Source organism: Chionomys nivalis, chromosome 21 (assembly GCF_950005125.1).
Source record: "Chionomys nivalis chromosome 21, mChiNiv1.1, whole genome shotgun sequence".
Classification (NCBI taxonomy): Eukaryota; Metazoa; Chordata; class Mammalia; order Rodentia; family Cricetidae; genus Chionomys; species Chionomys nivalis.
In genome coordinates, this window is record NC_080106.1 from 42,713,942 (window position 1) to 42,858,120 (window position 144,179).

General features: G+C 45.6%; 2 protein-coding genes across 2 annotated transcripts; both read right to left on the reverse strand.

Moving 5' to 3' along the window:
• Positions 1–443: 443 nt before the first annotated feature.
• Tbc1d9 (TBC1 domain family member 9) lies at positions 444–110,259 on the reverse strand. Its single transcript, XM_057753437.1, has 21 exons — positions 110,121–110,259; positions 63,718–63,828; positions 49,774–49,892; positions 40,748–40,976; positions 40,084–40,345; positions 37,489–37,696; positions 34,685–34,891; positions 33,211–33,381; positions 32,299–32,449; positions 25,377–25,591; positions 21,123–21,240; positions 19,062–19,347; positions 18,161–18,290; positions 15,766–15,864; positions 15,520–15,588; positions 13,516–13,756; positions 8,870–8,935; positions 8,085–8,171; positions 4,928–5,002; positions 4,732–4,835; positions 444–2,503 (listed from the first exon to the last, which is right to left on the reverse strand). The coding sequence occupies exons 1-21, from the start codon at positions 110,248–110,250 to the stop codon at positions 1,787–1,789; spliced, it is 3,795 nt and encodes a 1,264-aa protein (XP_057609420.1). The 5' UTR covers positions 110,251–110,259; the 3' UTR covers positions 444–1,786.
• A 10,691-nt stretch (positions 110,260–120,950) lies between these two features.
• Positions 120,951–121,316, reverse strand: LOC130863928 (60S acidic ribosomal protein P2-like). Its single transcript, XM_057754255.1, has one exon. It carries the CDS (start codon positions 121,314–121,316, stop codon positions 120,969–120,971), a length of 348 nt encoding a protein of 115 aa, XP_057610238.1. The 3' UTR covers positions 120,951–120,968.
• Between the last annotated feature and the right edge of the window lie 22,863 nt (positions 121,317–144,179).

Here is a 144,179-nt window from a genome sequence, read left to right on the forward strand (position 1 = left end):
CTAAGTTAGGTAACTCATAACGATTATCTATTTTTTTGTCTCAAATATTCTTGAAATTCTGCATTGTATTTCCTTTTTAAAAAAACTCTCTCTGTATTATTTTCATATGTAGGTATTTGGGGGTGTGTTCTTGTGTATGAGCCCATGCCTAGATGACCCATGAATGTCTGGAGATTCTCCCATCTCCACGCCCCTTCTCACCTTAGAGCACTAGAATTACAGACGCCACCACTACAGCATGCTTTAGAGGGGTCCGAGAGATCAAGCACCGGTCCGTACCCAAATGCACCAAGAGTTTAACCACCGAGCCATCTTCTTAGCTCTACACAGCTTCTTACCTCAAAATAGTCACCCATTAAATAATTGTCTACTGATAGCTTCCCTATAAAATTGTCAGAGAAACAGCGTGGGCCTCAGGCAGAAACTCAGGCACAGAGACATGGTCACTTCTGAAGCGTTTTAATTGTTCACATTTACCCTAGTTGAGGTTCATACTACTTCATTTGACAATTTAAAAATCATTCTGTAAACAAGGTAAAAAAATTACAGCTGCAACAGCTAAATGAAGGACACATGTGTAATAAAAGAAGGGAGTGTGTGGGAAAGTATGTCAGAACAAGCAAAGGAACCGTGAGCGTGATTGCGAGGCCAGAGTAAGGGGGCGTTTCCCAGCCTCCGAGACGAACAAAGGCTTAACGGTGAGAAACGAGCAGGAATTCAAAGTGCAGGCGTGCCAGTGCTGATTTCCACATCCCTTCAGCAGATAGAGCATTCTATTCTGTTCTATAAAGTGGCAGGTTCTGTTTTTAAACATCTAGTTACATTGTCTTGCAGAATCCCTTCACTGCATACATAACGTCTACACCGACTTATGGAAAGTTGGTCATACGTGATACATGATATAGTTTCTTGACTCTACAGAAAGTATGGGAATGGCGAAGGGCATTGTTTTGTTTTTTGTTACTTTTTTTTTTTTGCCATATTTTCAATGAGTAACAAGAATCTAAAGACCCAGATGAGAAGCGTCAAGACTTCTAGTCCATCAAAGACAAAAATTGAGACAAAAAGCTGATCCTGTCTCTTTCACATTCGGATTCTCAGATGATCCTGTTGTTTTCTGGCCCAGCTGACAGAAATAATCCAAGCAAGTTGTCGATGTCCAAGCGGATCAAATCTGTCATTCCAGCCTCGTGTAAACATTGCTTACATTTTCATAACCGCTTGGAACCCAAATGTGTCCTCCTTGAAGGGGGACCAGTGTAGAATACGATTTTTGGATAGAGGATTTTTTATGAAATATATTTCAAATCTTAAAAAATATTTTTAAGACTTACTAAAGTAGTTCAAGATTTACCCAGCCAACAATGCCCTTTCCTTCTGAAAACAGCCTCGTGTTTGCAATGCTCCATTTCCTTCCAGACCTAACTTTATTTCGGAGCCCGAATGCATAGAGCACGCCTGTCTGTTAGCATCAGACAGCACTGGTTTTACACCACGAATACAGCTGAACAGCAAGAGTACTAAGTTATAATACACATATCACTGACAGTTTGGTTTTCTAGGGGGGATTCACTGAATAAACTAGATTCTGGTCACCAGACCCCCCAGGCAGAATGCGAGTGCCTTACTTTGGGGGTGTTTATCTTTTTCTCACCAGTTTAAATTGTATTACATTATGAAAACAGTAGGCTTCAAGCCAGGTACTAATAAATATTTAATTTAAAAGAAAAGACCCTCCCCCCCCAACACAGACGAACATAAAAACTCCTTTGCCTCCCTTCCCGTATCAGCCGGACAGGGCAGAGATTTCGTAGTCACTGACTGAGGTGAGAGGTTTGCCCATCATACGAATGTTCTTTGCACTGGTGACCCTGGCCATCATGCACACTGGCTTGTCAAAGTACCTCACCAGAGCAGGCTCGGTCAAGAGTGAGGCCAGAAACTGCTCGAAAGTGATGGCCCAGTCCCGGTCTAGGCTGCTGCTCCTGGGCAGAGCGGCTGTGCCCTGGCTGCTACGCACCAGGACTGTGTCCTCCCCAATGTCCTCACAGTGCAATTTGTCCTCCTCATGGGAGCCGGCACTCAGCACCGAGTAGGATGACATGGAGCTGTCGTCCTTGGTGTCATCATCAGAGATGAGCATGGAGGAGCAGGCTCCATTGTCCCTGGGCGAGGAATCCTCCAGTTTAATATCCTCCATCTGCCCTCCCAGGGAGTGTTCCTCACTGTCAGCTGCCAGGCTGGCTGGGAGTGGTTCTGCCGATTCCACCGAGTAGGGCTGGCTGGGCCCCTTCTTGGGGAAGAGCATGCCCGGGAGGGCCTGGCTGCAGGGTGGTCCGGTGACGCCTTCCTCTTTGGCAGGCTGGGTAATGAAGAACTTGCCCACCTCTCCGATTTCCAGCAGGAGGCTGGTGACTGCAGCTGTGGCGTGGTACAGCTCCTGCTCGTTGGGGTCTTCGCTGAACATGTTGTACATGGTCTTACAGAGCTCGATGAACTGGCCCTGGAGAAGGAATGGGGGAGGGGAGGAGTTAAGAGCAAGGACTAAGCAAGTATTAAACCACGACTCTCTTTTTAAAATTTATTTATTATGTACACAGTACACAGTATACTATCTGCATGTGTACTTGCACCCCAGAAGAGGGCACCAGATCTCATTACAGATGCTTGTGAGCCACCGTGAGGTTGCTGGGAATTGAACTCAGGACCTCTGGAAGAAGAGTCAGTGCTCTTAACCGTTGAGCCATCTCTCCAGCCCCTAAACTACGACTCTTAAAGATCCCAGGAAAATGCTCTTTGGAGAAGGGATGGACCTACTGTTATGGTCTCTTTATTAGTCTATTTCTTTTTTAATAAAAAAAAAAAATCTGAAATAACCACGAAACTAGAAAGGTGAAATGGTAAAAACCTTCCCAGACTCGTCACCCAGAGTCTGACTACAGCAGAAGCTGGGAGACGGCTCAGTCTCCCAAGCACCCACATTTTAAAGGGTGGGGAGGTGTGGTGGCATGATGGGTCCCTAGAGGACAGGCCTTCGCACCCCCACTTGATCTGTTTTGAACTCTTGAGGTTGGTTGAAAACAGGAACAAAAACAGCAACAATCTGTTGTTTTCAGCAATGTTTCTAAGGATGTTTACCCCTAAGCCAGCAAAGGTGATGAGCTTCCTGCTATTGCTGGTTTGGCCTCCCCTGCTGAGGGTTATATATACTTGTGAGAAAGCAGAATAAAGGCTTGTCTGCAGAACCTGAAGTTGTGCTGCGTGTTAATCCCGACATCCCTTGCTCAGAAAGAATGACAGTGGCATGTGCTTGCTATCCCAGAACAGGGGGAGACAGAAATAGGTGAGCCCTTGCGGCTCACTGGTGAGCTACAGGCCAGTAAGACTGTCTCAGACATATGGTGGCTTTGCTCCCAAGGGGGTGGTGGCTGAGGCTGTCCTCTGGCCTCCATTTGTGTATGCACACACACACCACATGTGTGCACCTGTGCACACGAAAGCACACCCGTCACACACAATAACTAAACTACATTTTGCTAAACTTTTTTCTTCTTTTGCTGCTGCCCCTCCATTTTGGTTGTTTTGAGACACAGTTTCACTGTATAATCCAGGCTGGTTTCAAATTCATTATCCTGTTTTCTCTGCCTCTTCAGTGCTGGGACGACTGGCATAGATCACCATGACTGCCTCCTCAGAACTGGGATGACTGGCATAGATCACCATGTCTGCCTCCTCAGAACTGGGACGATTGGCATAGATCACCATGTCTGCCTCCTCAGAACTGGGATGACTGGCATGGGGACCACCATGTCTGCCTCCTCAGAACCGGGACGATTGGCATAGATCACCGTGTCTGCCTCCTCAGAACTGGGATGACTGGCATAGATCACCATGTCTGCCTCCTCAGAACCGGGACGATTGGCATGGACCACCATGCTACGCATTACACCCTGTTTACTTTTTCTTTTCTTTGTTCTCTTTTTCTCCTTGATGAAGAATCTTAAGGAGGCAGCAGACTCACCTTGTCTTCCATCTCTGAAGTTTTGAAGGTTTCCCCAAGGGTTAGCTATCATAGCCTTGACTGGGACACAGCTCCTCCCTTCCCTGTAAGGAAGCAATGCCTTCACTCTAACCTGGTGCCCTGGCTGTTCCTGAGCTGGAAACCCACCATTTCACGATTATAACTGTTATATCCCTCCTCTAATAGGAAGATGTGTCAGACATTTCTACTGCTTAACACAGTGAGGCAGAAACAGCCTGAACTTGAGCGTCCCAAGGGAATTCTACTGGTAGGGGTGGATGGATGGACTCCCAAAACTGAGTACTTCGTTGTTCAAAGTTTCTTTTAGGAGAATGTTTTCTCGAGGCTGAGCACAATTTTGATGGAAAAGAAATAAATGCAGACAGGACCGGAGATGAAGCTCAACTGCTGAGTGTTTGCCTGGCAGGCCCGAGGCCCTGGCTTCCGTGCTCGGTCCTGCACAAACTGGGCGTGGTGGGCACAGGCCTGTAACCTTAGTGCTTGGGAAGTGGAGGCTAGAGGTCAGAAATCCAGGTCATCCTCAGCTTACAGTGAGTTGGAGGTCAGCCTAGACCACACGACATCCTGTCTTATAACAACAAAAACAACAACCAAAATACCCTAATACCCCAAACCCAAGCAGATAAGAGTCAAGGACCCCAAGCTCTCGCTGTTTTGGGGAATATTTATTTTATTATATAGACTCTTACCTGATTCAACTTGGGCAAATCCTTTGCATTTTTTGACTTAGATTTATTTTCTGCAGTCCAGAGTTTCAGATAATTACGGTTTTCTTGAGAATTTGCCCTCTTCCCTGCAACCCGAATGCCGAGAGGTGAGTGTTTGTGGGCCAGGAAACAGGAACTCAGGCGGCAATCAGGTAACTAGAAAGGAAGACAGTCGTACCTTTGTCCTGCTTCAGACTCACTGTGACGAAGCCGTCTTCCGCGCTCTGTTTGCTCCTGGTGTCCAACCCAACGACTACCGGACATATTCAGAAGAAAGAAGGGTGTTACAGATAAGAAACAGGCTTATCAGGAGAACACGAATACCCTACAGGCACACTGGAATGTTTCAGCAAACAGAAATTTAAATACTGGCTGGGGAGATAGTTCAGCTGTTGGAGCTATGATGCTCTTGCGGGGTCCAGAGTTTGAATCTCACCACCCACATCAGGTGGCTTAAAACTGCCTGTTACTCCACACTCATCACACACACACACACACACACACACACACACACACACACACACACACACACACACTTTATAAATCTTTAAGGTGGGTGGTGGTGGTGGTGCATGCCTTTAATCCCAGTATTTGAGAGGTAGAGACAGGCTGATCTCTGTGAGTTTGAGGCCAGCCTGGTCTACAGAATGAGTTCCAGGACAGCCTCCAAAGCTGCACAGAGAAACCTTGTCTTGAAAAACCAAATAATAAAAATAAAAATCTTTAAACATAAATACAAACATAAAATACCAGTATCCCATGTCCAATAACTTGTTTAACAAAGTGTATTTCTGGTATCACATGATGTATACTTATACTAAACAATTATTTTTTTAGAAATTTGAGTTTGACTGGAAGCCTCCTATTTTATCTGACAACCCTACCTCTGGATGAAGGATGGTCCCAGGTTTATTTCTCACAGCTGGGGTTATTTGTACAATGAAAAATTAAAACCCCATCCTGCTTGTGATGTTCTCACTTCTCAAGTGTGCGCAGTGACTTGAAATAGAATCAAGGAACGTACTCTTCCGGGGACACGGAATCCTAGCGGGAGCCAGGGGAAGACTTGCTCTCCCTCGTAATTTGGCATCTCTAAAATAAAGTTTTTTAAGAGTCTAGCTACAACTTTGTTTTCTTTATCACCTGCCAGAGTAGGACTCAGCCATGATAACCCTAGTAGAGTCTCAGCAGTTTACTCTGAAGCAATACTTGGTTGCAGGAAGAACCATAATCTAAGATTATCTGAGCACCACTCAAGAACAGACCATCTAAAGGAAATGCCTAACATTCCAACCGTTGTAGATAGGACCACCTGCGAGCACACTCACCAGGATACCCATAGACAAATGTCAGCCAATCAGGGGTCCTAAACCTCAGAAACCCCTCACCCCCACCTTTACTACTATAAAAACCCAACTCTAACTGAGCTTGGGGCTCTCCGTTTATTCCAATACATTGGACATGCAGGGAGACCGAGTTTGCAAACTTGTATAAAATAAAGGCTCCTTGCTTTTACATACGGGACTCGGTCTCCTTGTTGGTTTTTGGGGGACTTGACGATCTGTGCAAAACAGACATTACAGGACACACACACCTGGAAGAGGTACAACACCCTCAATTCTGATGGAGTTGACTGGCTTCAAGAGTGTGTCCTATATTTCCTCAGCTACCCTAAAGGGGGCTGGTTTTTCAAGTTGCCTCGACAGTGTTTTGCCAGAGGGACACACTCCATGTGACTGAGGAACTCTAACCTGATTCATGAAAAATCTTCAGGAGACAAACAGACACTCATGATATTTAATCCATGGTGAACCCGAGCTGTGGTTATTATGTAACCATCTAAAAACTATGCTTAGAAAGTTATGAGGTTTTTTTTTTCCTCTCCCAGATGGGGTGTGAGTTTTATTACTGAGCACGATTTGATGGATACAGGATTCAGCACAGTGGAAGCACTTAGGAGTGCAGGGCCTGCTCTTGTCCAGGGGGCCACAACTGGTGATATATTTGACCCCACAGCTATCAGGAATGGACCAGTTCTCAGCTACCACATCTTCAAATTCATCTGCATTAAGTTTGGTGAACCCATGCTCTTCCGGGATGTGGCTCTTCTGGTGGCCAGGGTACTTGAGCCTGGATCTATGGTGGCTTTCCCCTTAACTGCAGATGGACACGGTGACTGTAATGATCTGTCCTGTCCCTTTAAGAGACAATCCACACCCACTCCCCCCCCCCCCAGACAAGCTGATCTTCAGCTTCCAGTCCGAGTCCCTCCCTTTTCTGTCTCTTTCCCAGAGAGGTAGCTGCTGCTGTGACTCCTCCTCTTCCCCCACTCTGTTTCTTTCTCTCTCTGCTCTTCTCCCCTTCTCCCCTTCCCCCTCCATAACCCACTAAATAAATATCCAACCTCACTCTGCATGGTGTGCCTATCTGTCTGTCTCTCACCTGCTGCCCAGGACCAGCTGTCTTCAGAAACCTGCGGCATGGTCTTGTGGCATGCCCATCTGTCTGACTCTCATGGCAGGACTGCCTGCCCCATTAAGGTCTCTCACCCACCACGTGGCTCCCTGCCTGGGACTAGCTATCCCTCGTGGCCCACTGCAGCCACTTGGGGAACTGCGCTGTCCCTGCCTCCTCAACAGTGCTGTGGACCACAAGACAGCACAGTCTGCTTCCCTTTCCTCCAGTAACCCTGGGCACCCACCTGAGGGTTCGAACCAGGCCTACACTGAACTTGTTCAGATACAGCAAGAATTAAGAAGCCAAAGCAAACAACCAAGCCCAGAGGCAGCGGTGTGGAGTGCTGGACCCCAAGGCAGAAGCCACACGAGTAACGCATGCCTTTGGAGAGAGGTGCAGTGAGCCACAGACATACTTAGGCCAAACTGCATCCTCGTAGACCAAACAATCACACAGATGAGGGGTTGGCAAACTCCTGAAATGGGCCAGATGGAACTCCATGGAGGAATGGTTCCAGGACCATCTTGTGGACAGCAGAATCCACAGGCACTCAGATCTGCTGTGCACTTGTGTGCAATCTATACACACCCTCCTATGGATCTTAAACTGTCTCTGGATTGCAACTAATGAGATGTAAATGCTATGTAAACAGTTCGAACGCCCTAGTGTTTAGGAAATAAAAACAAGGAAAGAAAGGGGCTGCACATGTTCAATCTAGAGGCGCTGCTTCTGACTGAATATACTTCAGTAAACAATTGGCTGAAATCTGTGCCATCCTCAGAGCTGAGGTTCCAAATGTATGCTATGCACACCTCGCTTGTTTTAAAATGTGAGTTTGGGGATTGAACTGCAGTCCCCGAGGGAGAAACGTCACCTACCGTGTGTGCATTCTGGGGTGATGTCTTCAAAGAAGTATTGAGTGGCTTCAAAGGCAGAGTCGGGCTCGTCTTGATCGGAGGATGGCTCTGTGGAGAGTGGTGGGCCGTGACTCAACAATAAGTTTCCTCACTCAGGCAAATGATGGGGGGGGGTAGGACCAAAAATGAAGTTATCCGAGAGGGATGGAGGACAGAAGCACCTCAGAGGCCTCTGTAGGCGTCATTTTGTCTTTAACTCCATTTAAACCCCACTCCAGCATCCCTCTGCATTTTCCTCTCTGTCAGGGAGATTTCCCAAAGACTTTGAAATAACACTTTATGGGTCAATTGTAGGGCACTGTTTGCCTCACACATCCAAATTTACTCCCATCTGGGATGGGAATGCATCTGCCTTCACTTTTGTTGTCTTTAGTATTTGATAGACTGGTTTAGAACTGAGCCCCAGGCCTCAGCAGCAGGCCCACCGATGTTAAAACTGCTCCTCAAAATACAAGCGTTCAGCATCTCATTTTTTTTCCCTTGGAATGTTTGTGTCCAACCTGCCACCAAAGCCTCTGCACCCTTTCTCTTGAAGGGAGGTGTGATGTCTTCTATGAGCTCGGCTCATTTCAAAGACAGGCAAGTGACAATCAAATCAAGGATAGCCTCCTCCAGGAACACGTGTAAAAGCAGCAACTCGGCCTGGCCTTTGCAAAAGGCCGGCAGGCAGACAGGTACCGGCAAAGGAAGAGACGGAGAGTCAGGTCCGGGGCACCAGATGCACGCTGCCCTGTGTGGCCACTTACCTGGCAAGACGTGCATTTTGTACAGGAGTTTGAGTTTCTCTGTGAGGTCCCCATGGCACGCAGCACCTAGGAATCATGGAAGAACAAGTGTGAAATGGGTCCTGTGAGTTCGTGAAGTCCCCAAGCTCAGAGAGCTCTTGTAAAAGTTTGCTTTTTACATAGTGAACCAAGGCATTGTGTGACAAGTTCTGCCTAGGACCTACTTGGGTTTAAGACTCTCACACCAGGAGGTGTGGTTCCAAGTGCTTTGTTCTCACTGTGCACTACAGAAGAGTTGGCCTCTCCTTGTCCTCAGTTTCCCCTTTATGACACTAGACAACAACAGAAAAGTCTACCAATGACCCTGACAACTGGGATCCCAGGACAATAAAACTATATATATTAATACACACAATGATTTTAAATGTATCAGTTAGATTAACAGTTTTATGTAGGCCGGGCGGTGGTGGCGCATGAATTATTAATGGAAAAGAAGAAAAAACTGGGCCTTAATCTCCTAAACAACTATGAATTCAGTAATAAAAGAAGAACACATTTAAGATTAACTCTAAATTACTCAATGCTTTTTTTTAGTTTCCTGAAATGTTTTAATTTTGCTCTAACCTGCATTTTAATTTATTCTGACTTTATAAGGTTCAATAAAAAAATTCTGCTATTTTCCTCTGAGTTACTCCTGAAATTAGAAAATCTTTTGGAAATATATATTAAGTCCCCGAGGATGAGACAGTTTAGAAGAGGGAGTGAGGACTCGGAATCCAGGTGGGAAGGGACGTTACGGTTATGTAGTGTCTGCAAGTCACCTGACTTCACCTAGCTTTTGTTTCTTCCACGGTCAACAGCAACGTTAACAGTAGGCAGGTAGACCCAAAAGGTTGGTGTCCTATGTTGAACCTTGACCTCCAGTGTGATGGAGCCATTGGTTTCGAGGGGTGAGTAGGTCAGGAAGATGCTGACAATGTGATTGGTGTCCTTACCAAAGGGACTCCAGGGGGGATGCTTGCGTTTGCGTCACGATCAACACAGAGAAGGAACTGTCTACCATAAAAACTGACTGTGATCCACTGTATAAACGGACTGTGATCCACTGTATACACTGACTGTGATCCACCGTATACACTGACTGTGATCCACCGTATACACTGAATGTGACCCACCGTATACACTGAATGTGACCCACCGTATACACTGAATGGGATCCACTGTATAAACTGACTGTGATCCACCGTATAAACTGACTGTGATCCACCGTATAAACTGACTGTGATCCACCGTATACACTGAATGTGATCCACTGTATACACTGACTGGGATCAACCGTATACACTGAATGGGATCCACTGTATACACTGAATGGGATCCACCATATATATTGAATGGGATCCACCGTACAAACTGAATGGGATCCACCGTACAAACTGAATGGGATCCACTGTATACACTGACTGGGATCAACCGTATACACTGAATGGGATCCACCGTACAAACTGAATGGGATCCACCATACAAACTGAATGGGATCCACCATACAAACTGAAAGGGATCCACTGTATACACTGACTGGGATCAACCGTATACACTGAATGGGATCCACTGTATACACTGAATGGGATCCACCGTACAAACTGAATGGGATCCACCGTATAAACTGAATGGGATCCACCGTATAAACTGAATGGGATCCACCGTATAAACTGAATGGGATCCACCGTATAAACTGAATGGGATCCATCGTATAAACTGAATGGGATCCACTGTATAAACTGAATGGGATCCATCGTATAAACTGAATGGGATCCACCGTATAAACTGAATGGGATCCACCGTATAAACTGAATGGGATCCACCGTATAAACTGAATGGGATCCACCGTATAAACTGAATGGGATCCATCGTATAAACTGAATGGGATCCACTGTATAAACTGAATGGGATCCATCGTATAAACTGAATGGGATCCACCGTATAAACTGAATGGGATCCATCGTATAAACTGAATGGGATCCACCGTATAAACTGAATGGGATCCACCGTATAAACTGAATGGGATATTCCCTTGATCTTGCAGTTCTCGCCCTCTAGGACTGTGAGCCATTCATTTCTCTTGTGTAAAAATTACTCAGTCTAAGAAGCATTTTGTTCAAGCAGCCGGAACTGAGTGAGACAGGTGACAGTGACTTTTACTCAGTGTGACAGTAACTGCACAAACTGTGTCCACGGGCTGTCGGAATTCTAACCTGCAGTCTGCAGCCCGTGCCTTAGGGCAAAGTAAAAACATGCATAGAAAGCACTGGCTCAGTGCCTAGCATGACAATACTGCAGGAGTGTTGGCCTTCGTCAGCTCAAAGCAGTTTGCGAGACACACACACACACACACACACACACACACACACACACACACGCCTGCCCGAAGTGTGTGCACAAGGCTCTATCTAATTGCGGTGAGAGACTTACTCAACCCAAGAGGACTTTCCCCGAGTAACACACTTTCAGCTTCCTCTGGCCTTCTCACCTCCTCCACATTTTTTCTGCGGGGCGGGGTGTGTGTGGTGTTTTCTGGAGGCATCACTGGCTCTATGCTGGTCTTTCATCTTGGCCCGGATCCACCATTTAAAGCATATGGTGCAAGGCACAATTGGTTACTGCTGGCTGTCAGTTTACTAGCACCCAGATTCACCTGGGCATCTAAGAAGGCGTTTCTAGATTGAGTTCACTGGTGTTAGAAAACACATCCTAGATATTAGTGCTAACATGACCTGGGGTGTGCGGGCTCCCAGACCAGATGAGGGACAGTGGAGCATTCATTGCCTATGTCCCGGACATCTCCCAGAGAGCTTCTCTCTGCGCTCATCAGACCTGAACCCACTCAACTCCAAACAGACAAAGGCCATGTCAAGTTAGAATCAATTAAGCTTCTGTTTCCCTGCCAGAGAACGGGCTCGTCAGAAATCATGTGGCCAGAAGTCTGCTAACCTAACTGATGTGCTTGGAAAGCCCCCGCCTCCCTACCATGTCCTCCCTGCACTGCCTCCCACAGGCTTCTCAATGGGGCATTAAAAACCACATATGCAACTTATGTGATTAATCAGGGATGCAGATGCAAGAATTAGGTGCATTTTCCCCTTGCTTGTCTGTCCTCCTTTCCCTTGCTTCAGGGAACAGCTGACCTGTGACATAATCTCCGGGGCTGTACTCAAAGTTCCCCAGCTCCCCTGCATCCTGGCTGATTGGGATCAGGGGGTCCCACAAGGTTGGAGTCCCAGACTGAACAGGGGTGAGACAGCGGCTGAGCTCCTGACTGCAGGCGCAGTGTGACCTGTCAATGCTTCGCGCTCTGTGATGAGCCCCAAACTGTGGGCCAAAGCAAGCCCATTAGCCTTAAGTCAGCAGTTAGACATTCTGTCACAGGGGTGAGAAAAGGGACGGATGAAGGCACCATATGGGCACACCTCGAGAGAAATTCTCTGGCAGCCAGACACAAAATACACCCCAGGCTCACATCAAGTGGGCCAAGCTCTCCTACCCACATTTTCTTCATCCAATCATAATTGAAGCAAGAGGCCAGCAACAATACAGGGACATGAACAAGGTGGATAGGGGTGCAGCTCGTGCCCTGCTTGTCAGGTGGGTGGTGTGTGTGCACGCTTGTGTGCATGCACTCGCTTGTCCTAGCTGTGCGTAGTCCTTTAGCCAGGAAACAGACAGGAAAGACTTCCACTTACACAGTGAGATACTATAATTTTCCAGTCTTTTATTAAAATAAATTTAATGTTACTTAGAAAATAGCATAAAATTACATATTAGAAAGGTTTACCTATGGGCAATTATTTTTACTTAGGACATATTTTTAATTATTATATTTGTTTTGTAAAACAGAAGCATACAGTCTACCATCTAGATTATTGGTTCTCGACCTTCCTAATGTTGTGACCTTTTTAAATACAGTTCCTCAACTATAAAAATATTTTTGCTGCTACTCAGCTGTGACTTTGCTGCCGTTACGGATCACAGTGTAAATATCCGTGCTTTCCAGTGCTGTTAGGTGACCCCTGGGAGAGAGCCGTTTGACCTTCAAAGGAGTTGCGACCCACAGGTTGAGAACTACTGACGTAGATACTCCTTTTTCTCTGGGAAACCTATCAGTGCTGGACAATTACATTAGGATTTTACTGCCGCATGCATTCTCCATTAATGTATTTTTTTTAAATCCTACATCATGTTAATTACTTATGTCTATGGTTGTGTGTGTATGTGTGTGCATGTGCATGTGTGTGTGTGCCACAGCTCTTGTATGAAGGTCAGAGGGCACTCTCGGGGGTTGGTCCTTTTCCTCTACTCTGAGGACTCTGGGGATTGAACTCAGATCATCAGGCTTGGCATCAGGTGCCTTCACCTGTTGGGCCACTTTACAAGCACTCCGATAATATATTTTGAACTCATGCTGATGTCTGTCTCATGTAGAAGGCTGTAGATTGTCCATATAATACAGCTGTTAACTAAACACGATCTTACAACCAGCATGCGATCCTTGTCTGTGCTCCTCCTTCCTCTAGACCCAGCGTAGGGACTCCGAGGAAAGCAGAGAGGAACCCCAGGTTACAACCCCATTGACCCCAGCCAACTCATGCAAGAATATCTCATCGACTTACTCAGGCCAGAGACGAACTCTCGGAAGTTAATTAAGGAGTCCCCGTTCTCATCTAACAGCTGGAACAAGCGGGAGGCCAGCACATCGGAGTGAGTGCCGCACGCCCAGGGGAAGAGAAGCACGAACATGCCCTTGAACTGCTCAAAGTCGATGCGGTACTGCTCCAGGTAAGGCAGGCTGGGGTCATGCCTGTCCAGGGCATTGCTGCTCCCGCCCCAGTAACAGCTGGTTAGATGTTCAGCCTAAAAAACGACACATCATCGAGCCCCAAATCACATAGTGTTACCCCTGGCACGGCGTTAGGTCTGCAAGTGTGTGCTCTTCCTGTCAGATACAGGTACGCTAACTTGAGAACCCGGATGTCTAAGAGATGTCGGGGAGAGAATGAAGAGCTTGGCCAGCGATAGCTTCCTGATGCTCTGCACAGAAATCAATGCCTCATTCCAAGAATGCGGGACCATACTACACTGATCTACCGAGTCAACACACAAAAAGAGAGAGATAGTGGCGCCCTCTAGTGACTAAGAGATAAGGGAGCACATTTGGGAGACCCCTAAGTCCCAAATTCTGCTCCCCCTAGGAGCTGCCCACAGGATGTTGGTGTTTCCTTTATGCTTGTCCTTGGACTCTTTTTGAACTGTGCCAGAGAGTCACATTTAGATCTATTGGTGGCTTTTGTTTTTGAGACAATATTTCATGCAAGCTCGGTTGGTCTCAAATTTGCTCCTAGTCAAGGATGACCTTGAACTCCTGAAGTTCCTGCCTCAAACTCCCAGGCATTGGGCTGAGAGGCATAAACCACCACATCTAGCTGCAGATTTAGTCCAGAGAGTAAATTAGAGATTGTGACAAGATTGTTTCTTGTGTGATAGAGCCTTGTAAACCTTTTCCCTGCCAAATTTATAATCTGAGACATTGACAATAACAGGGACAAAAATGTTTTTGTATAAGAAAAGAATTATATTTAAAAATGATTAGATTGTTATTTTTCTAATAGTGGCTTAATGTAAAACACAGAATCAAACCCATGATGCTCTTCCCTAGACATGTAGACAGTTCTTGTTAGGGTTTGGGTGTGAACCATCCCCACAACACGGCTGTATGTTAAAAACAGTCCCAGCTGGGCGGTGGTGGTGCATGCCTTTAATCCCAGCACTCAGGAGGCAGAAGCAGCCGGATCTCTCTGAGTTTGAGGTCAGCCTGGTCTACAAGAGCTAGTTCCAGGACAGGCTCCAAAGCTACAGAGAAACCTTGTCTCAACAAACAAACAAACAAACAAACAAACAACTTGGTTTCCAGAAGATGGATCCGATCATCGACAGGTGACTGAATCGCGAGAGCCTGGCCTTCATCAGTGGATAATTGGCCTTACTGAGCCATGATAGAAACTTTCTGGAAGTGGAGGCTGGTTGAAAGAAGTGTGTCAAGTCTTGTCTTACACCCTCTGTTGGTGTATTTCTGTCCCCTGGCTGCCATGATGCAGTGACTTCTCTGGTCCAGGCCCCTTTACCGTAAAGCTCTGTATCACCACAGCCCAGGACTGAAGAGCAGGCCAACCACAGCCCAGCAGACTTCTGAGGCAGCAAATTCAAACTAACCAGACCTCCTAACATAGCAAGCTTCTTCTTCTAGCTACATAGTATTTTTCTTTAAGGGTGACTTAGGGCTTAGAAGAAGAAATTTAAAGAATTCCAGGTAGAATTTGAACTTGATCACCACTATTCTATAGAGTTTTAGAGATCCAGGTTCTGTGTCTGAGGTCCAAGAGAAAAACCCATCTGGTGAGGAAATGAGCTAAACCGTCAACTTAAATTAGTGCTAGTAATTGATTTGCTTTTCCTATTAAGTACAACAGCTTTGTTCTCCGGGCTCTGCCTTCTTCCTTATGCATGTTGGGGATCCATGGAACTTCTGGACCACCTAACAGAAAGATTCAGAAGTCCTAGCAGTTAGAACAGGTCCTTTCCATCTCTTTGCGTGGACCTGAACTTACTTTGAAACTCACCTTGAAAAGAGCGTACAGTTCTTCCAGCTCGTCGATGGTAAATGAGGTCTCTGTCACGATGGTCCGTACCTATGAGGCACAAGCACAGTGACCCCCCGCACACTCACAACACACCATGCCATGCAAGAGAGCCTCTGAGCTCTTCTTTCAAGTTCTGCGAAGCTGGATCTGAGGAGCCAGCGGGAATGTGCACAAGGAGGGGGAAACTGAGGTATCCCCTCGCCTCCCACCCTTCCGAGGACTTACCACGTTGCGTTTAGTGGTGTCCTCTAGGGTCTGGATAACTTTCAACCTCTGCTTGAATCTCATCTGTTCAATCAAATCTGCCCGGATTGTTCCGAATTTCTGGAAAGGAGCAATATTGGTGTTTCTGAAAATATGTGCTAAGGTACCCAAGGACACCTGCAGATTGGCGGAAATGTTCACGACAGGATAAAAGGCTCTCTCCACGACAGTGACCTAGACTAGATTTTACGTGGGAAAACCACTTAGGGACTACAAGTTACTAATCCAGAGATTCTCCTCACATATCAGACGCAGAACTAAATTTCAGTCACGTGTGTTTTCCTTGCGTCGACAGCCTGTCCGGAAGGAAGCTCAGATGTGAGGCTGTGTGTGATGGCATGTGTGTCTGATGGGAAAAGGGAGCGTCTGCCCCAAGGCTGAGGGATGTAGAGCCTGGGAGGAGGGCTTGTCGATCTCCATGCTCCTTCAACAGCATCTGCGGGGCCAGAAATCCACGGGGGCATTCGGTGAGCTGGCTGTCTCTTCAATGCCAGCCTGCCTAGCATTGCCTGCACGTCCTTCCGTCTCAGAAAGAAAGGAAGATGTCACATTTATTTTCACTAAACAACCCAGTGCAGGGATTGGTCAGGATGGTCATTAATGATGAAAGGATTCATTTAGCGGTGGCTGAGAGAGAGAAGCTCCCAGGGGAGGGAAGTCTTTGGGTCCCAACAGCAGCTCAGTGAGCCTCTACAGTGACTGTGGGGGTGGGTGATGGCTCAGCCAGGCAAGGGCTTGCAGCTTGGGGTTGAGGACCTAAGTTCTAATCCCCAAAAGCCTCTCTCTCTCTCTCTCTCTCTCTCTCTCTCTCTCTCACATACACACACACACACACACACACACACACACACACACAAATACCAGTACTTGGAAGACAGAGACAGGAGGATTTATGGATCCTTCTGGGAAGGTAGGCAGACTATGGGACTCTATGTTTAGCAAGATCTTGTCTCAAAAAAGTAAGGTGGAAAGCGATTGGTGGAAAAAAAACTGACATTAACTTCTGGCCACCACATGCACGTACACACACACACACACACACACACACACATGAGTAACCATCAAAGGCCAAGTTTAGTGGCACAGGCCTTGCTAAGATTTTCTAGGATTCAAAAGGCTGAGCTAGGAGGATTAACCACTTCTGGGACAGGGCAAGGCGGTACAGAGGTTCCTCCATCTTGTATTCTTGTTGAGGCCTATGCAGGATTTACTAGAATTTGGAATCCTTGATGGTGAACCCCATGGAAAATTACCCAGCTCTATGCTAGAAACCCAAAGTCAGGATGTCCCAACTAACTTATCTAACTTACTTTAACCTGCCTGTGTGGAACCCCCTATGCTAACTAACTATCTCAGTGCCCGTTAAACTGTTTGCCTCTGTGAAATTGCCAACCGAGATACCAGGATGTGGTTTCTGCCTTTAAAAGCCCAGTGACCTGGACAGTCGAGGCCACACCTAGCTCCTTGAACACCTGGGTGTGGTCCTGGCTGACCGGAATCAGCATTTTTCAATTGACTATAAACCGTGACTGAGTGGTCATCTCTAGTGAGATACTGGTAACAATTAAAGGATAGCCCAAGAGACATGACAAGACTTTTTCTCAGTAAAAATAAATTAAAAATACATAAGTAAACAATCGTCGTATCTGGAACTATGTACTTCAGGGCATTTCTAACTACTTAGTGTGGGAATCAGGAATGAGTCATCTACGAAGCTTTCCCATAATGGCTCCTCAGTTCACTGAGTGTGAATCTGACATGCTTTTAGATCATATGTCAAAGGGCCAGAGCTTGTCATACCACTTACAACAAGTTAAGGCTCACGAGAAATCCCGGAATCCACTCAGCGTCCATCTCTGAGAGCAAAACTGTTAGCTCATAGGCAGTTGCCTGCCTCCGATAATTCTCACAATGTAATAGGGGACAGGGTTTCTGTCTGTTCCCAGACTCAAGTCTAAATTTAACCCCCAGTTGCCACAGCACTGACAGGAAGGGTCTTATCTGCAGGTGTTTAGGTTAGAAAGGATGCTTTGGAAAGGGCTTGCAGAAGCAGTTTCTTTCTTCTAAACTTCTGCCCCTTGAGGACATGGTTCCTCCCACCGGCAGGACATGGATGGTGTCCAAGGAAACAGAAAGATGAGGCTGTAATACATAAGCACCTGACCTTAGGCTTCCAAGGCTCTAGAACCATGAGAAATCCATCCTTAGTCTTTTTGAAGCAGTTGGACTGCTATATCTATGACGACAGCGCAAGCTGGACTGAGACACGGTGGGAGAGGCAGTGTGGGACCCATGCCCAGCTGAGCTGGGTAGAAACACTGGGTACTGTTATCCCGCGGCTGGGAAGCACACCTACCTCGTAGGATGTTCCTATGAGTCTGAAGATGTCCACCGCAGGGTAGGGCCCCACGTCATCACTGAGCAGCGAGTGGAGATGAGGGATGGGAGGCAGGGTGCTGTCTTTGTTGGTCACACTGTCTAGGTACCTTGGTTAAGACATGAACCAGCTATCACTGGAAAGGAACTGGAATGCCTCAGTTATAGATCTGAGATTGTACCTATTAAATCAAAAATGTAAGATTTTCTTGTTTCTGTTGTTTGTTTTTCTCTTCCTCTTTGAAGTCCTGGGGATTGGACCTAGCGCTTTCTGCATGCTAAGCAACTCTACGTCCCTTTTCTGCATTTTATTTTGAGACTGGTTCTCACTAAGTTGGCAAGGCTGGTTTTGAATATATGATCCCCCTGCCTCGGTCTTCTGAGCAGCTGGGATTACACCGAGCAACACCAGGCTTGACTAAGATTTTCTTAACAGCAGAAACAAACACCCTTTCCCTTTAAAGAAAAAGAATATTGGGCTTGAGAGACGGCTGGGGGCTAAGAGCACTTGCTGTGTGGTCCTGAGGGCCGGAGTTTGGGTCCTGGGACCCATCACAAGCCAGGAGTTCTGCACGCTGCAACTCCAGCTCTAAGGGCAGCAAAGACAGAAGCCAGGAGGATTTCTGGGGTTCGCTGACTTCCAACCTCGTCAGGGAAACATGAGTTCCAGCTTTAGGGAGGGACCCTGCCTCAAAAGGCTTGGAGTGAGTGATGGACAAAGGGATGCCCAGTGCCCTCTGCACATGCTCACAGGGGCAGCTACCCACATAGATATTACTTTAAAAATGGAAAAGAATATGTTCTTGGTCACAGAGGATAGTAGGTCTTTTGATCAATTAAGTCAAGCTCATGAGGTGGCCTCAAGGTCAGACATAGCTTACCTTCCAAGAACTGTCATGGCCTCCCCATCGTCCTTGCAGTTGAGAAGCTTGTCCACATTGGCGTCCAGCACAGCAAGGGCCAGCTGGAATATCACCTTTATTCCTTCATAGAAGAAACAGTCCACGACCACCACTGCACTCTCAAAGGGCATCACGCTGAGAAACAGCGTAAGGAACCACGACAGGGAGATGGTAGAAATCACGCCCAGGTCCTGCATGCAGTCATACAGCTGTGGGACATAGTCTCGTGCCAGCTCCTCGAAGACTCCCTGGTCCACCAGGGCCCCTGAGTGGGCGACAGGACAGGATGGGTTAGCCCTGCATCTTCCTGGAGAACCAGATCAAACGGATGGGCTGTGTTCGACTTTTGCTTCTGTTGCTACGACAGAACGTCCTGAGGAAAGCAGCTTAGGGGGAAGGGTTGAATTCAGCTTACAGGTCCAGGATATAGTCCATCACCACAGGGAGCTCAAGGGAATGTGAACCTGCGGCTCTTCACACCCACAGACGAGCAGAGAAAAATGAGAACCTGCATACTTAGTGCTCAGCTAGCCTTCTCTGTGCCCGCACAACCCAGGCCCCCAAAACAGGGAATGGTGCTGTCCACTCAGGCTGGGGCTTCTTACATCAATTAAGGCAGTTAGGAAATCCTCCTCAGATATCCCCACAGGCTCACCTGATCTGGACAATGCCTCATTGAGATTCTCTTCCCCCATGAGTCTGGGTTATGACAAAGTGACAGTAAGAACTGCCAATCACACTGCTAAACCCTTGTTTATGCAAATATTTTTAGCTGTGGGGTCCCAGGGCATAAATTGCCTTTCAAAACTTTATTTTTTAAATATTTATTTATTATATATACAGCATTCTGTTTGAATTTTTGCCTGCAGGTCAGAAGAGCGCACCAGATCTCATTATAGATGGTTGTGAGCCAATATGTGGTTGATGGGAATTGAACTCAGGACCTCTGGGAGAGCAGTCAACGCTCTTAACCTCTAAGCCATCCAGCCCTCAAAGCTTTATTTTTTTAAAGAGATTCTATTTCCGTCCATTTGCATGCAAAATTCAGGAAGTCATTGTTTTTTACTGCTGAGTAGTACTGTAATATGTATATATTCCATACTTTCTTTATCCATTCTTCCATTGAAGGGCATCTAGGTTGTTTCCAGGTTCTGGCTATTACAAACAATGCTGCTATGAACGTAGTTGAGCATATACTTTTGTTGTATGATAAGGCATCTCTTGGGTATATTCCCAAGAGTGGTAGGCCAGCTGGCCTGGGTCTGAAAAAGCATGGGATAAAACCAGACTCGCTGAACATAGCGGACAATGAGGACTACTGAGAATTCAAGAACAATGGCAATGGGTTTTTGATCCTACTGCACATACTGGCTTTGTGGGAGCCTAGGCAGTTTGGATGCTCACCTTACTAGACTGGGGTGGAAGTGGGTGGTCCTTGGACTTCCCACAGGGCAGGGACCCTGATTGCTCTTAGGGCTGACGAGGGAGGGGGACTTGATTGGGAGAGGGAGAGGGAAATGGGGGGTGGTGGTGGGGAGGAGGCAGAAATCTTTAATAAATAAATAAATTAATTTAAAAAAAAAGAGAGAGATTCTAGTTGTTCACGTTTACTACTGGCTTGCTGACGTTTTAAGCTGGTGCCACACGGATCTTTTTCCTGGATTTAGAATCACCTAGGAGACACACCTTTTGGCATTTCCAGGAAGTTGTTACTGGAGAAGTTTAACTAGGATGTGAGGGGCCACCCTGAATGTGGGCATCACTGTCCTAAGGGCGTGGTCCTGGACTAAACAAAAAAGGGGACATCAGACTGAGTACCGACATTCATGTCTCTGCCGAGTGGGACCCAGTGTGACGGTTGCCTTGTGCTCCCTCTGCTGTGACTTCCCCAAATGGTGGACTGTAGGAGAAACTCAGAGCCACAACAAACCCTTCCTCCCCTAAGCTGGGTTTTGGCTCCAAGGAGAAGAACTAACATGTTACTACAGTCATTTTCCGATCGAGACAGGCTAAGGTGTTTAACCACAGCCACACACACACCTACAACTCTGGTGTTGTAGTAGTCGGGAAGCATCCGCTCACACAAGGCCACGAGGAGCCAGAACGCCTCCTCCTCCTTGGCGTAGAGAAGCAGCACTGAGGTGACGATGTTCATGGCCTAAAGGGAGGAGAGAGGAAGCTGTCAGCCACAGTCCGCTTACAGCGGGTGGATTTTCGTAGATGCCATCTTGTCGAGGGGCTATGCCCACGTTGAGTTACTCCAACCTGGAAGCCAGCAGGACTTCAGGGCATGCTGTTTGGCAAGCAGCTTCTGACTCTGTTTTGAGAATGCAGGGTGATTGTGTCCCCGCGTGAACCCTCAGACTTGAGGACGCGATGGAGCAGCCGCCACCCTGTTTTCTGACACCCAGTGAGTACACGCAGGACAAGCAGGCAGCGGGCTCCGGGTCGCCCCAGGGTTATCCCACTGTTGACAAGGACGACTGGTCTGCTCCTCCACCTACCCACCCAGCTCTGGATTTCTTGCTCCCTCCCATGCTGGCTTGCCTGTTTCTCTCTACAGCTCTGTCGAACCTGTGACTCTCAGTACCTGACGCTGCGGCAGCAGAACTGGGTCCCTTATCAACACAGGCTCTATTTACATTCATGTCAGTCTGTGACTGAAAACAGAGACCCTTCCACTGCCTCTTTAACCCTCTGGATCCATTTCACAACCCAGATAGACTGACAGACTGTATAATGTTTCACATGAGAGTTAATAGTAATCAAGATTGGAATTAAAACCTTGTATTAAGGGCTGGAGAGATGGCTCAGAGGTTAAGAGTACTGTCTGCTTTTCCAGAGGTTCTGAGTTCAATTCCCGAGGTTCTGAGTTCAATTCCCAGCAACCACATGGTGGCTCACAACCATCTGTAATGAGATCTGGTGCCCTCTTCTGGCCTGAAGGGATACATGCAGGAAGAACCCTGTATACATAATTAATAAATAAGTCTTTAAAAAACAGCAGCAACAACAACAAAACCTTGTATTAAGCTGGGACAGACTGCCACAGAGGTGGAAGTAGCTGGCAAATTGCTACCATTAAACCCCCTGCAGCACCTTGTGGATTTATTGTTATTCAAGAAATTCTGGAATTATGGAAAGACACGTGTGTTTGTCTATGTCTTTGATATAGATCATTCACAACATTGCCCAGGAAGGAAGGAAGGAAGGAAGGAAGGAAGGAAGGAAGGAAGGAAGGAAGGAAGGAAAACTAGTCTTTCTTGCAGGTGCCAATAAACTCCCAAGAAAAGCCAGACAAATAAGCTTAGGGTTTCCATGCCACAAAAGCTTGCTGAGTATTCTGCGTTCTGTTTGCTTAGGCCCTTCAGAATGGAAAGTACTCTCAGCGATTGCCCAGGGTCTTCCCTGGCACCACAGTTTACCCGAGTCAGGCATGTGCAGGCAAGCCCTGACCCCAGAGCCTCTGCCCCAAGCCTGGTTAACAAAACTCTCAGCCTGCTCAATCCTTTCAATATTCTTAATCCTTAACTCAGGGGAGGTAAATATTTCCCTTTCACCTCCCATAAACAGTTCCTATAACCAAGTCCACAGGGCTCCAGGCTGTCCGCAGAGAACAAGGTGACCTTTCAGAACTGGAGCCCCCCTCCCTTACTTCCATCTAGGAAAAGATGCTCAGATGAACAAAGGTGATTTAAATTCCAAAGTAACCAGATTTTATTAAAAGATATTATCAGAAAGCCCATAACCACTAAGCGGCTCAACGGTAACCGTCCCTTAATTAAAAATGAAGATCAGAAGATAAAAATGAATTCTATTTTGTCAGAAGCCAAGTAGCTCCTGAGTTTCCTTTGATCTTCCAGAAACCAATACCCACTCATCAGAGTTGTGCAATATAAATCCCCTAAAAGGTGTTTAACTGAAAAGGTTCTTTCTTGCAAGCCTTGTTGTTCCAAGGGAAGTGGTTATTAAAATTCCACATGAGAATTAGCCTGTGGGGGTCTAGTCCAAGGTCACAACCAAGGTCAGTTCCTCAGCTTTTCAGGCAAGACAGAGGTCCGTGGCTCTAATTTCTCATGGGTTCTGTATGAGACGTGAGACTCGGGGGAGCCATGGGACAAGCTCGCCAGCCTTGAATGCTGCCACCAGAGAGAAAAACAGCACTGAAAGTTAATGACTGGATTTGGAGAGACATTTAAATGAAGTACTATTAAAAAAGATAGTGTAGCATAGGGAAACAGGTGTGTGTGCGTGTGTGCTTGTGCGTGTGTGTGTGTGAGAGAGAGAGAGAGAGAAGAAAAGAAGAAGAAATGTGTGTATATGTGTACATGTAGGAGAAAGACAAGTGTGCCTAAGAGTTACGTCTCCTTCAGCTTTTTCCAGAAAAATCCACCAATAATGTGGTCTTTGCATCTGGATCAACTGTCTTGTAGTTTCCCAATGGTCACTCATGCTTGAGGTACCAGTACAAGACATTTTAATTTTGTGTGGGCGATATTCTCTTTTGTTAGACTGCGTTAAAACATCCACTTCAACCTGTGTTAAAGCACAGCTCTAGAGTGTGAAAAGCTGTGGGTTCAGTGGCGTAAGCGGTCACGGCTTAAGAAGACTCAGTAGGGCACTCCTAACAAACATGGCATGCAGCTGAGTATGTGCCCCCAGGATGCCACAGTAGGCAGGTCAGGGGTCATCAGAAGACCCTCACTAGTCAGTCCCTCAGCTAAGGACCGGAACTGCAGCGCCACCATTGGCTTTCTTCTCAGCCAGTGGTTAGCTATCATGGTGGTGAGCTCCTGGGGGGACCTTGCCAACATCCAGGGGGTGTTAATCTTTGGAGCAGGGGTTTATACTGTAGCCTGGTGGACGGAAGTTGGAGATGTTGCTGAACAGGCAGCACAGCACTGGGCAGCTCCCAGGACAAAGGATTCCCTCGCTGTAGAAACAATGCACTCCCAGTGAGAAGCCACTCCGCGCACTTGGAGATGATGGAAAAGCACCTGGCTAGCGTGTATGCACGGTGGACTGGAGTTACCGCTCAAGATGGCCTTGGCCCCCATGGGAGTTTACTGACTTCTGTGCCCCTCAGAGCTTGTATTGTGCACACACTGTCCTTAAATCTCCTTTAGGTCGCAGCTCCACCCCCACTGGGAACAACTGAAAGAGACAGGGCTTGCGAGCCTGGCCATTGGGCAGATGGAGGCTCAGCAAAGACAGTGTCACTGTTATTTTTTAAGTACACCAGGGTCGTTCTTTTAAAAATAGTGCTCGCCCAGGATCATCTGCCCATCTGGCAGGACTCAACACTGGCTGTGACCCCGAGCTGCCCCCTTAAGCTAGCTGCCTGCTGGAGGCGTGTTCTTTGTGGAAGGGCCTGATGGCTGGACCAGCTCTGGTGAACAGATATTGACGTCATCATGAATTTTGCTTATCTCTAAAGGTCTGGTTAGCATACTACTTATCTTCAGGGTATTAGGAAACAGCACCCCCGTAGCTAAATTCTACTTTGTGTAGTTGAATGTCTCCTAAGCAGATCATTAACAAAAATCCTTTACAACATCCGTTCTATCACTATCAGTTTCTCCTACATCTCTCTAACCCACAATGTCAATAGTGTCAAGGTTGAGGCACCCTGCTGTAGTGACTCTATTAGCGCAGAGAGAGCCTTCCTGTCCGTTATCTGCTGGCAAACACAACAAAAGAAATGTTTACTTTGTTGGAATAAATGTTAGGCAGGAGGTTAGCTCTGCAGAGGACTGACCAACGAGGCCCTATGAACTAGACATTACGAATGGTGGGTGGGTCAGCTCGGAGTCTCCCAGACAGAGGTAAGGACCAAAAGCTGATAGCGGAGCAGTCTAGCCAGCTGAGAGGCCTCCAGGAGAAGAGGTATAGAGTGCTCTTGCTGTTTCCCCACATAAACTTTTCAGCTTTGGGGTCCTTACCCCCATATGTGTACCCCAGCTTCCCACATGTCTCCTTACAGCAGACTGGAATCTGTGTAGAGCAGTATTTTGAGAAAAAGCAGACCCTTTCCTAAGAGCGATCACACTGAGGGAGGAAAGATGGCGGGAGAACCTGGAGAAGCGGATTGCAAGTCAGCTGCCTGCGGGGTTCCGGGCCATTGCTGCAAGGCTGCACCAGCTCTGGCTTTCTTACTTACTCTCAACTCCTGGCTGGTTGATCTGGTACAGGGTCCAATCTGAATGCTCCGCTGTCAGGATCATAGGAACTGAGGTTGGATCAAGATCAGAGAACACTTTGAATCCTCCTCAGACATAAGCTCATGGCAATTACCTGGCAATACCCTATGTTGGGATTGCGGAAAGCATAAGCCGTTAACACTCTCCTCAGAGCGGCGATGCCCATTTCGTTCTGGAAGGCTGGGTGTTCTGGGAGGGAGCGGTGTAAGTCTCTCTCAATCTCCTCGGTGGCGAGATTGTACTTTCCCATAGACTTCTCCACTAGGTCCTCATAGTACCCGGGGTGTGTGGCCTTCTCGTTGATGGCCCCTGGGAAGCACACAAACAGGACATCAAAAAAAGCTGAAGTCCCGCTCTTCCGCTCCAGATAGCACGGGCTGACTGAAATTGTGCTTTCCCACCCATCAAAGGAAACCGAAAGAAAGAAAATCACCTTGCAGGGTGTTTTCACTGACGGCTAGACTGGCCATTTGCCTGTGCCTCCTTCCCTCTCAGTCCCTCAGCAACACGGCTACTCGACCTTCCCACACGAGGTACAGGGCCACAAAACTGCGCTCCCAGCTCACACAGAATGCTGAGGGCTGACACGGGGAGTTAGCCAAGCTGAGTTCTCACTCTTAGTTGCCCTCTTTGCTTTTAATTTAAGAGATTTCTTAAAATTTCACTTGGGAAGGAGAAATTCCTCTCAAGAGTGCCTGTCTGGCCTGTTTCTTAAAGATCAGCTGCAAAAGCCGGGCGGTGGTGGCGCACGCCTTTAATCCCAGCACTTGGGAGGCAGAGGCAGGCGGATCTCTGTGAGTTCGAGACCAGCCTGGTCTACAAGAGCTAGTTCCAGGACAGGCTCCAAACCACAGAGAAACCCTGTCTCAAAAAAAAAAAAAAAAAAAAAAAAGATCAGCTGCAAAGCATGCTGCAGTGGTGACAGTCATGTAGAAGGAAGTGGAAGAGGTAAGGGCTTTCTAATGCAGCAAGTATGGGCAAGGTTGAGGGTCCTCCTAGTAACAATGGGTCCCTACTACAGAAGGGGGGCCCTTGGATTGTAGGCAGGGGTTGCAGAATAAGGCAAAAGTTGCTTGTTTGAGATATTCATGTTAAGATCCTTGAAGACGGAAAACCTCCGGGTATGCACATTATCTAGAGTTCAATGTCAGTGTGGATTCACATCACCACCGGGAAAACTGAGCTTCTACACGCAGAAGAATGGACTGCACCCTCGCCTCACACTATGGTCCCAATCAACACACATGGATCATAAGCCAAAAAGCCACCAGAGGAAGACAGGGAGGACATTTCTTGACAGCAGGTTTTGGATATGATATCAACCATATCCACAGGCAGAAAAGTAGAAACAGGTGAGATTGTGTGAGCTCAAAGGCTTGGCCCGTAAAAGAGAGTAATCAACAGAGTGCAAAGGAAACAGACAAGACAGAAGAAAACACAAATAAACCTTGCGTCCAGTAAAGAGCAATTATCCAAAATACAAAATTATACAAGAAATTTGGGTGTCTCAGTAAGGGCACTCCTTACGCAAGCCTGGTCCCTGAGTTTGATCTCTGGAAGCCAGAGCAGAAAGAGAATTAACACAAAATACATTGTTCTCTGACCGCCACACATATGCTGTGGTATATACACACACACACCAAATACACATACTAATAAACAAAAGAATAAAAAAGCTGGCTGGAGAGATGACTCAGTTAAGAGCATCTGCTGTTCTCAAAGAGGACCTGGGTTCAGTTCCTGGTAGCCACATCAGGCATCTCACAAGTACCTGTACCTCCTGCTCCAGAGGACTTAATGCCGTGTACTGGTCCCCAAGAACACCTACACGAATGGCAAATACACACACAGATGCATACTAAAACATAAATAATACCGATACTAATATTTTTTTAAATATACAGGAAATTCACATAAAACAATAGCCAAAAAAAGCACAAAATATGAACAAACCAACAAAAGCCCCATCAAAAGCAGACCAAGAGACAGACACTATTCAAAAAGGGACATAGCACTGGGCAACAAGTTTGTGAGAAGGTACCGCCCATTACTGATCCCTAGGTAAATGGAAACAAAACCAAAGTAGGGAAAATGAACATACTAAAGACGCAGGATAAATATACAAAAATAAACTCCATGTATATATGCTAGCAGTGACCAACTGTCAAACGAAAGAAAGCAATTCCATTTCCGATAGCATCAAAAGTGGAAATATTTAGAAGCACAATGAAATAACTGCCAGACTTAACACATTGCAAGCTACGAGCAGCTCAAAGAAATGAACAGAGATCTGAACAGAAGCAGATCCTCTGCCGTAGACTGGAGCGGCCACCATGGGAACCCACACCATACTCACCTGCAACCCAACACAGCACCCATCCAAACCACAGGAGGCCTTGCTGTGGAGACTGATTAGCTGACCCCAGACTCTCTGGAAATGCAAGTGACCCTACTGGCCAAAACGATCTTGAGAGGAAAAACAGTTTTTGGAGGGCTCACATTCCTTTGCCTCACGACTTACTACAAAGTTACGGAAATTGAGGCTGTGAGATACTCGCATAGACAGATATATAAATCAATGGCTTAAAACTTGCAACCTACTCATAAATCCCCATATTTGCTGTCCTTTTTGAGGAGTTAGGACAACTCAACTCCAGGAAGCAGAGCCTTTTTAAGAAATCAGGCCAGGACAATACAACGTTGCTATGGAAAGGAAGGGAGTTAGGCCATTCCTTCTGTTCTGCCGCACAGAAGGCAACTCACATGCACCGGTGAGTTAAATCTCATGTCTCATTAGAAATACAGGTCCAAGCCCATGGTTCTCAGTCTTCCTGGCACTGTGAGGTGTCCCTAACCATAAGATTATTTTCATTGCTACTTCACAACTGTAATTTTGCTACTGTTATGAATCATGATATAAATATCTGTGTTTCTGGGTGGTCTCGGGAGACTCCTGTGAAAGGGTTGTTCAACCGGGTCAGGACCCACAGGTTGAGAACCACTAATCTAAGCTTTCATGCCTCAGAAGCGCAGTGACAAAAGAAAAATCATACTCCCTCGGAATCTGAGAAACAGCGCTTCAAAGCCTGCAGACAGCGAAAACACAGGCAGCAGGATGGAATGGTTGGAAAACTCTCCTCAGATACTTGTTCCTAAAACCAATTCAAAGACTCTCCTAACGTAGTAATTGAAATATTACAAAATTAAAAATGGGCAAAGGACCTCAGTAGATTTTTTTTGTTACAGAAAAACTATATAAGCAGCCAATAACTGATCGAGGAAATTCGTCAAAAGCACAATTAGAGAACTGGCCAAACTGCAGAGAGTAACTGTCTGTCTGTCTGTTGGACACTCATCTCTGAAAGGGGTACGGGAACTGTCCCCAAGGCTCAGGGGACAACACAGAACGGGGGGTGGAAAGACCCTTAGATTAGCAAAGGCTGCTGTCAACTGGTGTCCATTGGACTTGAAGGGGCAGAAGCTCCTGAAGCTGCGCCCCTAGCTGAGGTGCCGCTGACAACTGATGGCTGCTGCGGACGGAAGAGTCAGTTTTCCTCAGGGGTGCGGCAGCTGGTAGGCTGACCACACAGTGTATGGCCACACACCCATGTGCATACGGGTAACATTAATGGGATTCAGTTGGTTTTACAAAGGAAGGGAGGGAGGGAGGGAGGGAGGGAGGGAGGGAGGGAGGACAGAAGGAAGGAAGGAAGGAAGGAAGGAAGGAAGGAAGGAAGGAAGGAAGGAAGGAAGGAAGGAGAAAGAATGCAGGAATTTGGGGGTTGGGAGAAAGCCAGTAGCGGCACGTCCAGAAAGAGCTGGAGGGGAATAAGGGTGAAATGACCAAAATACATTATCTACATGTATGAAATACTCAAAGAGTGAATTAAAATATTATATTAAATTAAAAAAAGAACCAAAGCAACAAAAACAACCTCCCCAAGCTGGGTGGTAGCAGCACACGTCTTCAATACGGGAGGCAGAGGCAAGTGGACCTCTCTGAGTTCCAGGTCAGCCTGGGCTACACAGAGAAACCATATCTCAATAAACAAACAAATAAATACCCAACCTCCCTTAAACCCAAGCCCTAAATGAGAAAGCACTCCCCACCCACCAGAAGAGCAATAACAGAAGGCAGTAGTGATATGGGGTGTGGAGAAGCTGAACCTCCAGCATCACCAGAGGGGATACAGAAAGATGCAGCTGCTCGGGCCAACCTCCCAGGGTTGTCAGCAGGAGGGCCAGAAGTTCTATTCCCATTTATACACAAAAGGATCCAAAAGTCATGTTAGCGCTCTCAGCAATGACATTCTGGGAAAGCAAGGGACAGCCTAAACTGTGTGAGTGCAGCACTGGACTTTAACAAGGACTGGGATGTTGACATGGGCTGCGTCATGCTTGAACCCTGCAAATGCCGTCCTAGGTAGAAGTCAGTCCTCAGCGAACACTGACTTCATCCCCTTGAGATGTCCAGAGAAGACAATCTACAGCGACGAAGAAGGAGGCCACTACTTTCCTCTGGCTGAAGAATATAAAGGATGATTGGCAAAAGGCATGGGATGTTTTTATGAGAGTGGTGGTAATGTCTGTGCTGACCATGACATGGGGACCAATGGTCGGCCCTGTCCTAGTGCCCAACAAAGACCGACTGGTTGGCAGCATCCTGACATTGGCTCTGCTCTCCCTGGGGACAGACTGAACTTGGGTTCAGTAAGTCCAGAGCCCAGACCTCATGCAGCAACCTTAAGGGGCATGCCAAGCAATAGATCTCAACATGGGCTTCCCAGCCAGAAGCTGGAAGACCTTTCTGGGCAGGCTGGCTTTCACATGAAGCCCACTCAGGAGTGTGTGCACATATACCCAGCAAAGGGTAGCCTTTGGTCACATATAGCTCCCGGGTTGATCAAAACACTAAATCGAACTTCTCTCCTTGTGCCTGTCTCTGTCAGTGGGCTAGGTGCTGCTGCTGTATACTGGTGTCATAGTGAATTCATTTGAATCTAAAATGCAGTTAAAAATAACTTCTACTTTGAGGTGAAGGAGAGAAACGAACCTTTCCTGTACTCTGTCAGTGCTTTGAGTTTGGTTGTCAAGGTGACCAGTTCTCCAGACACGGGAGGAGTGAGAGGCTGGATAAGAGAGCTCTCCATGACAATGATCTTCTCTGATGTGTAACTAGAGACCCCCATGCTCAAACCTGAGCTTCCTTTTGCTTTTCCTGAAATAATGCCTTTTCAAGTAACCCAGCTTGGTGATGGACTTGCTATGTATCCCAGGCTGCCTCAGACTTGAAGAGATTGTCCTGCCTCAGCCTCCCTAGTCTTAGGATTACAAATATCTACCACCATACCCGGTTCACATTTAACTTCTAAATGAGGGCCTATGTCTAGTCTACTTAAGGAAATAGGGGGAAAACCAAACAAACCAAGTATACACAAAATAGATAAAACTATTTTATCTTTATTTTATTTTGTTTTTAGGATTTGATCCTCTTATTTCTGAGACATATCCTGTGATGGGCAATTTTACCATTTATATCTACTTTTAGGAAGATCTGCGAGTGTTTCCTTGCAAGCCCAGTAACTTTAAGTTTCAATATGATTATTATTATTTAAGTAAAAGGATTGAGTAGTGGTCCTTGAATGAGGCCATCTCCAGGTTCAAATAAAAACGTTTTCATGGACCTGGTTAGAGTGTGACATTTCCTGTCTTCATCACCAAGGCAACTGATACATGATTGAAGTGAAGGCTGGTGATGACCAAAGGGTATTGGGGTACAAAGATTCCTGGGGTTCACCGGATGTTTCCAGATGGCAGAAAACAGTGGTGGCTTATCCTAAAAGACTAAAATATTAAAATAAAATATTAAAATAAAAAAATATCGAGTGGAAAAAAATCACAGGAATTAGTTCACCATTTTAGATGACTTTCATTGTGGGATGTTGTTGTTACAATGGCTTTGTTTTCTTGTTTATTAATATCTTACTTTGCCTAGTTAATAAGTTAGTCTTTATTATAAACATGCTTGTGTGTGTATAGGAAAATATGTAGTGTAAACAGGACTGAATACTGCTGTGTTTGATGAGGGGTCTTGAAAAGCACACTCTGAGGACAAAGCATAGCATAAGTGGCAGTCAGTCATTTCTGGGAGACCTTTCTCAGTGGTTTAGATGACAGGAGGTCCTTGCTCCTGTAGGTACCCTCTCACCGTGTCTGATAAATAAGCCTGATTAAGCTCATTGGCTCACTAACTAGACCTCAGTGAACTCTTTTGTCGGTCATGGGTGCCCTGGCTGGGACCAGCAGATGTATGTCCACACCTCCCTGGGAAAAGCCCACACGACATGGTCCCCTAGAATATTCTCAATGAAGTAACACCTCCAGGAGGGAGGAGCGTTTCAACTCTCAAAGAATTACACTCCTACTTCAGATTCTGTTCCCTCCCCCTAAACAGCCCACTGGAGAAACAGGAGAGATGGCATGATTGGAGAATAGGAACTGCTGACCTTGGGTACCGAGTGAAGAAAGAGTTACTACAACAGACTTCAGTACCTGGTGAGGAAACCAGGTCCAGCTTTGATTTGGGGCTCTTGCTGTGGAACACCCTTTTTATATACTGTAAATATGTATTATTCATTGGTTAATCAGAGACGGCTGGCAGATGGCTTCTAGGGAGAAGGAGGATGGAGTCTTGGAGGTCAGGAGGAGATTCACGGAATGAGCAGGATGGGAAGTGCAGAGATGAGCCTCGGGGCAGCAGACAGATGGATGGAAATGGGTTAAGTTACAGGAGCTAGCTAAAAACAAGCCCAAGCTATTGACCAAATATTTATAATTAATAATAAGTCTCTGTGTGCTTATTTGGGAGCTGGCTGGCAGGACAGAGTTGACCAGAAGTCCCTAGCGAAAAACTCCACACACAGGCTCTTTTCGCAAAGGACTTGATGCCTGACAGGACTTGAGCCTGGAAGAAAACCCCACGGGTGCCCGTCTGTGCTGCTCTTAGCCCTCCCTACCTGAGAGTAGCAGCCAGAGCTCCCCACGCATGCTCTCTGGGATCCCCTTCAGCACCAGCTCCCGAGTCTTCTCCGTGCGGTACATGCAGATCCCCTGCCCGTACTCAGCAAAGTGATTCTTCCAGGCTTGTTCTTTTAAAAACTCTTTGGCCTGAAAGATATAATGGGGTATGACTGAGGCCCCAGAAGACTCTGAGGGAAAGGACTGAGGACTGACCGTAATGACTGATTAGAACGTGGAATGACAGATCCCTGTGAAATGGACAGTCGACCCTGAGCAGAACCCCTGAGAATGTAGAACTATTTTATCCATCAATCATAGCCTGTTCTGTCACCAAGCTTTCCATTCAGTATCAGGGTCCTACGTAATGGGTCAGCAGAATCCTAATCGTACCTGTGGTTTTATGTGAATGCGAATTGGTGACTTTTAAGTGTGGGCTGAGAAAGCATGTGTTTATTTGTTGTTTGGCTTACACAACAGTTAAAACAAGACCAAGCAAACAGAAAAGTAGTCACACCAGTACTGTAATGCTCAAGGCTTCAGTAAAGCACTCTGTTATCTGGTGACAATATTTATATAAATATTGTTTTACCTGCTTATGAAAAAACATGTTAGATATTCCTACAGACATGTATGGCCATTTCTATAGATGTTAATTTGTTTAATTACTTAAAAAATATCTACATGGGGGCTAGAGAGATGGTGGCTCAGTGGTCAAGAGTGTACAATCAGAATTCAGATCCCAGCGTTCACAGAAGCCAGCCATCTTGAAATCGCCTGTAGCTCCAGCTTCAGGGGTCTGCACGCATGCATGCGCAAATGTGCACAAATACCTAAAATGAACCTTGCAATGGGTTTTTATAGTTTTGTTCTAATATAACAAGTTTTGGCAGAAAGCAAGAGGCACCTACCAATTTCGGGTTGAACTCTTCTGGAGATCGCCGCCGGTACATGGTCATGAGGGTCTGTGTGGCTGTGGGGACACTGTTGCCGTTGAGGTTAAAGGGGCGCTCTCCATCAGCATCAGAGCTGGTGCTTCTCTGGGGGCTGGAAGAAACGAGGCTGCTGGGCCGAGAGTACACCTGCCAATGGAGAAGGGCACATGTGGATGGGCCTGGAAGCACAATTTACTTCTTTTGTGTTCTGTGCAGATATTAAAAGCTAGGTCTTATTTTCCTGTATGCTTCTTGCTATGTGAAGAGACAGGGGTGTTGGCAACATGTCAATACTTTTTAAGGAGTTATACTGGGTAAAAATTATGAACAACAGTATTTCAATGCTCAGATAGACTTCTCAGGGCCGGGCATGCAGCTCAACTGTAGAGTACTTACTGTACACAGTGCTCTGGATTTGCTCCCAGCACCACATGAACTGGGTGTGGTGGCGTGCGCGCATGTGTGTATGTGTGTGTGTGTGGTGGAGTCAGGACCCAAGATCAAGGTCGTCTTCAGCTACACAGCAAGTTCCAGACAGCCTGGCCTATGTGAGATGTTGTCTCAATAAAATAAAAAAAAGAAAAAATGTTCCAAGATTTATATTATCTACAGAGAAATCAAGTACTATTGTCAAGTAGCAAACTAATATAATAAAGGATTTTTTTTTATTATGTCAACAACAGTGACTGGTTATCTGTTTCATTGATTTGTCTCTTTGTGAAGCATGACACGGAAGAAGCAAAAGCCTTGAAAACTTTCTGGCATCTCAAAAATGCTACCTAAGTGGCCAGGCAGCAGGGCCAGGATGGTACATGCAACTTCCCATCTTTAAAACATGGGTTAGCTAACAGAAACTTCCTAGTGCCTGTCTTCTCAGGGTTCCAGCTTCCCAGGATGGTAGTCTAACACGCATTTCATCACAGAAACATCACCATAACAACGCTGTATTTCAGGCCTGACTTCACTTAGAGACTCCTGTATCCTTCCCTCTGAAGTTACCAAACAGAAAAGAGTCACTTTCCTTATAATCAGGTCAAAATACTTAATGATAACTCCAACTTAAATAAAAGAGGCTTAAACTGGGCCCGCAGGTGTAAGCCTGCAATCCCAGCTGAGGCTGAGGCTAGAGGATTGCATGGTCAAGGCCAGCCTGGAGAACTTGGTAAAGACTGGAGTTACAGCTTTGTAGCACAATACTTGCCTAGTATGTGTGAAACCATTAGCTCATTCTTGATTACCAAAAAATAAAGGTGGGGGGAGGGTTTAGATCTATGACTAAAAACTAATTCCTTATCACAAAACAATCTCGCTAAGATATTGCACTGGGCACTGGGGCTGGGGGCTTGGCATGGCTGATAAATTTGACAGTCAAAGAAGTTGACAAAGAGGTGCACACTCCAGGCCCGAACACAGGAGCACCCCACTCTACGCTCGGGTGTCTCCCACCAACCTCGTCATCTGAACTGTTGCAGCTTCCCGAGAACTCTCTGTCTGAGTAGATTCGAGAAGTCGTCTGCTGCAGGAAATCTGAGATCCTCTGTACCAGGAAGTCTCTGTCTTTCAAGTTGGCGAACAGGAAGGTCATTCTGTTCCTGGTGCTGATGGACAGGGGGCTGGGGAGCACACTGCAGCTGTCGGCCTTCTCCACAATGGTCACCTGAGGAAACAGGAAGCGGGGCGCTGCACAGGAAGGACTGGAAAGGAGCCCAAGTCTTAACTCCCTGCAGGAGCCATCCGTGCCACCATTAGACAAATTGTGATCCTTCCAACTCGGCTCCAATGAAGCACAATGCCTTATACAAATCAAACCGAAGTCGCTACCAGAAACTAGAACTATCTTTCTGGGTTTTTCCAAACTAGGGGGTGTTTTTTCAGTGGCCAGAGGAGTATTTGATTGTCACAGCTGGAGAAATGACAGCTGCCTTGCCAGGGACGCTGCCAGATACCCCGTGGGCTGCAAGTCTGCAGCAATAACTGGCCCCAGATGCCAAGGGTGCCAAGAACTGAAAAGAAATTCCCGTTTTTCATTAAAATTTCATGGAGCCGAAGGAGACAGGACTCCTAGCTGTGGCCTCATAAGTAAGAGAGGAAGCAGCTCCAGTGCAGGCTCCTTTCATTAAGCAAAGGCTAGGGTGGCTTTAAAAAACTACCAGTCCACTGGGTGCGTCACATAGACGCCAAGGCCTGGCAGCGAGCGCTCTCAAGGACTTGTTCTGGAGCAGACACGATATAGAAGGCTCAGTTGAAGCCCCACACACCTGCAGACTCTGCCTCTGTGTGTGTGTGTGTGCGCGCGTGTGCGCGTGCTGAATGTCTTCCCTCAATCACTTTTCTATCTTACTTTTTGAGACAGGGTTGCTCACTGATTCACCAGTTCTCTAGGTTGACTGGCCAGGGAGCGCCAGGAATCCTTCAGCCTTTGCCACCAACAGGAGCATACTGCTATGCTTAAATTTAAACCTGGGTCCTAAGGAAGCCAACTCAGATCTTTATGGTTGAACATCAAGTACTTTACTGAGAGCTGTCTCCTAAGCCCAATGCTGATGGTTTTTAACAAGGTTTTTATCAACCCCAAACAAACACAAATGTACTAAAATGATTCTTTTTTAGCATATTAAGGAAAAAAATCTTAAGGCAAACATGAAGTAGCATGTCCATCATAGCGCCAACTTTCTATCTAATGCTAGCATTTTCTCTACTCAGAGGTCTGCAGTCTGGGCAGAGTTAAACTTCATCTGCACGTTGGATAACGACGCCCATTCTTGATACCAAAGTGCATTTCCCTTGCCGCTCTGGGTAACTGCTATACTGTCCAGGCAGAACCTGACGAAGGAAATCATGCTAGGGGTCAGCTAAGCTCAGCAGGTAAAGGGCTTGCGCTGCAAGCCTGGAGACCCGAGTTCCACCCTGGAAGAGCATCAGAGCCAGGGCATTGTAGCTGTGACTTGTGCTGTGGCTTCCATGCCCACACACACACACACACACACAATTGAAAACTATGCTTAGAACTAAGTGAAAAACTTATCAATCAAGGTGAATTTTCAGGAAAAAATATGAATCACTAAGTGTAAATGTAGTTGATCCCCCACCTCTGAATTCACCCCCAGCCAATTATCCAGGCCTCCACATATGTTTGAATATTGATTAGCTAAACCTATGCCAAAGTGAACTGAATCTGTCAACTGTGTGGTAGTTTGTGTTCTTTGTGATTGGCCAATTCAGCTTCAGGGAATTTGTAAGCTGTAGTGTAAGGAAATTTATACACGTGACAGGGAAAACAGCAGGAGAGAAGGGGCACAGCCCTAGATAAATAGGTGAATATGTTATGTACATACATTTAATGCAATAATATGTAGTCACTAAAATTACATTGTAGAAAGCTATTTAATGACTTGGGAAAATAAAGATACTCACTGTTGGATGAAGTAAAACTAAAAACTCCCCTACATTTCTGTCTAAATTATTGACACACATATAATAATGCACAGGAAAAGCTGTGCTAGGAGGGAACTTTGTCTTCTGATTATCTGACTTTTGCAAATTTGCTATGATAATAATGCATTACTCTTAAAATACAGGAAAAAAAGAGAAAATTTGATTACTCAGATAACACTTTAAAAAGAGAGAGAAGAGCAGCAGAGTGGAAGAGAGCTTTACCATGGGCTCTTCACATAGGGGGTCTAAAGGCTCTGCTTACCTTAGCTTCTGAGAGGGACCGGAGCGTGACTGACTGGGAAACACAGGGCTTGCAGCTCTGCACTGCACTAAAAAACATCTTATAAAAAGAAAAAGAAGAGGGAGGAGGAGGAGGAAGAAGAAGGGAGAAAGAAGAAGAAAGAAGGAAGAAGGAAGAAGAGGAAGAGGAAGAGGAAGAGGAAGAGGAAGAAGAAGAAGAAGAAGAAGAAGAAGAAGAAGAAGAAGAAGAAGAAGAAGAAGAAGAAAGAAGAAGAAGAAGAAGAAGAAGAAGAAAGAAGAAGAACCAGGAGCAATGTGGTGTGACTAAGAGCACTCGATGTGTACACTGTTAGGAGCGGAGTTTGAATGCCGCCCAGCCTACAGCTCAGCATGGCTGCATCTGGCCAGCCTCAGCACCAGGGCTGGGGACAAGCGCAATCACTGGCAGCCAGCTTAACTGACCCGGTGAGCTTCTGGCTCAGTGAGAGAGCCTGCTCAAAGGAGACAGAGACGATGAAGACAACCGACAACAACCTTATAAATGGATGTCCTAAAATATGATTTCCACTTGACACTTACTTCGCGGAGTGGGATTATGAGGCTGCAGAGGTTTTCCTCCTTGCTGGTGAAGCAGATGTAATTTGTGGAGACAAACATCTGTCCCAAAATGTGCATCTTGTTAAAGGGAGTCCAGAGGGTGCAATCGGTATGGCCATCCAGCTTTTCATCTTTGGGCAGCCGGAAAAGGGCACGGTACCGCTCACTCTTCGCCCTGGCATCCAGATCACTGCAAACCAGTAACTACAGTTCTGGTCACCAAGAGAGATGCACCAGTGCCTCCCACTATGGCCCCGTTGGTCCCAGCCCTCGCCTCTCAGTCTTTGAGACTCGCTCCTCCCGTCCGTAGCTGCATCTTGGCGGAACTCCACCTCGCAATCTCAGAGTACAGCATCATTTTACTACATCCAACCATTTTACAGTTAACATAGCTAAATGGTAAAAAAAAAAAAAATCTTGAACAAATTAAGACCAAGGAAGGAAGCTCATTCTCTTTCTAAATAACTCAAGAATTTTTAAAGAGGTTTTTAGACTTTTTTTTTTTTTATCCAGAGTCATTTTTGAAGACTGGCTTTTTGAGACAGAGTTTGTCTGTGTAGCCCTGGAAGACCTAATGACATCAGACCTAATGACATCACGAACAGCGAAGCGGGTCTGCTGGCTGTCACGCTCCATCCTGAACTATAGGACAGGTGAAGAGACCTAGGATCAAGTTCTAGATCTCACCTGAGGCCTCTGATGATACCCTTTCCCCTCAGGCTTCCAGCCCACCGTGCCTACCAAGGCCCAGTTTTCCACCTGGCTTCCCACAGCGAAGAAGGGGAGTGCAGAAGGGTCCCCCACCTCCCTCTGCTGTCTGTAAAATCACCTCTGTCCTCCTTGGCTCTGGAGCTGCATGCATCGGGCATCTCTTCCCTCCTAGAGATCTCACTGAAGACTGTTTTCTTAAGCTCCATCCTCAGCCTTAACCAGGGTACCCACCCTCACCAAGGAAGTATTCCCATCAGATTCCTGCATGCAGCCTGTTTGCTGCTGTAGCCACTATCTCCTGCCTGGTAACACCCCCTCACGGAGGGAGGAGGGAGACTCCTCAGAAATGACCTTCCCAGGCCTAGGACCTGCAGAGACACGCACCATCCACCAGGCCTTCAGGGGCTTTAGGAGTTACCGACTGCTGGGAGAAGGCCCTCCATCAGGCTGAGCCGCCACACCTCAGTGAAGGTGACGCAGGCGTCCCCAGGAGTGGATGCCACATCAGGGTGGGCTTCTCAGTGACAAACTTGGGCTCCTGGAGGCAACCTCAATAACTCACTGGTCCCTAAGCTAGATTTGGGTGAATCATTTCTCTGGTCTGTCATATCTGGGATGAATGGGCACTGGTTCCTGTCTCTGTGGAAAAGGTCACACAGCATCAAAGATTTTCCAAACTTTAAAAAAAAAATCCATCCCTTCTCCGTCAATTGCCTTTGATGTTTCCTCTGTTAACTGCCTTTGACTTTTGCCATCTATATAATTCATTAATATAATTAATAAATCTGTTGTGCAGTAGGATGTCAAACCCCACGTGAAACCTCAAAGACATCTTAACCACCTCCTTTCGGGTTCCATTCTTTCTAACCGCATGGACTTTATAGGAACGACCTCCATCCTGATGTCCTGGAGGCAACTCCATGCAATGCAATCAAAACTGCCCTTCCTTATGCCCTGGACACACTCTCCCCTGACTCCTTCTAAGGGACTCTAGTCGACCCGAGCACGGCAAGCGTGTCTCTGACAGGCCTTACCCTTCTCCTCCACTCCCTCCGCCTTGCTAAAACAACAACAGCAACAGCAACAACAGTATTAGATTATATTCCTAAAGCTAGCCACCCAGGCCTATTCCCTTCTGTGGACACTTATAATTCCTGAGGCTGATTACCAAGTCCAGCAGTCAAACGCCCCCTTGTGGCTACCCTAATTAACATGACCAATCAAAATTAAACACCTCATCTTAACACAGAGTTCCTCTTGTACCTTTATAAACTGCCTTTTTCCTCCGTACCAGGTCTGTTTCCTCTCTATCCTGAGGCAATCCTTTCATTCCCTCCCATCCTACACCTGCTCCTTCTCCCCAGCTCCAGTCCCATTCTCCCCCGTCCTCTAGCTCCCGTCCTCTGTCCCTCTGGGGAAAATAAATCTCCTTTGTGCCGAGAACTTGGTCTTGGGGTGTCCTGAGCCAATCCTTTCAACTTCTGCACACAGCCTTACGGCTTCCCTGCGGCTTCTCCGCCCGTGTTCTGACCTCTGACCTGCTCTTAGTCTTTCTCTCTTGGGCTGCCCCCATGTGCCCATCCCTCTGCACGAAATGTGCACCTGTCTATAACCCATGAACCCAGCAAAGAGCAGCTCGGTGAGAGGTCACATGAGGTCATCCTGGGCCCGCTGTACTTAACGCTAGCAGAGATCCCACCCCGTGGTGGAGGAACCCATCCTGCCTGTCTCGCTCACTGACCAGGGGTGGCTCAGGCCGTCTTTTCCCATTGTACCCATGCTCAGGAAGTGGAGCTGGTCAGAACTCAGGGCCTGCGCGGATGGAAAGGTTTTCCCTCCCTGAGTTCTACAGTTCCTCTTACCCACCGTTTCAGGGCGGACACTTTTTTGGGAGATTTCTTCTTGAGTTTTGGCAGGGACCGGTCTTGTTCAAATCCTTCATTGTCCAAGAGCTGCCTCATGGCTATGTTGGCAAGCTGCTCCATCAGCTTGAACGTCTCGGTGATGTTGAGGAACACGGAGAAGAAATGCTCACTGGATCGTGTGCTCACTTTGATCCCATCTGGCAGAAGCAGCGTGGCGTTCTTCTCCAGTTGAGTGATGTCCACCCACCGGATCACCAGCTTGGCTGAGCACAGGCAATAAGGTCCGGTCAACACTACTTAGTGCTTTTCCAGATCGGGTAACCACACAGCCCTGCTCCCAACCTTCCCAACAAACTCTTCTGAGCTCCTGGTCCTTGTGTTTGTGGCCTCATTTATTAGTTATAACGTGTATCACATAAACTCTGTGATCAGAATTATTACAGACTGAAGTCATGCCAACTATACCTTTGGTGACCCTCAACTGCTCAATGAACTATGTGTTTGCAGTTGTTGAATTGAAAATAACGGAATTCGCTCACTAAATAGCCAGGAAAAGATCTCGACTCACCTCTACATACATGGTTTTGATATTCTGACTTGGTTTATGAGTTCTGGGAAAGCCTCCGTGGATGTCCCAAAGGCTCCCATGAAGCGCACCCACTCACCTTCCCTGCCCATGAGGAAGGAGGAGAAGCACAGGTGGTTAATGCTGAGGTACATCCAGCCCTGCCGGGGAACCTTCCCCTTCCAGTAGCTGCAAGAGTAGTAGTTGACAAGTTTTTCTTCTTCGGGCATCCCAAAGAGCCTGTGGAACTTCACGATGGCCTCCTTGAACTTCTCGGTGTCATCATCTTCCTTCACGTCATTGATCCTGTTATACTCCGCAATGATGCCCTGATTGGGGACAAAGCATACGGGTAGAATTATGACGGCCGCCGAAGAGATGGAAGCAAAACACGTTTAAGACCGGATTTGTTTTAAAGATTAATTCCCTTCCAAGGCAACCCATCGGATTCTAAGCTTCCGGTTAGCTCCCAGGTTGGCCTGGAACTGATGATGCTGACCAGCCTGGCCTTGGATTCACTGTGGTCCACCTGTTTCTGCTTCTCAAGAGCCTTCGCACTTAGCCAATTAACCAGCAGCGTTTCTGCACTAAAAGATTCTCCAAGGATCTTACTGCCCATCGCTTAGCCAATTAACCAGCAGCATTTCTGCACTAAAAGATTCTCCAAGGATCTTACTGCCCATCCATTGGTGCTCATTGTTTCCTATGTTCACTAGGAATGAAGCTGTTTGTCTTAAAATAAGGAAATAAAAGGCCTTTGCCAACATAATTTTTATTAAGTGCATCATGACAGGGTTATCATAAAGGTCAGTTCTGCCTTTATATAAAAAAGAATCGCCATTTGTTTGGTCAGGGGAGAAAGGACTGACTGTCATCACTAATGGATATCTGACCGGAGACCCCTACCTCAGGAGTCATCGGAGCTGGAAACAGATGAATACAGGAAGAGAAGTCAGTTAGACACAAGATTCTTGGACAGCTGGGCAGGAGATAGAATGTTTGCATAGCAAGCAACTGGGCTAATCTAAATCCATTCTGGTCACCTGAGAAGCCATTTAGCTGCTAGCCAAATCCTCTGCAACTCCCTAAAGACTGTTTTTTGTGCATCTCTTTAGAGAAGAAAGTTACCTTGGGCTCAGTGGCTAAAGGCACTTGTCAAATCGGATGATCCGAGTTCAATCCCCAGGACCCATACGGTGGAAGGAGAGGCAGACACCTGCAAGTTGTCCTCTTAACTTCCACATGGGCACTGCGGCACACATGGTAACACATGTGTGAGCGTGCATACACATATACACACACAAAATAAAATATACATATACACACAAAATAAAATATACATATACACATATACACACACAAAATAAAATATACATAAACACACACAAAATAAAATACACATATACACATATATACACACAAAATAAAATATACATATACACACACAAAATAAAATATACATATACACATATACACACACAAAATAAAATATACATAAACACACACAAAATAAAATACACATATACACATATATACACACAAAATAAAATATACATATACACACACAAAATAAAATATACATATACACATATACACACACAAAATAAAATATACATAAACACACACAAAATAAAATACACATATACACATATATACACACAAAATAAAATATACATATACACATATACACACACAAAATAAAATATACATATACACACACAAAATAAAATACACATATACACACACAAAATAAAATACACATATACACATATATATACAAAATAAAATATACATAAACACACACAAAATAAAATACACATATACACATATATATACAAAATAAAATATACATATACACATATACACACACAAAATAAAATATTTTTTAAAAGATAAGGCTCCCTTGGATCCCATGATTGACTTTGTAGTCATAAAATCGGTCCATATTCAATCTTTACCTTCTCTGATCTCACTCTCATTGGAACAGTCTGGACTTCAGAGGATGACAGCTGCGGAGTCAGGGCCCAGAGTGTCCCCTGTATCCGTGTGAGCTTGTGAAAACTCTGGGATTTCCCCAGATATGGCCAAGTCCCTCAGGATAAACGCTTACAACAGGATCATTATAGCTACAATTCCTGGCCTTCAGGCTATCTATTGGCTCTCATTCTTCCAGCGTAGCCTTCATATTCCCCACAAACATCCTCTTAAAACAAATTTTGAGGGACAGGATAGCTGCCTGAATCAGCTAGTAAAGTGGTTGCCATATAAGCAGGAGGACCTGAATTTGACTGCCCGCAACCTACACGGAAACCAGCTGTGGAGGCCCATTTCTCTAATTTCTAGCTCTGATGACGGAGACACAGGGAGACCTGGGTACTTTGGGGTTAACCTGTCTAGCTGAATTAGAGACTTCCAGAGTCTGTGAAAGATATTGTTTAATAAAATAAGGTGGAGAACAATTGAGAAGAACACCCTAACGTTGCCCTCTGGCCTCTATACATGTACATCCGTGCACATGCACCAACCTCACAACCAGCGCGCGCGCGCGCGCGCACACACACACACACACAAGTTGACTTTTAGAAAGTGGAGCAAGGGTTCAGCAGTTAAGAGCATTTGTATTCCAGAGGACTGGGGTTCAATTCCCAGCACCCCCATGGTGGTTCACAACTGTCCCTAACTCAAGTTCCAGGGCACTAGCTTCTCTTCTGGTCTCCACAGGCACCAGGCACATATATGATGCATGGGACATACTTGCACATGCAAAACATCCATATGAAAAAAATAAGGAAGGTTAATTAAAAAAATTGACTACATAATTCTTATAATCAATGACCTAAGGAGCTCATCACTGCGGTCACACCAGAGACACTAGGTCACGTTCATGTGAATCCAATCAGCACCAGCTTTTCCTTCATTGTACAGGGTCTGAATAGTTCCCAGGAAAAGCTCCGCCCCAGCCGGCCCAAGGTCCCCTCTAAACTCTCACCTTCTCGGCTCTGATCCTGTCACTCCGTCCCCTGTAACTGTTTCAGGCACATCACCAACCCTCCAAGGCTGCTTTAGTGAATTCCCACCTCTCTGTGAGCCTTCTAGCTATGATTCTTTCCCCTCACACAAAGCACTGGCAAATCCCTGTGTCATCCACTGAAACGGTTTCCTGAATTTCACATCCATTGCCACACCTTTTCCCTTGGGGACTGCCATGGGGGCAGAAGGGAAGGCCTCAGTCTTCCAAAAATTCTCATCACCTTTCATGCGACTGAAAGTCTTGGACACACAGCTAAGAGCAAACAGTAGAATCCCTACGTGAGCACAACTTCACTGCTCATCTTCAATCTATTCTACCTTCAGGGCCACGCCTAGACCCCCAGCACAAGCCAGAATTATCACAGTGGCTTCCCATTAAGATTCTCAGCCCACTCAGCTTTTGTACAGCCATGTTCTGAAACACAGACTTGCCAGCAATAGTCCTACCAAAGCCTGAACTGAACCCACAACACAAGATCACTTCCCTGACCATCCCCCACCCGTCACCCTCTCCTCCCTGGGAGACTAAGCAACACGTAATTCCATTGAAATATTCTCTTTCAATTTACATTGGATTCTGTTTATATTTTCCTCAGCCATTAAATATGAGTTGTAACACTAGTGTCTTGAACATTACATTACCTAACATCAAAAGGTATTCAGTTCGATAGTCTTAGAAGAGAATATGTTGGGCTCCCAAGTGAGACTATATCTTTAGGAGCCATATTTTTTTTTTTTTATTGTATGATCTCAGTTGTGGATTGAGGAATCTATACTGTTTCACAGTGTTGACGTTTAGAAAACCAAGTTTCCAGTTGTGGACTTGACCATCATCACCCAGGGTAGCAGTATGGCTAGCATCCAAAACAGCGTCGTCAGACAACCAGAGGTGGTGTGAGGGCATTGGATCACCGGGTAGGAGGAGTTCAGAAGGATCTTGATGAGTTCAAAGCCAGCCTGGGCTACATAGTAACTTCTGGGTCAACCTGGGCTACATAGTAACTTCTGGGTCAACCTGGGCTACAGAGTAACTTCTGGGTCAGCCTGGGCTACAGAGTAACTTCTGGGTCAACCTGGGCTACAGAGTGAGACTGTTTCCAAGCAAAAAGAAAAAAAAGGAAGAAAGAAAGAAAAAAAAACAAAGAAAGAAATAAAAAAGAAAGGAGGAAGGAAGGAAGAATGAATGGAAGGAAGAAGAAGTGAATAGGAAGACACACACAACTAAGAGGAGGAGAACCCAGCAACAGGAAGCAGCATCAGCATTTCCTAGGCAACTCCAGCCTGGAAACCTCAAGTGCGCTTCTATTTGCTGCTCTTTGGCGGATCTCTTACTAAGTCAGAATAGGGAGCACATTAATACTAAGTTATACACAGCAGACCACAGGAAAGGCTCTGTATGTCTTGGTACAAAAACACTATGCTAAATACCAACTTCTAGAGTGTTCATTTAAACTTAAACATGTTTTTAAGGATGAATAGATTGATGAAAGTATAAAACCAAGACACTCTGGAGCCTAATGTAATTCATCAATAGATCATTCAATAGATCAATCCCCTCCTCCAACTTTCCCACCCTTAGGAAAAGACAGAGTCCCGAATGCCCAAGCCCTCCTTAAGGCTTTTCTGTGAATGTTCAGCCAGAAGGCCAGGTTGCTGGAACACAGGATGGAATGTTTCTTCATCAAAGTTCTACGGGTTCTACTTAGTCCAAAATAAATCACTCTGGTTCTAGGCAACAGCTGCTCATGTAAATTTAACTGTGTAAAGGTGTACTTGAAGGGTAAAATTAACTTGGCAAACCAGACGCTAGCCATTGTGGTGTATGCTTTAATCTCAGCACTTGGGAGGCAGAGGCAGAGATCTTGGTGAGTTCAAGACCAGCCTGGTCTACACAGTAAGTTCTAGACAGGCCAGGCCTGCATAATGGGACCTCGTCCCAAAACAAAACAAAACAAAGCAAAACAAAGCAAATACATGTTAAAAAACAAAACAAAAAACAAAACCCAACCAACCAACCAACCAATCAACCAACCAACCAAAAAACCCCAAAACTTGGTAAACACGAGAAAATGTTTAGCTTTATAATTGAGGACAGATAATTAAAGCATGAGGACATTAAATTTCAAAGCCATTGTAGCAATAGGCAGGAGAGATGACTCAGGTTAAGAGCAAGTACTGCTTGATCTTCTAAAGGACCCAAGTTCGGTTCCCAGGACACACCTCAGGTGGCTCACAACAGCCTGTAACTCCAGCTCTGCAGACACCTGTGCTATTGGGCACAGATCCCTCGCAGACACAGGTACATACACCTAATGAAAATAATAAAATAAGCCTTTAAAAGTTGTGAGAGTGAAAGCAAGCCCGGGGGATTCTGGCACAACTTATGCTTACAGTCCATTAAAGAGTTTTGGTTCATTACCATGTTTTAATCGTTTTATCTGCTAACCTCTATCCTAAAGGAGATCGGAGAAATAGAATCTGCGGCAGAAGTCAGGAAAACTAAAGTGGTGACTGTATCTTTATTTGTCTGCCTGTCCCCTGCTAATTTAGAAGCAAAAGTAACTTCTAGAAAGACAAAATGAATTATGGAGAGTTATATTCGGTTAAAACAACTATAATGAGCCAGGTAATGGTGGCCCACGTCTTTAATCCCAGCACTTGGGAGGCAGAGGCAGGCGGATCTCTCTGAGTTTGAGGCCAGCCTGGTCTACAAGAGCTAATTCCAGGACAGCCAAGGATACACAGAAAAACCCGTCTCAAAAAACCAAAATGAAATCAAAACAAAAACAAACAAAAAATAAAAAAAACCCAACAGCTATAATTATATAGAGTAGACAATAGTCAGGGCTGCATAGGAACACAGAATACGACCACTGTGATCAACAAGTTGAAGCATCTAGAAGTAAGCATGCAAAATGCCATGCATGGCACTAGAATTCCTGTGGCCTGTCTAGGTAACTGTCACATTTATAATTTACAAAAGTTAGTTAGATCCCATAACAAATAAACCTGCTAGTCCCCCTAAGTACTGGGCAACCTGTGACCAGGCAAGCCACTCATTTGCACACGAATGACATTATTTCACACATTACTGCTTTAAAGGGAATTCCCTCCTCATAAACAGTTTCAGGGGAATTAACCTGACATATTTAATGTAACAAGAAGAAAAGCTACTTGACATAATTTGTCCTTCCCTCAGAAGCTTGCTTCTTCCTCAATATCTTTTTTTTATATTATACAGAGATGGCTGCATCAGAGGCAGGACTGTGACATGGGCCCTGGTGACCTGTGTTGTCAGATGTCTGTGTGTCTTCTCCCTCTTTCCTCCAGCCCCTCACACATGAAACAATTAAAAACTCTCCTGATTTCTATACTCACATACATTCATTACATAGAGTCTGAGTTTTACCACACAACTCCCAATTATTCACACACACACACACACACACACACACACACACACACACACACGTTGTGGTATTTGGCCCTTCCCAATGTGTTAGTCCCCTCCCCCTTTCTTAGTCTCTAAATGGAGATTGTCTCTCCATTCTGAGGGAAGGCCGGGCATGAGAAGTAGGCAGGGTTTCTCTGTGGTTTTTGGTGCCTGTCCTGGAACTAGCTCTTGTAGACCAGGCTGGTCTCGAACTCACAGAGATCCGCCTGTCTCTGCCTCCCGAGTGCTGGGATTAAAGGCGTGCGCCACCACCGCCCGGCTGCTCCTAACAATTTTTGCCACACAAAGTTGTAAGGTGACTTTTTGTGTATGAGGGATGCTCAAAATGATTAATTCATTCTGTTTTAGCACCTGGGTTTTTAGACATTGTTTAAAAACCTTTTATAGAACCAAAATAAGGGGAATTCTAGTGAGTGGTCTGGCAGAAGGCTGCTGTAAAATCCCATAGGAACAGCCAGTGTCCTCTTTCCTCTTTCTACATAACTTTTTCACGAGCACATAATAATTGAAACAGCAAAGACTGATGACAAATGACAAGCAGGAGGAATAGCTAACAACACGTGTATCACCAACAAAAGGCAAATGACCTTTCCAGAAAAATGACTTTCTGAAATTAAAAAAAGGGTGTGTGTGTGTGCTGGGAACATAGCCCAGCATAAAGTCCTTGCTTTGCAGGAACGAGAGCCTAAAATCAATACCTAGACTCCAGTAAACCACAGCTGGAGCCAGAGACAGGCATGTGGGTCCCTAGGGCTCGCAAGCCAGACAGCAGTGTCCTTGCAAGTCCCAGGCCAGAGAGGGAGTCGGTGTTTAAAGACAAAAGAAGAGCTGGGTAGCACTTGAGGAAAGACACCCCAGACTATCCTCTGGTCTACACACACACACACACACACACACACACATACACACATATACACATATGCAAAACATTCAAGAAAAATAAGACCCCCAAATCTTGTAAAAGATAAACAGAAGATACCTGCAGTCATGTATAAATAGACACAGAATGTGGCCCTTACCATAGGAAACGCTACCCAAGCTCGTTCAAAGATAAGTCATTGTATAAAGTTGCCTTAAAGTTGGCAGAAGTTGGAAAGTTGAAGAATCCACGCTGCTGGAGAAGCTGCGGGGAAGGAGGTATTTGCACGCGTACTAGTGGGCATATAAAATGGTACAGCATCCTGGAGGAAACTGAGAATACTTTGCAAAACAGCACGCACATTTGCTCTTCAATCTGACAATTCGACTTCCCCAAGTTCAAGGTACAGACAGCCTCAACCATATGCAAGCACAAATGCATGAGATTCTAAATGCAACAGAATTTATAGTTGCAAAATGTTGGACAGCACCTAGCTATCAAAGCACAGGTAGTGACTGAACTGATTATAACACACACGCCAAACAAAAAGACAAAAGGAAGTCAATGATTCTGGATTGGATTGTGAAATGAAAAAAGACGGGAGTTTTCAAAATGATAATTTTGAAAGAACATCTGTAGTTAACAGTAGTCTGCCAGTGCCAATTTCATATTTAATAAAACCATCATTTACAAACTTTTACCTGAAGAACTATTCAGTTTTTTTAAAAAAAAAATCAGTGGATACTACACCAACAGGGAAATTTTGACAAAAATTTGGGTTATTTATGGTTTAAAATATCTTCCTATAGAAATATGTAAACATAAAAGCATGAATTCTACAGTGGAAAACGGACAGCACTTTGAACGGGTTCACGACACCAGCAGGGAGCAGATAAGTATCACGTGCCTTGGGACACGGCAGCCCAAGGAGGACACAAGATTGCTTAAGTAGCACGCTGTTCCAGGAAGGAAGAACTTGAATTCAATCACGGAGAGACATCTGACAGAGCCTCAAATGAAATAGCCTTTTCTAAAAACCAGAAGTGCACAAATGAACAACATTAATGTCATAGACATAAGGAACGGCTGAGGAAATGTTCCAGACTGAAGGGGACTGAAGAGATGCAAACTAAATTCAGTTCCCTTAGGGGCTGAAACACACAGCCATCGAGGGTACAATCAACCCAGTTTAGATTAGAACACACGGGACTGCGGGGATGCTGGGCAGCTAAGGGCACTGACTGCTCTTGCAGAGGACTGGGTTTGGTTCTTGGCACCCACATGGGAGCTCCCAAGCATCAGTAAATCCAGGGGCTCTGATGCCCTTTTCTGATGTTGGAGGGCACAAAGTCCATACATGGTACACATACACACATGTACACAAAACACTTGTACACATAAATAAATTTAATTTTTTAAAAATTAGAATATATACTATTAAAGTGCTGTAAAAATGATGCATTTATGCACATTGGTAAATGATGCTATTTGTTTTCATCAGATATCAATATTGGAAAACACACACTGAAGGATTCAGGAGGAAGGATTCCCTCTCTTAAAGGTTAGTTAGCTTTAAGAATCCGAAGCGGGGCGGAAGATCAAGACGGTGGGTCATACACAGCTCTTATTTTTGTAATATTTCTGTGAAGTTTAGATTTTTTTTCTAGTTGAAGGGTTTTGGTATGTTTAAAAGTACTTTTTTTTTATCCTTGAGAATTTTATACACACATACTACATATTTCAACAACATTCAACGAAAGCAAAATGAAAAGGCTACCACTACCTGTATTTTTCCTCTTACAAATGTGGTGATGTCATTCTCGTTCTCGAAGATGGAGAGTGTCTGCAATAGATTCTGCTCAAGCCATTCCCAATGCTCAGTCACCTCCTTCCTGGAGCCACCTGCACAGAAGCAGAGGGGACAGCGGCAGATGTCAAGTTTCACGCCAGAGGCATATTAAGAACCAAGCTTACTTCACCAGTATCCAACACTGGCAGAGGAGATTGCTTGCCCATCCCGGACTTCTGACTTCGACTCCCCAGAGAGGAGACACACAAGACAACAAACACGAGGACCCCCAAGAGCAAGTACTGGGTTCCAGATTATGCAAACGAAGTCATTCCAGAAACCAAGATGGTTCAGTTGACGAAGCCACATACAGCACAAAGGCATATGAGCTGGGAATTTAGTTCTTTTATTCCCCCTTCCAGAATATATAGCTTACAAGGTGACACAGATCCTGTCGAGATGTGAGCTTTCCGTGCTAAGCTACAGCAGGGGTGAGCAATGGTGCGCCCATGGAGATATTATAATGTGAAAAAAATGAGCCTTGTTCCACTCTGAATGAGATGAGAGCAGAGCCTCGCTGGAGGACGGTAGCCATCGCCCCCCCCCCCAGAGCCTCGCTGGAAGATGGTAGCCACCCCCCCCCAGAGACTCGCTGGAGGACGGTAGTCTCCCCCCCAGAGCCTCGCTGGAGGACGGTAGCTACCCCCCCCCCGCCCCCGCCAGAGCCTCGCTGGAGGACGGTAGCCACCCTCCCCAGTGTGGCTGCCTTGAAGCACAGAGATGAGCTCATCCGTGCAGCTTCCAACCAAGTCACTAATTTCTGCCAGTTGCTAAGAAACACATGCCACCTCACTCGGAAACCTCCAAATTAAACCATCCTAGCCTTGTAATATATGTAATGAAACTACCCTGCAGGGTATAACAGAGTGACCGTCCGGATGAAGTCAGGCAATGCTAGAATAAGCTCCCTTTATCATGATCCCACGAGGTAGAGGCTGTAGATTTAAACCACCCTCAGTTACACATCTCGATTGCAAGTGCTTCCGGTCTCCACATGGAGGAGAGGAGCGAGTTTCTGGTGCCATTGGTTCTTCGGATGCTGCCTAAGATCCCCAAGTCATCTTTTAATGGGATCTCAAGAATGTCCACTAGAAAGTCAGGCTATTGCAAGCTGACTCCCAACAGAGGAAGAAGGGTGAGAGACATGGGTGAAACCTGCAATTATACTCAGATCTCTCGCCTCAGAACTAAAGTATCTTTAAGACTGACAGGCATGCTCCAGGCACCTCTGGACCACTCTTAGAGGGAAGACAGAAAGAAAAAGGAAACCCAAGTTCACGTTCTCTCACTTTCGGACTAGACACTAAAATGTCTGACAATGGATACTTAAGTGAGGCTGGTTTGGGTGCTCAGTGAACATGTGCATGGCCCTCGGTTCAATCCCAAGGACGTCAATAAAAGATAAAACTGCAAAAAGGATGCTCTTGCAAATGCTAATAAATCGGTTCTCATCAGAGCAGTCGCGTGAGCCCCTGAAGAGATCTTCTGCATAACAGACACTTTCCATGGCTCTGGGCCAAGGGCAAGCATGTGTAAGAGCAACATGATGCCAGTACCACACAAGGCTATGGCAATACCTGCAACTCAAGTAAGCCTGGCCCCTCCATCTGGCTAACATGAATGAGCTGGCTATCTTTAGACAGTTTTTAATATTCATCTCAAAGAAATGAACACACGAACAATGGCTCCTCCTCCCCCTCAGACTAGTCCTGTGGACAGCACAAGGGAGTGTGTCTATAGACACAGTTTAGAAAGTGGAAAATTATAGTGATATATTATTGGTGTTTTAATAAATTAAGCTGGTCTGAAGGTCATTGCAAATCAACCACACTAGTCAGTCATACAGGCCAGGCAGTGGTTGCACACACCTTTAATCCCAGCAGCCTCACTAGTTAGTTAAAAGCTGGGCAGCGGTGGTGCACACCTTTAATTCCAGCACTAGGGAGGAATATAAGATGGGAGGAGACAGGTCTCACACTCCTTCTCATTCTGAGGATTCATGGAAGCAGGATCGCCATTTTGGTTTGATCTTCAGTTTGAACCCCAATATCTGTCTCTGGGTTTTTATCACGCATATTACATTTGGGGCCCAACATTTGGGGTATGAATTCAGGAAAAAGCCACTGGCACAGGCTGATAGGCTGGAGCTACACTTGGGGCTCCAGCTCCACCTGGCTAGGCTTTCTTTTCTTTTCCCAAGCCTCTAAATGAGTTTGGAACTTTCCTGTTGTGGCCTCTTTGAAACAGTCTCCAGCTGCCACCCAAACTCCAGAAGAAGCTGAGCTCCAAACACCACAAGACTCAACAGCCCTAGACTGGATGGTTCTGTTCTGTCTTCAGGTAGCCCCTCACCACATGTGCTTTTGCCCAACCACTGCACGTTTTTTAAATAGGCACCCCCTCCCTCTTCCTCTCCCTCTCCCCCCCCCCGGGTTATCCCTGAGCCCCCTTCTCCAGCTGCTGCCAAACTAGGTAGCTGCCTTGAAATCCAGTCAGACTTTTACTGTTCTATGCAGCAGCAATAAGCCCCACATCTTTATCAATATCACCAGTAGATTTGGTAAGACAATTAGTGTGGTGGTACACATCTTTAATCCCAATGCTTGGGGGCAGAGGCAGAGAGATCTCTGTGAATTTAAGGTGTGGTAGCACATACCTTTAAGACCAGCACTTAAGAGGCAGAGGCAAGTGGATCTCTGTGATTTCAAGGACAACCTGGTCTACTGGGGGAGTTCCAGGACAAAGATACACAGAGAACCTGTCTCAAAAAGCCAAAAGTTAAAAGTAAAAATAAAAGAAATAAGAGGTTAAAATAAAGCCATGTAAAGATGAAAAATACACAGAGAATCTTGATACTGTATGTTATTATGTTCTCTTTGAATAGTTTGAATGCTGAAGAAGAAGCAACAGCTGCTAAAAAATATTTGCTTATAAATGCTGCTGAATTAATCCAAGATAGGTATTTTGAAAATACCTTGACTTCAAAATTAAAGTCAAAAGGTATGTTGCTTTGGAGAAGAGATTTTGCTTTTGCTTCCACAGGAAATGAGAGGCTGTGGATTCATTCTGAATTAAGAAAAATCAGGTTTGATCAAGGAAGACCACCTGAGAAATCTCTGGTAGGAACAGATGGCCCGGATGTCAGAGTTCTACATCTAGAACAGGTTCAAGACTGCTGCCTGAGATAATCAAGACTTACAGAATACTCCAGTCAGGACTTGATCATAATTCGCAATTTTCTTTAGGTCACCATAAGATTATCAGCACCCTCAACCAGTAGGAAGTAGCCTAGAAAACATGCCCACATTCTCAAAATGGACTATAGATGTCCTTGTTTCTTAAAAAAAAAAAAAAAAAAAAAAGGGAAAAATGGTGCAAGACAATTGTATTCAGTCAATTATCTTTTAAATAAATGCTGATTGGCCAGTAGCCAGGCAGGAAGTATAGGCAGGACAACCAGACAGGAAGTAGAGGTGGGGCAATGAGAATAGGAGTATTCTGGGAAAAAGGGAGCTTCCTCCACAGTCCTGCCCGTCCAGACACTAAAGAAGCAGGATGTGACCTGCCCTGCTGAAAAAGGTACTGAGCCATGTGGCTAACATAGATAAGAATAATGGGTTAATAAGTTATAAGAGTAATATGAAGCCTGAGATAATGGGGCAATCAGTTTATAACTTATGTAAACCTCTGTGTGATTTTTCTTTGGGACCTAAGGACTGCAGGAACTGGGCAGGACAGAAATCTCTTTAACTACAAATTAGGAATTCTTAAAGGGAGGAATTAGTTAATATAAAGAGTTATTTTCACATTAAAAAATGGGAAAAACCTTTACAATGGAGGGATTTGGGTCTCTGTATGATAAAATGATAGTTTGAAAATTAAACAATTAAATGAGAAGGCATTTATGCAATTCAATTGTAAACATTATCGGCTTTATCATTTTTGTCTTATCACTAAAAAAGTTGGTTTATCTGAGTGCTAAAATGCAGGCCTTAGAAAAACCTAATAAAACAGATCACAGAGATATTCAAATTGAAGCAGAAGAATTTAATGGAGAGCCAATTTCAGCATTGCATTATAAGAATAGGGAGGAAAAGCCTAAGCTTTTCAGACAACCAATCTTAATATATTCAGTAAGCTTACAGGAATTGCCAAATGGCAGAGGCTCTGTTACAGCAAACTGTATTCCTATGCCAATGTTAGATTAAGGAGATTCAAGGAAGTGATAGTCTCTTATGGCATGCATTCACCTTTTGTGAAACAAATATTAAACTCATGGTCAGTTTGTAATAGAATTATCCCTAAAGAATGGTTAGAATTGGTTAAAGGTGTTTTAGAGTCAGGTCCAAAATTATAATAGAGTATGTGATTCAGAGAAGAAGCAAAGATTATTGAACAATGGAGTAAAGCTATAGGTAGGGAAATCTCCAAGATCAAATTCTTGGAGGAGAATATGCTACTATAAAAACACAAACTGTATATGATGACCATATCCTGGATTTATGCTGCACAGCAGCTTTGAATGCTTGGGACAGAAAAGGAAAGAAAATTGAGTCATTTGCTAAAGTTATATAGGGCCCAAAGGAAGCCTTTATGGATTTCTTACAGAGATTGACTTCAGCAATAAATAGAATGATACCAAATGCAGAAACTAGACAAATAATAATTGAATCTCTAGCTTTTGAAAATGTTATTTCTCAATGAAAATGTATAATTAGGCCACTAAAAACAAGATCAGCACCTTTGGAGGAATGGACTTGAGACAAGATTAATATTGAATTTTATGACTATGATGATATGGATAGTAGAGATTTCCAGAGGTTAAAGAAAAAGAAAAATGTCAAATGTAATAATTGTGGCAAACAAGGTCACTAAAGTGATTGTAGACAGGGCATTCCTAGAAACAATGTTTTTCTAAGAATAATCCATTCACAATCTCTCTCCCTTCTGGATTATGCAGAAGGTGTGGCAAAGGCAGATATTTGACTAATGAATGTAGGTCAATGAGGAATATTCAAGGTAATCCTTTGCCATTAGAAAACTCCATGAGGGGCCTCTCATAGGCCCCTATGACAAATTCAGTTCAGTCATTTCCTGCCATCATAGAGGAAACTCCTCAGATCAATTAAAGAACCTAATGCCACACACACACACCACACACACACGTCTATTCTTATTTAAGGTATTGTACCTATATAGTTCATTTAAACTTTGTAATTCAAATTTCTAGTCTTTGAAAGCTATTATTACCAATTATTTAGGATAATAAGAAAATGCAGGTTAGTAAATAGTCAACTATTAAAAATCTTACTTGTAGTCACATTAGATATGTTTTCAAGGTCAAACAGAGATACATTTTTAAATACACAGGTCATCTTCAAATACTTCAGAGATCTACAGAATATGGCATTTAAGGTGTCTTAATATCATTGGTTCTATTTTCTTTTCTTTTTATGACAATGAGGCATATCTGTTCCTGACAGCACCAATCTGCCTCAGAGAAGATAATGGGCATCAAAGAAACTCCACATGGAGTTTGCTTTCCTTGTGGCAAAAGTAAACTGCTGGGCAAGAAATTAGTCTTGCTTCAACTGCTGACAGTATGCTGCCCTAATGGGACAAGCAGGACACAAAAGAAAGTGACCACCAAACCTTGCCCAGACAAGGTAGGGCAGTCCTTCAAAAATCCTGCTTCATGGAAAAGTGTGTCAGACATTCTAGGCCTGTAAGCTGAAGACTGATGCCCCAACATTGCAGAAGAACTTTGGGTGACTGTCCAGGAAGTCAACTGTTTCTGTCATTTCTCCTAATTTTTGAAATCTCTTACTTATACTTACTGCTTAATTAGTTAATTAATCATAATCAGTTAATATTATTTCCTTCTTGGGTCTCTGAGGGAGTTGAAGACTAGCTAGTTATAGTTTTTCTTGTTTATCAGATACAAAAAGCAAGTTATGATAGAAAGTAAATTAGGTACAAGACTTTGGACTCACAAAGTTAGGACAGATAATGGGGTATTTTTCTCTGAATTTTTCAAATGCAAATGGACTAGACATTGTTGATGGATTTATTGCCTGCATATATTATATATAGTTATTGTATATAATTTTCTTATATTAGTTATAGTCTTCCTTTTTACTTTAGACAAAAAAGGAGAAATATAGTGGTATATTATTTTTGTTTTTCATAAATAAAGCTTGCCTGAAGATCAGTGCAAAGCAGCCATACTAGTCAGCCATATAGGTCAGGCAGTGGTGGAACACATCTTTAGTCCCAGTGGCCACACTAGTTAGCCATAGAGGATTGGCAGTGGTGCACACCTTTAATCTCAGCCCTAGAGAGGAATACAAGATGTAAGGAGACAGCTCTCACACTCATTCTCACTCTGAGGATTCGTGGGGGCAGGATCACCATTTCAGTTTGAGGTAGCGATAAGAGCCAGTGGCTGGCTGTTTTGTTTTTCTAATTTTCAGGTTGAACCCCAATATTTATCTCTGAGTTTCTATTGCTTGTGCTACAGGGAATTCTTTCAAATGCAAAATGTATTATTATTATTAGGAAACTAATCCATTTGAGGAGTTTGACAAAATTTTTAATGCTTCAGATTAAAAATAATTAAACAATTGGAAATTAAAAAAAAAATCAAAACAAAACTCTGGACCTTCCTGTACTCTGGTTATTTCTTCAAACTGTCTGAATTTTTCACCTAAAACTCAAACCCTTCTTTGCTGAGGTCACCGACCCTATGAGCTGTGAGATGCTGCTGCTATCAAGGGCACCTTGCAGAGTGAGCGCCAACTCAGTACCCATCATCCTGCAGTTCCATCTGTGCTTGTTGGCATGAGCAGATTCACTGAACCTTTGAAAAGAGGCTCATGGAGAGATGCACAGGGTTGCTGAACCTCTCTGCCTATCCACTCCGCACAACCCCCAGCCTGCTTTCGCCTCCTGCCTATCCACTCCGCACGACTCCCAGCCTGCTTTCGCCTTTGATGTACACGGTCTTACTGCATCACGAGTGTGCCAGAAGCTGGGCGTGGCTTGCCAACGGAGGTCTGCTTCTTGAATGGCATCTTAGCACATTATGCCCATGACAAGAAATCACACTATGACCTGTGTGTGTATGTGTGTGTGCGCAGGTGAAAAGGCAGCCTTGGGCATCCATCATCAGAGGAATGATACCATCTACATTATTTTTGAGATAGGGTCTCTTGTTAGCCAGGAACAAACTTTCTTAGTTTCTCTTCCTGCTGCCGTGATAAAGTACTCTGGTGAATACAACTTAAAGGAGACAGGGTTTATTGTGTCCCACAGTTCAAGGGCTCAGTGAAGCACAGCAGAGATGTCAAGGCCACAGGAACTTCAAGCACCTGGTTCCACCCCACCAACTCTGAAACCCTCTGAAACACAGGGAGAGGAACGCAGTGCGTGGCTCAGTTCCCTGTCTCCATTTACACAGTTCAGAATTTCAGCAAGGGAATGGTGCCACCCATAATGAGTGGGTCCTGCCACCTCACTTAGCATAGTCAAGGGCGCCCCACAGGAGCCTCCCTAGAGGCCCGTCTCCTGTGTGATTCTAGCGCCCAAGTTGTCGAGCTGACAGTAACCACTACGTGTCATGGGACTCAACAGTGAGGCTAGGTTGGGGCTCTCGCGACTGTCTTCCTGAAATAGGGACACAGGAACATGCTACTACACCCAATATTTTCACATGGACACTGGGGATTGAATTTATTCATGTCATCAGACTTGCACAGCAATAATTTTATTGACCAGACTATCTCCTCAGCCCAACATTTAGATTCCCTGTTTCCCTTACATGATCCAGCCCATTGGCTCCACTCAACCTCAGTATTCCTTGGTTGTCATGGGTTAAGAAAAACCTATCAGGTTTAAGATTCGTGGCAGAACAGATGTGTCTTAGCTTTGCACAGCTTTGGATGGCTTTCAGTATTGTCTTTATCTACAGAGCCATGTATGTGTATCTGGGCCACACCCACACCCACTCCCACTGTAAGAATAGTGTGTGCACACACATCAACTTGACAAGCATCTACCCATGCCCCCATAATGCCTCACCCTGATGAAAGCCAGATGCCCAGCATGGTGGCACGAGCTGATAGTTCCAACACTTAGGAGGCTCAGGCAGGAGGATCATTGTGAGTTTGAGGCTAGTCAGGACTACATGGTAAGACTGTCTCAAAACATATTGTGGGTGAGTGTGTGAGGTGATTTAGCGGGTAAAGGCGCTCTTGGCAAGCCTGATGATCTGAATCCAATTCCCAGAATCCACAAGGTGAAAGGGGAGAGCCCACTCCCACAAGGTGTCCTCTGACCTCCACACACGCTCACGACACACTCACGCCCTACACTGAAGCGACCTGACAGGCAGCTCTGCCACCGTGACTGATGGGATCTGGCCTATTCCTGGAGCGGTTTGGGGGAAACGTGTTTGGATTCAGAAGCAAAAGAAAGGGCTGGGCTGTTGAGTTTCTGGAAAAGTTCTGTGTACTGAAATAGCCAGAAAAACAAGCTGATCCATCTGGACTAAGCTGGGAAAACAAAGGAAGCCAAAGGCAGGGCAGAGAGCTCCGCTGGGAAAAAGCCAGGCCCACGCTTGATGTCCTCCAAGTTACTACTGTCTGAAGAATGAGAATCTTGTCATTTAGAGGGTTTACAGACTGGCATCTGTAGGTTTCACACATGCGCCTGGGCACATTTTCAATCCTATGTGTGATGATGACAGCAAACACTGAACCACTGTGGTCTGAAAACTCATTCGGTCTAAACGGCACCTGGGTGTGCTTGAAGTTAGAAGACAGGAATGTCAAGACGGAGAGTGAACAGAGGTGGAAGGCCCGGGGACTGGTGGTTAGCACTTGTGTGGCATTGACAAATAATCCGTGTTGTTGGCCTTTGGTCCTGAGACTGCAGCGCTGCCCTGAAATTTTTTCACTTTCCGGGGGGGAGGAGGGGAAAGACTGAGAGAGAACGTTTGTCTGCAAACTTCACCACAAAGACCACTAAATCTAAGGGTTAAAAACAGCTGTGTGCTGTTTTCAAGTGTGGAGCAGGCTGAATGAGTCTGACTTGATTCAGTCTTCAAATATACAATGTTCAGAATTAATCAAATAAAAGAAGAGCGAAGACGCCCGCGGTGGTTTGAATGACCCCCATGAACTCATGTTGAACGATTCACCCTTAGGGAGCAGCACTACCAAGAGGTGTGACCTTGTTAAAGGAAGTGTGTCGCTGTGGAAGCAGGCTTTAGGGTCTTCCTTATGCTGAAGGTAGCGCTGGCGTCACAGTCTCCTGCTGCCGCTGCCTTCGGATCAAGGAGAACCCTCAGCTCCTTCTCCAGTGCCATGTCTGCCTGCATGCTGCCATGTTTGTCCCCATGATAAATGGACTAAACCTCTGAAACTGTAATCTAGCTTCATTTAAATATTTCTTTTATAAGAGTTGCTGTGTTGTGGTGGCTGGAGAGATGGCTCAGAGGAATAGAGCACTGACTGCTCTTCCAGAGGTCTTGAGTTCAATTCCCAGCAACCACATAGTGGTTCACAACCATCTGTAATAAGATCTGGTGTCCTTTTCTGTACTGCAGGATACACGAAGGAAGAAACCTATATACATAATAAATAAAAATCATTTAAAAAAAAAAGAGTTGCTGTGGTCTGTAGTAGCTTTTTTTTTGGGGGGGGGGTCACCAACCAGCTTCCAAATCATAACATGGAGACTTATTGTTAGTCATGACTGCTTCTCCCACTAGCTCTTTGATGTGGGATTCCCCTCTGTATGCTGTGAATGCCATTGGTTAATAAAGAAGCTGCTTGGGGCCTATTGTAGCACAGAATAGGGCAAGGCAGGAATTCCAAGCAGACAGAGGAGCAAGAGAGTAGATGAAGACAGAAGCCATGTAGCCTCTGCAAGAGACAAACACCAGACGCAGAATGGAACCTTATTGGTTGGTCACAACCACATGGTGATACACAGATGAATAGAAATGGGTTAATTTAAGATGTAAGAACTAGCCAATAAGAATCATAACTTAGTAGGCCAAGCAGTGTTATAATCATACAGATTGTGTGATTATTTCTGGTCTGGGCAACTGGGAAACAAATGAGCAGCCTCTGCCAACAGCTTTTTAACTAATTTTATCCTGTTTCTCTTCATTTACATCTTACCTCAGGGCCTTTTACCTCTATATCCCACTCCATGTCTGTCTGTCTGTCTGGTGGCTGCCTGCCTGCCTGGGTGTCTTCCTCTCTTTCTCCCTTCTCTCCTCTCTCTCTCTCTCTCTCTCTCTCTCTCTCTCTCTCTCTCTCTCTCTCCTCACTTATTCTTTTATTGCCAGACCCATCTATCCCTCTACAGCCTCACTATTGACCATTAAGCTTTTTTGTTTGTTTGTCTTATTTTTCGAGACAGGGTTTCTCTGTAGCTTTGGAGGCGTCCTGGAACTAGCTCTTGTAGACCAGGCTGGCCTCGATCTCATAGAGATCAGCCTGCCTCTGCCTCGTGAGTGCTGGAATTAAAGGTGTGTATCACTACTGCCCGGCAATCAGATGCCTTAGGCAGGCAAGGCGAAACAGCAACACACCTTGACATCACTAAACAAATGCAGCCTAAATAAGAGCAACACATCCTTATATAATTGAACTTCTAATCACGAGGCCAGCATGGTGCCAGAACAGAGCATAGGGGTGTGAGAACCAGTGCTGAGCTCCACCTAGCCAGCTATAACCAGGAATGTGAACACTACCCCTCCTTACCCTCCTAAAATATGATGGCTGACAAGGTGGTGATTGATGGGTCCATCAGCTCTGAAGACAACGGCTGAAAAGACCCTGATGAGATTCTGGGTGGGCAAAGAAATGTTGGACTGCATCAATGAGCAGCCAACCAAGGCTCTGTCCCGGGCTGTGTGACAGGCAAGGTGTCTATCAAACAATGCAGCTGACACTGTTACAGGTCATATGATTGCCATGTTTGCGGGAAGCCACACTTATCTACAGGTCCAGAAAATTCCCTTGCCTAGTTTTCAGTGTCTCAGATCTAAGGCAAATCATACACCCAGGATTTACAGATGAGAATTCTGCTGGTCTACAGATAGTGGTCCATGTCAAGACATGAAAGGCAGACACAGGTGGTCAATGCTCTCCTAATTCAATTCATTCTCATGGATAACTTAGAACACTGTGTAGCACAAAGCTTTGGTAGCTTATGACTTTCCAAGGAAGTGAACCTAATTTTCTCTTGAAGTTTCTTTTACAAAAATTTGCGAAAACCCCATAAATGTAAAAGCCTTTGACATATTTCCTACCAATTACCAACTCTTCATTTTAACACTAAAATCACAAGCAGAAAGGTCAGCATATTGAAGAAAGAAATGCTTGTGGGGTCGGGGCTTCCGTTTTGAAAGTTAGGAAGTCGGGTTTCAAACACAACTTAGAACAAATTGAAAATCGTTAAGAAAGAGTAGTGGGTGGATGGGACTTTGTAATGGCTATCACTTCCTTGGAGTTTTCTGTAAGGAAATTCTGGGCTGTCTTCTATGGGTAATCAATATACATAAAAGATGAAGGCATCCTGGGTTCACTACAATGAGGTCATGCAGTGGTGACAGGCACCACTTAATAGAAAAATGAAGGTGCATCTTTTGGGGGGTATAAATTATGCCACCAGCAATTATAGCCTGCTGTTCCGACATCTTGGTTCAGCAGGTAATTACCAAACAACCCAGCTTCGTGGACCTAAGTTCCACTTCACGTGCATGTTCACAGAAGGTGAGGGAGGAGAGGAGGGAAGCAGTGAGGAGACTATGAGGGAACAGGATGGATGAAATGGGGGAAGAACAGAGATAGAGAGCAAGGAAAGAGATATCTTGATTGAGGAAGCCATTATGGGGCTAGCAAAAAACCTGGCACTAGGGAAATTCCCAGGAATCCACAAGGATGACCCCAGCTAAGACCCTAAACAATAGTGGAGAGGGTGCCTGAACTGGCCCTCCGCTATAATTAGATTGATGACTCTCTTAGCTGTCATCATAGAACCTTCATCCAACAACCAATGGAAGCGGATGCAGAGGTCCACAGCTAAGCACTGGCCCGAGCTCCCAGAGTCCAGTCAAAGAGAGGGAGGAAGGAAAATATTAGCAAAGGGATCAAGACCATGGTGGAGTTACCCACAGAAACACTTGACCTGAGCTAGTGGGAGCTCATTGACTCTGGACGAATAGAGGGGGAATCTGCATAGGACCAAATTAGCCTCTCTGAATGTGGGTGACAGCTGTGTGGCTTAGGCAGTCTGTAGGACCACGGGCAGTGAGATCAGGATTTATCCCTAGTGTTTGAACGGACTTTTGGAGCCCATTCTCTTAGCAGAGATACCATGTTCAGCCTAGATACAGGGGCGAGGATCTTGGTCCTGCCTCAAGGTGATGTGTCAGACTTTGTTGACTCCCCAAGGGAAGCCTTACCCTCTTTGAGTGGATGGAGGGGTGGGTGAAAGGTTGGGGAAGTGGGAGGAGGGGAGGTAGAGGGAACTGGGATTGGTATATAAAATGAGAAAAAAAAATCTTTTAAAAATATAAATAGAAAAAAAAAAACCTGTCAAAGCCATCCCAAACTAGGTATCCTGGGAAACATCCATAGCCAAGACAAACCTAAGAGGCTATGACAAGATAATATGATTGATTTATTGGTAGGATCTCAGAACAGAAAACAAAGGAAAACACTGGGCCGTTTAGGGAATTCTGAAGAAGCTGTGGCCTTTTACTAGTCTGTCAATACCGGTCCACTAATACTGGGACCGCGGGTAGAAGGCGGATGAGGTGGATGGTCTTTGAGGTCTACCTGTTCGATTTTCCTATAGACATAAATGTGTTTTAAAAATAGAGCCTACTGATGAAAAAGAATTAAAAGGGGGCAAAATTAAATCATAAAACAAAACAGTAAACTGCCACTCTGGCGTTTTTAACTGGCCACAAGTAAACAGTGCCCATAGATGTCTTGACCACTCTGTGACTGTCAACACTAGCAGTGTTGCTTGCTCCTGTTCTAAGCACAGGACATCGTAGATCTTAGCAGGAGGAGATAACAACCTCACTTGCAGGAGCTCGGGGGCTGAACCATGAAGGATCCCCAGGTAAGCCCTTCTAAGTAGCCCCACGTTCCCCTTCATTTCCCAGCTGCCCTTGCAGTTAGTGAGGCCTTTCTGAGAAGTTCTAGCCTGTGTGTGGGTAGACATTGATGGAGGAAGGTCATTGGTTAAATAATAAAGAAACTGCTTGGCCCTCATAGGTTAGAACATAGGTGGGTGGAGTAAACAGAACAGAATGCTGGAAGGAAGAGGAAGTGAGCTTAGATGCAGGGCAGCTCCTCTCGGGCAGACGCAATGAAGCAAGCTGCCAGGTCAGACATGCTGAATCTTTCCCGGTAAGAGTGGTGCTACACAGATTATTAGAGGTGGGTTGATTGGGATATGAGAATTAGCCAGTAAGGGCTAGAGCTAATGGGCCAAGCAGTGTTTAAAAGAATACAGTTTGTGTGTTGTTATTTCGGGGCATAAGCTAGCCAGGCGACCAGGAGCTGGGGCGGCAGGAACGCAGCCCGCAGCTCCCATTACACTTGTGGCTGAGGAAGTGAAACCCAGGTGGGCTGCACTCTGCTCCCTTGTAAACTGACCCTCAAACTGTGGGCCACTCGAGATGGAGGCTGCATGATCCCACAAGACAGAGTGAGAAATTTTACAACAGTCAGCCAACAACACTTTGGTGGTGAATCGACCGAGGTCCACTGCCCTACACTCACGCGACTGCGTTCAGCAAGCACACTCCTTCCGTGTGCATCTGCATCCCAGAACTCTGGGACTTACCGCAGGCGATGGTCCAATAGACGAGAGAATCCGGAGTCTGGTACAGGATTCGGTACGGTACAACACGGGCGCTGGAGTCCAACACTACATCAAGGGTACCCACCAGGAGGCCTGGAGATGGAGAAGCGGGAAACAAGTCAGGATTTCCATGCCAGAATCCCAAGTCATCAGCGTGAGCTCGGCCTGAGATACCTCTGACTAAGCCGGGGGAACCAGGCATAAGTATCTGATTTGGTGTGTCAGGATGCTCCACCTGTATTTTAATCTGCCAAACTTTTCTTTTGAGTTGAAAAATTTAGTACAACTCAGCTCAAACTACTAACTTTCTACTACGTTCAAGACAAAGCCTTAGGGTGCGAGAATCCCCAGGGTACCTGCAAAGAAAGACAGAAAGTCACTGTTTCAGAGTGGGCAGGTGTGAGGCGGATTCTCACATAGTAGTTCTTGGCCATCTGTGACGTCGTCACTATAGCTAGAGGTCATGGGAGCCTGCTCAGACCTCTGGAATGATCCATCAGTAAGGTGGAGGGCGAGGCCATGCATTCGTGGTAGCACAAAGCTAACTTTGAATGTGTATATCCTCAATGATCTGACACAGTGTAGACATACTTGTCTTTTAGGGCTGCCAGGACACAAAAAAACCACATGGAGACTTATTAATTATGAGCCCGGCCTTATCTTACTTAGGCTTATTTCTGATTAGCTCCTGCAGCTTAAATTACTCCAAATTTTTAAATCTACATTCTCTTATGTGACTCAGTGACCTTTGCTCTACTCCCCATCCTGCTCCCTCTCCTTGTGACTGGTGACCCTGCCCTTCTTCTTCCCAGAGTTCTCTCTGTCCAGAAGTCCCACCTCTGCCTCCCGCCTAGCTATTGGCCATTTATTTTTTCTTAAACAAATCATAACGGCATATCATTACACAGTGTAATCTCACAACAACAGAGTCAACCTGGACCTCGGGAAACTGCTCCAATGGACCACGTCTGGAGAGGCGTGGCCATGTACTAAGGGGGCTTAGCCTTGGCACAAAGAGACATGTCTTCCAGGCACATGCTCCCTTAAGAAGAAGCTGGGAGGTGTCTGTAAGGAAGCACTGTTCAGGCTACCTGGTTCGAGACCAGTCAGTGCTGGACAGATACACTCTCTTCTCAGAATTCTAAGCCCACCTGTCGTCATGGGGACGACTCCTTCAAAGTGAGAGCTTTTCAACCATCTTTATCCAATGTCCTTTTATTCACCCCGAGCAAGCACTACACACCAAATGTTTCCTATATCATTCTGAAAAAACAAGAATGGGCAGCTGGGGACCCACATCCACAAATTCTGTGAGGTTTCATCAATCAGTTGTTATACTTGACTGAGCAAATTTTAAATATTCCTGCTGTCATTAGGGTAAGTGACTGCCACAGATCTACTAGAGGCTAGCAATACGCCTGGCTAGTCTATTTTCTGAGAACGGGTAATTAGTCAAGAGCAGAGGCTGTAAGGTTTGGATGAACATCACCCCAGGCCTGTGTGTGAAAAGCTGGGTCCTCAGGGTAACACTCTGGCAGGGTCCTGGAACCTTGAGATGATGGAACCTGGTGGGTGGTCCCTAGGTCCCTGGGTTCCTTAGAGGACTGTGGGGCCCTTGTTCCTCCTCTTTGCTCCCTGACTGTAAGGAAAGCAGTTCTCTGTGGTGTACTCCTGGAATTGTCAGTCTATACATCTACCAAAAAAGAAATGGGGTTTAAACCAGGGCTAAATAAACCTTTTGTTTTATAAGTTAAATTACTCAGCTATTTCGTCACAGTGACTCAAGTTGGCTCAGGCAAGTCCCACTATTTAAAAGTCTTTAATTAGCCCAAAGTTACACAGGACCCAATACACAGTAGGGCTTGGACTCAGAAGGGGCAATTAAGGTCTCAGGACAGTTAAATAACCTTAGGGCATGACACTTTTTTTTTATTAATTAATTTATTTAATTATTAAAGATTTCTGCCTCTTCCCCGCCACCACCTCCCGTTCCCTCCCCCTCCCCCAATCAAGTCTTCCTTCCTCCTCAGCCCAAAGAGCAAGCAGGTTTCTCTGCCCTGTGGGAGGTCCAAGGACCACCCACCTCCATCCAGGTCTATTAAGGTGAGCATCCAAACTACCTGGGCTCCCACAAAGCGATTACGTGCAATAGGATCAAGAACCCATTGCCATTGTTCTTCAGTTCTCAGTAGTCCTCATTGTCCATTATGTTCAGCGAGACCGGTTTTGTCCCATGCTTTTTCAGTCCCCGGCCAGCTGGCCTTGGTGAGTTCCCAGCATGACACTTTTTTATTCTGTATTTGTTTGTAGAAAGTTGTTTGTTTTCTATTGTGTGTAGAAAGGCGATCTCCGACAAGGTCTCCAGATATATCCCCAACTGGTCTCAAAGCCAAACTGAAAACAAGATTGGCCTTGCTCTTGAGGCCTTGCTCTTGCCTCTGCCTCTCGTTTGGGGTGTATACATGGCAGAGCTTTCAAACTATTTTCTCAGTTATGGAAAGGGGGGCAATGTCAAATCACTAGCTAGTTTTTGAGGATGAAGGGGGTAGTAGGACATAGGTAGGGGCAACAGGCTATTTAGAGCAAGCAAGAACCTTCCCAGCATTCAATGGGAACCTGACTAGAACATTCCGAGAGTCTATATACAGTCTATCTCTATGTAAGAGTGTAGGTTTACTGGGAATAGCACTGGGGAACACGGTGGTGGTTGGTGCTGGGAGAGGAGACAAGGTCTGCCTATGGCTTGCTTCAATGGTGAGCAGCCTCCTGGAAAGGTCCAAGCTTAGGGGAGTCCACAGTAAGCCTCTCAGGACGTTCTGTTGAGGCAGAGCTTATGTGTTCTGCAGAAAACCCACTAGGCTCTCTTGACGTGACGCTTTCCCACGGTGTCTTGGGTTTTGTTGCTGTCCATCCCAAAGCAGCACCTTGGTGCCACGGACTGACTCTCTTGGAGATTAAAGACTGAGGGAGAACAGGGGTGAAGGCTTAGGAGAACCCAGGATTCGGCGAATGACAGACAGATACAACTCTAATGAGATTTGAATCTGCTGCAACTTTACTAAAATTCAAGCATCACTTTTAAGAGATTACAGAAGGAAGTTGTCAGACATAAAAGTTTCCATAGAAAAATGATTACAGACAATTGATTATTCTCAGCAAGTCTTGTGGTCAGGGCCAGGTGGGCAGAGCTTTTCTTTGAAATTTGTCTCACGCCACTAACCAACTGTGCTTTCTCGTGGCCCTAAATCATATCTGCCCTCAAGGTAACCAAGGTGACCCAAATACCATTCTTCAGGATTCCACCCCCAGGGTTTGCTCCAATATTGAATGACTGGCTTCATGTTATCAAGAACAGCCTGCCTTTCTTTCCTATCTAAAATGCACCAGGGGTTTCTCATTCTGGCTAGCCTCTCCATAAATGGTAACTCATGCCATTTCATACATTTTCCTTCATAATTTACCCATCTTCTACCAAATCTCCTATCATGAGCTCTTTCTGTTCTAGAGTATCTGTAAATTCCCCCAGAGAGCGAGCCAGAGTCTTAATCATAACATTAATGGACTGAATCAAGGGAGGGAACTGATGCATCAGTTCCTCCGTATTCAAGGAGCCACTGGGAATGTTTCCTGGTTCCTTGAGCAGATAAAGTTTTTGTCAAGAGAAAAATAAAACAGAAGAAAAAGATAGCAGAGTCAATGCAAGAAACCATTGCCAGGAACAAAGTGAACAAGATCGTTGAGGCTAATCAGGCATCTCAACTTGAGCAGACTGCCAGGGAACCGCTGGGGGCCAAGCTCCGGGAAGCACGAGCCCCTCATTTTGAGACGGCCACTACCTGAGAGGCATTTTGTCACACAGGCGAGACAGCCGTGGATGTGGCACCTTGGTACACACAATCCCCCACAGACCACCTTTGCTTGGCTCTGGCAGCCTGAGGACTAGAGAGAGCCAGTTAGCTCATGCTAGAAAGCTCAGTGCCGGGTCCAAAGGGGTTCGAGCCACTACGGCGGAGCTGGGCAAGCTATTTCGCTTCACACAGCTCTGATTTCCTCGGTTGTAAAGCGATGACTGCAGCACTCGTCTTCCTGAACTGGGATTATAATCAAGAAGCATAAGTGAGGTAGACCGCAGGGAAGGCCTGTGCCCGTCCTTGTTCCGTCCGAGGACAAAGCGTCTCTTTAGACTCCTTGTAAGTCCACACTGACCATCAGCTAACCTGACCCTATCAGAGAACAACAACAAAAACAACAACACAACCTTTTTCTAAAGTGGAAATTAGTTTTCTGTGAACTAGATAAAATATGATAAAAATCTTTAAAGATAAAAATAAAATCCACATACCCTGCAGGGTTTGGGTTAGGTTTCCATACAACACCACAGACAAATGCATTTTTTTCCACGTCATCGTGATGCACGTTTCTCTTAAGACCTCTAGTTATCTTCGTCACCCCCGGAGGGGAAAGTGGAGTAACAGGAGAGGCAGAAAGCAAGGCTGGCTGCGGAAAGTGGCTTTCCTCCAGGGCCAGCCAAAAGTCGCAGACATGGTCAGGAGACATCCAGGGGAGTCGGGCTGTATCTCTAACAGCTGTGTGCTGCCAACACGGCCTTCTTGAGTCCAGCGAAGAGAGATAATGCCCAACCTCCTGCAACTCAAGCATGCCTATTCTCAGGCGTGTGGACTTGAGGCTGAGGTTAGGGAGCTGGAGGCCAGGATTAGCTACTGTGTCTAATGAGGGTCTGTACCCACTGACCATCATCACAGACAGACATCCTCCCGTGGGCAGGCCAAAGGCAGTGCATGCTGGCAGCCCTGGGTCTGGAGTTCTTTACTCCCCTGCTCCCAAGATTCTGCCTTCCAGACTCAGTTTCTCCATCCTTGTTGGACCACTAAAATTTTGTACTCTGAAGCGCAAAAAGAAGGCTTCTGAAAAAGCTCAACTTGATCCACATCTCTCTTTTTTTTTTTCCATCCATTTATCTTGATCACTCCAACAGCACCAACCTAAACTCACCTCCAACATCACAAGTTTAATTATGGTGCCAGGTATCAATCAGAGATACAGAAAACGAAGCTGCGTAAAGTAGAACCCCAGAGAGAGGGCTCGAGACTAGAAGTACCAACTCCTCTATCTGAGTCCGCAGCTGCACCACCAGCTTCTACTAGGAATAAGGCGAAAGCTAATAAATAGTTAACATAAAAATACATGGGTACAAATTCTTATCACAGGGTCCATGTCAAAATATTTATAAGCAGGATAATATCGGGATATGCCATTATGTTAGAAATTAAGTCTTTTTTTGCATGAAAATTCAAAGCAGTATATATTCAAATAAAATATTGCAAACTGAGCTGTGCTGCTGGCCACTCAAGCCAGTAAATACATACTTTCAGAGACAACCAGAATCCCAGGCCTTTTCACACCTTGGTCACAGTGATCAGATTAAAAAAAAGATTATTTGTATTATGTGTCTGTATGTGCATGTGCATGAGAGTGCAAGTGTCTACAGGCCAGAAGAAAGTCTCCTGGACCTGATGTGGGTGGTGCTGGGGACTGAACCCAGGTCCTCTGCAAGCATAGTGTGTGACGTTAACCGCTGAGCCGTCTCTCCAGCTGCGACCCTGACCAGGTTTCCACCCCACTTGGAGCACTGCTGCCTGATCCTGACTCTCGCCACCTTGAACGACAGACCTAATTATTTAATGATGCCTCTTTCTAACTCTCAGTGCTGGTCCCCCCGCGGCGCTGCATTTATGGGAAAACATCTCTACATCTTGCCTTGCACCCCTCTTTTCCTCCTCACAGGGAGTTTCCTGACAGCTGGAGAAAAATGGATTCTGCAAGGTCCACGAGTTCTGCACTTTGATTGGAAGCCAGTAAGTCCTGAGCATTTGTTCGATAGAGAAATAGGATATGTATATATGTATGTATATATTTTCGAGACAGGGTTTCTCTGTAGCTTTGGAGCCTGTCCTGGAACTAGCTCTTGTAGACCAGGCTGTCCTCGAACTCACAGAGATCCGCCTGCCTCTGCCTCCCGAGTGCTGGGATTAAAGGCGTGCGCCACCACCACCCGGCAGATAGCTATATTTTTCAAGTCTAAATAAATTATTCTAGTGCTGTCCAAGCTTGACTGACACAAGTCAATACTCCTGTGTTCATTTAGATTATTAAAAGCTGGATGATCTGAACAAAAAAAAGAACAAAAGAGACAGGGAGTTGAGAGAAAGAGGTAGAGAGGGATGGGGAAAGGAACAGAGAGGGAAAGAAGCAAGAATCGGGATTTTCTTAGAAGGGTTCTTACAGAGCTCTGGGAGAGCTGTCACAACACTGCACTGTCTTCAGCTCCCACACAAAGCTCTGCTTGAACAGCTGCCCCAGCCAGCTGTTTCTGCTGTTAAACAATCTTTGATCGCCTGAGATAACGAAACCAAATTATGGCCCTCAAAATAACTATTGTCTGAGCTTCCTTTTACTTCAGCTCGGGAGCATCTTACCAAGCAGAAGTTCTGTTTTCAGGGAGACTCAGAAAACACTGGGAAAGCAATGCGCCAAAGCCTTCCCTCGGTTGAGGTTACTAGAAGGTGCAGTACATGGTCACCCTCCACATCTGGAGTTGGCTGGTCACCCTCCACATCTGGAGCATGGCTGGAACTAGCACATGGTGGCTGGTCTACAGTGTGCAGAAGATACCGCCACAGGGGAGCGGGCAGGGATGAGCTGGGGAAGTGTGTGTGTCATAAGAAGGTCATGATATCCAACAATCTATTTGTGAATGGTCTCAGGTGACCGCACACAAAGCTGGAGAGGGTCTGGCACTTCCCCAGCTCCTCATCTCTTTCTTCTGAGATGAGTTTGTGACAGGGGTTAGGGAGTGGGTTCAACCTTGGCTCATGTCCTGGCTATGACAGGCACAGAGAGAAAAATAGCCCCCACCTTAGAGAGTGACTGAAGGCATGACAAACTATTGTTTCATGGAGCACGAAGAGCAGAAGAAAAGTATTAAGAACTTGGAAACTACATGAACCATCGCAGGAGCTTTCAGCATTCTTTCCAACATTTGCTGCAGGTTTGTGTCTTCAAAGGAAGATGGCAGAACACACACAGCAAGGAGCTCTTCCTCCAGACTTATATAACTTTGTCTGGTGCATGTGTATGTACTTGTGCACATGTATTAACTCTGATGTGCTTTGTCATTTATATCCATGATAAAAAAAAATTAGTCACCCTAAGCTGGGGATATAGCTCAGTCGCTAAGTGTGCTTGCCATCCAGGAGATCCCAGATTCCGTCCTCATAACTGCAGAAACCAGGATAGTGTCACACATCTGAATCCCAGGTCTCAGGAGGTATAGACAAAAGGATGGAAAGTTCAAGGTCATCCTTGGTTACATAGTGATTTGAGGCCAAAGCACCAACAACAAGGAAGGTAGACAATGCTAACAGTTAACTTGTATAATAAATTGCAAATCTGATAATAAAGTTAATTTCCTTTAAAGATGCAATATTCCACTATATAACCATGCTGTTACGTTCATTTCTGTAGTCAAGGGCATTTAAATTTACTCCCTTGGATAATAAACCCTCGGGCACGTGAGCACATTTCTTTAGGATGGATTTGTTGGGCACTAGAGTAATTGTAACCCTAACCCTTATTAGATATCACATAACTACTCTTACAGGTGCTGGGCAGCCTACCAAGAGCCTGATACTGTTTCCCCATGACACCTCCAACATTTAGTTCTACAAGACTTATTTATTTTTAGTTAAACCAACAGGTAAAAAACAGTATCTTCAGGGGCTGGAGAGATGGCTCATTGGTTAAGAGCACTGACGGCTCTTCCAGAGGTCCTGAGTTCAATTCCCAGCGACCACATGGTGGCTCATAATATCTAGCACCTTCCTCTGGCATGCGGGCATGCATGGAGGCAGAGTGTTGCGTACATAATAAATAAATAAATCTTTTTTAAAAAATGGTGTCTTCATGCTGTGTGTTTCAATTTGCATTTCTCTGGTTATCCAGCAGCCCAGTAGGTAGGCGTATTCTTCCACAGTATGTAATCCGCCATTTCTCCTGTGCTAATGTTTGTTGAAATGCTAGGTGGACCAGGCTTTTTCTTTTAGGCCACAGCTCCCAAGTCATGACAGGGAGACCCCTTAGGAGTGCTCAGCCTTAGCATGGGCTCGTTTCTTGCCAGCTTTTATAACTAACCTGTTTTACTTTAATCTACAGTTTTGCCTTCTGGCTTTTTATCTTTCTTTCTTTCTGTCTGTCTGTACATCTTACTTTCCCGTTGTTTCCATGACTGGCTGGCTGGTGGCTGCCTGGCTTCTGGCCCCGTGTTGGGGGTCTCTCTTTCTCCCTCATTCTCTTTGTTCTTCTTCTCTCTCAGGTCTAGATTTGGCCACCGACTTATTCTCTTTGCCTACCAGCCCTGCCTGTCCCTCTCTTGACTAGCTATTGGCCATTCAGCTTTTTATTAGATCAATCAGGTGCCTTAGGCAGGCAAGGTAAACAAATTCTAAGCACCTTTACATAATTAAACAAATGCAGCACAAACAAATATAACACATCTTTACATCATTAGCAAAGGCGGCCGGGGATGGGAGGGGTTGGGGGAGCTGGGGGGTGGGAGGGAGGGGGTTCTGGAGGTCACTAGCTTACACCTTATTCTGACTGTCCCTCCCTAGATGGAAACAATCAGTCCAGGACATCTTAGCAGACAACAGGACAGCACAGACTCCCGGCTCCCGACTATGATGTCTCACAAGGTCAGTGTTATTCTCCTTTCAGCAAGGCTTCTGTGTTGCTCGTTTGCTTCTATGTCTTCAAGGCGTGGCGCAGTGCATCGTCGTGTGCTCTGAAGCATCCTTTCTTTTATCTGTTTTCTCTTTCTGGGTGTATTTCTGTACCTCTCACTGTCTCCGAGGCTTACCCAGCTATGGGTACCACTTTCTTTCCAGGTCCACACCCAGGATGACCCATCCCCAAGTCTCCTGGTAAAATCAATCCTTTTTCTGGTCTCTGCCAACTATTTTTCACTTTATGCTACTACGGAAATCAGTATATTATCTACCAATTAACCAATTATTATATTGGTAGTATATTATCTACCTTTTTTTTTAAAAAAATAAAACTTCGAATATTGTTTTCTCCCATGAGGTTGTGAACTCTCTAGGCAAGGACTCAGCTGGAAACTCCCAAACCACGTTCAGAACATGACGCTGGCTGCCAGGTTTGCATCCAAAACACAAGGACTATCAAGCTTTTTGATGGCCATTAGCCGAAGCCAAGAGAGGCTTCCAAACTTCATCTTCACACCAGTTCTCAGTAGAATGGACTTTAACAAATATGTCTTAAATAATTAAACACCAAAAAGCCAAGGACTGCACAGTCAGAGAAGACTGGGACACAGGAAGGCCAGAAAGAAACTCCATTTCAAGGAGGGGGTATTCAAACGCATCTGAAGAAATCAATGTTTCTAATTTCAGCATTAATTTGAGATTTATCTATAATTAATTGGATCAAAAGCTGATACTCTTAGAGAAAAGACAAGCCTCCTTGTCTAATTTTGTAGCTTAGTCTGGTGGTGAGCGGCTGGTACCTTCAGATTTTAACTGGCCGGTCGGCACGCTTGTCCTCAGCACACAGACACTGCTAGCGCAGCTTCCTGGGCAAAGATGATGTGTTCCGCCGCCAGGAGCGCTGGCCTTGCTCAGTGAGCATCGACGGCCCCTAACTACGCATGCACCGGGGTTCACAGAGTCACCATGAGTGACATGAAGGCTCCGTAAACCAAGGCAATGGCTGTCCTCTGTGTGGAAGTGAGAGATTCAGAGGAAGGCTTGTCACCGGGGTGGATGAGGCAAGAGATGGGGGCACTGTGTTTTTCTGTGTCTTAACCTACATGCATTATTAGCTATTCTCAAGTTTAGATGTTACCTGCCATTAAGGAAAGAATTAACAGGTTATGGGAAAGTGTAAAACCAGCCTCAGGACTAGGAGTCCACCTTCAGTGTAGGAAAGTCTGAAGAGTTTTATTGTCTTAGATAGTGTGTATAGCCCCACTGTTCCAGGATCTCCTGAGAAAAGCAACAAGTCCGTGAACACGAACCTTCTGTAGCTCTTCTCATTTCAACAGCTGCTACCCATGGCATCGCCGTAGCCGTGGCTCTAACATGATGGTCTTAAGGAAGAGGTGGTTGTACACACACACACACACACACACACACACACACACACACACACGGACCAATCTGCTCTTGGTAGAGAGAGGTACTCCAGAATTTAGTGGCATCATAAACACACAACTGACTCTGTGAGCTATACCAATGCTTCCCAAACTGGCTGTGGCTAAGAAGCAGTTTGTGTGTGTGTGTGTGTGTGGTTTTAGTTTCTGTGGTGGTCTAAATGAAAATGGCCCTACAGGTTCTTAGGTTTGAATACTTGGTCCCCAGTTGGTTGAACTCTTAAGGAAGGATTAGGAGGTGTGTCCTTGTTGGAGGAGGAGGTGTGTCACTAGGGGTAGGCTTTACGGTTTCAAAAGCCCACAGCATTCCCAGCTAGCACTGTCTGCCTTGTGGTTGTATCTCAAGATGTGAGAGTCACCATTCTAGGACCAGGCCTGCCTGCCTGCTGCCGTGATCCTTGCTATGATGTCACAGACTCACCCTCTGAAACTGGAAGTTCCCAGTCACCCCTGTCTTCTATAAGTTGTCTGGGTCATGGTGTTTTATCACAGTAATAGAAACGTAACTAAGACAGTTTCTACTCTACTGTAGACTTTTACAAAATGCAACAGTAAAAGCATGGCATAAAAACAAGCAAACACGTTTTATTGTTAAAATTCAACAGATAAATTGCTCTAAATTTCTAGATGTTTAATCTCAAGTTTCTATTCCCAACTGGAAGCAAAACAGTAAGAAACAGTTCAAACCCCATCTTTCAAGTAATATTTACCTAGCCAAGTCTGGCGGTGCATACCTGCCCCCTGCAAGAATCCTGCAAGAGGACCCTCAGTTTGAGGTAAGCCCAGACCATAGAGTGAGACAGATCTCAAAAATAACAATAATCACAAGCAAAACAGGTAGCATGGGGGAAAGGAAGGTTCTAGGGCAATCATTTCTTCAGGAGTCTGCTTAATAGAATCATATGGTAATTTACAGAAATCGCCTTCAGTTATGCAACAGCTTTAGTTTGAGAAAATACGCTGTTCTCACAATGACAGCAAAAATAAGAAATAACACAATTTCTCAGCTAAAGGCAAGAATACATGAATGGAGGAGAAGGGGATTTTTTTTTCACTGGGCATTGGTTCCTACGGGGCACGGTTTGCAAAGTGGTGAGAACCTGACCTAGTGTATCAGGTGATCCCCAGGGACCCTTACCTCATCTCTCAGAGAGGGAAGCAGGCTTAGAGAGAAGACACAGTCAAGGCAGGTGGAGGAGACCTGCTCGGGGTGGCTGCATCTCAGAGTCTGTGACAGGCGGGCTTTTGGAAGAACACAGCAAGCCAACTCGCAGTGTTCCAAATAGAAGGCAGCTGAAGCTTTTCTGCTTCCTACCTCATAAGAGAAAGCACAGGCTGGCTCCTAACTAAACAAATAGAGCAGGAGGCTGCCTCTGGGAGAGAGCCATCCATCTGCAGAGCCTTTGGGAGACAGCCAATTAGTGCCTGCGGCTCCAGGCTCCCAGGAACCTTGAAGACCCAGTTAGCCCAGAAGGCCTCCTTTTAAAGTCACATGCGCTTCACTCTTTTGCTTACAGGGAGAACAGCAGGGATGACTTTTTACCTTTCATTTGGGGCAGTGGCTTTCTTCAGAATCACTGAAATACATCTTAGTACAAAACCTGATGTTTTACCCTACTGGGGACTAGTGAGGCCGCCTGTCAAAGCCCCATCCTGAATGCAGCTGAGGATAGTTTTGGGAGTGGCCCAACATAAAACCCTAAGCTTGCCTAAGTATAATTTGCTTTTCCTTTTTCTTTTTCTTTTGCTGTAACATACCTGTACTCTTCACGAACCACATATAGACACAACACACACACACAGAACCACACAGAGACACACACAGAGACACACACTGGGGTCGGGGGAGAATGTGAATCTCTTTTGTTAGAAAAATTTTCAAGATGGCGCCATCAGGACATTAAAACAACCTACATGTGCCTCTGCCCAGACAATTCAAGATGGCACCATCAGGACATTAAAACAACCTACAGGTGCCTCTGCCCAGACAGTTCACCAGGGGAAGCAGCCCTGACCCCAGCTGTACACTAGCGTTCTCTGCCTTTCATCTGGGATCCGTTCTGCTCCAATGCAGACCAACGGGCTGATGGTTGAAGTCAGATAAAAGGTACCCCAGGCAGGAGCTGGCAGAAGGGAGGGCACAGCTGCCCTTCTTTAGGTTTAGAGAGGCTTCCATTGCACAGCCGGAAGGCGTGCTGATTCTAATCTTGTTTACAGGTAGTTCAAAAACCTGAAACTGAGCCGCTGGGCCAGCCAAGGTCAGCTTTGAATCCGGGAGGAGGGGAGCTTCTGGTGCTGGTGCTGAGGGTCACCCTCCCTTTACAGGGTGAGACCAACTCTTCCGGGATGTGGGAAGCTCCCCAGATCCCAACTCTCCCAGGGGTGGCATTTATAAGAGCCACTGTTCGAAACTTTCTCCTAATTCAATAGAAGATCCATCTCTGAGTATGTGACAGTGACTAGCTGCTAGAGAATGCACCCTCCACAATGAAATGTTATTATTGTTATTACTATTATGATTCTTATTATCGGTTATTTGAGACAGGGTTTCTGTGTTAGCTCTGGCTGTCCTAGAACCCAGAGATCCACCTGTCTCTGCCTTCCTAGTGCTGGGATTAAATGTGTGCACCACCACACATGAAATGTGGCAGGCATAATGAAATGTAATAAAGCTGAATAGTGCTGAACTGGAAATCACACTTCTAGGATCACTCCAATGTCTAAATACATCATAGTATATCTATATAGCAATACTGAGACATTTAAAATCATCTCTCCAAACAACTGTTTATTGGCATGGCGAAATCAACCTACTATATTATATGGAAAAAAGAAAAAAGAGCCTAAAACTAATATTTGTTTTGTATGACCTAATTTGTCAAAAAAATATCACTTATGTTGAAAAGCATAAAACACATATCAGTGACAGAATACAAAAAGTGATAGAAATAATAATACTAGGGAGTGAGATAAAAATTTTAAAGCTTCCTTGAATCTGAACTTTTAAAGATATTTCAGGGGCTGGAGAGATGGCAGAGGACTCAAGTTCTGTCCCCAGCATCCACTCTGGGCAGCTCAGGACTGCCTGTAACTCTAACTTTAGGGGATCCGATTCCTTCTTCTGCCTTCCACGGGGAATTGCACTCCTGAGCACGCACACCGCCCCCACACACACACCCTAAACATTAAATAAATACAAAAAGTTCTTAAATGTTCACTCACCACTTTATAATGAGAAAACAATAATTAAAAAAAAATTTCCAACCATATAGGTTACACTGTCACTCAAAGAGCGATCATGCTATTAAGAAAACAAACGGCTGCCGTGTTTATAATGACTGCTACTGTCCGGCTGATAGCCTCCTATTAGCAATCTCGTCTCTAGGAAGCTGGAGATGTACATCGGAGGGTGGAGTGTTTGCCTAGCATCCAGGGAGCCCTGAATTCAGTGCCAGCATTTCATAAACTGGGCATCCGACAGCGTACACAGTACTTGTCCGTAATCCTAGCATTGGGTGGGGGGAGATGATCGAAAGTTCAAGTTTATTCCCAGCTACACAGTCAGAGCCTTCCCAAGGTGCTACACAACATGAAAACACTGGCGAGTGTCTAAAAACCAACCCTAAGCCAGGCGGTGGTGGCACACACCTTTAATCCCAGCACTTGGGAGGCAGAGGCAGGTGGATCTCTGTGAGTTCGAGACCAGCCTGGTCTATAAGAGCTAGTTCCAGGACAGGCTCCAAAACCACAGAGAAACCCTGTCTTGAAAAACCAATAAATAAATAAATAAATAAATAAATAAATAAATAAATAAAATAAATACCAACCCTAAAAGCACACTTGCATGGAAAAGGAGCTGACCTTGTATTCTAGAATTCTCTCCTCGTCCCCTGTTGTGCTCAGCTCAAAGTGCATATCCATCTGCACCACCCTGTCTGCGCTGCTTCTCAGTTACAGGAGCTGGCATTTCCTGGTTGCTTCATCTAAGCCTTAGGAGCTATGAAAGTTAAATGAGTCAAGTGAATTGCACCATTTCCAGCACCGTTTACTCGTTCAATGTGCAGTCTTTGGACTTCTGTACATAAGCAGAGAGGAGAGAGCTGTCTGTGCTTAGTCAGCTTAGGAAACGTCTACTGGGTACAAACTGTGTGTTTCACTGATGCGGAAGAGACAAGTCTTCCAGTCATGTGTGTATGTGTGCACTTGTGTGTGCACGCGCATGACTGTGTGACTGTGTATGTGTGTCTGTGTGTGCCGGTGTGTGCACTTGTGTGTGCATGCACATGACTGTGTGCCTGTGTATGCCTGTATGTCTGTGTGTGCCTGTGTATGCCTGTATGTCTGTGTGTGCCTGTGTATACCTGTATGTCTGTGTGTGCCTGTGTATACCCGTATGTCTGTGTGTGCCTGTGTATGCCTGTATGTCTGTGTGTACCTGTGTGTCTGTGTGTGCCTATGTGTCTGTGCCTGTGTGTGCACTTGTGTGTGCCTGTGTGTGTGTGTGTGCACTTGTGTGCATGCCTATGCATTCAAGCGTGGAATCTAGAAGGTGGCTGTTGGTGTCTTCCTCCATCACTCTCCTCATTATTTGAGACCGAGTCCTCCACTGTGTTTGGAGCCCATGATTCCCGCTAGACGGCATGGCGAGCACCATGGATCCCCATCTCTGACTCCCCAGCACAGGTTAGAGACATGTACTTATGTGCCCAGCTTTTCATGTGGTGTTAGAGATCTGAACTCAGGTCCTCACTTTGTCAACTGAGAAATCTCCGCAGCCCCAAAGCACACTCTTTTTCGAATCTGTAGTCTGTGAATACTTGGGGTGTGCATGCACATATGTGTTTGCATGTTTCTGGAAGACAGAGGACAACCTTAGATGTCATCCTCAAGGACATTATCCACCTCCTCTGAGACAGGGTTTCTCCCTGGCCTGGGGTTCACCACTTAGACAAGCCTGGCTGTGCAGTGAGGCCCAGGATCCTGCTGTCTCTCCTCCCCAAGCTGGGTACACACACACTCTTCCACACCTGTCCTCCCCATGCTGGGTACTTACGCACGCTTCAACACCTGTCCTCCTTGTGCTGGGTACACACACACGTTTCCTGCACTTCTATGTGGGGGCTGAGGATTAATTTGGTCCTCATGGTTTATTTGTGAGGTAACCCACTAAGTTATCTCTCCGGCTATATTTTGAAGATTGTTACACTGTTAGAATTGTCATAAATATTCTTACTTGTGATTATAAAATGTGTACCTTTTAACAAGGTAATAGAGGAATAATCTAGACTACCAAAGCACTGTAATGAAGAACCCACTGTAAGAATTTATCAATGATGACGCTGAAATTGGCTCCTACTATTCTCTATGTGGGCCACTGGCTACCCTAAGAAGTGGAAACCCCGAGAATAATGTATGGGAATGGACCTGGGGAAGCAGTATGCCATATTATATAGAATAGGCTGCCTCTGCCTGCTTTCGACGGGCCACCATTGGAACAAACACAGGACTAGAGTAAAGAGGTAAGGCACCCATCACATACCCCTCAGGGATGTGAGCTGAGAAACCAGAGGGAAAAAGCCAAACGGCTACCGGAAGTGAATGTGGGAAGCTCTGCATAAAAACAGAATGCAGCAAGCAAGGCAGGTCACACAGATGCAGATGCTGAAGACAGAAAGCGGATGCTGAGGAAGACAGCTATCAGTAAGAGGGAGCAGAAGTGAGGAGAGATGCCAGCCATCAGGGGATCATATGACATCCTGGGGAATCAGAGAGCAAGAATAGATAGCCATTTCCGCCAGCTGTCTCCTTTGGTCGCTTTGGTGTTCCAGGTCTGGCTTCCAGTCCAGGTATCCTAGCAACCAAACCAGGTAATTGGATTCAAGATAACTTGAATGAGTCTCTGTTTGTGCTACCCAGAGACCAAACAAACCCCCAGTGACCCTTGTGGTTCCTTGGGCTTTTTGAGTGCTTGCCCCCTTCACACGGGTCAAGCGTCGCTCAAGGTGCTCGGCACTAACCACAATTTAGTAATATTCTTTCCAGCTTAGCATCCGAACATCCTAAAAGAGACAAAAAGTACAGCTGCAGAACTAAGCATGCTATTTACAGGGGGGATACACAGTAGCAGCTTGCCTTGATGAGGAGGCGTCTTGTATGAACTCAGGACGCTGCTCCTGCCTTCCCTCCTAGGAAAATTCCAGTTTGGGGTGGCCTCAAGTGAAGGGAAGCTCCAAGGAGAAACCTCAGCTTGTGATGGCTAAGTGACAGCAATCGAAAAGGTCCGCACGGAGTTTCAACACAGAGAATGGAGCTGGAAGAAGACCCCGGCACCAACAAATGGGGTAAAATTTCTCACCAAGTGAGAAAGTGTGCAAAGGCGCAGCACTGTGACCAGCCCGCACCCCTATCTTCCAAGGGGTCACTACTTTCCAGTATCTGCAGGTAACCCGCCACGGGCAGTTGTGGTCCTAATGGAGCATATCAGACCCAAGTGAGATTCCCTAAGAAGTTGTCCTGGCTTGGTCTAGAAACGCCATGTAAGTAATTCTGAAAGACACCCACAGTTTCTAGAACTCAAGGCCACCGGTAACGGTGAAAGGGGTGTGCTGGGGTGGACTCCAGGGACGTGTCGTCTGCCTGTGCTCCTTGCTGTAAGCCTCACGGACACCGCAGTTTATCAGCAATGCCGTGACAGTTGCTACTGTCCCCTTTGTATTTATCTCCAGGTGGGGAATGGTGAGCGGAAATGAAGGGTGAGGGAAATGATTTTTTGTATTATTATTTTATTTATTTCTTTTGGCCTTAGACGATATGACTGGGAGAGAGGGTCTGACCTCTCGAGGAGTCCCCTGGCTACAGCGAAATATGGCCATGACTGGCCAGACAGGCAAGCCCCTGTACTCCATGCTCATCCACCCCTTCACCTTCTAACTTCTAAGTCCCTTCGCCACAGCTGCCCAGTGCTGCCCTGGGAAACACAGACAACCATGCCCGTCCCTTCAACCTCCGTAGCAGCGTCAGGGAGCTCTGGGGTATGCGGAAAGTCCTTTCGCTTCCTAGCTGTGCTATAATGTGAAACAGGAGTTGCCAACTCTACTGCACATGAAAACAGTTCAGTCGCTGCTGCGTTAGAAGCTATTCTATACCTTTAACTTCGGTGCGTGTGACAAACTCTAGAGAATCAACAGCATGTTGTTTCCCAGAATTAGCCTGTATGTGTGCTTTGCTCATATATGCTTAAGTACAATATGTTTTTTTCCTTTAGCGTGAGCATCAAGCGGTGACTCAAAGACACCTGCCTGATCTTCGCTTTTCATGGTACAAGTTCCTGGAAAGTTTGCCCAAGGGCAGACAGTTCCCTTTTTGTACAAGTCTTAGGCTGTCTGGTCTTTCTTGCTTGCCCCTTTATTGACCCTAAGGAAACTGGGCCAGAGTTCCATGTATGGTCTATCTCAGGGTCTCAAGCCTCCTTGGCATTCTTCAGGGTGGTTCAGACAATAAGTGTCAACAATCATGATTGAACACTTTTACAATTAGCAAGCCAAACAACTAGAAAATTACCAAAAAAAAAAAAAATTGAAGTAATTTCCAAGAAGATCACTAGGGAAATTCCTTAAATAACTAGCTTGTTTATCTTAAATTTGGGAGAGTACCCAGCAACCCAAAGATGTTTACACGGTTGTATTATTGTATTTCTTTGTGGGAAATCATGTACTCTGTGACTATTAAGGCCCCGAGAGGGGCAGAGAATTCCGAGGATCTTAAGTCTCACTTTTCTGTTCACTCCTGGCTATACGACTTTGCTACATGGAGAAATCCATCTTCCCTCCCCGTCTCCCAAGGCTGTGGGGAGATGAGCTCACATTCTACATGGAAGGGTTTCATCAAGTGTAGAGCAGTGGTTCTCAACCTTCCTAATGCTGCAACCTTTTAACACAGTTCCTCATGTTGTGCTGACCTCCAGACATAAAATTATTTTCGTTGCTACTTCATAACTGTAATTTTGTTACCATTATGAGTCATAATGTATCTGTGTTTTCCAGTGGTCTTAGGTGACGTCTACAAAAGGCTCATTTGACCCCTATGGACCGTGGCCCACAGGTTGAGAACCACCGCTGTAGATAATCTTTCTCAGTGGTGAAACTAGCATTTCATTTTAAAGTAAGGAGAAAGAAGGCTTCTAGTGGATTTTCTGGTGCTGCTATGAACACCATGACCAGAAGCAACTCTTGTTTCACTTACAGGTTACAGTCTACCGTCAAGGGAAACTGAGGCAGGAACCTGGAGGCAAGAACTGAAGCCGAGGCCATGAAGGAGCTGCTTGCTGGCTTGCTTCCAGGGCCTGCAACTGCCACCCCACACCTCACCACTCCCATGCAGCCACCTATCATAAAACAGCCCAGCCCACCTGCCCAGGGATGGTGCTACACCAGGGGGCTGGGCCCTCCTACCCCAGTGAGTGTTGGAACGTGGCCAGAAGAATGACCATGGGAACAGTGCCATGGGGAGGGGGGACCTGTGAGACAGGCTCCAGGAAAAGAGGCAGAGAGCCTTTACCTCCGGGGCATTTTGTTCCCTGGATTGTTCTTGGTCGTGATTTCATGCCTCCTGCGACAAACATTTACATTCAATTTATAAGACACGTTAATAATTCTTATTGGGTGTCAGAACATAACTACAGAACCTAACCTGACCAGTGTACCCTGAATCTGGATATGGCCTTCCGCCTTGCTTTTGCGTTCTCCCAGACGGACTCTATAGTATATGCCAGGCAATCATGTTTAAATCGGTCTATCCTGAGAAGGTTCTGGGAAAGGGCTGCTCTGTTAATATTTACCCCGTGCTCACTGGCGTTTATTTACATGGTCCGATCATGTTTTTCTGGACTCAGACAACCTTGCGTGGATGACTGCTTTCTTTGTTACTCCTCTGTGTGAAGTACACTGGCCCTGAAGCATGCTTGGCTGCAGCAGTGGACTGTGGTCCGCCCTGTTCTTCTGGGTCCTCAGATCCCAGGTCCAGCAGACAAGGCCTACACAGGCTGACCAAAAAGTTTTCAAGGAGCAATCAAGAAAATGCGCCATGAACATGTCCACAGGCTTCTGTTGAAGGCAAGTCCTCCACTGGGGTTCCCTCCTGGCAGGTGTGTGACGCTGACAGCTGAAGCTAAGTATGACAGGGACTGGGCATGAGATGAGAAAGTACCTTGGAAGGTTGTGTTCTGAATGCTAGGACTCGGTCGTCATGGTTAACAGCATCGGAAAGGGATGGGGGGGAGGGAGGAGGGTGGAGCTTCTAGGCAGGAGGCACAGGATTCCATTACCACCATGTAACAGCACATCTGTGGAGATGATACATTGCTGGGCATGGAAAACATGTTCTACCACTGTTGTCTCTGATGAGAAGGGAAGGTAGAGAAAACACGCACACCGCGTGCACACCGCAGCCACTATGATGGCCGTTTACTGAGTCAATACAAGACACGGAGATCTGAGGTAGCTCACCTGGTCTGTTTCCCACATGACTATCGTCAGCCCTGTTATGCTGCAGCAAGAAAGCCTCACCAGGTGGGAGGGTCATGCTCTAGAACCAAAGCCTCTAAGTTTGTAATAAATCTCAGAGTTAGCTTCCCACAACCACCTGGAAACGGATCTGTGAAAAGGCATCTCCTGGATCGCAGAGATTGTAGTTCAGAACTGGGCAGGCCCGCTGCTTTGGGCCTCTGGTTGGGGTGCCAGGTGACAGACACAGTAGGCACATGACAGAGCAAATTGTTCTTCTCATTGTCAGAGAAGAAAAAGTTCCCAGAGTCCTTTGCAAGAGTACATCCCACTGACCCAAGACCACCCACCAAGCTTCACCTCTTGATGGAGGTTCCACAATTTCCCAAGAGGGCTACCCTGGGACCAAACCTTCAGTAAGTGGGATTTTGGGGACACTTGTACTAACTCTGAGCCCATAGTAGCTATAAATTACCCATTGTCATGCAACGGAAAATACACTGAGCTACCTGGGGTTTTGGTTAGGCTGTCTTGAACCCTGGTTTAGCTACCCAGGCTATAAGGAAAGATCTAATAGATACAATCTTCTTTTTTTCCTCTTCCCAAGCCCTACAATATAAAATTCTGCCATGTGGCTACAGGTTCACTTTTGTGAGGGTTCTCTGAGGAGTGCTCATGGTTTAGTGGTCTTACAGCAGGATCATCTTGCTCTAGAACTGTGTATAGAACTCGTGTCTAGAACTTATGTCTATAACTGGTCCAGGGTATGAATGCCTATTCTGCTATCTGCCCAACAGCTCCTGCCTCCTGACTCAGTCTGTATCTAACCCTCATGAGACCCAATAGCTCCATCCTATCTCCTGGGTCCATTCTCCTATCCCCAGCTCAGAACTTACCACCTCCCATATTCTAGAGTTTCTGCAAGGTCAGGAGTCTGTTTTTCTGTCTTTGGAAGCAATGACTGATGTTCAAGGAACCTCTGGGAAATGACATGGAGAAGCTAGGGAGGAGCATTTTGGAAGGGTTTGGGTCACGGCAGTGCCTGGCTGGTCCTCGGGCCCAGGAAGGAGTAGCTCACCCGGAAGCCAGCATGAGCATCCCACCTTCACAGAGCCTTGGAAGTGGCTCTTCCTTCTTCCCCCGCTGCAGCAGCTGCTAAAGCGTCTCTCACTGCTCCACACTGTTTTACAATCCTCTCTAGGGCTTGGATTAAAGGCGTGCACCACTGGGATTAAAGGCATGCACTGCCCAGTTTCTATGACAACTGGCTCCTGGGAATAAAGGTGTGTATTACCACTGCCTGGTCTGTAAGGCTGCCCAGTGTGGCTGTTTTACTTTTCCGATTCCCAGACAAACTTTACTTATTAAAATACAATTGAAATGGCACAATATCTCATTATTCTTCAGAGTTTATAATCCCAATGTAGTAGTTTATAAGCTATATATAATACAAAGCTATATACAATAAACCATAACAATGCAGTGCTTTATAAATCCCTCTGATTTTTCTCACTCGTCTCTCTTCCTTTGATGACTTTCAACCTTCTTGTTGGAAGCTGGACTCAGCCTTTTCTCAGGCTATGCAATGATACCATCTTTGGTATATCACCAGAGTGGTTCCCAATGACAAAGGTTTCACTGTGTCTGCAGGATATGACTTATAAACACCAGTATTCCTAGTGATTACCTGACTGATGCTCACTCTCTCACCCTCAGCTTCTCATCACCCTGGCCTCGCCATGGCTTACCGAACTGCCATTGGCCCCAAGAGTTTAAAATGAGACAACATCCCCAACAGAACTGACATATTTTCTTTTTTCATTTCCCACTCGTGGTCATAGCTTCCTTTCAAACTGGGTAGACTCCTAGAATTACCTTAATAAGAAAATTTGACTGTATGAGGTCACAAAAGTACAGTTTAGAGAGCAAAGTGCCCTTTCTCCGTTATTGAGAGGGTAAAACTTTCTGAATAAATACATTAAAGTCGCAAAAAAAAAAAAACCAAAGAATCTCTTCGTGAAATGGGACCAGACAGGTTGCGCTAATTCAAGGTCTGTACTTCCTAGCCTCCTTCTCTGATAACATGCCGGCCTTGGGACAGCCAAGAAAAGGAAACCAACTGAGACTTAGGGCAGAGCTGGTCTGTGAACAGTGTAGGAACCGGCAGAAAGAACTTCAGTGTTAACACACACGTACACACACACACACATACACACACACCCCGCGCACGCTGTGCTGCAGAAGCAAGGACAGCGTGCCCAGGCCGCAGTGCTGAGGTGCGGAGTAGGCTGTTGCCGTCTTCCTGCGGTGGCCTCACCAGCAACCTTGCAGGAGATGTCTGATGGCGTGATGGGAAGTGCTGGAGGCAGCTGGTCACCTTGCACCATTATTCAGTTAACCAAACCTAGAAATCCCTAAGAAATGCCTGGAGGCTTTCTCCTCAGTGATTCTAGAGCCTTGGTTCTCAGTCTTCCTGATGCTGCGACCCGTTAAGACAATTCCTCATGTAGTGGTGACCTCCAACCAGAAAAGTATTTTGTTATCACTTCATAACTGTAATGCTGCTACTTTTATGAATCGTAATGTAAATACCTGATACATTAGCAGGATATCTGCTATGTGACACCCCCCCCCAAGGGTTCACAGCCCACAGGTTGAGAACTGTTGCCTTGGGGCAACTGGGGTAGAGACAGGAGAGTCACTGGGGCCACCAGCCGAGTTCCAACTTCACTTAGAGACCCTGTCTCAACGGAATAAGCCAGAGAGTGACAGAGCGGAACAAGGTGCCCTCCTGTTGACTCCGTGTGCGCATACATGAACATGGACACGTGCACAACACATGCATGTTCACCACACACAGTCCCATTCAAATCTACTAAAAACATATATACACACGTGTACGTTGTGAGTAATAGATGGTGTAGCATGACAGAGGAAGACACTGATGTCAGTTTCCGAGGTCCACAGGTGTACACACACCCACACAAGCATGCACACATCACACACACATACAACACAAATACCCTGAAAAAACAAATTACTGGGAGGCCTTGAGACTGATCTGCGTGTAAACCACTAGTGACGAAGGACCCGTGAAACTGGTCCTTTAAAGAGGATGCAAGCGAGTGCCCCCATTTACTGCCCCAAAGGAAACTTTTACCACAGACCTGATTTTCAACCCTGAGCGCTCAGACACCTGGGCTCCTGAGCTGACCTTCACCTTCACAGGGCACATAGCAGAGGGTGCGGGGGCAGCCAGTATTCCTGTGCCTGCTCCTCACTCAAATCCTTGCCTAAGACGGTCTCAAACTACCTAGGACTGGGAGGGTCTGTAGACAAATAACAATCTTTCCACGGGCACATATATTCAACGTGCACTTCAAAGCCTTTCTCACTAAGGCTTAACGAAACCCAAGACACTGCTTCCAGCATCTAACATCTGCACAGATTTGTTGAACTAAATGTCTCCAGCATAGAAGAGGCGTATAATTTTGGATCCTCAGAGAATACATGTGATAAGCACCCAACATCTGTCTATGGATGAATGAGTACATGAACGGCCGAATGAATGATTGAGTGATGAGCTGGTCAAAATGAAAAATTAGCACCTATTGAAGTGATTTGCAGCGGCCGGTTCTATCTGAGGACTTGTCATCTTTATCTCCAACACAACTCTTTAATTGCACTGAAGCCAGATTACCTGTTCCTCATTAAAATCTTTCTCCATAGAAAATAATTTTTAAAGGCCCCTTGTCTAAGGTAGGCATGGTGGTCCACATCTATAGTCCCAGCACGTGGGGAGGCTGCAGAGGTAAAATGGAGAACTCAGGGGCAACCTAGGACATAAGGCTAGACCTTGTCACGATAAAAAATCAAATGAGAAACAACTAAAAAGGAGGTCAGGCTCAGTGCGTGCATCAGTAACGAAGGACTCACCTAGCACACATAAGCCCCTGGGTGTCAATCATCAGCAAAAAAGGTAAAAGCAACAGCAAAACACTAGTCTCCTTGGAAAATAAGAATTTAGTTTCTGGACAGAGAGATGGCTCAGTCAGTGGCTAAGAGCGCAGATTGCTCATGCAGAGGACCCGAGTTCAGTTCCCAGCACCCACATTAGTGACTCAAAGTCATGTGTTATTGCCAATACAGGAAAGTGATGCCTCTGGCCTCCTTAGGCCCTCGTGTGAACATACCCAAACTCTGTGTGTGTGTGTGTGTGTGTAACTACTAGAGACCACTAGAGGAGTGCGCACTCGCCTGAAGTTAGCAGGAATGCAGCACTGTAAACAGTGCTCCGGCCAAGGCTATGTGTGCACTAAAGGTCACTGGTGGCAGAGTTCACACACATTCTTTAGAGACGGGGCTCAACATCAGACGGGAATGCTGGTCACAGCCCAACAGAACGAAGAAACACCATCCTCCCTAGTTCAAGCGATGCTCCGGTTGTGCAGAGAATTATTTAAGCTTCAAATGGGAGTGGGGTGATACAAATAAATTCATTTCCAACAGATATTTGAGAAAATATGTACTTCTTCTTATGAAGATTACATGGATTATAAAACATTTTTGGTGTTTCTGGGGCACATGGGAGACCCTTCTGGAAAATGATTCAGTTCCTTTCCCATCCTCAAGTCTTCCTGCTTGGGGACGTTACCTACAGTGTGAACTTCATCGCCATGGCTACATAATTGCCATTAACTGTTGAATCTCTCTGACAGTTGACACTTAAAATTCTTCCTAACAACAGACTAAAATCAACTCATTGAACTTCAGAATGTGCTAGATGGCCTGGCTGCAGTAGCTAGAGTGGCTGTGGTAGCTGGCGTGGCTGTGCTGGCTGGAGTGGCTTAAGAGCCCATCTCCTCAACAGGCTGAACGCTCCTTCCTCTTGGTTTTCAAAACAGAATAAAAACAATGATGCAATGGGACCGTCTCCCTCTGCAGAATTCCCCTTGGGTCTGAACAAGCACTCTCACTTTGAAGGACATCATGACCAGTCTGCCAGACACTTCGCGGTGGTCCCCGTGGGCCCAATACTGAAAGTATCAGGACATGGTAGAGGTGCCGGGCCAGCATTTGGAGTCCAGCTAGTTAGGCAGAAAAAGGGTTAACCCACATGGTTGATAGTCAGTTTTTTATCTCTATGACAAAATATCTGGAAAAAATCAGCTCAGAAGAAAGATTCATTTGGGGTCACAGCTGTAGACACTTCGGTCTGTGTTTGCTCAGCCTGGCTGCCTTTGGACTTGAGCTGACATAGCCTATCAAGGTAGGGCATGTGGGGAATGAAAAATACTCCCTTCACATGGGCAAGAGAGGAGAGAAAGGCATGGGGGCCAGGGGAGAGAGAGAGAGAGAGAGAGAGAGAGAGAGAGAGAGAGAGAGAGAGAGCGCCTGTACCAAGCCCCAGGATGCCCTTTCAAGGGCGTGCCTCCACTGACCTTGCACTAGGCCTACTTCTTTTCTAAAGGTCTTTATTAACACATTAATTATGCACATATATACTTGGGTCATATTTACCCCATTTGCTCAGGTCTCTTGCCTTCACCCTGCTGACCCTCTTCCCAAATAATCCTTCCACTTTTCTGTCTGTCTTTTGTTGCTGTTGGTTTTGGTCTCTCTCTGTGCGAACCAGTGATATTAATTTGAATTACTTACAAAAGCAAGAAGGGCTTTCACGGGAGCATAGTAGGTCGTTTTTCAAAGCATCTAAAATAGCCTCCTAGTGCCACAGGCTGGCAGAGAAGCCTTCTGTACACTTGTCTTTGGGGAGCACCTAAGGGCACTTAAGGACAAGCCTTCAACCCACTTTATGTCTCCCCATAACTGCACAGAGCTTTTGCCCAGGTCCTCCCCGCACTGTCCTCCCTCCGCTGTCCTCCCCTCACTGTCCTCCCCTCACACAAGGCACTGAAAAGCTTTTGTTTGATAGTAAACCAGTAGTTAGCAAACCTGTTTCCAAAATATTTACATTATGATTCATAACAGTAGCAAGATTACAGTTGTGAAGTAGCAGTGAAAATGGCCCCATGGTTGATCCCCACAACACGAGGAACTGTGCTCAAGGGTACAGCATCAGGAAGGTTGACAACCACTCACTACACTAAGCCACGGAGCCATCCTGAGTGGCTGCTTCTCATAGGTCTACACTGACAACTGAGTCCTCTGCCACACACGGCCTAATGTGTGTAGACGGGACTCTTGAGGTCAGCGGACATCCTAATTCAAGCAGGACAAATCAGATACCATTTCAAACTTGCAAAGGCAGCCTGACCAATAATGAGTCTGGTGGCAATGCACAGTGAGACGTCAAGAAAAGGACATGTATCTGTGTACACCAAAGGCACAGTACATATACCTATGTATACCAAAGGCACAGTACATATATCTGTGTACACCAAAGGCACAGTACATATATCCATGTATACCAAAGGCACAGTGCATATATCTATGTATACCAAAGCCATGGTGCATATATCTGTGTACACCAAAGGCACAGTACATATATCTGTGTACACCAAAGCCACAGTACACAAACTAAGCATGACGATGTCCAAACATCATTGGGAACAGATTTTAGTGACAGATCCCCCTGCCCCAAACACAGCCAGTGCCAACAGACCTTCCTATGACCAGAAAAGCTGGGGTCCGCTTAAGCCATGCTTGGAACCTCTAGTCTAAGCCACCAATCCAATAGAACTCACTTGTCATTGAGGAACTCACTTAAGTGATGCCTGTCTCTTTGGGTGATCATGGAGCCCTTCACACTACCTCCGTGGTTCTGTAAATCCGCACGGAAAAGCAGAATCTGGGCAGACTGCCTGGGCTTATAGACCCACCACCTTCAGCACTCACTAGCTGAGGAGGCAAGGCTCGGGCCCATCCTCTACCACCCAGGAACGGACAGTGGTCAACGTTACCAACTTGGGACGGCCGTGCTGATCAAATGAGAGGCACAGAACGCCCCAGCAAGTTGCTGGTATCATTAAAACATGACGTTACTATTACAGACTGTTATAGGGAATCTCAGCCAAAACCCAGAAACATCTGATTATTTACTATGAAAATGGAAGAGCTTTGAAACCAACAAAATAACTGATTCACAAGGGGCAAATGTTCTGCAAGCTGCTGTCTCTCCTGTGAACGAACACTCGGGCTAAAATCCGGTGTGCCTGCAGAGTGAAGAGAACACGGGTACCCAAAATACGAAATCCCTCTGGAGTCCTGCTGAGTACTCTGATTCATGGCTGGTGGGGGCAGTCTTCATAAAAACCCCAAGGAACAAAGAATGGCTTTTTTTCACCCCCTACTGTGGCAAACAGCTGGAGTTAGTGGAGTCTGGTCTCAAAGCCAGATTTCTCCCGAATCCTCTTTTCCCTATACCACCCTGAGATGTTCCTTCCATTGCGAACCGGACCCTCTAGGGGATCCGCTAACATGGCTCAACAAACGAACATCTTAGAGCTGGGAGGGGGGCACAGACAGCCGGGACTTTGCTTCCCCTCCCTCTGCTCATTCTCTTTAGTTCACAGCGAGGAGACTGGAGCATTTTGCTTTGGCAAATTTAAATAGCTCCAAGGTATAGGCCCTACTTGTCATTTTACAGACGAGATGGAGCTGGGAAACAGTCGCCTCAGATCATACCAACAGGGGAGGGAGAAGTGGGTTTCTCCTCTAGCGCTAAGCAGCGCCACAGCTCTGAGCACTGTGTACATCCATAATGCTACCTGGACTAGAGGCGGGCGGCCATGAAATCTACCCGCAGGGCCTCTTGGGAGTCTGTACTTCCTGGTGGTGTAGTTTAGTAAGAATGCCTTTCTCTAAGCCCAGACTTGCTCAGGTTGCTACTCCAAAGCCATAATCACCAGACTGCTGTCCCTTGAGGCAATGCCAGCAGAAAATGTAGCTCCTGCAGATCTCTGGCAAATACATCAATAATGAAAGGGATGTAATGGGCTTTGGGTTATTAGAGGGGCGTGCGGTTAGAACGGGCAGAGCAGACCTCAGACTTTGCAGCTGGCTTCCAGGACACGACTCTCCACGGGCGGATGCCATCCTTGTCAAAGGCCTGTCACAGGCTTTCTTGGGAAAGAAAGCCAGGCACTAACAGCTATCCTTGTACCACGGCACACATGTTTGTACTGGAAGATACATCGTCCCCGAATGGATACAGAGGTTCTCAGCCTGCTGTAAGACTTTTGAGAAATCAGGACACCTTTCCCAATTAGGACACCCGCTGTCAAGTTGCCCCTGCTCCTACAGCTCTAAATAGAGTCTGCTCCGTTCTCATTAAGTCCTTACTTAATTAGCTGAAATAAAAAATCAGGGTTTGGTGCAGCACCGTCAGTTAGGGTCTCAGCAAAGCCTCAGCTGCCAGAAGCACGCTGTAAGTGAAGAACGCGTGCATCATGGTGGCACTGCACCCTTGCTGCTGTGCACGAGAGCCACCCCCGTCGGACACAGTCCTCTGGTGCCCCGACGATGGCGCCGCACATCAGCTCCCACTTATCGCCTTAGAGCAAAAGCAGTGTTCGTGACGGAAAAACACGCTTCTGCAATCAAAACTATACATTTACCTAAGGTGGGATAGTTAAAGCCCACGCGGTCATTCAAAGTACCTGGCGGGAGAAGTTTGTCTGCTCGGTGAAGAAGGTATTCTAGGCATTGAACATCCCAGAAAGCTGACCTTCACATTGCATCCCTCCCCACTTGTTCTCCTTCAGAGAATGGCTCGCTTTTTAAAGTCAGGAGTCAATAATACCCAGGTACTAATCCCCCCTTTACTAATCTGCTGTCAAGACCAAACCTGCCAGGAAAAAAACAAGTCTTTCCAGAAAAATCTCCACTGGAGACATTTTCTGGGGAAAACTGAGCTAAAATGATGCCTATTCATTTCAGAAACTACCTAACGCCATGAAACTAAGCAACATTAAGTTCTTACTGCCTGTGTGTACACACTCCTTTCCCTGAAGCCCAGCACTCCAACGCATGCTAGAAAAAGGGCCTCCAGATAGCAGCTAATGGCCTTCTCGCCACTTCCTGCCTGACAGGGCACTCAGAATCTAAAGGAACACGGTATGTGAGGTGCATGGAACTGCCCGTGCCTGCTGTCTAGTTCTACTGTGCATAAAAATCATGCTTTCTCCTCTCTACAGAGACAGACACGACAGTCGTTCTGCTTCAGGGAGATTAAGAACAAAGGCCAGGCTATTAATCATACCAGATGTTACCATAACCACTGCTCTTCCCTCTCTCCTGGCCTCTCCCTTCTGAACCTAATGAGAATCTGCCATTGATATGCAAGGCCGCTTCATTTGCACAGGGATCACACTGGCTTCACTCGGCCACAGAGCTGATGGTTGCTGGGGGGGGGGGGGGGGATGGAAAGAGGTGGAATGTGGAAACAGGAGATAAGAAGCTTGTGTGAGAACGAAGGATTCCGACACCAGTTCCGACATGACTGGTGCTCTTCTTGCTCCCAGGGTCCTTTCAAAGATGGGTGTCCTCTAAGAGACTGTCTGCTTTCCTAAGGTGTATGTGTGTGTATGTGTGTGTGTGTGATACTGCTGTATGGGCAGGCATGTGTGTGGACACATATGCCTGTGGGGGTGGGGGTGGGTGTTGCTGCATGGACAAGCATGTATGTGAATGCATGTCCCTGTGTGCGTGTGGAGTGCTTCTGTATGAGCACGCATGTACATAGATGCAGGATTGTACGTGGATGCATGTGCTTGTCTGCACCCAGAGGACAGAGGAAAATATCCTCTCCCACTCTGTGTAAGCATTGTGGCACCTCTCAAACAAAGATCTAGTTCAAAAGGGTAAGGGGTAAAAAGACAGCCCCCAAGGACTTCGTAAAAGTCAGCCCTCAATTCTGCAATCAAAGTGGATCATGAACACAGGAGCAGTAAAGACCTGCAGGGAGCCTTGACGAGCATACATGTTCAAGTGTACCACAGCTAAAACATGGGGTCGCATACGGTCCTGCACACATGTTCAAGTGTACCACAGCTAAAACATGGGATTGCATATGGTCCTGCACACATGCTCAAGTGTAGTACAGCTAAAACATGGAGTTGCATACGGTCCTGCACACATGTTCAAGTGTACTACAGCTAAAACATGGGGTTGCATATGGTCCTGCACACGTGCTCATGTACTACAATTAAAACATGGGGTTGCATACAGTCCTGCGGCAAACTGAAATGACACACAAATGGGGGAGTGGATGTGTTGGTCACCAAAGGTTCTTTGTATTTTTTAATCTGTTTTAAATTGTGTGAGTGTGTGTGTGTGCACATGTGCAGGTGCCCCTGGAGGCCAGAAGGAGATGTCGGAACCCTTGGAGGTGGAGTTAGAGGAGGTTTCAAGTCACCTGATGTGGAAGCTAGGAGCCAAACTTGAGTCTACAAAGCATAGCAAGCATTTTTAAGGGCTGAGCCATCTCTCCAGAACCTTCAGTCGAAGTTGTTCCTGACACTAAGAAAGGGGAATCGATCACAAGACAACATAAATATGTCCATGAAACATGCAGACCAGGGTCCTGAAACTGTGACGGTGCCATGGAGAAGCCATGCAGGCAGTCACTCTGCAACCGGGATGACAATGACCGGGCCACAGGGCTCTGAAAGAAATGCTCCGTAGATTTACTGCTTTATAAAAACAAGACAGCAGGACCCAGTGGAGATGCCATGGATTTGGTGTCCAGTGGGCTGAAGAAAGACGGGAAACTGGCTTCGCTGGGGAGTCGGGAGGGGAAGGAGCCCGGTGACCAGCTAAGGCCCCTGCAAAGGTGTAGGCCAGCGAGTGTGTGGCTTGTCTTCCTAAGGTGACAGGTTGGAGGGGGTCTGGTCACAACCTCAGACTTGCAAGAGAGGTTTGCCATTCTTTCTCCAGAGGACTGACCTCCAGAAAGTTTAAGTGGGGAATGTGAGCTTGAACCAAAGGCTGCCTCACCTAGCCACCAAACTCAGACACTTAACTCCTGACAGTTGCTGGGCAGTGACAGCGACAATAGGGGAGACAGCACAGCCGTGCTTACCCTGTCTCCTAATCTGCATGGTCCAGGCTCCCTTCCCGACTCCTTTATTCCCTGTTTAATCTCTTTCTTTTAATCTCAGTCAAAACTAAACACAAATACAAGGAGAGCCTGATACCAACAGGGTTTCCCCAGGGGAGAGATGTACTTTCCCAAAGCACTTAGCTTCCTTACTGGTCACAGAAGAAATATCAAACCTCCTGGATTGTTACACAAATGAAATTAGTGAGTCGGGCGGTGGTGGCGCAGGCCTCTAATCCCAGCACTCGGGAGGCAGAGGCAGGCCGATCTCTGAGTCTGAGGTCAGCCTGGTCTACAAGGACAGTCTACAGAACAGAGATATGCTGGTCTTGAAGAAAATCAAACCAGCCAAACAAACAAAAACCCAAACATACAAACACAAACCAAAAATAAATCAAACCAAAAAATCAGTGGCTCTATGGAAGGCCTAGACCACAGCACTCCTACAACTGTTATATTCTCTGCCGTTCAGCTTCTCTCATGACAGATGCTAACTCAGTTAGAAAATAATAATGCATCATGTGCTAGCGATGGAAGACAACTATAGCAGTGCACCAAAAGTCAGCTTTAGACGACTTGGATGTGACGTTTTATTACAGAGACGCTTCTGGAAACAATCGCTTCTACATTTCCCACTGCAGCAGTTGACAGGTCAATGTGTGAACATTAAACTCAGGATTTTTTCCCCTTTATATTTCAGTCACAGAGCCCACATATAAGTCTAACTCTCCTCGAGTTTTTTTGTTTTTTTTTTTTTGTTTTTTTTTTTATTAGAGATCGATCATCTTAACTAATAGATTAGTAGTGGTTCAAAAATGTGCTCTCATTATTGAAATTTATGCACTTTCTTTTACTAGGAGGTGTTAAGGCCAGGCGTGGAAATGCTTTATTACAATTCTGGAGCTCAGAGGATTGAGGCTGGAAGATCAAGGGCCCAGGACGCGGTGAGGCACAATGGGTAAAGGCACTGGCTGCAAGCCTGTCAGCCTGAGTTCAATCCCAGGTTCAACATGGTGGAAGGAGAGAACAGACTTCCTTCAAGTTGTCTCTGATTGCCATATGTGCACGGTGGCACTCAGGCACACACACACACACATGCATGCATGCACCCGCACATGCACACACACGCATCCGTTACATTTATCAAAATGCAATGAAGGTAAAAGGAAAGAGTTCAGAACAAGTCTGGACTTAGGTTTGATTGTCATTAATCATCACATAATCTAGCGGTGGGGGTGGGGAAAGAACCAGATAAGCAGGGAAGCAGGGTTCACCTTTCTTTCTGGGCTGAAGTGTAAACAGATTCCGTCCTTAACGATGTATTTGACCTTCAGTCAAGCAAACACCTGCCCAGCAAGTCTCAGAATAATGAGACTGAGAAAGCAAGTATGTTCCGGTTTACATTTCCCAGGCTGGCCTCACTCCAAGCACTAGCCACCTGACTTTGTGCTCCTTGCTCCCAAATCAAAAGAGTCCATTTCACCCAGATGGAAGCTTCTCGTCACAGTCTGCAGTGGGAATTTCAGAGGGCCTTGTGGCTTGGAGAATTATCATGGCTTCAAAGAAACCGGGTCACACAGGACGGAGGCAAAGAAACATAAAACAACCCAAAGCTGCCTTCAAAAGCTATGTGGTCACCAAGCCCGCTGGGAGAGAGGACACGGAGGAAAGCAAAGAGAAAGGGGTGAAACAAACCAAGGCATGGTCCCAGCAAAAGATTAATCTAACAATGGCTTTGAAGTCGGTCAGCTTCTCTGCAAGTATACTATGACATTACATGAAGTCAGCCTGCTGTAAAACAGGGTTAGTCCTTCCTCCGCAGTGAGAAGTACTCACACAAAGACAATCACCAAGACACTGGGCTTGCCAGGACCTCACTGGAATAGAAGGATCACAGCACAGGTAGGGATGTACCAGCACAATGAGGCACCCTATGCAGGAAGAACCATGACAGAGGGGGACAAGGCTCAGTGACTGGAACTCTATATCCACATGTAATGACACTGGAAAACCAGACCCCGCTTCCCTGGGAAACTGTTGTCCTTATTCTTCTCCTTTGAGGCAGTCTGAGAGTCTCTCCTTCCTATGTGGCACCTTGGACTCTATCACCATAGGGGGTCTTGTTCCTGTGCCTGTGCCCTGACTCAACTGATCAAGAGAGCAGAGGAACCCGCTGGGCCACTAGCAGGTGTGCTCAAACACCCAGCAATTGAATGTTCACTGAAAAGAAGTGTAAATAGCCCAAGGCAAAACTGAATGCCGTGTAAAGGCAGCTAGAAGCTGGCAGCTAGAGGCTGGAGCAGTGGCAAGCCCTTGTAGAAAGTGACTGAGCTGTCTGCAGAAGATGCCTGAAGGGCAAGGGTTGGGGTGAGGAGAAGGCCAGGGAAGCAGGCTAAGGACTTCCAGAGCCCCTGTGTCAACACTAGGGAGGTCTGAAAAATCTCAGGTTTCTGCAACCTAACTATACAGGGTGTGTGTGTGTGTGTAAGCGTGCACGTGTGGCGGAGGAGGGAGACTGCAAGAGATTTGAGCTCCTGTCTACTCCCAGTCCTCTCCCTAGTCATCAATGTCAGACGGAATCTTTGGTGTGAAAGGGGAGAGGAGAGGTGAGGAATGGACGGAACAGATGCAGAAAAGGAATGGCGGACTACTGTTTAGGGCACAGCTGTTAAAACATGAGCAGAAGGAAGATGGCGGGAATAGAGAAGGAAGGAAAGGAGGGGAGCGGGTCATGCAGAAACAATGAAGTCATTGCTTGAAAATCATCTTCCCTGCAAAACCTACTATACCCGACATAACCTTGAAGCTGCCTATGGCCCACAGAGAGCCATTTACCTGAAGCGGACGAGTTAAGAAGAATGTGCGCTCTCTTTCTTTCTCCGCCCCTGTCTACCTCACCCCCACCCAAGTGAGAGCTCTTCAGTCACACACTAGCATGACTGAATTACAGCAGCTCCTCCGCAGTATCTACCTGAGAACTCAGACCAGGGGAGGCGGGCAGTGGGCTGGCAGCCATAAAGGCTCTCTTTACAAATATATTTCAATGCCTAATTCATATCTATTGTGCATATCAATGTGTTCTGCTAACGCATGCCTAGACATGTGTGGGCTGCACATGGGTTGGGCCCATCTTCCCACCGTCCTCCCCATGCTTCCTCCCCCTTCGGTCGGCCTGGTCCCCTCCTGTCCCTAGTTGTCCCTCCACTACTTTCAGACCATCTTTTTGTCATGAATTATAATTCTGATTTCCACACGTGATGGACTAGAGAAAGCTCGCAGTACCTGACTTTCTGTACCTCACAACGACCTACAACTTGATTTGTTTTCCTGCAAACGACAAGACTTCACTCTTCTCTAAGTAATATTCGATTGTGTCTACAGGCCATGTTTTCTTTATCTGGTCTGCTGATTCTCTTGGCTGCTTTGAGTCGGTCCACAGAAAGCACAGGTGGGTGGCTCTCTGCCATCCTGACTTCATCGCGGGCAAGCACACCCAGCTGCATACATACAGCCGGGCAACATGGCCAGAGATACTTCTATGTTTCCTATAATCTTCGCGAGACTCTTCAAAGCAGTTGCTAAAAGGCTAGTTAGCTGCATGGCAGACAAGCAAACAAAATCTAAACTCCTAAGGAAGAGAAACTTGGCAAAGCATACTGGCCACAGCAGGGGCAGCAAGCTGACTATTCTGAAAGAGAGTTTGGCAGAAAAAGAGTGGGGAAAGTTACACCAAGATGAACATCTGAAGAGAGACATAGCAGAGGAAGACTGGAAAGCTCTGGGAAACCAATGGCGCAAGCCCAGGCCAGCCTGCAGAGAAAGCCCTTCCGGCCCTGCAGAAAGAGCCTGCGCGGGAAAAGCCGGCTAAGGAAATGTGGGAGCAGGTACTGTGTGAATGTGCTAGACAGGACTGGACCCTTCCTGGGCAGCATTTTTGAGGCTCTCTCAGCTCATCAGTCCATCCCCATTCTTGGTAGTGCTTTCTTTTTATGAATAAACTGTTTCTATTTCTGATTATGTGTCAGTGGTCTGGTTCTTTGCCACGGGATACAAGACCCTAACTACTTTCAGCAGGGACTTAGATATGTTCCTCTAATACAGTACTTAGAAAGGCAGAGTCAGAGATGCAGAGAACACAAGATGCCAAAGAGCCGCCTGGGACTTTTCTGCTTTGCTTCCAGCACACTATGTGCTGTGGCCATGCCCAGCCTTAGCCTCCAGCTCAGGTGGGTCCCCACCACAGCCGGAAGGATAAACTACCCAAATCCCTAATGCCGACATGCATACAGCTTCCAACCGACGTCCATGGGACCCCTGACCTCTTTGGAGTGGCCCTTCTCTGTGGCCTGGACAGGGTGTGCAGGGTTCTGGGGCTGGAAGCCAGTCAGCCTCACGCATTCCTCACACGTCCGAGGGGAAGCTTCCAGCTGTTTGCCTCTTGACTAATTCCTTAGGTGAGTTCGCAAACATCTAAGCGGTGTCAAAATCCATTCAAATCCTCGGCAAAGTACACACGTTTGTTCATGCTGACGCTGAGAGCAACGTCTCGAGGAAGATTTACATGGATGGCCATGCCGAGAACAAGAGAGGGGAGAGAAAGCAGACCAAACAGAGGGGATCTGCTTGGGACACAAAATGCTCCTTGTTTGAAGCATTAACTTATTATGAGATTTTTGTGCGCCAAGTGTCACATTGCCATGGACTACTACAAACAGAAGTTGTGAAATCACTAAGTTCCATTAGGAGCTAGAACAAAATTTAACTGATATACACATGTATAAATGTATGTATATGAGTTATATAATGTATAATATACACTATATATGTACGTGTGTATATAATATATGTATATAATGTGTGTATGCAATATATATATACTATATACTACATATATATATTATGTAAATGTCTGTATGCTAAAAAAAACAAAACAAACAAAAAAAAAACAGTGAGGGGGAGAGGGTTGGTCCTGCCTCAACCTGATACGCCAGGCTTTGTTGACCCTCTATGGGAGGCCTTATCCTCTTTGAGGAGTTGATGGGAGATGTGGGGGTGAGTTTGGGGAGAGGGAGGAACTGTGGTTGGTATGTAAAATGAATTAAAAAGAAAATGGATAAAAAGAGAAAAAAATCAGTGAATTGCTGTGTTCCTTAAAGTGGCAACTTTGGCAACACTTACGTTGCAAGATGAAAGCATTTACTCAGGCATCTAAGAACCAATCAAAGCTTTAAGGATGTTGCTGCTGCTTCTTCCCCGCCCTGGGACATCTTTGATTGGCAGTTTATTAAATGAAGACTTTTCCCTCATTTGGTGCAAACCAACATTCCCAGGTAAGCCAGGGACTGCTCTGGCTGGGATGAAGCCATCTGATGCAGCCAAGCGGCCTCTGCTGTCCTCATCTCTTCTTGGACTCTTCACCTGGGTTGTGACACTCAGCAGCAGCAGCAGCCAGCCTTGTCTTTGTGCTCTGTGTCTGTAAAGGTTGCACTCAGTCAAGCTGGCCCTCAAGCGCATTTCTTACAGAGCAGAAATCACACTCTGGTTTGGGGCAACAGAACCTGCCACCCTCTCTGGTGTTATCTACTAGGCTGAGGTTCCTAAGTCCTAACTCACCTGCCATCCAAGAAGCCCCTAAAGCTACACATGAAGTTTTAGAGTCCTCTCCTGTTGGTAGAAAAGCCCACAGCTGTTTTTAGATTCTCAAACATGGTGGATGTAACATGGTAATTAGCTTAACATATACCATTTGCATTAATCTTGTAATGAATGTAAAATAAATACAAACTCGAATTGACTCTACTACTAGCTAGGGACCAAGAGCAAACCCTTCGGACTCTCTGAACCTTACTTTCCTTTTCTAGAAAATGATGGTCACAGTATCAGGTCATATGTGACATAAGGGAATTTGCGTCAATGTCCAATCCTGAGAATAAGTACAAACTGGACAAAATGCATCTTAAAATAGCAAAAGCTCGGGGCTGGAGAGATGGCTCAGAGGTTAAGAGCATTGCTTGCTCTTCCAAAAGTCCTGAGTTCAATTCCCAGCAACCACATGTTGGCTCACAACCATCTGTAATGAAGTCTGGTGCCCTCTTCTGGCCTTCAGGCATACACACAGACAGAATAGTGTATACATAATAAAAAAATATTTAAAAACAAAACAAAAAAAATAGCAAAAGCTCCAGAGACAAATTACCTCACCCGAGAAAAGGAAAAGCTGACAGGGAAGATCTGGGCACTGGGGGAAGAAAAACAAAACAAATAAAACAAAAACCAACTCACTTTGTAAGGCTTTTGTCTGGTCCAGGGGATCCTGTTGACCAGCTGAGATCCCACAGAGCTGTGAGCAGACAGACAGGACGGGTGTCACCATCAAAGCAGGAGGGAAGCTGATGGTGCCCGCTCACTCTGGGAAGGACTGAGGTATTAACCTAACGACAGCAGCAGTCACCAAAACCACCTTGTTGGAGCTCAGCTTCAAATTCTTATTGCTATCTAAACATAAAACAACTTTGATTTGTAACTGAGAAAAAGAATTCTCTTATAGGCAATAAAACTACCTTCTCCTGGGACTGAAGAGAGGACTCAGAGGTTGAACTCACTGGCTGTTCTTGCAAAGGACCAGAGTTCAGTTTCCAGCACCCAGGACCCACGTGGTGTCTCACAACCATCTGTAAACCCAGCTTCGTGGGATCTGATGCTCTCTTCTAGCCCCTGTGAGCACCACATGCATAAAATGTTCATGCATACAAGACACTCAGACACTTAAATACATACAGAGTTTAAGACTATCTTCTCCTAAGATTACTTTCTGCAAAGTAGAAGAATAGTTACCAAAATAATGAAATAACACAAAAACATGAATGAAAACCAAGAGAAACAGCAGGAGAATGGGCACAGTGGGCCCAAAGAAACTGAAGTGGAAAGGGACTCTCAGAAGAACAAGATGTGCTCAAAAATATTATAAACCAGGACTGAGAACTGTGCTATATGGAAATTATAAAAAATAAGGCAAATGGAACTTTCAGAATTGGAAAAAAAATTATATGCTTACGCTAATCTCTTTAAGAGGAGATTAAATACAGCAAGAGAAGCCATGAACTGAACAGATCATCAGAAAATGAATAAAATATATGGAAATCAGTATGTGGTATAAGAAGGCCAGGAGGAGAGATGGAGAGCATGGGAAACACACACACATGCATACACACAGACACACACAGACACACACACACAGAGCAGTGGTGGGGGTGGGGGAGTATAAAGAGAATTTATAAAACCCAGTAAGGATTAAAGAAACTCCCCAGGTGGAAGCTTAAAACAGAAAGAAAGAAAGAAAGGAAGGAAGGAAGGAAGGAAGGAAGGAAGGAAGGAAGGAAGGAAGGAAGGAAGGAAGGAAGGAAGGAAAGAAGGCAGGCCACCAATCTTGATTATAGCCAAAAAGCAAACAAACAAAGATAGAAAAAAGAGAAAACCAAAGTCAAAGAAAAAACCTTAAAAGCAAGTAGAGACAACATGACCTAGGGACAACAAATGAGAAGATCTGAGGGACAGTCTGCTTTTCGAGAGAAACAATCGATTCAGAAGATAACGGACAGTATCTAGACCGCACTTGAAAAGTCTGCAGACATGAAAACTAAGACTGTCCCAGCAGCATGTTCCCAGAGGCAGGAAAGGATACTCTTGGGCAATAGAAGATGGTTCAGGAATAAAGATCAAAGACATTAGAGAAAGGATGGTAACATGGGTAAATACACGGGGAATTCAGTGTCCTCTTCGAACCTCATGGGCACCAGGCACATGTGTGTTGCACATACGCATACGCAGACAGAACACCCATACACATAAAATAAATCTAAAAAAATAATTTTTAATGATAGTAATTGTATACTTGAATTGAAAATATACTAAGAAATTAAAATGTGTTATAGCAATTTGGCAGTGGGGCAAAAGAGTTAAAGTATTCTAGGATATTTATTATCAAAAAAGAAAAGATTAAAAGAAGAAAAAATGACAGTGCCTATTAAGTCAGATGCAGTGGTCCAGACTCGTCATCCGGCACTGGGGAATGAGTAGGGGATCTCATGTTCAAAATCCCCAGTAAAGAGTTAAAAGCAGGGCCATGGAGACACTCGGTGAGGAAAAGCACTTGTCATACAAGCCTGGCAGCCTGAGTTCAGTCTCCAGATGCCACCCGGTGTAAGGAGAGCTGACCTCTGACCTCCACACATGCATTGTGGCCTGTGCTCCCCACCCTGACAGACCCCTCCCCTGCGCGCGCGTGCGTGCACACACACGCACACGCATGTACGCACACACAAACACACACACAAACACACACACACGCACGCATGCATGCACGTGTGGTGATAAATTAAATTTTAAAAGAAGGCTCTGAGGGTTAATGGTGCTTGTTTTTAAGCCCAAGAACTGGAATGCAATCTACTTGACCCAACCCTCAGAACCCGGATGGAAAGACCAGTAAGTGCAACACTCCACACACGTGTGCACACACATCCATTCCCTCTATACGTGACAATACACTTTAGGAAAGTAAAGTTTCAAAAGAGAACAAATCACCACTAACCAAAGAAACCCTTGTAGCTGTAATAACAAAGAGCTAAGTAAGTCGGGAGACACGGCTGAGTTCTTCAGAATGCGCAAGGAACTCAACTTGCTAGGAACATGCTGCAGTTGTAACTATAAATCCGTCTACCGAGACGGCCTCAAGGCACAAACAAAAGGTTGAGGAAGAAGAAGGTGAATAGTCAAAACTGTAACCATGGCGGGGTCTCAAATAAGCTCTCTGTAATTACAGAATTCAGGTTTGTTTGTTTATTTTTATTTTGGGTTTTCGAGGCAGGCTTTCCCTGTGTAGCCCTGACTCTTCTGGAACTCGCTCTGTAGACCTATCCTCAAATCCACAGAGATCTGCCTGCCTCTGTCTCCTGAGTGCTGGGATTAAAGGCACATGACACCATGTCAGGTCAGAATTCAATTTTAAGCCAATTTAAATTGCGAAATACTTGATCACCGACGATACTAAACGTGACCAAATGAAAACAAGGGGCTGCTGCAACACGTTCTTCTTAGCCTTAGCATGCTAATGCACAAGGCACTCTCAGCAGCAGTTAGCATGCTAATGCACAGGGCGCTCCCAGCAGCAGCTAGCATGCTAATGAACGGAGTGTTCTATGCAGCAGCTAGCATGCTAATGCACAGAGCATTCCCTGCAGCAGCTAGCATGTACAGAGCGCTCCCAGCAGCTGCAGGGAGGGCAGCATGTGGGACCCAACACCTATAAAGCACTGGGATTGCACCCTGTGGGACTACCATTCTTAAAATACCTACTTCATTAAAACAAAGCCCAGGATGTCTGACAATTAGGAACTACACATCTAAGAAATTTGAGATTTTATAAAATGAGAATGAAAAATAAAACTTATTTTGAATGAAATACCAAAATACTGCCAATAAAAATATAGCTGCGGAATGCAGGTATATACGATCACCATGCCATTCATACCTGCCTGGAAATTATAAAAATAAAACTTTCTGCATTATCAGATGCTGTGATTATGTGTATAAAAACCACAAAAGATTGTTCAGATAAGGCCGGGCGGTGATGGCACACGCCTTTAATCCCAGCACTCAGGAGGCAGAGGCAGGCGGATCTCTGCAAGTTCGAGGCCAGCCTAGTCTACAAGAGCTGGATATAAAGTCACGGAATTACTGAGTGTTTCTAGGTCCCAGTCCAAAACAAATGACAAAATGAAATTTTTTAAGACATGATATCCATCAGAATTAAAATATTTCCCAATTAGGAATAAATCTAATAAGATATTAAAACTTCTACACAAAAAAACCCTATATTTTATTTAGAGAAAAGTGTGTGTATCCATCCAGGCCAGAGGTCAAGCTCAGGTGTTTTTCAACATTGCTTTCCTAACACAGTGTTTTGAGGCATGGTCTCTCACTGACGCTGGAGCTCACCTATTGGCTATATTGGCTGCCAGGTTGGTCTCAGGGATTCTCCCCAGCCCTGGAATTAAAGGGGACCAGAACTCCTCAAGGTCTTCACATGGGTGCTGGGAGTCCAAACTAGGGTCCTTGCGCTTACACAGCAAACAATTACACATGGACCCTCTCCAGGACACTCCGAGAAATGTTACCAATTCTAGATAGATAGAGAATACCAATTTCAGGGTTTGGAAGACTTGAAATGTAGATGCAATAGAAACTTCCTCAAAATCCCAACAGCTTTAGTCTTTGTTGCTGCTATTGTTTTCTTGGGTAAAGCTTAAGAAACTGATTATAAAATATTATCAATGTGAAAGTCAAAGAAGGGCAACAAATTTCTAAAGAACAAAGAACAAGACGTAAGATGATCTACTCAATACAAACTCTTATGGAATTACAGTGAGGTTGGTAGAAAGTTTACTAACAGGGAACCAATTAACAAGCCCCAGAGAGAGCCGCCACATTTGGGCTCTTGCTTTATAATAAATGCAGACCATGGGGCAGTGAGAGCCCAGTGGAATTTCTGCTAAATTAAATATGTCCACAGCCCCCAGAAAAAAATTCTTAAGTAAAACTTGACTTCTACGTTACATGATAAGCAAAAATTCTAGCGAAACATAAAATTGGAAGTTAGAACTAGAGATGATCACCTTTTTATCTTCTAGGAGGAAAAGACTAGGTTGCCAACACTAAAGCTCCAGCACAGGGAAAAGGAATGTGCAAAGAAGTCGGATGTTAAAATGAAAAACCTACTCTCGTTAAGGAACTGAAAAAACAAAAGAGAAAATGAAGATTCCATTACACTTTAGCAATGGCCTTCCCTCTAGATAATTAAAGACCTCCTAAAGTCAGTAAGAGAAGGACAAAAAAAAAAAAAAAAAAACCAGCTGGAAAAGGCTAAACATTGTGCAAACACATCACAAAGCATCTTGAAGTGCCCAATGCGTCTGTGAAAACGTGATGACATCATCACTTAGAAAAGATGTTAACTCCAGCACTTGGTATTACTACAAACCCAGAGGAAGCATATGTGCCACTGGTACCACCAAACAGCGACAAGCTGTAGACCCAGCACCCATAAAACCTCAATGAGCCACCCAGGTTTCACCAACTAGACAACAGATAAGCAGTGGATGAATCAATTATAGAACATCCTAAATGGTTTTTGCACAGTACTGAAAAGTATACAGCTAGAGCCACGATCAACAGTTTTCGCAAATATCACCAAGCAATAGAGAAGAACCCATGGTTCCATTTATCCTTTTCTCAAAAACGCAAAAATGAGAACATCAGAGAACCAAAATACCAGTTTAGTGGTGTGTTCTTTGTTGGAAAGCAGGAGAAAGCAAGGTCGTGTTTGGCATGAGGCTGCCTTTAGCATAGGGAGGGAGAGCAGAGTGCAACCGCCTCTTTTACAAAGTGCTCACTTGGTGGTGAATTCTCGCGTTCTGCACCTCATTTTGCTCAACTTTCTTTATACTTAAAATTTTTCAGTTAAAAGTGCTTAAACAGCTTGGCAGTGGTGGAGCATGCCTTTACTCCCGGCACCTGGAAGACAGAGGCAGAGGTGGGCAGATCTCTGTGAGTTCAGAGTATACAGAGTGAGTTCCAGGACAGCCAGGGCCACACAGAGAAACCCTGTCTTGAAAACCCCAAAGGAAAAAAAAGTGCTGAAATAAATAATTCAAATTTATATACAACAGAAATCTTCATCAATGACTATGCATAGTATCTTCAATGGAGAATAGCTAACTTTTTCTTTTAAACTGGCAATGTCTCCACTTTAGCCCATTTTATTTTAAAGCTATATATATGAGTGTTCTGTCCTCCTGGACAGAAGCAGGACAGAGAACTGCCATGGGTGCTGGGAATTGAACTCAGGACCTCTGGAAGAACAGTCAGTGCAGTGTTCTTAACCTCTGAGCCATCTCTCCGGCTGTAGTTCAGATTTATTTTTATAACTTTCTGTGTTGTTGTTTGTTTTCTGTTCCTAAGCATCTCTGTAGCCTAGGCTGAACCTATGTAACCAAGGATGATTTCTGAACTATGTTTTAAAGACTTATATCTTTAGTTTTGTGAATGTGTATCTACGGTGACCATATGCCATGTGTGTTTGGGTGCCTAGGAGGCCAGACCCATCAGATCCCATAGACCTGCGGTTACAGACAGTTGTGAGCTGTAGCGTGGATTCTGGGAACTGAACTCAGGTCCTCAGGAAAAGCAGGCACTTGCTGGACCCATTTGTGTGTGTGTGTACTTGTGCGTGCATGTGGACTTATGTGTGTAATTGTGTGTATATTTGTATGTGTATGTACTTGTGCATGTGTGTGTGCTCATATGTATGTGTATATGTGCTTGTGTATGTTTTTGTGTGTGAGCATTCTTGTGTGTGTATTTGTATGTGTGTGCATACTCGTGTGTGTGTGTGTGTGTGTGGTGCCATGTGGAGGTCAGAGGACAACTTTCAGAAGACAGTTCTCTCCTTCACCCATGTGGGTCCTAGGAAGCTAAGCCAGGCTTCAGGCTGGGCAGCAAGTAGCTTTGTCATTCTCCCCCAAGCCATGGCATGACTCTGAATTCTTTTTTTTTTTTTTTTTTTTTTTTGTTTCTTTGAGACAGGGTTTCTCTGTAGCTTTTGGTTCCTGTCCTGGAACTAGCTCTTGTAGCCCAGGCTGGCCTCAAACTCACAGAGATCCGCCTGCCTCTGCCTCCCGAGTGCTGGGATTAAAGGCATGTGCCACCACCCGGCTGTGATTTCTTTAAAGACTCAACTGCCACAGGCAGTTTTATGTGGGGATACTGGGGATCAAACTCAGGACTTGGTGCTACATCCCCAGCCCTAACTTCTTACCAATCACCACAAGGACCACCCGTGGAACATTCCTGGCCAGCTCAAATTGGACAGGTTATCCTTCTGTCTCAATGCTCACTGTATTAAAGTCCTAAGACTGTCTAGAAAATCTCCCACAACTGACAACACAGGCTCTCTTCCTGCCTTCATGCACCCATCCTTCGCTTTTCTCAGGTCTTTCAGAGATGCTTACTCGGAATTTTTCCTCTTTCCCAATGCCACCCTAGCCCTGGCGGCCAAGATAAACCAATAGCGCGGTTCTCGCACGAAGAAGACTGTGGTGGCCATTTTCTGTCTGCCACTCCCCTCCCCCGTTCCATCCCTGGGAGGCTGATCTCAAGGGACCACATCACTAGGTCTCCCTGTGCCACTGGCTTCTGTTGGGCATCACTGGATTCTTATGATGATAGAAGCTGGATGGCAGGGAGAGAGGAACCAGGGCAGGTCCACCCTCCTTGCTGTGGTCTGTATTGCAGGAGGAGGCTTCCTCCAGGACGGATTGCCTACTCCCTGGCTCCAGCATTAATTTCCCTAGTCAAATCATCGCCTGTGTCTTTTAGGCCTCCCTTGCTTTGACTTGACTGCCTCAAATAACCAGCGCAGGCTCTGTCTTCACACGTGCTCAATAAACTCTCCTCATTGAATAGAAGTTGGGCTCTGCGTTTTGGCTGGGACCTTACACACCGGTGACTTTAAATGAATTAATGTGATTGTCTTATCATCTGTCATCTACCAGGCTACAAGCATCATGACATTGGCACTTCTGAAGTTGCCAGTAATCACTTGTTAATAATTTAGCAATTTAATGAATGAACTCATATTATTATTACAGTAGAGACGTAATACAACTATTGCAAAGATGTTCCTGCTATGTTTGAGAGAATACCAATTTGTAAGACCAAATATTCTACCACCACTGGTTGACAACAGCTTTTGTTGGCAGGAATATTTGTAACCCCCGCCAAGACAATTTCAATTGTTCCAGAAACAGCATCTGCAAAAGCATCAAGTTCTCAACTTAAAAAGATAGAATTCTATCTTTGTAGACTAAGTCATCAATGGCATATTCCAAGTGCCAAGATGAGATGCCTGCTGGGCGGTGGTGGCTCACGCCTTTAATCCCAGGGAGGCAGAGGCAGGTGGACCTCTGTGAGTTCAAGGCCAGCCTGGTCTGCTAGAGCTAGTTCAGGGACAGGCTCCAAAGCTACAGGGAAACCCTGTCTTGAAAACAAAAACAAAAACAAACAAACAAACAAAGATGAGATACCCACTGGACTCCCATTGGAATTCTAAATACTAGAGTATAACAGAGTCTCCATAGAAAAAGAAGAGCCCCCCACCCTAATTTTCCATCTCCTCGTGTGGACGATTGGGAGAGATGGATAGTGCATCATGATACAGAAAGTCAAATTCAACAGGGAGCACTTCGTCAGCATTTTGTTGTCCTAGGTTTAAAGGAAGGTGATCTAGGCACGTTCCAAAATTATAAAGCAAGTGACACACTAAAATGTACAGCTCAAGACCTTCTACAAAATGACCTGGGACATTCCAAGTCCAGTTCACTGTCAGAATTTCCATAACATGGTCTTAATCTCTACAGATTTTCTTTAACATGGTTTTTAGAAAGTGCAAAAACCATAAGATTTCTTGCAAGTCATTGATCACACTAGCCAAATATTTAAGACACAGGTATGTTCTACCAGAAAACATGAATTTTAACGTGGAGAAAAACCAGTTTATAAACATACATCTGTGTGTACACTTTAGCAAGAACGGTTATGTCACAGCAAGCCATTGTAAGAAGAGCAGTCTGCCTAACACTCGGATTCTGGGACTGTATTGTCTCAACTCCATAGATGTCAGCGGTCTGTCCCATTTCTGTGGCCTCCTTCCTAGACAGCCAGCCACCTATTTCTTTCACTAACTTTTTAGTGATAGTAGAATATTTACTGAAATTGTAGCAACAAGAAGGGAAGGTCCGATATCTCTAGCACAGCAGGAGTTCAGTATTATCTGTAACCTCTCGCCGTGCAAGACACCTAGTTAATAAAGCAAGATCTCTCTAATATGCAAATACCGGGATTATGAGTGATTGCTAATTACCTCGATAACATCTTGTTGAAGGAGTTTAAGAAGTAACTAACTCGTTGAAATGTAGTCATATGGCCAGAAGCAGACAACTTGCTTTGTTTTCTGTCTAATCTCATGTAACAAAAGAATTCCATTTTCCTTATTCATCTTCATAGGTCATATGAATATAGGAAATGACCACATCAGCCTCTTAACAGATTGCTTCCCTGGTAACAGAGGGTATTTTACACCTGATTGCTGTGATTGTCCCTAAAGACAGCTGAGTCCAAACGAACCGTCTTCCATCTCTCTTCTCAATACATTCAGCAATATGTTGGGGGGGGGGGGGGTGCAATACGACATTAGATTCTTCAATGATAATGCTACATTCACTCATTGCTATTCTAATCTTAACCCACTTATGAGTCACCAGTACGCAAAGACCCATCTCCTGACAGGGTCAGGAAAGAGATATTTCTCTTCCTAGTTTGGGAGAAAAAAGAAAAATCACCACTCCATATGCCTTCCAGGCACCCAGGCGGGGCAGGCGGAAGCCCAGCCCCTAAGACCAGGCGGCGTCCCTGGTGTCCGCAGCCGGGGCCCGGGCGTAGCCTCCCCGCAGTGCCCGGTCCTTACCCGCCAATCCGCCGCCGCCTCCCCCGTCGCCCCCGTGGCCCTTCCTCCGTTGCAGAATGAAGTAGGGGTTGGCCCGCTCGGTGATCCATAGCGCGTTGGCTAGCAGCACCTCCTCCGGATTCACCCACATGGTCCCAGTGGCCGCGGGCAGTCGCACAAAGGAGACCGCACACTAACGCGCACTCCCGGGCACACGCGCGCCCGCCGGGCCGTGGGTGCGGCGGCCGCGATGGCCTTCAGCAGGCGGCGGCCCGCTGTGCCCGGCCCGCGACGAAGACCCAGGGGGCGGCCGGGAATGACGACGAAGGGGATCGGGATTGAGCAAGTAGCATCCTCCCCGCGGCGCCGCACTCGCCAGGCGCGCAGCCTCGAAGCCGGGCCCGGCCCACGGCGGCGCGAGCAAGCGACTGGGCTCGGTCGCGGGGGCAACGGCGTTCAAGGGCGAGCTGGTGCGGGGACCCGAGCCCCCAGGCCGCCGCGGTCTCCAGCTGCCGAGTCCGAGATCACCGCTCGTGGATACTGCGCGTCGGGACGGAGACCTGGAAGGACGCTCAGGACACTACGAATGAATGACGACAGCGCGGCTCACTCGCTGCGAGCCCTGGTGACCGCGGGTGGCTTCGTGCGAGCCCGGTGGGGACCGTCTGTGGAACGCTGAGCCCCACGCCCATCCCAGCGGGGAGGACGCAGTCCGCCCGCGAGAGCCTGCGTGTAGCGTGTGTGTTCAAGGTTGACGATTGACGGGACAGCGCCACCCCTGCCCCGGAAACGTGCGCTCCCAGGTTCCAGACCTGGCGCTAGAAACCCGAGTCCGAGGTGGACGCAGCCAATGGTTGGTAATGTTTTTGTTTCCTGCATCCTTGGACCAAGTCACGCGCTAAACTTGTCACCGCCGGTGGCCCCTCCCCCTCCATTCCATTGTAATTAAAGTGGCCCGGCTAAATGCATTACATCACCTTTTTCCTTGACCTACAGGGCATGAGCTATAGAGAAGTTGGAAACGGACCAAAAGCTTATAGCAACTAATTCTTGCTACAGCTGTTCCTATATCGGGCATTAAGAATTTTGAGGGGAGATAGTATGGTAGAATTCAGATGTTTATCCAAACTTATTGGACAATTTTTTTTAAAGGAAATTAAACCAGAAACACACAGGCTAGACACCTTCATCCTTGCATGCACGGAATCCCTTGTGGTCTCGGCTCATCTGCTTGCATACCTGATGCGACTAAGCGGATTCACCCAAGAGATCAGAGAATGTTTTCAGCAAAAGAGGCTTCCCTTTTCAGATGATGGGAGTTTACCAGACTCTGCAATGGCCTTAAACGATGGCCAATCGTGGAACTTCCTTTTTCCAAATAACTAAACCATTCAAACACATTTGGTGTAGCAATGGTTTAAATGTGTCCTTTCACCCCCAAATCCAGACACTGTGATAGCATCAATCTGTGGGGTCATTAGAGGTAGTTAGGCAAAGTGGGTTCCCCTCCTCAGGGATGGGGTTAAGAGGCTTACAAAGAAAGCAGCGTGCAGGGGTTGGGTTAGTCTGCTTAGCAGCTCAAACCTCGGAGGAAGCAGGCATAGAACCTGCAGCACGTGTGGCTCACGTGGCTGTAGACTTATTGGCCTTGGCAACCACAAGACATGAATGTCCGTCCTTTAAAATTGCCCAGGCTCAGGTATTTCATTAGGACAGCACAGAAGGACTAAGTTTCAGTGTTTCTGACTTCCTGTTGAGGACTTCTTCAGCTAGCCCAGTGAGCACAATACCAACCATTCCAATAAGTCTTGCTTCCCAGCCCTGAGGGCGCTAAAGGAATGCGAGGCTCTCTTGCCCTGACCGCGTGGGTCTTCTCCCTGATTCATTTGTTTATTTACGTATCTATCTATTGATGTGTAACCCAGAATGGCCTTGAAATCCAGACACTGTTGGTTCAACCTCTCAGGAAGCACGAACGGGTTTGCTGGGTGGTCTGCATTTCAGTCTGCCTGGATCCTCACCTCGGGTGGCTTTAGGAAACACTGCACCTTCAGGCCTTTGAAGATGTGCGACACATTTAACACAGACTCATATGTTGCTTTGTAGAAGTAGAATCTTTAAAATACAATAACTGCTGAGGATGGAGACAGTGAGGACAACAAAGGGTCAAGTCTTCCTACCCTGAGAAGAAGATGAATTAAACTGTCTCACAGTTAAGTCGACTGATGCTTTGCCCTCTGTTTCTTGGTTTCCTGTAAATGTAAGCTCTCCTCTGGGCCCAGTGGAGAGGAAATCAGCACTTTCTCTCTTATTTAACCAAACAGCTAAGCCACAATAAAGGTCTTTTCCACCATCAATTTCTGCATCCTCCAGAGAAACTAAGGTGTTGGGTTATGGACCTGAATATTAGGCAACAATTTGGCGCTTTCAGCCATAAAATTGACAAGCAAAAGCACGTTTCTGTAAAAACTGTGTTTATATTTTTATATGACTTGCAGTACGTTGAAGTGACTCTATAGATATATTTTCACTTTCTGGAACTAGCATTTTCTTTTCTTCATTTTTTTTTTGTTTTGTTTTTCAAAACAGAGTTTCTCTGTGTAGCCCTGGCTATCCTGTAGACCAGGCTGGCCTCTAACTCAGAGATCTGCCTTCTCTACCTCTCCCCTGCCTAGTGCTTGGATTAAAGGCTCCTTAATGGCACCATTTGTAGAATCCTTATCCTGATCAAACACACGACTTGACACCGAGCCTTTACACGCCCTGAAGTGTACATTTAGCTTAGTCTTTCTTTAGTCTCTTGGCACTAAAATACTATTTTCTTGTGCAATACACGTACTCAGTCACCCTCTTGTTCACTAACAGAATGTCTCATCTGCTACACCTGTGGCCTGGGCAGACCCTGAACAAAGCACAGAAGTCTCTGCTTTTGTGACGATTAGGACACAAAATTATTAATAATAATAAAGCAAATTTGCAAAAGAAAGAAAAGTGCTTGGTGAACAAAATTGTACCCTGAGCAGAATAAATGCATACATACACACATACACACACACATACACACAAGCTACTTTCTAGTTTCTTGGGAGAAATAAGGCATAGCTTATAGACTTTGCAGTAGAAGGACACTTCCTAAAAATGGAGACGTTACAAGGAGTTTGTGGTGATCGCTGGTACCAGGCGCTTAACAGATTTGTTAGCTTCAGAGCCCGGGCCTCGGTGGCCCTAACAAGCTAGACCTGACATCCATTCTCTGTTGGTCAATTAAACAGGCAAGAGGCGATGAAGAGAGAAAGGTTTCTCAATATGGCCACATTGGGAAACGGAAGAAAGTTGTTTGTTGGCTTGTCCTCCTATGCACCGGTCCATCTTCAGGGTCCTGATATGCTATGAGGTTTAGGTGTAGATGAACACAGGAAGTATGCACAGCTAAGCATCTCTGGTCAGGGCATGGTCCTTATAGTCATCACTGCCTCTGCTTTGTGTGTCCTGAAGGCAGGTGGGTACACACTAAACTGTATGAAATCTATTCCTGGGGCACAAGTGCCTTTCTGGCTGGTACCAGACCGAACTCAGTCTGCTCCCTCCAGCTTGAGATTTTGGGGAGAATTCTAATTTCCTGGAAGCCATCATTTCAAAAGTGTATCATTTAAAGTGGGGGACACAAGTGTCTCTTTAGACTACCTTCATTCTGGCCACCGTGGTTATGATTCTGCTATTTGCACCTTTATTAAAATGTGGCAGACAGAAATAACTAAATATATCTCAATTAGGAATGATCCATGGAGGCCTTAACTATTCTGTCGGCTCTGTGAGATAAATGAATCTTTAGCTTCCTATCTGTTTTTAAGTCCAAACATGTCTCCACTTCACATACAGAGACTATCAGGCAACAGATGTTTAGATAGGGGTCAAAGACGTGTCTGTCTATACTACCCTGAGCTTTCCTTCTCCTCCACAGATGGGAGATCCAACACACTAGGGCCTGGACCCCTGAATAACCAAGTACTTTACTGATCAATACCACATTTGACCCAGGCGACTTTGTGGGGGTCATGAACTTGTCTTTGACAGTTCATACCCCACCCCTGCAATTCACGGTGATATATTTTTCTCCTAATCATCAGTTCCAGTTGCAGCAGAGGTAATTCACTAGACAGTAGTAAAGGGCTACTTCCTCCCAGAATAAGCCCACTGATGTCCACTGAAGATAACATCTTCCTAAGGACCACATGTTTTAAATTGCCCCATCTTCCTTGCCAGCCTGAAAGGAAGGTAGCTCTAGCAGGCTCCCTGGGATTTCTCCTGTCTAGAGCCAGACGTGTGGCCACTTGGCACAGAAAAGACTAGTGTGGTGGAGATCTGAGCCTTCGTAGTGGCTTTGATGTTGGATATAGAATTCCTAACAGTGGATCCAAGATGCTAGAGCATCTGGAAAAACTGGATGGACCAGTCATCACACTGGCAGTTCTGCAATTAACACAGCTCATTCATGACACAGAAGCCACTTTTTTCTTCCAGTTTCAAGTGGCTGAACAGACAGATCTACAGCCAGGACCATCCTCACAGACAGGGTTGAAAGAAAAAGGAAAGTTGTCAAACTTACTCTGTTGTATAACTGTGGTACCATCCATCCATCCATCCACCCATCCATTCACTTGCTTGTTCATTCTGTTTTTGAATTCTGAGATGCCCTGGAAATTAGAAAATGAATGTAACATCATTTCTTTCCATAACAGTCACTTGGGGCAGACCACCTTAAATAGAGACATCTGTATTCATTGAAGGAAAGAAAGAAGTTTCTTCAGGGGACACCTGAAGTGCAGAATGAGCAGAGATGTAGGCAGAAGTTTCTGTTCTGTGAGCGGCTCCCAAGTAACCACACAGAGGCTTAATATCAATTGCAAATGCTCAGCCAATAGCTCAGGCTTATTACTAGCTAACCCTTACACTTAAATTAGCCTTTATTATTGCCACATGGCTTGATACCTTTTTGCAGTATGGCATGGCCATCTTGCTTCTCTCTGCTTCTGCTTGTGATCCTCCTTTTCCTTCCCAGCATAATCAGTTTGGCTCTCCTGCCTAGCCTTATCCTGTTCAGTTATTAGCCAGTCAGTTTCTTTATTAAACCAATCACAGTGACATATGTTCGCACGGTGTAAAGGAATATTCCACACAGATATATTTTCTGGTTAATTATTGTTGTAACATGAGGGGGCTGGCTTGTTTGTTTGTTGTTGTTTTTTCCCCCCATACCCCACAACTGTTTAGTCCCAAGGAAAATCACACAAAGATCTCTATGATTGGCCCATTAGCTCTAGCCTCTCACTGGCTAACTCTCACATCTTGATGTGTCTCAGTACCTTTTTTCAGTGGGGCAGCTCATATCCTGTTGCTTCTGTGGTCTGGGCAGGAGTGGGAGGAATCAACTTCCTCCTTCCCAGAATTCTCCTGTTCTCATTACATCATTTCTACTTCCTGTCTGGTTTTCCCGCCTATATTTCCTACCTGGCCAATCAGCGTTTATTTATAACATGACTGACAGAATACAGACAATTCTCCCGCACCAATTTGTCATTAAAGAGAGCAAGCATTGATAGTTGGGAAAGAGTGAGAAGGCAATGCCACAGGTATTCTAAAAGCAGATTGCAAATGCTTTCCCAGACTTAGCATTAGTGAGTCTGTAGATGGCCAACAAAGATGTATTTGCATAACTACTGGATTTTTAAAGTTCAACTAGTTTCCTGGATTTAGAGAGAAAAAGACCCCAGGAAACCCTGGTTACTGTTACACTGAGTGTCCCAGTTAGCTTTTATCATCCACTAAAACATACAGCGGGAAACTCAACAGAAGAATTGTTCAGATTAGGCTGGCCTGTGGTCATATCTCTAAGAGATTGTCTCTATTGTTGGCTGATATGGGAAGGCCTAGCTTACTATGGGCGGACACATTCCCAGGCAGTAGATCCTGCATGAGTTCTGTCCTGGCTTCCCTCAACGACTGCTTCCAAGAAGCATAAGCCGAAACAAACCCTTTCCTCCCCAAGTGGCTTTTGGCCATCGTGTTTATCACAGCAGCAGAAATAAAACTACAACATGGGATTCTTCATTTTATACACAAAGGAATTACGGCTCCTGAAAAGCAAAGACTTAACCGGGGCCATCTGATGTACGATTAGCTACTTTTGCGTTAACATAACAAAACAATGGACACAAACACTTAGAAGAGAAATGGTTTATTTGGGGCTGGGGTTTCAGCCCAAGGTTGCTTGGCTCCATGTACCTGGATATATCATGGCAGCAGAAGCCTGTGGCATAGGGTTGATGTTCACTTTATGGTTAATCAGGAAGCACAAGGAGCTAGATAGGACATGGTCAGGGATATGTCCCTAAAGTCCCAGTGATGTATGTCCCAGTGACATACTTCCTGTAACTGGTCCCTGCTTCTCTGGTTTCCAGAATCTGTCCAAAATAGCACAAGCAGCTTGAATCCTTAAGAGCCTGAGATTCTCCCTTTGCCACACCCTACTGATTATATATCTATATTTCTCTTTCTTTCTTTCTTTCTTTCTTTCTTTCTTTCTTCCTTCCTTCCTTCCTTCCTTCCTTCCTTCCTTCCTTCCTTTCTTTCTTTCTTTTTTTTTAAGTTTTTTTGAGACAGGGTTTCTCTGTAGCTTTGGAGCCTGTCCTGGAACTAGCTCTTGTAGACCAGGCTGGCCTCGAACTCACAGAGATCCGCCTGCCTCTGCCTCCCGAGTGCTGGGATTAAAGGCGTGCGCCACCACTGCCCGGCTTCTATATTTCTCTTACAAACCATGTCCTCTATCCATACTTTCATGGCCTTAACCTGTCATCGTGGTGTAGATGTTAAGACTGACATAGCTGAGTTGTACACTTGCCCAGCTGAGGATGGTGGCAGACGGTTGGGGTCAGAGTATAGAGGACAGCTGTGGATCGCAAAGATGCGAGAAGCAAGACGGTCGAGCCACATAATTATGGCCAAATTAATTGAAGCAAGAAATTAATTAAAGCTAGCTTTTTCATTCATGTACATGGGATGTCTCCCCCTAAAGGCGGGTTCAAGAGGTCAGTATTGGATGTGACGAAGGCAAGGTTTTTATAGCTCAGGGGTAGGGGCTTTCCAAATGGCAGATTCGGTGAGTAAAATAGGTGGGGTTATAGGAGTTAGTCCCTCTTGAATCAAAGACATGGTTGCAAGGTGGTGGTAACAAGGTAGTCCCAGCAAGGCGGCCATAACAAGTTTTTGAAAGAAAGGTAGGACTGCAAAACGGTTATAATAACTTTTTGCAACAAAGACAAGATACCGTTCCTGGAACGGGCAGTACAGAACCATTTGTAGTTAAGGTTACAGGTGGGGCATAGCTCAAATCTTTGAGAAACAGAGGTTTAATCATAAACAGGAATAGCCTAGTTTGTCTTTATTATAAGATGGCTTTTAGGTCTAAGATGGAGGCAGGCTGGTTCATCACAACCAAGGTAAATGAGAGTTAATATAAGAGGTCTCTATGGCCTGCACTAGCAGTTGTCTTTGGAGTACTACTATCTCCTCTTGAGTGCACTTGGTACTGCATGAAAAGAATGTAATTTATTTTATTTCCTTCTAATAGCCAGTGGTTGACTTTTTGATAATTAGGGTCAATCCTTTAATTATCTATACCTATAAATAGATGAGGAAATGGAAGAAAAAGGAGCCACCACCAGGCCTATTGACACATACCTATAGCCACAGCAATTTAGGGGAGGTTGAGGCAGGTTGAGGAGAAGGTATGTAGATCTTGAGTGAATGCCAGCCTGGAGAGTTGGAAACATAGTGACACCCTGTTTCAGGGGAGAGGAAAATATCTAGTGCTCCCTAAACTAATTTTGTAAAAAGAAACATTATTTTCATTGATTTTTGACATAAAATACTTTTATTCACAGATATATATTTTTATAAAAGAAGATGCCAAGTTTTATATCTTAATCAAGTTTGCAGGGGGAAATTCGATAGTTTAACTTTCTCTGTGGAGTTAGATAACTTGGTTATGTTGTAAAAAATTATACCGAGAACAACCTCAATACAGAACTCCTGTATTCTTCTTGACTCTCAGCTCTTCCAAACTTTTTTTTTTTTTTTTTTTTTTTTTTTTTTTTTTTTTTTTTTTTTTTTTTTTTGGTTTTTCAAGACAGGGTTTCTCTGTGGCTTTGGAGCCTGTCCTGGAACTAGCTCTTGTAGACCAGGCTGGTCTCGAACTCACAGAGATTCACCTGCCTCTGCCTCCCAAGTGCTGGGATTAAAGGCATGCGCCACCACCGCCCGGCTTCTTCCAAACATTTTTTATGGTATGTTTAACTAAAAAGGAAAATAAAAATTTAAAAAGCCAACAAACAAACAAACAAACTAAAATTATCCCCTGAACAATTACCAACAAAAGCAGGTTTGGTGGTGCTAACCCTAATCCCGTGCTCAGGAAGCATTTGGATCCCAGTGAGATGGAGGCCAGCCTGGTCTAACAGGAAAGCCAGGGCTACATAGTGAGACCCTGTTCAACAAACAAAACAATAACAAGAACCCCGCTCCCAACAACAACTAAACCAAAACTAAAAAACAAAAAGAATGAGTGAACAATACCCACACAAAATCACTAACCACTGCTTCTGGAAGAACCCCGTAATTCCCAGCTACCTCATTTTTAAAAGAGAGCAACAAAACTCTTGATTTCTAGCTTTTCAGAGTTTTCCAACAAGTTTACAAATTCTAGAGTGGTCTGTGAATGGAGGCTCTCAAGTCTTTGAAGAAACTTTAGGCATGAGATGTAACTCAGTCCCTGGAGAAACTCCCTGAGGCCAGGTGTGCAGGTGGATTGCTGGGCGATCTTTAGCAGGACTATGACAAAGACAAAAGACAGCTCTATTTTTGTTTGTCCCGAGAGCCAGAGCTGGCTAGCTTTAAACTCTCCCCACAGTGTTTGCTTTTGAGGATGTACAGCCTGGAAGATGTCTCTTGTGGACCTAAATAGACATTTTCATCCCACAGCTGAGCCAGAGAGGCGCTGGTCACCTCCTTGTTGCTGGCAGTCATGAAACACACTCTTCCATACAAAGGGACTGTGTGGAATCACACTGATTTCTCTTTCAGTGAAAATTCAGTTCACTTGGAGTGCCAGTGACTCCATCAACGTGACAGTCCATCTCCGAATCAGACTTCTCTAAACATAGTCTCCTCTTCATCCCCTTATACAGAGGCAGACCCCACTCATCTATGTCAGGCACCCCTCCCCCCCAATTCCTTTTCCCAAAGTTGGGCATTTAGACAAAAGTCAGCATTTCCCGGGGCTTGAAGAAAGTTCCTGCTTTCTAAAAGGAATCATTCTGCCCACCTCTGGCAAAGAGACTCATAACTCTTCATTAACATAAGCCTGTGGGGTTATTGGCATGTCTCTGGCTCCTCAGACTCTACTCACAAGCTGCCTCCCTCCCAAGTACCCGTTTCCCCTATAATCCAGGAGATTTTTCTATTTCTCTGCTTCTCTGCCTTGGCAGTTTGGAATAAACTTTTCCGTTTTCACCCATGGAGTGGTTATTTTCGTTTCTTTACTGCACCCGTTTTTCTTCCTTTCTTTCTTTCTTTCTTTCTTTCTTTCTTTCTTTCTTTCTTTCTTTCTTTCTTTCTTCTTTCTTTCTTCTTTCCTTCTTTTTTTTTTTCATGACAGGGTTTCTCTGTGGTTTTGGAGCCTGTCCTGGAACTAGCTCTTGTAGACCAGGCTGGTCTCAAACTCACAGAGATCCGCCTGCCTCTACCTCCTGAGTGCTGGGATTAAAGGCGTGCGCCACCACAGCCCGGCTAAATATTTATGTGTTTATTTATGTATTTATTTATTTATGTATTTATTTATTTATTATGTATACAATATTCTGTCTGTGTGTATGCCTGCAGGCCGGAAGAGGGCACCAGACCTCATTACAGATGTGGTTGCTGGGAATTGAACTCTGGACCTTTGGAAGAGCAGGCAATGCTCTTAACCGCTGAGCCATCTCTCCAGCCCCTACTGCACCCGTTTTTCATTCGATGTAGAGAATACTGAAGAGGGAGCCTCACTCAGAGCCTGGAAATCAGCATCCATAAACTGTGGCCCTGGGATTTTCACCCGAAGTCTCAATGAAGACGCTTACCGAAGGAAATGAATAAGTCAGATGCTCCAGGGGATCAGATGCTCCAGCAGGTCAGATACTCCACTGGATCAGATGCTTCTCTGGGTCGCAGTTCTAGATGGAGGTGGTGGAGTCAGATAGGGCTGTAATCTCTTAGAAACGGCATTTTATTAAGTAATATACAGGGATTTTAAAGGTTCTTGTTTTTTGTTTTGTTTTCGAGACAGAGTTTCTCTGTCTAGCCCTGACTGCCTGGAACTCACTCTGTAGACCAGGCTGGCCATAACCCAGAGATCTGCCTGCCCTGTCTCCGCAGTTCATGTGCCTCTATGCCCAACTAAGCAGGTGTTTTTTTTTAAGGCTGTGCCAGAACCACTTGAGATTATTCCAGATCATATGTAGATCTTAGTGGTACCCAAAGCAGTCAGTCCCCAGTATTATAAGTGATCGTGTGTGTATTGTGTGTGTGTTTCTGTACATCTCATGAACTATTTTATAAAGTATGCACTTCTAATTTATGTTTTCATTTATGTTAAGTTTTAAACCACACAAACAAGTCATGCTAATTCTACAAAGTTAGAAAATATAGATAAGCCAAAAGGAAAGATTTAAAACATGTATGTGCATAATGTTTTTCTTTTCTTTTCTTTTTTTCTTTTCTTTTTTTCTTTTTTTTTTTTTTAACATAAAAAGGTTTTATTTGCAGGGGAGCACAGATTTAATCAAACAAGCCAAATCCCATGTCATCATCCGGCTCTTCAGACTCCTCCTTCTTCTCTTCTTTCTTCTCCTCTGCTGCAGCTGGGGCAGAACCAGCAGCAGGAGCTGCAGAGCCAGGGGCAGCAGAAACAGCCACAGCTCCACCAGCAGGTACACTGGCAAGTTTCCCAACACCCTGGGTGATGACATTCTCAATGTTTTTTCCATTCAGCTCACTGATGACCTTGTTGAGCCAGTCATCGTCCGCCTCGATGCCCACGCTGTCTAGTATCTTCTTAATGTCTTTGGCGCTAGGAGGGGAGTTGCCCCCAAGGGTGGCAAGCAAATAAGAGGCGATGTAGGGCATGTTGGCTGCTGCGGACCGGCCTCACGCGTGCCACCTCGGAGGCGTCAGGCGGCGAAAGCTGAGGTTTTTCTTTTCAAACAGAAATGCCAAGAGTCCAAGGCAGAGGGTTGCTGAATGTTCAAGGTCAGTTTAGATTACAGCGCCCTGTCCAATAAATAAGTAAATGTTTTACACAAAATTCTGCAATTCACCTTTATTCTGTAGCGCTCTTGTGAATATATTTCAAGACTTTAAAGTATAAGTATGTGCATATACACATATCATTATTCTTACTGATTCCACATTGTTTAACCATATGACGTTGCGGTACCTGTGTAGCAGGCTGCTAGTGTTGTTATGCCGTCTCATGAAGGCATTCCTAAGAATACTTTAATTACTAAAATTGTCTTGAGTGAAGCTGGTCCCTGAGCTGAAGGTTAATGGCCAGATCGTGAACTGCTGTCTCCCGCATCTGCACACAGGTACCCAGCCTTCTTGTTCCAGCCCTCCAGAGCTGCGCGCCTATGTGAACTGCTGTCTCCCGCATCAGCACACAGGTACCCAGCCTTCTTGTTCCAGCCCTCCAGAGCTGCGCTCCTCTGCGCCTCCCAGCTGAGAGGGCTTTTTCTTGCCTTCAGAAACTCTATAACCAACAAGAGGTCCAGGCTGCTTCCCACTAGTGCGTTGGGGACAGTCCTGCCAGCAGTTAATAAAGACCCCATTCAAATTATTCAGGCCTCTTGGGTTTTTTTTCTCTTTAAATATCCCAGATAACCTTCTTTTGTTTACCTCCTCTGTCATGATTACCTGCAACTTTACAATATTATAGGCAAAGATAAGATGAATATGTTAAAATGTCGCTCTTTGCATATTTACTGCTTTTCTTTGTATGCAAGGCAAAAAGCCAAACATCTAGACCTTTCAGAGTGCGCCTTTTCAATGTTTCTGATACATACTGACAAATGACTTTCCAGAAAGATCACATGCTTTCCTTTCCAGACAGAGGCCCTGGGCTCCTAATCTCTTGCAGCCTGCTGAGTTTCTGTCTTCTGAGCTGAGTGTCTTACATGACTCAGCATTTTTATTACATTTTCTAACTTTCAATGGACATCACGCTTCTTCTAAGACTGGTTTTATTTTTCAGATTATAAAAATATGTTTACATGGGTGAGTGGCAGAAAAGTATAGGAGAAACAATGTCCCCAAAACACCACACAAACTCTTGACCCTTAGAGATAACACTTGCCACTTTAAAGACTAGCCTCCAAATAGCTGCGTGTGTGTCTTAAGGGAGAGAGATGAAGAGAGACACTTCCTTGTTGTGCCAGCTGTCATTCCGAGGTAGCACAGCTCAGCATCTGGTTCCAAGGACACTTGTGGCGCTTATTCTAGCGAGTTAAAGATCAAGACCGCAGTTCTGGGCATGGATGAGTCTATGGGTTCTGAAGAAGGGAGACATCTTAGGCTCCACTTTCTGATGTTTGTGTAGGTAAGACCCTAAAAAGACTCATTATAGTGAGCAAAAATGCCAGGCAGCCTCCCAGGCACCTTGCTGCTGCGGAAAAGGGCATCAGGGGACGATGCAAAGGACTTCACATTTTCTTCTCAAAATCTACGGAGATTGTCCTCTGCAGCTGTCAAGCAGACTCCACAGGGGTGGAGCTTCCTTCTGCAGAAAGCTAGAGGATCGAAACTGAATGAAAAGAAGAAATAAAAAAGGAAGAAATAAAAAAAGAATAATAATAAAAAACATGACTGCTCCTAGGCATGGTGGGGGAGAAAGTTTATTGTAGATAAAAGGGAGAGCAGAGCCAGAGGCAGGAATGCCTGAGAGAGTCTAGAGTGAGTGTGACCCTGTGTAGGGCCACCTGAGGGGAGGCCCAGACCAAGAGGTCAGGAGATTAGAAGGCAGACCAAAAGGGTGGATAACAAAAATAGCTAGATTATATCGGGAAGCCCAGACCCTGGGCTGGAGAATTCAAGGTTGGGGCTGTGGTATGGCAGCCGTATCCTGTAACAGGCAGAAAGTGAGGGGTGTTGAGAGAACCTGAGCCCACTCCTATGTGTTAAGCAGGCAGTTAAGTTAGCTATTTCTTTTGGGTTTGAGACCTAACAGAAACATATCTGATAAAAGAGATCTCATATGATATTTATCTTAAGTGCTAATTCAACAGCAAGTTAAAAAAATAATTTTAGCAAGAGTAGAAATACCTCAGTATGTTACCAAAATCCTAGGCAGTCCCATGAATTGCTGGGGAGACTAGACTGTATGTCATTCAAATCCCCTTATGCCTTTATACTCTGGATTCACCAATAACTAAAGCTTCAAATGTCGTGTATCGTCAGTGAGAACTGATCCAGGCTGTTGGTAAATTATCCACTGTAGATAATCCTTACATGCTAATGTCCTTAGTGTTCAGAAGACCAAAGACTTTATGTTATACATACTGGTGTTTTTTTTACATACTGGTTATATATACTGGTGGGTAAGAAAAAGTGAACATTGAATAATAAAAAAGTCTGATACACTTCTATTAAGAGGTCTATCCTGGTCCAAGTATAGATGAAGACACTGGCCTTTTCTTAAATATGTGGTCTCCTCTGAGGTTTTATCAAAGGCATGTTTGCGGTGGACTGCTAGGAAAACACAGTCTTTCTCCTCTTGGACTAGGGAGAAACTAAGAAGCATCTGGAGAGTTGAGTCCAAATTCCCACGGCAGCAGAGCAGAAGCAGAGGGCCCCAAGGCCCTGTGTAAGAAAGGAGCGAGATGACCTCTCTGGTGACCTGCCATTGGGGGATCACTCCTCTGTCAGGTGAGCATGACTCTCGGGTGTGTGGCATGAGGCATACACAGGTTGTCTGGAAAAGGTCTTTGATAGTGACATCATAGAGAGGTGTGGCCTCTCAACCCACTAAATGCTTCCTGGGTCTCTGAGTATTGGAGGAATGAGGGATTTGTCAATACTTAAACAATATCTAAACATGGTATTTGCTTTTAAGAATTCATCTTACACATTTATGCAGAAAATGAGTGCACACGCATTTCACTGTTGAGTCAGGCAGACTGGAACACAAATACACTTTCAAGAGAAGGTGGGTTCTAGAAAGTGTGCTCTAGCCTTAGAGGTGACACAAGTCACAACTTCTAAAACAGGAGACTGCCGTTCTCCTGTGATCAGATTGGTCCTTGGCCCAGCTGTTATAGGATGGAGACGGATGCAAAGACCCAGAGCCAAATACTAGGCAGAGTTCAGGAATTCTGAGGAGAAGGAGGGGGATGAGGAGGAAGAGAAGGGGGAGGAGTGTAGGAGCCAGAGGGTCAAGAACACTGTGGGGAAGCTCACACGATCAACTAATCTGGGCTCATAGCAACTCACAGGAACTGAACAACCAGTGTGCCTGTCTGGGACTGACCCAGGCATTCTGTATATGTGTTACAGTTATGTAACTTTGTCTTCTTATGGAACTCCTAATGGCAGGACTAGGGGCTATCTCTGACTCTTATGCTGGCTTTCGGGACCCTGCTTCTCATGCTGGGTCACTTTGTCTAGCCTTAGTACATGGAGAGTTGCTTAGTCTTACTGCAGCTTGACACGTCATGCCTTGTTGATACTCAAGGTCTCTTGTTGAGACCTGCTCTTTCCTGGGTGGAGACTGAGGAGGAGGGGATGGGGAGAAAGGGGGAGGATAGGGGCAGGCTGTGGCTGGGATGTAAAATAAATATATGAATTTAAAAAAAAAAAAATAAAACACGAGGCTGCTCCTTATGAGCATCAAGTGTGAAATACATAAAGCTGACCAGTAAAAAGGCGAGGTTAATACCTTGCATAGATTGCCTGCATTCGCTGAAACATGGGTTGTCTCGCTTAGTCCTTTCAGTGTGTGCCTGGCCCATCTCATCAAGTGCAGCACCTTCTGAGACTGCCAGTGCACCAGCTACACATTGTCCTCTAGGAGTTAGGGGTGCCGGAGCCTGCCGATTTAACTGTTAGCTGCTTTCTGGAAATAAAAGTAGAGGCAGACTTCTCAATATGAGCAGTGGAGAACAGGTAGGGAGGAAAATGAAGCATTCTCACCCCAGGATCTGAGTAAACACATTTGTTTGTCCATCCATCCATCCATCCATCCATCCATCCATCCATCCATCCACCCACCCACCCATCCATCCATCCACCCACCCACCCATCTATCATCCATCCATCCATCCATCCACCCACCCATCTATCATCCAGCCAGCCAGCCATCATCCAGCCATCCAGCCAGCCATCCATCCACACAGCTACCCACTTATTCACTCATTCATACATCCAATCATTCATTCATTCACTACTCATCTACCTGCTCATCCATCCACCTACCCATCCATCCATCCACCTACCCATCCATTCATCCACCTACCCATCCATCCATCCACCTACCCATCCATCCATCCACCTACCCATCCATCCATCCATCCATCCATCCATCCATCCATCCATCCATCCATCCATCCATCCATCCATCTACCCATCCATTCATCCATCAAGCCACTCACACACTCACTTTATTCATTCACTTGCCCATCATCCACTCACTCTCTCTCCCACCCATTCATTCACTCATTTACTCCTCCATTCCTGTATCTAGAAGCAGGCCTTGGCTAGGTACAGGAGCAGAGACCCATCCTGCTCCCTGGACCTTACACCTTTTCAGCTGGGTATGCAATGGAATCCAGATGACGCCTCTGGTACAGGAGAGTGCACTGTTCTGCTGGGGGCCTTGACAGAGAGTGACTGCCTGTGAGAACTGATTCCGAGCTTATAAATGAGCTTGAGCAATAACCCAACGTTTGGTGTAATTGACTTTAATCTCTTTAGTCTTCTTCTCAAAGTGCAGATTTCAGAAACTCTTCATCTGTTTCTGGGAGGAGCAAATTAAAATTTCTACCTCGTTGTGTTTTGTAAGTAAAATGTATACTGCAACAATTTTTAAGGATGTGGACATGTGGGAAGATTTGCAGCATGCCCCTGTAATTACTGTGTACTGTAGTGTGTGTGTTTAAACATATATGCTATTCATCAGCTGAGAATTTTATAAATCAATACAATATATTTTGTTTATATCCACCTTGCACACTGGCCTCCAGCTCCTCCCAGACTGCTCCACTTTGCTCTCAATTTCATGCTCTCTTTTTTGAGCTGAGTCTAATCAGTGCCACTTATATGTGCATGGTTATAGACCGGCCACTGGAACATGGACAGCTGACCAGGGGCCACATCCCTGAAGAAGAACCCCCCCCCCCCCCGGAGTCACGGACTACCTAAACCTCCTCAGTTGGGCTAAGGCAGTACAATGTTTTAATAGCTTAAAGTAGTCCCCAGGAAGAACTGGTCTTGAAGGAGAGGCTCAGGAAGCTTAAGAATGCATAGCACAAATTGGTATTCATCATATATAAATAGCACATTAGATGTTGAATTTGAGCTGTGCAGATTTTACATACAAAGCAGCTCCTGTTTTGACCCAATGTTCAAATTCCCAACAAGACTTAAAAATCCAAACTCTAGCTGCAAATAGGAAGTTGCTCCCCACAAAAGTGTGTTTTGACCTAAAAACTAGGGCTCTCTTTTTCCCATCAGCCCATTTTTGAGTCTAGAGAGTAGACGAGTATAACCTAACCTGACTGTGGTAGCAGGCCGTGGTCTCTGGAAACCTGGTCCTTCTGAAGATCACGGGTTAGTTGGCTGGCAGGCTGACAGGGTGGACCTGGGCAGCCACCCGGCTCAAGGCTCCAGGTCATACCTGTATTCAGACTGACTCCTTATGGCAGGGCAGGCAGCCTCTGCTTCAGTGGCATGTGTCCCACTAAGCAGCGCTTTATGAGAATATGAAGCTGAGAACGGCTTTTCCTCTACCCAGCGTGTGTCTGACCTACTGGTTTAGAGGAACTTAGCAAGTGCATAAAAGTACTGTGTTTCAGAGATCTTCCACCAGGAAGCTTCTGATTGCGCAGCATAAATTAGTGTTTATCATACCGAAATAGCACATTAAATGTGGAATTTGAGTTGCGCAAATTTGAAAATCTTACACAAGTCGTGTAAGTTAGATTTTCGTCTCTTGATGAAGCTGATTTGCATGCGGTGAGACTTTTTCAGGGCCCACGAGATTCTGAGAATATGGGAACAGGCACCCCAGCGTACTTGATCGTAGAGTGAGACAGGATGCTGACAGTTCTGACAGATTTTCTATGATTAAGTCAGTTGCATCTAGTTTTGTTCTAGAATATACCACAGATTTGAATAGTACAGAGGTCATGCTATCGTGATCTTTGTGCTTCAAAAAAAAATAAATAAAGCAATGGAAAGCGAAACAAAGCAAATTAAACAAAAAGACTCACAGCCGTGAACTCAACAAAGGTCAAGGGTTAGGGTGGGCAAATATAAGGAAGCCTGAGTAGTCAGAGGCCAGAAGTAACTGGAATGGTAAGCCTGACTTCTTTTTTTAATTTCTCAATTTTTTTTTTTAAAAAATTTCTTCTTTCATCCAATACATCTTGACCATAGCCTCCCCTCCCTCTAGCCTGACTTCCTTTGAGCAAGCTAGCACTTCACAAAAGCTGGTCCTGTAACAAGGTAAAATCAATAACATACCTTTAGGTGAAGCTTAATATGTGCAGGCTAGTGGCCCCACAATCCCTGAAAAACATGCTAACAGCTTTTCTTTTAATGAGGCTATCCCTTTGAAATACGGTTTGTGTATACGTGTGTGCGGTGTATGTGTGTGTGGTGTGTATGTGTGTGGTGGGGGTATGCATGCTCCTGGGGTGGGTAGCACACGTGTATGTGTGTGTGTGGTGTGTGTGTGTGTGTGGTGGCGGTATGTATGTATGTATGCATGTTCCTGGGGTAGGTAGCACACGTGTGTGCGGTGTGTGTGTGTGTGTGTGGGTATGTATGTATGCATGCTCCTGGGGTAGGTAGCACACGTGTGTGCGGTGTGTGTGTGTGTGGGGGGTATGTATGTATGCATGCTCCTGGGGTGGGTAGCACACGTGTGTGCACATGTGTGGAAGTCAGGGGTCTTCCTCAGTTCTTCTCCGCCTTTTCCTTTTTTTGAAACACGGCCTCAGACTGAACCTGGAGCTCTTTGTCTGGACTGGCTGGCTCACAAGCCCAAGGGGTCTTAACTCCTCAGCCTGGGTCTGCAGGCATGTGCCATGTCCCCAGATTTTACTTGGCTGCCAGGGATCAGAACTTGGGTCTTCACGCTTACAAGACAAACACTTTACTCAGTCAGCCATCTTCCCAACTCTCAAAAACTTCAGAATTTTATTGCGGACAAGCGATTTTAACTGATAAACTCATTTTTTCCACTCTACCAACAAATTGTCCCCAACAAGTAACTGTCAACTGGCGTTTCTCATTGAGTTGACTGATAGCTTAAAGCATTTGGACAAACTGACTTCTTGTTTCTGTATTTAAATCATCAGTGCTAAATTAGCTCATCAAAGGGGCCACAGCTGTAAAACTGTATGCTGACTTTCATGGGCTTCCTAACCATAAAGTCAGTTCTTATCAGTTGCCTCCGCTGATTTAACTAACAACTTCGTTTTGGAGGCCTGTTCGGCTGACTTCCCCATCTTCTCCCATTGGTACAGAAAAACAGCTAACTTTACTGGCATGCATTAGCTACCTTTCTGCTGTTCTGAAAACACTATCAGATGTAGCATGAATTCTAATTGGTCTTAATAATAAAAACCCAGAGTCAGATATTGGGGTGAAAGTTGAAAGATCAGAGAAGTAAAGGAGCGAGACACTAGAGACTTTTTACTTCTACTGAATCCTCAGACCAAAGTGGGAAAGATCCTGTCTCCATTAATTCTCAGAATTAATACTCTGAGCTCCTGTCTCCTCCCGCCTTATATTCCTCTCTCTGCCCAGCCATATCACTCCTGTCTCCACCTCCCTGTGCTGGAATTAAAGATGTGTGGCTCCCAAGTACTGGGATTAAAGGTGTGAGCCACCACTGCCTGACTCTGTTTCTTTTTTAGACTGGACAATCTCACGTAGTCCAGGGTGGCCTGGAACGCACAGCGATCCATCTGCCTCTGCCTTCCAAGTGCTAGGACTAAAGGTGTGCACCACCACTGCCTGGCTTCTACGGCTAGCTAGTGGCTAGTTCCACACTCTGATCCCCAGGCAAACTTTATTTGTTAGAGCACAAGCACAATCGCCACAGTATCATAAGGAACGAAGGATTTATTTTAACCTACAGTTCCAGAAGGATAAGAGTCCTTCATAGGGGGGAGGTGCGGTAGCAAGTGGCAGGCCTGGCAGCAGGAGCCAGAGGCTAAGAGCTCACTTCTGAAAATGTAAGCACGCAGTAGAGAGGGCAAACTGGATGCGGAGAGGCTATAAACTCTCCAGACCGACCACTTCTTCCAGCAATGCCGCATCTTCAAATCACTAATTATGATCTCTCCCATTTCTAACACCGTGATTCTTTTTCAAAGAGATGATAATTCATGTTGGAACAAATTAAACAAGAAAAGAGGACCTACCCAGTGCTCAGGAGGGTGGGTGCATTCTCTGTTCAGGTGGGCATAGTGGGCCACAGCACAAAAACATGGAGGGGGAACTCCAGTTCAGAATTCAAGAACTATTTATTGATCATCGAGCATAATAGGCATAAAGAGAAGACACAGCCTGTGATGTCAGTTTCATCAGAGAGGTTTAAAGTCAGCTGACCAATGGGTAGAAACCAGAGAGTCATAATTGAGAATGAATACTTGTATCAAGACTATGATTTTGAGACTGTTAGCTTAAACTCAGATTTTGTTTCTTTGTGTCTGAACGTGGACAGTAATACCAAACTTACACTGTAAATAAAAAGAGCATATATGTTTTTTTGCAGTGATGGAAATGGAACCCAGGGCCTCAGGCATTCTAGACAAGTGCTCTATCAATGATCTACACTCTAGCCTTATATGAGAAAACTCAATATGCAGTAGAGACCTATCAAAACACATGCATGTTGGCTGCGTAAATACAAATACAGCATACGGTTTATGCATGTGCCATATATACATACTATATGATATGTAAGTATCGATTTCAAGAGAAGGAGAATATGACGGGGTTTTAAAGGAGAAAGAACACATGATTCTGGTGATGTGGCAAGTGTCAGGAATGTTATGAGATGGAGCTTGGAAATCAGACTTCTAAAGGGGAAGGTGAAGGGCCGAGGAGTCAGTTGATGCTTCAGCCAGGAGGAAAGCTCTGTCTGTGTGGGAAGTGTGTGTACTCTAACAACCACAGTCAGGAAGAACAGACTCTTGCGTGGGTTTATGCCTCATCAGCCTGTTGACATGGACAAGGGGAAGGACAAGAGGGGTTGACCATCAAGGTTGACCGTCAAGGATGGCCATCAAGAGTGGAGCATTAGATTCACATGGATGCTGTAGTCTTCGATGTCAGGACCTGTGACTGTGTTACCTCACACGGCTAAAGGGGCTTTCCAAGTATGATCTATTTGAATATCTTGAAACAGGACATATAGTTAAGGTTTGGTTTGCGATCCAAACTAAGGCCAAAGGGGTTTTCTTATGAGTGTAAACATGGTTCCAAGAGCAGAGGACAGAGTCAGGTGTCGTTCGTGATGAATACACTGGAAGAGCTATCAAGGAGAAAGAGCAGTATTTCTCAAGACACAGTAGGGGACTACCAGCTTTCTCCAGAACTGAAACTAGAAAACCGGAACTGGGCAATCCAGCTTCCAGCAAATGTTGACTTTGCACAAGGAAATGCGCTGTGTGCCCAGTGTGTCTGACTAGATGTGAAAATGAAACCCTGTGCTTGACACAAGGCAGATGATGCGGTGCGATTAACTAGGGTCACCTTTCATCCGAAAGGCTTTGGAATGGAACAAGCTGGCAAGGAGGAAGGAAGATGGGGACAATGATATGAAGTTACTTATGTGTCTGCAATTTCACGTACTTTACATTTTCCCTGTGTGTAGGATTGAGAAAGGAAGAACGGGTAGAGTTGAGTCTTGCTTCTCTCTCCCAAGTTGGACACTACGTTAAAGATACAGATATTTCTGTGCCTGGGTTTGTCCCATAGTGATGGAGAGGATTGAAAGGGTTATTCCCTTATTTACACACTAGAGAGATTTTGTGTGGTGCCTGCAGTGCCTACCATGGCTCAGACTGGCAGAGAGAATGGTGTGGGTGAAGATTTAATGGGCAGGTATCCTGCTCGGAGCCCTTGTTCAGTCACTCTCTACAGTGACTTTCTGTAAATTATCAGCTATTTACAGCAATGGAGTCTCCTTGGGTCCTAGAGTGGCTTCAGACTTGGTGTGTAGCTGAAGATGACTTTGAATTTCCGATTCTTCTGCCTCCACCTTCTGAGTGCTGGGATTTCACTAAGTACCAGACTCGGCCAAATGTTTTATTGCTTCTTTTAATCCCCACAATATCCTTATAAATGAAGTACTATTATTACTTGTATTTTAAAGGATCAGAGGCAAAGAGAAATTAAGGCAGAAAGAACTGTACAAATATTAGGACATTGTAGTGATATTTCATTTGTATTTTAATAAATAAAGCTTGCCTGAAGTTCAGAGAGTAAAACAGCCCCACTGATCAGTCTTACATCCAGGCAGTGGTGACACACACCCTTAATCCCAGTAGCCACACTAGTTTGCCATAGAAACTGGGCAGTAGTGGTGCACACCTTTAATCCCAGCCCTAGAGAGGACTATAAGATGGGAGGAGACAGCTCTCACACACAGTCTCATTCTGAGATTCCTGGAGGCAGGATCGCCATTTCAGACTGAGGTAGAGGTAAGAGCCAGTGGCTGGCTGTTTTGCTTTTCTGACCTTCAGGTTAAAGCCCAATTTCTGTCTCTGGGTTGTTATTGCTTGTGCTACAGGACATCAAGGTTCTTGAGGGAGGTCGTGTCCAGTCCCAGCTAGACCCCCAGCTGTGTGCACCTTAGGCAAGAGATGAAACTTCTCTTGGGCTCTTACAGTTCTCCAGCTCTCGGCACACAAGGAAGACAACGATGGATGGCAGCTATTGGTGTGAGTCAGGAAAATGGCAGGTGTCTTGTCTGTGATGGATGCCAACCGCTGGCTGTGCAATGACCAAGGCAGGAGCAGAGGCTGAGGTGAGACGGAGGCGAGTCTGTCTGGAGGTCATGTTTATGGCTGTGTGTGTACTCGCTGGCCACCCAAACCAAGGCTGTGTGTTCCTCTTTTGGTTCCCCTTAGGGGCAGGGTGAGACTGAAACAGAGGAGTGACATGACTTTCTGATCTCTCAGAAAGTACATTAAGGCCACCAGCAGTGGTGTTCTAGAGGGCTGGGATAGACTCACGTCAAAAGTCCAGACTGGGGTACTGTCTGTGGCGTGCGGCACATGGAGTAGAAATATATTACTAACTTAGCCTCTGTTTGGAGCCTCTGTTTGTGTGCTAGACTGCTGAATTCTAGCGGTTAAACCAAATTCTGTTATAAAGCTTTGTGGATTTTGAAATCAAGTTTTATGTTTGCAGCTCTGGCAGAGCGATCCAGGGCTGCAGCTTCTGGGAGCTGTCACCTATGCTATGGGTTTCTCTGTGAGGAAGTTCCTTAAGGTCATGCTGCTCCTGTGGGCAACCTCCCAGCCATATTCCTGTGATCAACCTCTTGTCCATACTTCTGTGGACAATCTCCTGTCCATACACGTTGGGTAATCTCCTGTCCATATTCCTGTGATCAACCTCCTTTCCATACTCCTGTGGGCAACATCTCATTCTGGGAGCAACCAGAAGTTGTTCAACCAATAAGCTGGTTGATTCCAAGTTGGACTTGGATGGAGTTCTTCTTTTGCCTCTCATTGGTGCCGCGCCCTTTCTAGAATGACTAGGCATATGTGTCATGTCTCCATAGGGAAAGAATCTCACAACAGACACAAAGTCATGTATGCGTGCTTCTCCTTTTTAAAGCTTTCTGGTTTGAACGAAGGGGTATCTAAGTTGTCAGCCTTGATCTGTCTTTCTTTTTGCTTTTCTTCTTTCTTTCTCTCTCTCTCTCTCTCTCTCTCTCTCTCTCTCTCTCTCTCTTTCTCCTTCCTTCCTTCCTTCCTTCCTTCCTTCCTTCCTTCCTTCCTTCCTTCCTTCCTTCCTTCTTTCTTTCTTTCTTTCTTTCTTTCTTTCAAGACAGACTCTCATGTATTCTCAGCTGGCTTCAAACTTAGTGTGTAGCTGAAATGACTTTGAATTTTCTGACCCTTCTGTCTCCACCTCCTGATTGCTGAGATTACAGGGGACTACCCTTTGTGCCATGCTGGGGATTGAACACAACACTTCATGTACCCTGGACCAGAACTCTACAACTGAGCTACATTCCCAGCTCAGCTATGACAATGGATGCGAAGGCTCTTTGTTTATAAGGGCTGCATAAGCATTGTCACGCATGTAGGGCCCTGAACATTAGAGATTTCTTTCAGAATAAAGCCTCAGGAGGTAGGTGGTGGAAAGTCTTTGCCTATTCGACAAGCTGAGAAATGAAGTCCTTGGCTTGGCAGCCCCAAAGACTGGTAAGCTGAGAGAGAGAGATCAGTGATTGGGAAAGGATACCCCATTTCTCTTCCCAGACGATTGCTCCTCCCCCTTTCCTCCTCACTCCACCTTTTCTGAGTTTGACCTACTACCCATTATCCACTTGACTTGGTCAGAGTAAACATTATTCAAAAGAGTCCCAGTGATCTTATAAATCACATCACTGAGCTGTTTCTCATGGATTTTCCTCAGCGATATTTAATCTGAGTGTCTGCTAAGTAACCTGAGCGGTTTGAGACGTAGCATCGGACTCTTCAGGTCTGACTACAGCTGGGTCTTAATTGAGATCACCATGGTGATTGTCTCTGAAATCCTGAAAGACCTCCTTTACCATTCAGTTGTGCAGTGAAGGTGCAGCCTCAGGGACGGAGCATACAGCAGGTGCCTGCCCTTTATAAAGACAGCTCTGTCTGTTTCCAGCATAAAAATACGGGAGCCTGAGTTACAAAGGAGCAGATAAGGACAGTCAAACAATACTTAAAAATTACAAAGGAGCAGAAAAGGACAGTCAAACAATACTTAAAAATTACAAAGGAGCAGAAAAGGACAGTCAAACAATACTTAAAAATTACAAAGGAGCAGAAAAGGACAGTCAAACAATAATTTAAAAATTAAAGAATTACTATTACCTAACAAATTAAACCATAAATAACATGATCTTTAATGCTGTCCTAAAAACATCCTGAACATCGTATAAATACAAAAAATAATAAAATTTATAAGTTCAGATTATCCCTTAATGATAAGAACCACATATATTTATGTGAACATTAGAGATAGGTGCTCTCTCTATAGCTATATGGTTAATAGAGAAATTAATAGATGGATGAATGGGTAGATAGGTAGATAGATAGATAGATAGATAGATAGATAGATAGATAGATAGGAGACAAACAATTAAATGAGATGACTTCTGGGTACTGCTGCCATAACCTAGTTTTGATTTTTTTTGTGTGTTTTTTTTTTTTTTTCTATGTAGACATGACTGTCCTGGGAAGGGTTGGAATCCCAGTCTCAAATGCTTACCAGACCTCCTCATTAGTCTCTCTGGCACAGAAAGAACTGGAGACTTGAGAGGAAGAGCAGGATGGAGTAGGAGGGCATCTTTGTCCTCTCAGGATCGTGGTTTGCTATGTGTATGTATTATTTTCCCATGATGCTCTGTTCCTCCTCACACCCTTCCTTCTGTGTCCAGTTGGCTGGCAGGACCCGAAGGAAGTTAAATTCTGCACCAGGGGCTCAGCATTTGCAGAAACTCTGTGACCTTTGGCATCAAGGCGATTGTCATCCAGTCCTAGAAAGCAAAGATTATCAAAATGTCAATGTAAAAAGAAATTGGAGTGCTTCTTTGCTTCCCTGACCCATCTAATCCTCTGAAGGCCCTCTGCTTGGCAGCTGGGAGGACTCAAAGGATCCACTCTTCATATAAAAGGCACAGAATGAACTAGAAAAGAAAGAAAGAGAATGAGTCTCACAGAAACTGAGGAGAATGGTGACCGCCTACCTGGTGTGGAGGGCCAGGCAGGCGGGAAGGACAGGGCGAGGCAGACCAGTGGGTCCTAGTTAGGTAGGAGTAAATGCTGGGGCGCTGTTTCTCAGTAGAATGACCACAGATAATGATAAAGTGCTGTTGTACATTTAAAAGTCTAGGAGAAAGGGTCTTGAAACATTTCTACCACAAAAGAATAATATGCATGGTAGGAGACAATAAGTTTGATTTAACCCTTGTACAATGTCTATGTGTCTCCAAGTACCACGTGGTACCACATCAATGTGAATTGTTATTATGCACAAGCTAAGAAGAGAAATTTAATTTATAAAAGGCACAGAAGAAAAATTCAAGATAGAAGGGCCATCTAAAGGGGAGACAGCAAAAGCAAAGAGGAACTTGGTGCTTCAGAGGGTCTCTACATCCTAACATGATCTCCAGCTCTATCCCTAGGCCATGGCCTTGTTTTCTTTCATAGCAACTTGACCTGCTAGTCCCTGGCATTTTTTCTTGAAGTTTCTTTTCTGTGATAAGAGTTACTCTATCACTTACTAGACTGTAGCTAAGCTATGTCAGATAAATCCCAGAGGAAAAGCAAGTTAGGGAGCAAGTGTTTAGTTTGACTGACTCATATTTCGGAAGGAGGTAACCTGTCATGGTGGAGAGGATGTGGCGGAGGGAGCCACTTGATCTGAGAGACTAGGAAGCAGAGAGATGGAGATGGCGGGTTAGCTTGGCAATCTTCACTTCCTTTCCTGTTTGATGGAGAGTTTCAACCCACAGCATGGAGCTACCGAATCACAGAGAGTCCTCGCTCCTTAGTGAAACCCCCCTGGAGATGCCCCCAAAGGCAAGCTGGAGGTGTACGTTTCGGAGATTCTAATCCAGTTCTTCTTCTTTTTCCCTTTTGGGCATTTGAGACAGGGCTTCTCTGTGTAGTTCTGGCTGTCCTGAGATTTCCTGTAGACCAGGTTGGCCTCAAACTCCAAAATCCACCTGCCTCTGCCTCCCAAGTGCTGGGATTAGAGGTGTGCACCACTCCTGGCTTAAATCCGGTTATCTTGACAATGGATAATAACTATCATGTTTGGAAAACTTTTAGGGTTCACACTTGAATATCTGATCACTGTGGTGATGACGTGTGAACAAGTAAGACAAATGAATGTTCAAGGCCAGCGTAAAAGACGAAGCAGTGAGGGTTAGTCCTCTCTCTTTTATCAGGATGGAAAATGCCCAAATCGGTTCAGCTTTATGCTGGAGCCTCAGGGTGTGGCATTGGTTTGGCATTGGGACTGGGAAATGGGGATGGGCTCTTTGGCTGGTGGAACGGCTCCGTTAGTTCAGAGGCTGGCACAGAGCCCGATACGCAGCTTCCTGCTCATTTTCACCCACCATTAGAAGAAGGAAGTGAAAATTCAGCCCCTGGCACCCCATGGTCCCCGGCCTTTTACTTCCTTTCTCCCCTGTGTGTGTGTGGTTTTGTTTTATTTCTCTCCTGAAAAGTGTTTTGTGTCAGGACCCAAAATGGCACTTGGGACATATCCTTCCTAAGTGTCCAGACTTCCAGCCCCATCCCTTGTGATACTGGACAGGTAACATCACTTTCCCTCTTCAGCAGAAGTAAGTTCCTAGCCATGTGTGCTCAGTGGCACTTGTAATCTTGGTACTTGGGGAATTGAAGCAGGATGGTTGCAAAATGGGATAACCTGAGCTACGTAGTAAGACTCCTTCTCAACAACCCAACAGAAAAACAGATTTCTTTCCTATGGAATGGGAATATTATTTGCTCTGTTGGTGTGATGCTAAAACGGTAAAATAGGAGGCCATAGTAATTTAAGGACATTAGATGCATAAAGTCTTCATTATATTGTAATAAAAGGATAACATATGTTTCAAATAGCCTTACTTTACATTAATTCTGAAGCACAAGAAAATGCCCTTTTTGGTTTCCTTTCTGTTTTTTAGTTGTATTTATTTATATTCAAGGAGCATTGTATTGTATGTCGATGTACCTGTTGATTCACTTTGTGAGATAATCACCACAATTAAGTTGATCAATGTATTAAGCAGCTCATGGTGTTTATTTCCACTCACAGCAGCTCTTTATGCCTGCTATGAGCAGGAGTTCTCTCTCCCATCTAAGCTGGACGTCCCTAACCTCTGAGACCCAGGAGGTCCAGCATACTCAGGGTGGCATGGCTGCAGCATCCCTCAGGTAAGCAGTGCCTCACGGATGACTGCAGCTCTCAGGCTGCACATTAGATCATAGATCCCAGGGATTAGGACTCCGATATTTGGGGGGTTAGTATTCAGCCTGTCCTAGCAAGCGTCACCCCTTGGTAAATGTGGAAGCCAAGAGCTCATGCTAAACAATTATGATAGCAATAATTATATGCATTTCCATAGTACATCTAACACTAGACCCTGTTTTCAGCATGGTGGTGTGTGAGCATATGTAATGGCTTGCATCTGAAATATCCCACACTGGTTCCTGTGTTTGAACACTTGGTCCTCCAGCTGGCAAGCGCTGCCTTGAGATGCTGTGGAACCCACTGGACACAGAAGCCAGCTACAGGAAATGGATCACCATGGGTGGGCCTTGAAGGTTTTATCTTCCTTTGGTTCCTGCATGAGCTCTCGGTTTCCACATCCACCAAGATGTGAGGAGCCCTAATGTTCCCCTACTGCAGCCAAGACCCTCCAGCAGGCCTTAACTAGCCAGGATGGATATCCCAAACTGTGAGCCAACTCCCACCCATTTGTTGCTCTGTCAGGTATCTGGTCTGGTGACACAGAAAGCGATTAGTACATTGTGTGTACATGCATGTGTGCATTCAGGCAGTGCATGCATGCATGAGTGTGTCTGTGCCATTTACTTCTCAGTGTGAATTTTTGACTCATTTCTAGTTAGAAAGTGCAGGAAACACCATCTCGTCTGTTTTTGTTCATTTTTTTTTTAACTTGAGAGAGAATTTGGTTGTTTTAACTGCTCTGAAGAATTAATATAAAAGCAATTGCAAGAGAAAGAGAGGGAAGAAGGCCATTTGTTGGTAGAGGCAGCTCGTTTGTTCCTGGCCATTCAGACCTGAAATAATCACACTAAAACTGTATTAATTACAACACTGCTTGGCCAATGACTCTGGCTTATTCCTAGCTAACTCTTACATCTTAAATTAACCTATTTATATTAATCTGTGTATCACCTACAGGTAAGGTTCTGTCTGGCATTCGGTGTCTGTCTCCTGCGGCAGTTACATGGCATCTCCCAGATGCCACCTACTCTCTCCTCTATGTGCTTGGTATCCCTGCCTTGCCCTATTCTTCACGGCAATAGGTCCAAAGTAGCTTCTTTATTAAGCAATGGTAATAAAGCATTTTTACAGCATACGGAGGGGAGCCCCACATCAGTCATTTTATATCCAAAGTCATTGAAATTTCAGTTGAAGCTCACAGCTATGTTTAATTCTTGGGAAGTTGTAGGCACCCTGAATTATTGTTGATGAGATCATCAAATAATTTGTGATTCAATCAAACTAGTATTTACTAAATAAATCAGGTGGGCACAGTCCTGATGAAGCAGTGACTTAGTAAATAAAAGAATGCAAAGAGTCAGACTAAAAAATATATGGCAACTCAGGAAGGAAGCATGAGAAGAGAGGCGTCTGGGAACTTGAGAACTCCAGGCCCTGCCTGTGTGGAGGCTTGGGCAGTGGGGACTTTGGCGCATTAGCACAATTGTTTCTTACCTGGTCTTCTGAGCAGACCGCTGTTAGATTCTTAAGTGCATTCTTGAATATCACCACCAACACCAGAGCACTTTATTCCTAGAGACTCACTGTCCTCGGCAAGTCTTGCTGATAAGGCTGAGAGTGAAAAGCTGTCTTTTGAATGCTTGCTGTCAGGACTGTTCCAAAGAGCTGAGTGCGTCACTTCCTTGGTCCTCGCGTGAATAAGAGCTATGAATCTGAAACAAACTGGTTTTGAACTGAATGTCTTGAATTTGAATGAATATTTTTCAATATCTTCACATCAGAGCCAGCTGCCATATTTTCTTCTCTGCTGATCTCAACCCTTATTCTTTAGTAACCATCCATCCGGCGTCGGTCACGTACCAGCCTCAGACATGAGGACATGGTGAGGATTGATCGTATGACTCACGGTCCAGCATTTGAGGAGTCTGAAGTTGAGGAGTGGGTACATGTGTTGAAGGATCTGAAAAGATAGTGTGTTGGTATGAGAAGTGTACGTGACAACTGAGCACACAGCTGATGGGGTAATCCTACAGACAGGCCAGGAGCGGCCTGCGGGGAAGCATATACTTTGAAAGATGCTTGATGCTAAGGCAGGGTATAGGGAAGGCATACAGAGGAGTTTGAGGGAATATCCTAGATCAACACACAGCGAGTTGAAAGGTACAGTGAGAAGCAGCACAAAGCACTCGAATGTCCTTGAGAATTCATTAAGTGATTAAGCCTGCAGGATAGGAGGAGAAAGGCCAAGCATTAGGCTTGCGGACTGAGCAGGAGCTGTTTCCAGAAGGGCCCTGCTGTTTTTATTAGGAGTATGCGCCTCACTCTGGGCTGGGGGAACCACTGCAGCAGTTCAGACAAAACTGCTGTCTTGCAAGGATTTGCAGCCAGGGTGATTTTAGGCAAGAAGGTACTCAGCATTCTCCATAGGAACTAAAAAGGAAGGTGTGGGGTATGGCGATGGCCCTGGTGACTGTGTAGTGGAGACGGCGTTGGCGGTGGTCCTGCGCCTGCGTAGTGGAGACTGGTTATGGGTTATGACTATGGCCCTGCACCTGCGTAGTGGAGACGGGGTATGGCGAGGGCCCTGGTGACTGTGTAGTGGAGATGGGGTATGGGATATGGCAATGGCCCTGCACTGCGCCTGCGTAGTGGAGACGGGGTATGGCGAGGGCCCTGCGCCCGCGTAGTGGAGTCGGGTTTTAGGGCCAAATTCCCCAGACAGTCCTTTTCCTAATGGAAAAGCTGGAGTCACTTTCTCTCCTGCTGCATCACACTGGTGATCTCTGAGAGGGAACGCACGTGGCTTTTAATTCTAAGCTGTTCCACAGGTCAGAAGAGCAGGCCCAGGGCTGGGGATATTGCCCAGTGGGTGGAGTGCTGGCCTAGCAGGTTAGAAGCATGGATAAGATCCTCAGCACAGTGTCTACTGTCTGTGTGGCCTATAACCTCAGTACTTTGGAAGGAGCTGTAAGAGGATCCAAAGCTGAAGAGTTCAAGGTCGTCATCCTTGTCTACATAGTAAGTTCTAGGTCAGCTGTGGATACATGAGATCCTGTTTTATAATTTGTGTATATATATATGTATGTATGTATGTATAAATATATATATAATTATATGATATATATATATCATATATATTTTTTTTTTCATGAGAATAGAGCCTTCTCCGTAAGGGTGGGATGGACAGTCATGTTTAAATGCCAACCACAGTGATGGCAAGGTGCAGATAGGGGTCAGGGGCTGGATGCTAGACTGTTAAGACAATTGTATACCAGATTGTCTATCACTACTTCTAAAAGCACAGAAAGGCCACCTTGGATCTGCTGACTCCTAATATCCACAGTGGGGCTGGGGACTGTGCTCTTTAGAGAGTCCCATAGGCGGTTTTTATGCATGTCATTTATCGTGTGTTAGGCAGCAAGTACAACGTGGATGTTCACAGAGGTGGATCTGCTCCACCTTGACTAAAGGTCAGAGAGTTCAGACCTGTTCCAGCTCCTTCAAGGTTATAGGACGGGATGCTTGGCCTAGGGGACTACAGAATGTCTTGCCTAGACAAAAGGATGTTACCTAGGGTGTGGCTCCTTGATGTTTTGAGATGTGAGGGGGAAATGACTTTGTTCTTGCATCAGGGAGTCTTTTGCCTTCCCCCTCGTGGACTGGGGTATGTAGAACCTTGAGTAATGAACTCGGGGCGTCCACAGTAGTGACTGCAAGCCCCTCCCCTGACTCTCTCTGTTGTCTCTTGTCTGTTTCTTTCTCAATCCTCCCTCCTCCCTGCAAGTAAGGGTGAACAAGTCGGGAGGGACCCGAGAGTACAGAGGTCAAGACTGGGATATTCCAGATGTGCAGATTCAGAAGGAAATAAAATTTTTAGAATGTGGCAACCACTTAGAGGCAACACAAAGGCCAAGAGAGATTTCAAAGGCCAAAACATCCGTGCTTGGGCCCTGAGCTGTTCTTTCCTGGAAAGATAAGGTCACTCTACTAGGCACCGGGTGGTAGACCAGCATTAGCTCCTCTGCCTGGTGACACAGGCCCTATGGCCTGCCTGCATTGGTCTGTGGAGGTTGCAGCTGCACAGGTGTGTCGAGTGGGCATTGCACGTGTGATTTCACAGGGTTTGTGACAGCGTGCACAGGAACCGTGTGAGCCCAAACTAGACCAATCTCAGTGGCATAAAGTCCCGTGTCTGTCCCGGAGCTCTCTGTAACTGGTAGAGCTGGGAGGGGGTGAGTTAGTTTTCTTTGAGAATGCAGCCTCTGACTGGCTAACACGCTCCGATAAAGAGAAAATAGGCAGCACTAATGGGTTAAAGAAAATGAGGAGACAGAGTTAGGTGGGTTTGAGGCGGGGTGGATCCGAGAGGAGATGGGGGGATGAAATATTAAAGTCATGTGCGCCGGGCGGTGGTGGCGCACGCCTTTAATCCCAGCACTTGGGAGGCAGAGGCAGGCGGATCTCTGTGAGTTCGAGACCAGCCTGGTCTACAAGAGCTAGTTCCAGGACAGGCTCCAAAACCACAGAGAAACCCTGTCTCGAAAAACCAAAAATAAAATAAAATAAAATAAAATAAAATAAAATAAAATAAAGACATGTGCTACTAAGCCCAGCACAAATAGTATTCTGTTGTATATACCACATTTTACCTCTCCTATTTATACACTGTGCTCTAGACACCGTTCATACACTGCATTTTGTCCGCCAATTCTCTGCTGATGAACCCTGGCTTGCTCTAGGCCACTGTGAATGCTACTGCTGTCTAAGCCCCAGTCAAAGCCCCCAAATTTTACGCTCACCCCACAAAGCATCAGACTCAGTGCTGAGCGAGGGCTCGAACCCTGTAGCTTCCTGTGCCACACAGCACCAGGGACGTTGCCTTTCGTGTCCGTGACACACCTGCTGCAGGATTCTTTCTGGTCCAGAGGTCCATCTTTGTTCTCTCCACGCCTCATCTGACTGGATGAATCACCAGCATCCTGGAGGGTATTCACTTCACCCAAAGTTACATGTCAGTCACCGTCCAGGCACACCGCGGGAACTCTCAGAGAAAGGCTCAGCCAGATGGACAGGTGAGAGGAAAGAGCGGATTGATGACACTTTAGTTTTAAATGAGGAAGCTTCAGCGTGGGTTAGATGAACAAAAGAGCTTTCTGTTGACTAGTTCTCAGAAATGTCTCATCCACACTGGCTGGGTGTTCTAATGGCAAGGGTCAAAGGGGAGAGGCACCGTGCGGGGCCCAGCTGTGAGTGCTCACAGGAGTCCACAGATGGGAGCCCCAGCTGAGAGGTTTCTCAGCATCCCCAGACCCAGCTGGTGGCCCCTTTTTGAGATGGCAATAGTCCCCAGCTGGCCTCCCCCTCACAGGCACCTGGCCAGAAAAGCAGGCTGCAGCAGGCACCTCACTGAACCTCAGCACTCTCCCTGTGGCTCTTGGGAACTGCCAGGGGAGCCCCCTCCCCATCCCTGCCACATCTCCTTCTGCTCTTTCCCGTCTGAGAGCAGACTTCTAACTTTCCCCAAGGCTCAGCAGCAGTGTGCACTGTGGCTTGTGCTGGAGCCGTGACAGATGCTGAATTTCAAAAAAAAAAAAAAAGCTGCAAGTGAGCTTTCTGCACTCGCGTCCTGAACATGCAGCCATTTGAGGAAAACATTAGTTATCGGCACCCCAATATCATCATTTCCCAGTCCCCGCATATCCACCCCTTACCCCATAGCAGCCCCCAAAAGGAAATGAAAAAAATATTAATTAAAAATAAGACAAAACAAACAAACAACGAGGCACTTTGCTCCTCCATCTTTCCTGCCTCTCCAACACCCCTTGGTTCATCATAGTGACATTAGGATCTACAACGAGTCATGCCCACCCTGCTTCACCTGTAAATGTTCATTGTAATGAGTTGTTGGCTAGACTCAAGGCCTCTGGCTTCTCGTACACCATCATCACCGGACCCTCACCCAGACTCCTCCTGGATATCCTGCTGTTGTTCTGAGCCATGGAGATTCTACAGTGGCCATGGTTACACAGGGCCAGTCCCTCTCGCCCTGCAGCTGGTCATGGATGGGGTAGATGTTGGGGTGGGCCAACTCAAACCCCTGAATGTGGGTATGAGGGGTAGCTGATTTAGTCAGTCTTGGCCACTGGGGCCTCTGGGGCCATCTGCCTCAGGTGAGGGATAGAACCAGTTTTCCAGGTCTGTGGTGACAGGTGTGACCATCCCTTCCGAGTGTGGGGCCAGCTTTCCCTTGAAGGGCAGGGCCAGCTCTTCTGCTGAAGTGGCCAGCGAGGGAACAGGGCCAGCTCCCCCAGTGCCAGCACAGGGCAGTGCTGGGTCAGCAAGGCCTTTGGATTTCAACACACGTGGTTCCTGTGGTCCCCTGTGGTTTCTTGGGCTATAGAGATCAGCACAGACCCCAACTGAAGAAGGACCATGGGCGCAGACCTGGCTCTTGGCAGCAGCTTGGGTCCAGATGTCACCATGGTCCTGGTGGCAGGGTGGGCCACCCAGATAAGTGTGGCCCCAGTGGCAGCAGGGCCTTAGGACACGAACATGGTCTCA

What these genes read in the sequence shown, in the direction of transcription:
- Tbc1d9 (XM_057753437.1), bottom strand. Translation starts at nt 110,250, where the DNA reads ATGTGGGTGAATCCGGAGGAGGTGCTGCTAGCCAACGCGCTATGGATC. An exon ending in AGAGTTCGTCTCTGGCCTGA is followed by an intron (nt 8,936 to 13,515) that starts GTAAGTCGATGA and finishes CATGATTCCTAG; the next exon opens with GTGCTGCGTGCCATGGGGAC. An exon ending in CACCCCAGAATGCACACACG is followed by an intron (nt 5,003 to 8,084) that starts GTAGGTGACGTT and finishes TATGTCCGGTAG; the next exon opens with TCGTTGGGTTGGACACCAGG.
- LOC130863928 (XM_057754255.1), bottom strand. Translation starts at nt 121,316, where the DNA reads ATGCCCTACATCGCCTCTTATTTGCTTGCCACCCTTGGGGGCAACTCC.